Source organism: Bombus vosnesenskii, unplaced genomic scaffold (genome assembly GCF_011952255.1).
Source record: "Bombus vosnesenskii isolate JDL3184/JDL3185 unplaced genomic scaffold, Bvos_JDL3184-5_v1.1 scf7180000016273, whole genome shotgun sequence".
Lineage (NCBI taxonomy): Eukaryota > Metazoa > Arthropoda > Insecta > Hymenoptera > Apidae > Bombus > Bombus vosnesenskii.
Window position 1 is genome coordinate 862,238 of NW_022884342.1, and position 131,720 is coordinate 993,957.

The following is a 131,720-nucleotide window of genomic DNA, read 5'->3' on the forward strand; positions in this document are numbered from 1 at the left end:
CGCAGCGTGGTACCATCGGAGCACGGGTAATGAGACGGCCCCCGACCAAGAGGAGTTGATATGCCCGCGCCCGCTCTGCCTATAGTCCCTTTACCATAGAACAACCGTCTTGCCCTATACGTCGTCCACCGACTAACAAACATTCGCCGGTCGACCTCGATGCTCGCGGGCTTATCGATGCGCTCCCCTTGCCACGCTGTTTGCCGCGCGACCACGACACCGCTGCGCTTCGCACACAACAAGCCGTACAGTGTAAAACAGCCTGCTGTAATTTCTCGATTGGCCGCCGACGAAATTACGTAATTGTGCACACACGCGCTATGTAAATTACGCGCGAACCCGTTTAATTTCCACGACGACGACAAGCAGGACGACGACGACGACGACGACGACGATGACCGCGAGTAACGAGCCGAGTGGATGTAAACTCCGTGTAAATTACGGTGCTCCGATTTCCATCGGTCTTTAAGAAAATGATTAAAGCACGTTAAATACCACGGCTGAGCCGATCGGCCTGTAAAGCAGAAAACTAGAAGCCCGCAGCCTGTTTCCGTACGTGGAGGGGAAACGAGAACGCTGGCGGATCGTGCGTGCACGTACCGAATTCGAAAAATCGCCATACAAAACCGTGCTGGACCGTCAGCGGACCAACCCGCCTGTTAATTCCACCGATCTAACCATCGTGGGCAATCCGAGCAAATACAACGTTTCCCCGAGGATCGCAGCCTGCAAATCACGCGAACGCTCGGCTTTCCGTGACCGGCCGCCGTATTTCCTCGAAACGGCGATTTTTGCATAGCTGTTAGCGAATTTTCATAAATTATCCGCGCGATAAGGCGCGTCTATCCAGGGCGAATGCCCAGCCGTGAATTAACGCGATCGAGCGAGTTAACGGAGATCGCCGGGAAAACCGACTGCGCGGATCCGGCCAGAGAAAATCGGCGCGAACGAGCTTCGGTTGCCTGCTATTTACACACGATTCTCCGTCTCTCGTGCTGCGTATCGACCACGTTTTAAAGCCACCTGTCCAAGAGCAAAGGAATTCGGTTTCCAGGCAAAACCAAGAAACACAGGCGGCCGATTTTCCAAACGTGGAACGTACGCGCTTACTGCACGGAGATAATGCGAAGGTTGGCGAAGCCTCTGCCACTCTATAATCATTAAACGATGACTGAATTAAATTATCCGTAATCGGTCGGTGGGATCGGCCCGATCGGTGGCTCGCAATCGAACAACCTGACCTCGTACGTAGACTACCTACTTCTGCCAGTGGGTCTCATATCTCGATATTGCTATGGATCAGGAATCAGGACGAAAGTGCGCGAACGCAGGAGAAGAGAAAACGAAGAAGAAAGAAGGAAAGGAATCGCGCCTTGTCCTACGTATCTCGAGGATTTTTCCCAGTTGGATCGGACAACTGGCTTTTATGGCAGAGTTGCCGCCGGCTAATCGAGCAGAACCCGAGTTTCTGTAATTTCCACGCTTCGTAACAGAGAAGAAGGCAAGCGGAAGGTGGACGGATAGAGAACCAGGTCTGGACGAGCCAAGCATTTACCACTGGTTACGCGCGACGTTCGAGGAACAACATCGATGAATCTCGCGGCAGTTTCCAGAGGACGAAGATCGTAGGAACGCGCTGGTACGAAGAGAGCACAGAGTTAGTCCGAAAACCGCAGCTCGTGTAGCAATCTCAGGCGCATTTAACCGCAAAAATGATTGTTATCGAAGGAGCAATGGGGCAGGAGTACGCGATGGGATCTCGTGTTTGCTGTTGCTGTCCGGCCCGAGTAATCTTCTCGGCGTTCACAATTCGACAGCGTTTGGAGCAACGATTACGTGGATGGGAGAGCCGTGTTCCAGCCTTTACGAACGAAAATGACTCGATGAAATCAATGAAGGATCGTCGTTCGTATAGGATAGGTGGGGTGCGTCTTACGCAGCCACACAGGCCAACTTTAATCGTATCGAGTGTACATTGGACTGGACGTTGTTCGTCAAAGGTGAATCGGTGAAAGTCAACTTTGCGACCTTTAAGACGCGAGAACAGCGATCTATGCTTCCACGGATTCGGATAAAACGATATAAATCGAGATCGAATTTAATCACGCGTCGTTTGTATTTTACTCGAGCGATAAATAATCTCTGTGAAACATTTATGGGACAATGTTCGAAGCTGTTACTGCTCACGCGAGTGAAAAACTGTCACGCCCCGAGTAAAACTGGCGAATAAAAGACTGACAGGCTAATAAAGTCGGCATCGATTTAAACGTATTTAAGGGGAGACCCTCTGCAGTCTATAGCACCGTAGGCAAGCAGCCATTTATCCACCCTTTTCCCCTTCCACGGACACCAAGGTCACCTAAATCTCAACGAGGCAGCAGTTGCACTCAATATTGTGACCGAAGGTGTAAGCTATCGCGTTTCCTTCTCCTCCTTTTGCGTTCTTCGCCTCTCTTTCTCGCCTCTTTCGCCCCGTTTTCGCTCCGTTCTACTCGCGCGCGTTACCATTACCGCCGCCGACATCGACACCACTGCCGACGCCGCATCCTCGTCGTTCCCGGGCGGCGCGGTTCTCTATATCCAAGGCGCTGATTTGATCCACGTTTTAGATACGAGCATCGACCGACCAGACACCGAGATAACGAACTGCTAATACCAAACTTGAAAGTTACACACCGCGGAGTATCGAAACTTTTCTTCCCTTTTTCTCCGCTGCCGTCCAAAGAGAAAAAGAGAAAAGAGAGAGAGAGAGAGAGTCGTGTGTGTTATATACACACGAATGCACACGGAGGAAAGGACGCGTGTAGCGTGTGTGGCGAACACGCGCGAGCCATGGGAACTGGAGAACGCGAGGAGGCGAAGCGAGGCGCCAACCGCTTTACCTTTTTCAAACTAATTATCGGCAGTTTGCGCTTCCGGGTCTCGTTAATCTTATAGTACGGCCCACGCCTTTTTTCACGGCAACGTGCAAACGAAAGCATTACGCGTAACGAAATTCTCCCGTTGAATCTTACGAGTTTCGTTAGTACAACGTCTTCTTCGGTCCACCACTCGTCTTGCATCCCGCTTCTTCTCTTTGCTTGCTTAATTTTTTCCTCGATTTTTTAGACGGAACGTTAACGGCATCCAAGTACGGGATGACGATCGCTTCTCGATGCACGGAGAAGAGAGAAAGAGAGAGAGAGAGGGAGGTGGTTACACGCCGACCGAAGGATGAGCAGGTTAAGTACGTATACGAGTATTCCGGCAGTTATTTCGCAAATTTAGTAGGCACACAAGGGTCGGCGCGTGCTGATAATACCGCCTCAGTTCCCACCCCTGGCATTTTCGACCTTACAACCGGGGGAGGAGAACGCGTCCTGCCTCTGACTGCCTTTCCGGCCAAAAGTGATTTTTCCAAATTCCCTGGCAAATTAGGTGCTTCGACCTTTGCGCCGGATAATGCCGCAGCCGCCCTAAACAGGGTTAACGCGAAATCTGAAACGGAGGAATAAGCAACCGGCCAGGAAATTCATTAGCTGGCAATTTCGCGTATCTGTCCCACCGCGAGTTACTTCGGCGATGCATACGGCGAATTTTCTCGCGCAACGTGTCTTTTGTACAGGGGATGATTCTAGACGAAAAAACAAGTCGAAAATATAGAATACAAATTTTTCGTTCGGGGCTTCGTTTTCGAGAAAATCCACTTTGAATTTTAGGTCGGTACGCCTGCACTTTATCGCGTCTCGTTGGAAGGGATCTCTCTGTAGATTGTTGTTTCGATCGACGTTATGTTGATAACAAAACAAACTACCGGAATTATTAGAAGATGTAGCGCTGAGAACTAGAGGAAGTTTAATTTTTCAACAAGACGGTGCACCGCCATATTTTACATAAAGTGGACGCGTACCGAGCGAAAATTCAAAGTCGATTTTCTCGAAAACAAAGCGTCGAACGAAAAATGTTTATTCTATATTTTCCACTTCTTTTTTCGCGTAGAATCACCCCCTTTCCGCTTGTACCACCAACCACCCTGTATTTCATTATTTTAATCCCGTAGCGGCCTATCGAGTAACAAGAATCCCCCGAGCGCCACACTTCATTTTCCTCCTCTCCATTTTTCACTCTTCTCATTCTTCTTCTTTTTCTTCACCTTCCTCCTCCTCCTTTCCGTACTATTCCTACCCTCCTCTCGTCCCCCACTCTTCCTTTTTAGTTCTCTTTTCATTTCACAAACTTACATAAAATTTTAAACGCAATCCACACTTGCGCAACGGACGGCGCGCACTTCGCGCGGAGGTACAATTATGCAAAAATCGAGCATATTCCCTTAGATTAAGGGGTAGGTTAACCACACCTGCATGCAGAGCCAGACATACGATTAAATCCATGGGCATGGATAATGAGATGCGTGTTCGACTTTAAGTGGTGAGCCACGAGTGAGGAGATCTCCGCAACCGGTCTCTGAATCGCTCATACCTACGCGGTTCTCCTTTCCTTCTTCCCCTTCTTCCTTTCCCCTTGCTTTCGTTGCAAAACTCGCGCGCTCGCGAGCTCACACGATAAACGAAAAAAAGTGGACATCGATGAAAAGCCACGAAATTTCTCTGCATATTAATCAGACTTATTGGCTTACTCGTAACGACCTGTTATTTCTGCTAATGCTAAGTAGCTGTCGTACAAAGTACCTCCTCTGCTCCTTTTTTTCTTTTTTTTTTCTTAAAAAACGACACCGGTTCCGTTCGAATCTGCGTCATATAAAACCGTTCTTATCTCTCAGCGACTTTCGTCGCCTGCAATTTTACGATCGAAGGCCGATACCCGGGACTAGGTAATCCGATAAAAAGACGAAGGAATTCGAACATAGGAAAAAATAGCGCGCCGATAATGATAGCGTTACGTCGGTCGTCATAGTCCGGGCCGAAGGGACGAGCGGAAAAAACGAAGGATCGCGGCGCGCGCGGTGGTTACGTCGAGAGATGGCTGTGGTCGAGGGAACAGGGTCCTGTGGGCCTATGGGCCAGTGGAGAAAGGGTCGGTACAATTGACGAAGTGGGGGAAAACCAGTGATGGACGGACTCGCCGCTGCCCTGCACGGTTCGGGCCGCACCAATAACTTTCCGAGACTAGAAATGGCACTGGAGTCGCGTGCTTTTCACTCTACCGTTAGCCACGCGTTTAAACACCGTCTTTTTAAATATTTTTCACGATACTCGGACGAGCGCGATCGTGCTGCGATTCCGTGGACTGAAATTCCGTTTATCGAATTCTGTTACCTCGCACGGGCAAACGATTTTCTAACGTTGAGAAAGAAAGAACACGAAAATGACGACGTTACGCGACCGCTGGAGAAACTGTACGAAGTTGTGTGGTTTGTAACGCGACGACGCGATTGTTGACTCCTAGGAGAGCGTACGAACCCGATTGCAAGGCAGTAGTAGGTAGCATGGACGCGCGCTTGCAGGACTCCTGACCCATAAAGCATAGGAACAAGTTCCTATGACGGCACTCTCTCGCGTATAAGACGAGAGAAAGAGAAAAAGCGAGGGCGAGGAGGCATAGGAGCGAGCCGAAGGCCGTCTGGGCGTCGTACATCAAAAAATCGTTTCCCACAGCTGAACTTTGCACTCTGAAGCCGAAGATAGAACGCGATCGTCTTACATCCGCGATAATTAGCGTACCGGGACAAGCAAACATGGCAGAAAAAAGTGATTAATTTATCAGGGATCGTCGGCGGAAGACGTTCCTTCTAAGAGTTTTAACAATTTCTTTCCTTGTCTCTTTCGCACCGCTCCACCCACCCCGCCCCCTCCTTTCCTGCTCAGCCTCTTCCTCTCTCGCGACCTTGCGAGCTACTCGCAATCATATAACTCTAATAATTTGTCCCATCAAAGGAAGAAAGCAGCAGGTTTGTATATAACAGAGGTCGTGACCCGATGTAACGCGATACGTAGCTAGTCGCTGCGTTCGTTGTATACCGTGCCGGGCTCTCGCGCTATGCATTGGACGCACGTCCACGCGTTTTGCAAGATTGCCAACCTCGTCTGGTCGCGTCCCTAGAAAAATTATCCGTTCGATCTATACCGCGTTGAAGTGGCCACGTAAGTGGAACGATGCTTCTGTTGCTCCCTTTGTCTCAACGCAAGTCCCTTTGACGCGTGGGTCGATCGTCCGAGATCGAAAGAGTGGCAATTTCGATGGCATTCTGAAACGTCAGTTGCTACGTTCCTACGTTCTATTTCAACGAATTATCTGGAATCGCGTAGAAAGATCGAAGCGTGTCACGTGTTCGCACGAGGCGTCCGTAAACGTATCCGCACGAGTTGCGTCGTGCCGAGGAACAGCCGCACGACAAAACATACACAGACCACTTCCACCAAGCAGAAAAAGAGCAACCCAAAGGTGACTTTATTAGCATACGATTGGCACCGTCCGTCTCGATGCCCGTACGCCGTGGCCCTCTTCCCTTTCTACGTTTCTTTGTCCCCCTTTCCGCGCCTATCTTCGAACAATGTTTATGCCCGTGTTGCCCGATGTTTAGTCGGTGCTCGCGCGATTCCGAGGCCACCGCGTGTCTCTCTGCCAAATTCGATCTCTTTCGTTTGTTTCTTCGCGCGCTAAAGTCTCTGGCAAACGCGTCCAAACCTTCCATACGCTTTTACTACGCGCAATGACTAAAAAAAGCATTAGCCCGCTATTCGTTATACATTATTTATTTATTATTTGATCTACTAATTAATTAGATTAATTAGACTAGACTGTGTCGAGTTTGGCATTAGTGGCGCTTGTTATTTCCAAAGATTTGGTACTCCGTGCGACCTGACAATTAGACGAATTTACGTTCGTGCGAATGTCATTAAAAAATGAGATATAAGCGAACACTTGTTTCACTCACTGGATGTTATACATCGAAGATTTTATATCTTTCAAACATCTTATACAGGGTGGTTGGAAAAAAGAAGTTTTTTTTTTAATTCTTCCATTGAGACGATCTACAGTGAGATCCGTTCTAACGAGACGCGATAAAGTGCAGGCGTACCGAGCGACAATTCAAAGTGGATTTTCTCGAAAACAAAGCTTCAAATGAAAAATTTGTATTCTTTATTTTCGACTTGTTTTTTCGCCTAGAATCACCCCCTTTTCGCTCGTACCACCAGTTACCAACCACCCTGTATAAGCGAAGACTCGTTTCACTCACTGGATGCTACGCACCGAAGACTTTGGATCTTTCAAACATCTTACACATTGTTTATCGTTCTTGCACCTTGGGATTTCGCACGAACGTGTAAAAATGTGCAATGTACTAGCAGAAATGTTTCATTAGATAACAAGAGCGAGCACTTTTCGCAGCCGTTGTATACCGATACGAATCTTCGCACACGGAGAGATCAGAGAGCAGACAGTGAGACGCGTTTTAACGCGCATTAAGCGCGTATATCTTTACGAATTCGCCTTGTTTCAGCTCGTCGAAAGTCGAACGCGTCCGATGTAAATCATTGGAGCGTAGTTCCGCGTCGTTGCGTTATCCCAGGCTGGGATTCTCCTTCGTCACGAAACGCGTATGCGACGTAGCATTAGAAAGATCGCGGAGCGAATCGATGGGTCGCGGATGCGCTCAAGTTGGCGGCTAAAAGCCAGACAGCTTTTACTCGACGATAGCTGGCCGAGGACGTCTTAAAGAAAAGCGCGGTGTGTACAACGTATTATTATTGTTCGCGTAGTTACCGTAATGATCGTCATTATTGTCATCAGCAGTGTTGCTAGGACATTCCTTCACGGTAACGAGTTTAGCGAAGCTTTGCCTCGCACGAACAGCATTCTTGAGGGGAAAGAGAGCCCGGGCAGACGTGGCCCGAGGGCCGCGTCCATTATTCAATAATCTCGCGAGCCGCTGCTTTTCGTTTTAACTGCAACCTTTTTTTCCCATTGTGATATCGTTTTTATTCGCCTGCAGTAAACCGATCGACGGTTGGCTTCTTAAATCAAACAGCGAGAACTTGTCGTGCACGAGGTATCGCGGACATTGTCAAACGAGCTAACAGGAAGGATAAAGATCGATAAGAAGGTGAGCACCTTTTACAAAAAAGGAGTCTCTATTCGCCGACGATATGCAAGCTGAACGGCGTGCCAGCGTCGAAGATTCGTCACTGCGATACCGCGTCAACTTAATTCTTCTCTCTTTCAATTATAATCTGCTTAAGACACGAATACGTAACTCTTATCGTCGCAATGATCGGTATATTGCACGAAGAATCGACGGACACAGAGGAAGCTGATATGAAAACGGAAATATGGTCCTTAAAGAGACCAGCGATAAAGAACACCACACTGGAGAAGAACGATTTTGCCGGGATGGAAAGCGGAAAAAGGAAGAACCACTGATGTTAATTTCGCCTCTCTTCCGCTCTGTGCACTCCTCACCCTCCCTTTTCTTGTAGCAATTTCCATATAGGCTTGTGCGAATAAAACGCGTTAAGATAGTCATCATTGGCTATTAATTTATGGCTTCGCGTATTTAGATCGACGAGATAGTATCGACTATCGTTTACGCTCTGTTCCGCGCCTTGTACCGAAAGAGATCCGCGTTCGAATCGAAGCGAACGATCGAATCCGCCTGTTCCCTGAACGAGAAATTCTTCGACCTGTTTTCGACACCGTAGCTATCGTAGGACTATCGAAAACGTTGGAAGCCTAGTTTTTGCGCGAGAAACTCGCAAGACACTGGCGGCGGCGGCTGGATTAAAGCAATGATTCTTACGTGTGCGCGATTTACGCTCGCTATCTCACCTTCTAGGATGAAGAAGAGCCACTGTCGGCAGTTTGTCCTGTCTTCCGCCACGCACTCTTTATTACCCCGTTCTTCGCCGTCTTTCCCCCTCTATCTCTCTCTCTCTCTCTCTCTCTCTCTGTGTGCACCCGCGCGCTCGCGCGATTCTGTACAAGTTCAACACATTTAGGGGGTTATCGTATTATGTCGAGTCACGAACTCGTTATAGCACGGCAAGACGGATCGGCGCTATAAAACCACTTGGTTTCAGTTTAACCAAAGGGTGCACGGTATAACTGGTTTACATTTTGCCGCCTTTCTTGCTCCCTGCCCCCATCCACCGCGCAGCGAACGCGTCTCCCTACGGTTGCACGGGAAATTTTTCACGATACCGCGTGGCCTGCAGTCTCTCTCTCTCTCTCTCTCTCTCTGTTCGCCTCGTCGAAGATACGATCGTTGGAACGTTGGTGCAACGGGTCCACGGGAAAACGTGGATACAAGATACGACGAGAGTGTGGCGAGAGAGAGGCTGGATGAAAAAAAGCAGCAGGGCGAAGAAAATAATAAACCTGCACGAAGGAATCCGCGCTAATACCACGTTTGTGTGTGTGTGTGTGGTGTACAGGAGAAAACCGTTCAACGACAGAGCAAAAGGGGGAAAGAGAAGAAGCAGAGACGAGAGAGGACGAATCGAAAAGGCACGGGGGATGCACGAAAAGGGGCAAGAACCTTGGACAGAGAGATACACCTACCACAACGGCGCGCTTCCTATGCGAAACCGGCACTTTCGTTTCACGCAAATTTTAAGTTTCGCGAATAAATTGCTAGGCTGTCGGTCCGAACGGAGCCGCCGCGCGAGTCCACGAGCAAAGGCATTACCCTGGAGGTGGTACGAGAGAACGAAGCAAGCGGCAACTAGTCGATCCACGTGCTCGTTATCACGGTAATAATATCGACGATGTTGTCTTCGTCGTCGGCGTCTTCTTGCCGCACACTCTCCACCACGGTCGGCACCAACCGACGAAAAATACTGAAAAACTGGCGATAGGATCGTGTGCACGCGCGTTTCGCGTTTTTGCCGCCGAGAACGCGTGCGCTCGCGTGTGAATCGGCGCGCTTCGACGCGAAATCGAGCGGCGTATCGAACACGGCGAACGTGGGAGACGATGCCGACGAAAGGTGTAATTTTAGTTACGAAGAGTAAGTAATGAGCAATCGACAGGCTGAACGGCAATTTCGTGGCGGCCTGCCTTCTCCGTCCTCGGACCAGCTATCCGCCGACTTTGTAGCTTCGCTACAGGCTATGTGCATTTTTCCCATATGGAATTTGTCCCGCGTCAAAGTACCCGTACGACTGCAAGCCATCGAAACGCAGTGAAACAAATCGAAACGTAGAACCGACAGCTAACGAAGCAATCTATTCGAAAAGTCAGGCTACGAGGCGGCGAGAGAGCGTCCGACGGGAAACGTTCCTCCACTTGGGATAATCGCGTAACGAAGAAATCCGCTGAACGCACCTTGGCGCGCGGTCAATCAATAAATCCGAAGGAACGTCAGGAATCGGCGACAGGAATTTCGTGGCTACGGCAGGGCAGGGGAAACGAGCAGAGAACACGCAGGACTGGTTTTTCATTTTAACCACCGAAACGAAGAGAAAACTGTTAGCTTCGAGAACCTCTGACCGAGTATACGCGCGACTAACGATATTCGAGTACGTGAATCACGGGAACGACGCAGATGAGAACAAGGAACCGGAGGAGAGAAATTTTTCCTGCAGACTATGCACCATCCAGTCGTGTTACGTAATATATTCGGAGACCGTTTCAAGATAAGTGAAATATACAATATGCAAGTATTTGGCAGCGGTTGGTCTACTGGTGTTGAGAACGAAACAGGGCTGATCAACGTGCAATATCGACGGAGATCCGATTGCAATCTGTGGTGCGCGAAACTCGTTCCTCGGCATCGGTCGCGGGGTCGCTCCTCTTTCGCGCATGTGACGCAAAGCATCGCTGCGTTTCCCGGCTGCTTTGCTCGCTACCGCACACACCGTGTCAGCGTTCTCTCGTAAATCGTCGTGGGCGGGGCGTGAACGCAGGCGTTTGCGTTGATGCTGTCCAAGAATAGCGTACAAAGTGTATCGAATTTGTACGATTCGCCTCCCGGCTCTTCCCGGCACCCCGTTTCACCCCTTTTAGTTACACCATCCGGCTGATATCCTTTCTTCTTTTTTCTTTCTTCCTCGGGGCCCGGAATCAACTTGGCTTCGAGCAGAGTTCGTTCGCTCGCCGACACTCGCGACAGATTTTCGTCACCGACACACTGGCACCGATAGTCGATCGTGTAACGTTCTTCCCTACGACTATCCCCTCTCGTTGTTTATCTTAAAACGCTGTCAAAGATCGCGTTAAAGATCGTGGGCCACCGGAAACGAGGGAAACGTATGCACGAAATGTGTGAGCGTAATAAAAATCAACGAGGTCGGATCTGAGCCGAGATAAGTGGAATTTACGATTACGAAACACGATTGAGAAGGGAACGTGGCCGACACACGGCGACGACTAGGTATCGACGACTGATCGAGCTCGACTGGTCGACGCGACGTCCGTGGAACCCGGAAGAGCCGGTCGGTTTCGCTTTAAAAGAAGGTAAAAGTAACAGTTATGTTCATTGTCGCGCCTGCCTCGTCCGGACGTTTTATGACTGTCCCTCGTAAAAAAAAAAAAAAAAAAAAGCTAACGGTCCGCTCTCGTTTCGTCGCTATACAAACCCTGTTTATTGGCTTGTGCAACACAGAGGAGCAACGTGGATCAAGAAGCCTTACAGGGGGCTTAGTCCTCGGGTGCGCGTAGCTGCTCTTTTCCGTGCAAAGTGTCGTGTTGGAGGACGAACGTGACTACGCGGCCGTTTGCCAGTTTTATTGCCAGGTCCAGGCAAATTACGACACCGTCCAACGACTTTTACGTCTATTCGCCGTGGCGTCCCTTCGCCCTCGCTACATTTTTCCCTCGGCCGGCAAAAGCAACGTGCTACGTAATAAAGATCGAACAGGCTGGCCTATCAAAAACCTTTTTTTCCGCATCGTCCTAGGTTCGCGAGGATTGTCCTTTTCCCCGTCAATCGCACCAGGTCGAAATAGTAGACGTGCGTCTTAAACGAGCGGCGTTCGAACGCGTTAACGTAAAATATTACGGCAATTTGTTACGGAATATCAAGCTAATGGAATACATGTGCCAAGATGGAATCATGTACCAAGAAAATAGATAAAACAATGAAAATATTCCAGGTACTGTGGTTCTAAAATAGACGATCGAAGAACCAGTTTAGAAACAGCGCGATAAGTATCGCGCGACTGACAGGTACGAGGTGTATCGCGTCAAACCGATCCGTTTCGGCCGCTGAAATATCAACTCGAACAATACCAAGATTTTTAAGCTTAAGAATTTGGTTTCGGCGAATAATCGAAGGTAACGCGCAAGCTACGAGCCTTCGCTTGACGCTTTCACGCTTTTACAGCAGCTGTTCTGGCGTGCGTGCAGAGGAACAGAAAACGAAGCCCGGAAACGGTGTTTCCTTCGCTGAGATACACGGATTTCCATTAGAAGTAAATACGTTGTAAGGTCGGCGCAGCTCCGGACTAAGGCTCGCTTCGTGTGTAATATATAATACGCGGTTAGATGCAAGACTACTTTTAACCACGGCCATAAATCAAACGACCGACTCTGCGTGCATTCCTAGAGAAAACCTGCTCCGGCCCGAGAAAAAGTCCCGGAGACCCCGCTCGAGATCTCGCCGCGTCTAATCAACGTGCCTCGTTCGTTTCGTTTTGCAAAACGAGAAACGATAGCCTATTACGTTTTCCTGCGTCCGTTCGAACACCTTCCGTCAAATCCACGCTTCTCTGTTATCTGCGTACTCGCCCTTCTCGCATCGTGAACGCTGCATTCGTTCCAACAGATACGTGTTTCGCGTGTGTTACGTATCACGCGTATGAAACCGCACGAGCGAATCATATTTTTCACGCAAGTCTTACCATCGTACGGCGGTAGATTTTACTGGAAAAAATTATTTTCCTTTGGCTGTGGCGGCGATGATCGAACCAAGCAAGCCGGTGTACACGCTGGTTTGCAAGCGAAACGTAAAAGAGGAAAATTCCTCCCATCGATCGATCGGACGTCGCGAGCGGAATACGGCGGAATTTTTGAAAAAACAGATATCCGTACGATCCGAGTGGCGCGATACCGGTGCCGCAACGAAGCTCGGCGATCTTTGTATCATTGCACGCCGCGAGCAGATTGTTTCGCTCGTCGTGGACGTTTTCTGCCAACTTTCAATTTAACGGCCAGATCCGGGCCTTTTTCTCCGAAATCACCATCTCGCGCAAGAAGGGCCTGTAAAAATGACTCGGAGGGCCCCTCTCGGACGGCTCGAGCCTTCGGCTACTCTCCAATTAACCCATATATAGATCCCCTGCCTTTCTCTCTCTTTCTTGCTCTTCCACTCTCTCCGTATAGGTTGTTGGGTAAAAGGAAATCGAGCTGGCTCGTTCGATCGATCCTTTCCGCGACTCGCATCGGCGCTGCCGCCGCGGTTTCCCTCGCGCGGCAACCGCACACCGAACACCACGGACTCGTCGAAACCGAGTATCCCGGATCGAGATGTCGAAATCGCGATACCAATGCGCGTACGAGAGAAGGGGAGGAGGAGAGTTGGCCTCTCGAAAGGCACGCGCGAGCTCCTCGAACCACCGCTATTATTACGACGTTACGTGGAATTACGGACGCCACACGATCGTCTGCGTGCACCGTCTTATTGCAAGATCCTCAAGGTCTTCGTCGAATAATCCGCGTTTTCCGCCACGAGCTGCGTCGTCCTCGAAACCGTTGTCGCGATCGTGCAAAGTTGTTCACCTCGAAGAAAAAAAAGAAAGAAAAAAAAAACAGGACAGAGGAAGAAACAGCTTTCACAGGGTCGGTGGTACGTCGCTATAGGCAAAGGAAGGGGATAGAAAAAGGGACAGGGTGCGTGCGCGAGGGAAAGTGAGAGAAAAGAAAAATCGCAGCGAGCCGAGAGCGGTAGCCGTAAATTTCTTCGGCTAATGGCGCACAACAAACGCTTGTCCGTACCTAAGCTCATAATGTCCGTTCACGCCGGCCTAATATCGTTCCCGGCGTTTAATAAATATGTCGCGCAGGTAATACGTCATAACTTTTCCACGCGTCGCGATCTCGTGCAAGCGGTCGCGCTCGCGCAACGCCGTATACCCACACGCGCGAAACCGCCCTATACACGGCGAGTGTGTCTACACGAGCGGCGACCGCACGAGCGATGTATTACGTTGATATTCGTTGAACGGTTACCGCGTAATGTCACTGAGTTATACGCTTCTTAACCGAGACTCTTAATCGCCGGATAATGTTGTCCCAGCTCTTTCTTTTGCTCCTCTTTCTCCCCTTTCCCCTGCCCCGTTGTTCGCTGTCCCCTTTTCTCTCAGCCTTGCCTCCGTCTTTCCTTCTCCCTCTGTTCGCCGGCTGATACACACGACGCCGCGCCGTGTACGCATACCGATAAAACAAACGCGCAGTGTCTCGCGCACGTGACGAATGCGTAATTTCGCCACGGACGAATGATTGTCCGTACGTTTTTAGTAGCACAAAAAGGACTGCACGATTAGACGCTCGCCCCCTGCCGTACTGCGACCATGCACCGCCGCCGTGTAAAGCATTCATTGAGTGGAAGTGCAGCGTCGATGGCGTGATTCACGCATCTGGAATTCGGTGGCGCTTCGAGAAAATTAATTAAATCCCACTGATTAATCGCTCGATGTCTCTTTATCGTCTTCTTTCTACTTCGCCATCCACTTGGTCTATTTCTTCGTCGGCCGCCGATCCACGATACGTTCGTTCGTGACTCTCACTAGGTTACTATAGACGATACAGAAGAGACCGCCGAATGTTTATACTATTGATCGTGTTGTGCGAACAACACGATTAATATGGCCGGCAGGTAGTAACGGTTGTACCGAGAGCCCGAAGGATAAGCGGCCGACGAGTCGTTTATGCGCGTCCGCTTAAAAACGCCAGATAGAATCGTACATCATGGAGCGTACGACGGGAAAGAGGCGGTAAAATTAAGAAATTTTCGTTCCGGCACACAGCGACGATCGAGCAATTATTTTAAAAGGTCAAGAGGTTTCAGCTGGATAAATTATGCCCGTCGTCCTTTCCCACCCGCGTCGGCGGTCAATAGCCACGAAATAAACGTTTCGATTCAGTTAACGCATGAACGCCACTAACGTACGGCCCCGTCGCGACGACGACGGATCGGCTTCGCGATCGTACGCGTGAAATCGACGAAAACGCAGAAAGAAGCGTACGTTTACCGTCTGATCGGTGTAACGAAGGAAATGACGAGAAAATAATAGCAAGTAAACGTATACAGGGCGGTTGGTAACTGGTGGTACAAGCGGAAAGGAGGCGATTCTAGGCGAAAAAACAAGTCGAAAATATAGAATAAACGTTCTTCGTTCGAGGCTTTGTTCTCGAGAAAATCGACTTTGAATTTTCGCTCGGTACGCGTGCGCTTTATCGCGTCGCGTTATAATATCTCGATGGAAAAATTAAAAAAAAACATTTCACCCTCTTTCCGCTTGCACCGCCAGTTACCAACCACTCTGTAGATAAAGACGAACGCGTCTCGAGTTCGTTACGTAACGCACGCACACAAAGCGACGATCGATACCTGGAGAATCAAAAATAATGAAAAGCGTGTTAAAACGCGCGTATTACCACTGCGTTGTTCGTGTGTTCGGCCTGCGGTAAACTTCACGACAGTTGGCTATACCACGTGTCCCGGTTCGCTCGAGACAAAGTGTATCGATGTCACTGGCAATTAACCGCTGCTCGATATTCATAACTTTTTTACGCTCGTACCTCTGGGATTGGTAGAACCTGACCGGAATGGAGAAGGCAAGGAGCAACGGATACAAAAGCATTTTACGGTCAGATCGCAGAGAGAGCTTAGGCTGGCAGGTGGTGTTTGTAATGGCCGGCCATCGGCAGACCAGGCGGCAGCGCTACGGGCAGGTTTGCCGTGGTAAAAACTGTTGCGTGAGTTACGAACGTCCGAGTCTATTTGCGGTATCGACGGGTCCCGATTACATCGTCGCGTATTAATTGAATACGCGCCGCAACGACGACGGCACAGATGGCGCCGAAACGCTGCAAGAAATCGGGACACCGGAGAGAGAAACGGCGAAGAAACCGATCGAATATTCTTTCCAGTACGCACGATCGCGCCACATTGCCACGCCATACGCCTCCTCTCCTCTCCTCTCCTCTCCACTCCACTCTTCCGCGCGATCCGTTCGTTGATAGAAACGGTACGATACAGTCGCGATGCGGCGCGATCATCGATTTCAACGAGTTCCACGTACGCCGAAGCACCGTGTCGAATCCCTAAGTAACGCAACGATGGAAGATCGATGGGAAGAAGAAACGTTTAGCCAACTCGATGTATGTAAATTGTTCGCTTTATCCACGAATCCACCATTTCTCTATCCTCGTCTAATAAATAACGCGCAATTGCGTTTTCGTAGTCCGTGTGAAAGCATTCGAGCGATTCGCGCGACGCTTTACGAGAACTTTGTAGGATGCCGATGCGTCTTTCCCCTCTTCGGACGTTCGTTTCTACATGGTCGTTTTATTTTTGTCGTTGGAACGGCGAAACGCTGGGGATATGTACGAGGTACGTCTTCATCCGCAACAGCAAAGGCAAGCGTATTCCGTAAAAACGTGAGCAGGAACACTTTTCGATTCAATTATTTTGCCTTGTATCCTTCTTTCCTCGCGGGCACACAGGTATACGTATCCTTTGTCTGGCGGTGTAGTCGTTCCGATCGTCGAGCACCTAAACACGTTCTTCGTGCCTACGAAGCGCGGCCGATCCAAAGTATGCATTATCTCAGCCTGCAGCAGTGAAATGGCAGTCTGCTATATAGACGAGCAAGAAGCCGAACCAATCAAAAGCGCGGCGTTTCTCTTGTCAGCAGCCTTGAAATCTCCAGCCGGCGATCCAACGAATTTCCCTTTTCCATCCTGTCCTTCTGTTTAGCGTTCCACCCACCGGAACGTTTCCTGCTTTTTCTCCTTTAACATTCTGCGCAATGAAATACGTCTGGCCGACGTGGTTTACAGGCGTTTTCTTTCGTTACCAAAACACACGAGTCCATTAGTCTAACCGGTAGCGTGATACAGTGATCGATAGAGATCGAACCGAGGGAAGAACGTAACTACTCGGTAGGCTGTCTTCTTCTCTTCTTCGCGGCAACAACAATCTCAGAAACACGGGGTAATTGATGAATAGCCATTGGACAACAAACGGCACGCTGCGAGAGAGGATTAATCCCGGGCCACGACGGCGATAACTTCTCCCGCGTGAAATTTGCAAAACAGTCGGATAGCGTATGAGCTGTTGCCGGTGTGTAAAAGCGAGCCAGCGCACACGAGTTCGTACATGCGAACAGCTCGTCCATCAAATTGAGAACCCTGGTAGGCAGCCGCTATACGCTGCCGGCTGAACGTGCGATCAGCACCTATGCTTTGCGCGCGCGTTACGCGCCACTCACGTTCCTTCGCTTCTTTTCTTCCACACACACACACACACACACACACAGCTCGTAGGCACCGATAAACCATTGCTATTGTTTACCATCGAGTCCTGTGTCGTTTACCGTCCTGGAACCACGGCGATGTCTCGCGGCCTCTCGATAAAGACGCAACCTGAGACCGTCGTCGTCTTCCAAGCCGTCGTTCGTTGCCTCGCCTGTGCACACCTCCTCCCTCTACCGCAACACATGTACGAGTGTCCTTCTCTCGATCCTCGAACGAGATACCGCTGTAGCGTTCATACGCTAATATCACTCTGTTTATCTTATAATCGTGCTCGCGTACATTTCCCGTCCCTGTCGCGATGCAAACATACTGCCGAGTTCTACCTTTGTTTCCATGTTTATAGCATGTCCGATCATTTGTTTTATTTTATGGGAAATAAACTTTACTTTCGTGGCGCTAGCATCGTCTTCGTCGACGGTATGCCAAAGTGGAAGGGATAGGTTGGAAGAAACTTCACGCTATTCTTTTCTAGCCGAGGAGAAATAGAGATAATCGACGCAATAATATTCTTACGTGTTACGGTAAGCGATCGAAATAATCTTCGGCGGTAACTGGCGGTAGATCGTATCGAAACCGAAACGCGATTATTCCGCGCGTGTAAAGTTCCGGTGAACGTTGACCAGCGCGTTGCCAATTGCGCGAAATAATATTACGGACTTTTATAAGCGGCAAACCACGTTGTCGGTAAGAGAAAAACGTGGGACAGGATGTAAGTGATTCGAGCGATCAGAAATTACGCTTTCATGCGGTGAATCTGCAACACCCGTGATTAATACTCTTGAAAATTTTCACGTTATAACGCAGCAAAATATAAAAGTTGATCGACGATACTCGGGTTCGCGGTGAAATTATGCGGTGGGGCATATGCAAATTGCGAATATCCCGATACATTTTGATCGATGTTTACAATTACTTTTAATGACACGCTTCTACGGCATTTTGTCTCGCTATGGCCGACTATGGCCTTTTTTCGCAACAATGAGCGCGCTGGCGCACGGCATCTTAACGAATGCGAATTAAAAATCAATCAACGAAATGTTACGTACAGAGAATATCGAACAACAGCTTGTAATCTCGCGCGATTTAAAACTATCTTCACGAACGTCTTTGCTCTATCTTTATTTTCTCCCCAGTAAAAACACCAACGATTTAAATTTTTCTACTCTCGGTATAAAGAGGGAATTTACAAGAAAAAGGTTACTACCCTCGTTCGTGACGAGATGCAGGCACACACGTTACACGTTCGATGACGCAAAAAACTTTGACTTTTTTCCGGCTAACTACAACCTTCGCATTTAACTCTCGTTGAATATATAAAACAGACTACACAGCTTTCTTCCTCCGATCACGAATTCGCGGAAAATATACTCTTTTCACGTGTCTAACGTATGTACGTGGCTTCAGGAAGTCTGGATAAAGTTTTCTCGTGGACGCAGATCGTAACAATTCGACGCGAATAAACGAACGTTAGAAAATCTAAACGACAAATGTTATAATTATTACGTAACACTTGCAGCGAAAGAAAGGATACTCGCAAGAGAGAGAAATTGTTCGCTATTCTTGGGCCGTATCATTCGCAACAGTCGCGTTTGAGGAATTCAACGGGCGAAGAGCAGGATGGAATCCCGATCAAACGTGAAGAGCCACGTAATTTTCAGAGACCCGAATGTTTTTTGAGCGAACAGTACGCAGAAGCGGCGGGCGTGGAGAAGGGAAAAGGGCGTAGTAAGTCATACGGAGAGGCTCGTACGTCATCCTCCATCCGGGCCAACGGAGCAACACATGGAAAGGGGCTGCGGAGCCTCCATACACGACGAACGCACCTACTTGGCTTGCCTCTTTAGGTCGAGGTTCGCTGGTGTTCGCGTACCACCACACACGTTCGCGACACGCACTCACACGTTGGTCACTCGTGTGCCTCGATATGTAGGAGAGGCTGAACCACTTGGTCACGGGCGTGCAGCACGCACGCCTATATTCGACGCAAAGTCCACGATCCGATCTTTTCAATTTTCCAATTGTAAATTAGCGCCTTAAATGGTTGGTAAAAAAAAAGGCGTCGTAGAAGCGTGAGTATACGGGAACGAAACGACCGGAAACATCGACCACTCATCAAGAGGGAAGTTCTCTCAGCCATGTTTGTCAGCCATTGAGGTATACAATTTTGAAAGATACGAAACAACTACGCGTATGTTTATGCCCGTATGATTATTAATTATTAAACGTTTTTCAGGCTTCTATCGAGGATAAACGTTAGAAATAAACGACCAACGAGGGAAAATTATAGTGGAAAAATAAGGGAAGAAAGTGAGTCGATTATTGTTATTTACGAGACGATTCGGCAGCAAACGATAATTAGCCGGTCGCGTGAAACGAATCCGTAAAAATCTCTCGCCCATAAATGATTTGTACAATGAACTTGCCCGTGTTTCTGTTCCAGCAAAACATTCCTACCACACACGAAGACGCGGAACGATCTTGGTCGATACACACAAAGATATGTGCTCTGTATTACCGACGAGCCTCGCAGCGACGATAGCGGTAAGCGCGGAGGCACATAAGAGGGAGGGGTAAACGAGCCGAGCCACGATTTCGTCGTCGTAAACGTCAACGTTACGGTTACAGCGTTGTTCCTAGCTGGTTTATATTGAACGAGGTTGCTCCCCGAGGTACGTAACACCTACTGGCAACCGTCGTATCGTCGAGTAGCACCATACTCGTTTCCAACCCGACAGAGAGAGAGAGAGAGAGAGAGAAAGTGAGAGAGAGAGAGAGAGACAGAGAGAGTGAGAAAGAAAGAGGAAGAGAGAAGCGGGTGAGACCACGTGGCTTTTACGCGGGAATCCCACTGCTTCGGCACAAGAGTTCAAGGTTTGTTAGCTCTCTATCCGTTCGTACACGGTGCCGAGAGACTAGGCGAACCGCCCAATAAAGACCGCCATAACCACCACGCGATATCGATGCGCGTAAATCAAAAAAAGAACACGGATATACAGTACCGGTTCGTTGGACTTCTAACACGTATTTTGCATTTTTTAATCAATTTCGGAGGGTCAGCCTTACGAGGGAGCAGGGTTGAATTATCGAACGATTTGATCTTCACGGTACGTTTCTCCCAAGAACGTTGATATTTCTTTTTCTTATATATATTTTTTTACCGTTGAGTCCATAATGAGAAACACCTATGGTTTATTTATGAAATTAGCATTATGCTTAATATTCATAAAATCGAAGTTGTGAGAAACGTGAGAAGCAGAGAGAGCCCGAACAAGGCTGACGAAAACAATTGAATAATCGAGTCCGTGTTTTTTTCTTTTTATTACGTCGATGGATTATCGATCTTTCCGAAGCATCGTGAGGACGGAATAACAGCTGGAATTAACGTTGGCAGGAAGAACGCCGTCGGCAGACGAGGCAGTTTTACAGAAAATAAATGAACCGTGGGGATGTACAGAGATAGTATTCGAAGCTCCGTCTTCACGCCCTCTAATTACCTCGTAGACGCGGGCCAGACCCTTCAATGAGCGGCCATAAATTTTCCTTGCATTTGGAAACGGCCCCAGAAACTGATACCGCGGGACAGAAAAGCCTTTTGTGAATCGAGTCTATGCGTCTTGTAAAATTGCCATCCAGTGGAAGAGAAACGTGCTCGATAAATGTAACTAACCGTTCAATCTTACGGCGCGATAATTGTCAGATAGATATGGGCGATTCTCCTCTTTCTTTTCCTCTTTTCACTCCTTGTCGTTCGTAAAACGTTATCTATAAGTAAACGTTGTCTATACAAATAAAAGCATGGCTCCTGTATCTATGACGATTCATTATACACCCGATAGCATATTATGTTGCTTCATTACCGCAACATTAATAAGAGAGACATTTACATCTGAAAACGGTGGCGATACGGACGCTTCGCCGGCACCCATAAATCACAATGAATTTCAAGCGCGTGTACCCTTTGATGTTTATCACGGCCAATGATACAAATGCATTCCGTGCAATCAAGTTTCCTCGGCCGATCGTGAGGCGTACGCGGCGCGGTAGTGCTCTCAAGAGCGTTAATGTTGTCCGGAGATCGTGTTCCCGTAACACCAATCCGCAATAAAACGAACTTAATGATACCGTGTCTATCGTTACTGATTTGTGCGATTTGGGCGGCATAATCACTTCTTCAATCACTTATCGTATACTAACCAGTGACGTTTAACGTGGATACCGTTAGAGGATCGATAAATCATCCTGTAAGATATATCATCTTACGTGTTTGTCGTACGATGACCACACTCGTATTCCTTCCACAATACTTAGAAAAACTATCACCTTGGAAACGAGGGGTCATATTTCTCTCACGTCTTAAATTTTCAGACGAGATATTCGAAAGTCAGAGACAGAAGATGTGAAAAGTGGTATTTTTTTTTTTTTTTTTTTTTTTTTTTGGTAAAAACGTGGAGACAGAAATCTTTATAGACGTAAAGACAGTAAATAGGTGTCCTTCGTCGTTTCTAGAATCGGTGTTTTTACGATGCTTGGCAAACCGACAGCAATAACCCTGGTCTATGGATCGGTTCCGTAGGTGCGTGTCGATAAAGCTAAATTATTTATCGTAGGCCGTAGCAACGAACACCGGTAGAGGACATTGATGGCTCTATATTTACCAGCAGACTTTATAATCTACGACGAAATAATCCATAATCCTGTATCGATAAATTTCGCCACGCGTGTATCGATTGTAGCCGGCGATGTTGAAGAGCACTTGCCGGCTAGCGCTAAATGAGTCAACGACTTTCGATTCGCGAGAGCATAGAGAAACCTGTTCGACGAGAGTGCTAGCCGATCAATCGCCTTTTACCATTCCTACGATTCCTCCTACGATCGCCGCATTCCGTCGTATCGTCGACCCGATTTGCACACTCTCTAATCGCACGATTAAATCTTCCGTGTCTCCTCCGCGATGTACGCGAAAAAGGTAATGGCAAACCGTTTTCCGGCTTTGTCGATCGAAGAAGCGAAAAACGATCGTGCGCGCGCGCGCGCGCGCTAGCCGCACGATTCATCGACTATAAATCTTGTTGCAGTTATTGAATGGAAGACGCCGAGTTGATTCAGGAATACGCGAGCAAAACGACGCCCGGTTGAGAGGATTCTTTGCTCCGGGCCGTGAGCCGGGACCGGGGCCGAAACTTGACGTTAGATGGAACGAGAACGATGCAACACCGCCGCCTTCTTGAATATTAAATTCTTTCTCCCGTTGAATTTAGTATTTATAGAAGGACGTAAAGAATAAGGTTCGTTCAATAAAATCCCGTTTCTTGTCTTTGAATGAGCACGCGCCTACGTCACCAAAGCTCATAAAATAATCTGTACACCTTTTGTATGCATAAAGAGAGAGGTTCTCCCGCGGGAGGAGGAAATAAAAAAAAAAAAAGAAAACAGAAAAAGGAGGAAGAGTAACAACGGCGGGGCCTTAAACCGGACCAAAGGGCGCGAGAAGGAGGCTAGGAGAAGAACATCGTAGGTAAGAGTGAAACAGGACCGCGAAGACAGAGAGGCAAGAGGGGTAAGGAGAGAGGACCAAACTACGAAAGACGAACGGTCTAAGACCCAGCTGAGTTGGTGTAGAGAATAGGCGGTGTCGAAAAAGCGAGATAGTGTAGGAGAGGTCTGGATCTGCCTACGACAGAGCGAGACACCGCTAGGGAACCTCTGAGCAAGGGGGACAAAGACATCGCTAGAAACAGCTGACTACCGGAATTCGTGGTTCCGGAGGGGTGAGTACGACGAGGAAGGCACTTGAACCCCAATTGGACGAGGGCTTCCCCATTATACTCGACGTGCCCAACGATTTTACACGCACTTGACTCCATTCTATCTATCCACCAGACGTAACTTTATCGCTGTACGACCGAGTTTCCACGATATGACGTTCGTTTTCAACGTTCGAACGCGAACTGCACGAGGAGAACACACGACGTACGGCAAACGTACAACGGCCGGACGTACATAACGCGTAGCAAACTGCGATTCGCTCTGGTTTTCGCAGAGATCGGAAATAGATCTTCTACTTTTAGCAAATACTTAACAGCGAACGTAACGAGTATTCTAGCTAACATATTGTATTAATCGAAAAACCCATTTGGCTTGCGTCGTACGTCTCACGGTCGAGTCTACGAATTGATACGCGAAACTAAGAGGCTCGAGATCGATGGAAGATGCGGGCAAGATTAATTTTAGCGACAGACGAAATTCTCGAATGTGAGAAATGGAGACCGTGTGCGCGCGCTTTTTTTACCAACGACCCCGGGGGGCGGGTGGAAAGAAGGCGCGCTCGAGAGAGGCGCCTCCTCGGACAAAGAGGCAGGCGCGCACACATTAATGATAACTCCAAGTGTCACTTTGCACGTCGCTTTCACGCGGATGAGTTAGTTATTACCGATACCCCCGTCCCCCCCTGGCACGCGGTGCATTCATTCGCGCAGAAGGCAACGGAATATTTTTAGTTGGCTGCCAACTATAAATCCGTTATCTCGGCTACGCTTCATGACGGATACGTCGTATTTCAATCGACACACAAATAGACTGGACCGAAAAAAATTACGACCAGTTTCGACGTAACAACACAACAGCAACTTACATTCGACGATGGTATACAGCTCGTGTCTTCTATTTTTCAGAACGGAACCAAGGGGTGGAATGATTTGTTCAGATATGTATCGGGTTAGCGAACATAGAGCGAAGTTTTCGCGTTAAAACCGGTGTCCCGCCCGGCACCCGGTTTTCCCTCCCGCACGAAATACAATGGAAGGACGCGAGACGAAAATATCGTCAAGAGAATCGAACGGAGACGCGACTCGAACGGATCGGATGCGTAAGTTTCACGCGATTCGAACGTTGACCGTGAAACGTTCGACGAGGGCGATTTAGCCTGGCGTATAATGGAGCTGGGTAAACTCGATCCACCACGCCTTTCCCGACCACGTGGCCTTCTCTCTACACACTACCGACCCGCTGCTGTTCTCTCTCCCCTAAGCATCGTATGGTCGCTTCTCTATATTTCATCACGGCTGTTATGATAATCGTTGGACGAGAGAGAGAGAGAGAGAGAGAGAGAGACAGAGAGAGAGAGAGAGACAGTGAGAGAGACAGAGAGAAAGAGAACTTATGAATGTAAACTCACCTGCTATAGCCATCCAGGGGTAGAAGGTATGGTTGGTGGGTTGCTGATGTAGTTGCGTGGCAACCGGTTGGCTCGCGGACGAGTTCAAACTGCAGGTGTTCCAGGACGACGTGAGGGACCTCGAGGAACTGTTGTTACCAGGACTCGATGCCGGGTCGCCGCCTACGAGACCACCGTAGCTACCAACCCTCGTCCCTTCTGGAGTGCACGCCGAAGGACGGACCACCGAATTGCTCTGACTGTTCGACCCCGAGGTCGCTGACTGCCAAACGTCCTTGACGGCCGCGGCTGCCATCACCGCAGCGTAACCATTCTGATGCGCCGATGCTTGATCTTGTTGCTTACAGTCCTTGGTTGCTGTGGTCGAATAGGAAGAGGTGGTGTGTCCGGTCGCCTCCGGTGTCGTGGAGTAAAGTTTGCAGGCCGTCGCGACGCTCGCGTCGTACGGCGAATCTTGAGGTGGTCTCGTGTTCGTACCTCCGCCTGGATGTATGCCCAGCGACGAGGACGTGTGATGATGATGCTGCGTAGATGCGTAAGGTGACATACCCAGGCCGAGAGGGAAGCCTCGATAGGCCGCGGCTGTGGCGGGATCGTGATGTTGACTGGCGGCTCCTGTCTGATGGTGGTGACTTCCGTAGAAGCCACCCGCAGTCTGCTCAAAGTACGAGTTCATTATCCCGGGTATTTTGAATCACTTGCACTGAAACACCGCCACTCGAGAAACAAAAAAAAAAAAATAACACGCGACAGCGAGCAGGCGAAAAGGCAAGGGCCTCGTGTTCGCCAGACGACTGTTCTCCGTAGAGATCTCTTCGAATCCTTCGAGAGGACGGGAAAAGGAGGAACCAGCACACGATCGTGTGTTTCGTTGCGTGGCTAGTCACGAGCGATGTTAAGAGTCCATGCTCCGCGCGGCCCGATATCTCGTTCGCGTTCTCCGAGTTGGTGGAAAAGGTCCGTTCACCGTTCGAAAGGCACCCCGACGATCGTTGGACGAGAGGCGAGAATTGTCGAGGTGATGGTCGTGGTGGTCGCTGTCGTTCCTACTCCGTGTGTCCGGTGGTGGTTCGCGCCAAAAGGCGTGAGGTAGGCGCGTCGCGTCGAGCACCGATACGCTGTTTGACGCGGCTGGCGACAGGTGACAGCGTCGACGAGGGACAAGCAAATGGGCATTAAACCGTTTTAAGAGATCATAAAAGTCATCGGTAGGTATAAGCGGTTGCACCCAGGAGTGTCAATGTCAGTAGGCCGTAGATGTATAATTGCGAATGGGACTCATGGCAGCGGCGGGGGCTTTTATGGGCTTGTTATGGTTACCGCTACCGGCAAGAGTGTAAACCGGCGGTCTAGGTGGTGGAAACGAGCGATGATCGTTAAACCGTTACGACGCAATAAACCGGGGTAATAAGACGGGCTATAAAACTGGCTGTGGGTCTCTCTACCGCGTGCGCGCCCGTCGACGGTTCGGTCGGCCGGCACGCGACGATCTCTCCCTCGCGAAAGACCTCTCTCTTTCTCCTCTGTGCGTCTGTCGTATCGAAATGATTTCTGTGCGATATGATATTTCTCTCTGCGTTATCGGCGACAGAGGCCCGGGGCCCCGTGGCGTGTCTCGTAAACGTTGGTCGTACTTTTTAAAAGGACCGAAGCGACCGCTCCGACTCTGTCCGCACTGCACTAGCACTAGCCGAAATGTGACTTCGCTGATGACTGCGAGGTTCGGTACGAAGCGACGTACGAAGGGGATCGTAACGAACCACGGTATGCCAGTGCGGTGGTCCACGGCACACTACCGCTTTTCTCGCGCCCCGTGTACCGCCACTCTGTACCGTCCTCCGTCTCTTACTCGCTCGTTCGCCTCCTTTCCTCTCTCTCTTTCGACGTCGACCTCTCTTCCTTCCACCACCGACTTTCCCGTCTCTCTTCTCTCGCTCTATCACGCTCTTTCGCTCTCCGTCTCTCGTCCACCAGCCCCAGCGTTTCTCCTCTTTCTCTTTTCCACTATCATTCCCTCTCTTCGTTCGTGAGCCGCGACCGTCTCACTCGCGCGCGCACACTCTTCACGGTTAACTCTATTGTGCGAACGAGGAACGCGCGCTGCTTTTTCTCCTTGTCTTTCACGCGACGTTCCCCTCTCCGACGCGATAACCGACTTCTCTCGCTTGCTCCGTCGTCGCTCGGCTCCCCCTCCCCCGCACGCTACGCCCCCTCCACGCTTATCCACTCGCCCTCTCGATCCGTCTCGCTCCACCTCTCGACAACGCGTCGCGTTTCGTCTCGTCTCTGCCGCGCTGCTCTCTACCACACCGGCTCCTCTCTCTTTCCTTTCCTCTCGATTAGACTACGCAGCGCCCCCTGTTGATCGTTCGAGTAACTCAACGACGTGCCGCGAGATTAAATTCGTACACGTTGCTGGTGTGCTCCGCCGCGGTGTTGCACGTACGCGTTTTTGCGTTTCGGCCACCAAAACTAGATAAGACGACGAAGATCGACCAGATCGGAAGAGGCGCGAAGAGAAGCCGAGGAGTGGATCGCCGGGACGCGAGAAAATAAAAGGGTCGAAAACGACGGATAACCGATGGCAACGAAAAGAGACGAATAAATGTTGCCGCTACGTTGGGGTGTAAGAGGTACGCGAGAGTACCGAAGCGTAGGTAAAGAGAAAGAGAAAGGCAGGGGAACGGCGAAGGAGCGGCAGAAAGAGAAAGAAAAAGAGAGAGACGGAATAAGATGCGAAATTGCGCCAGCTAAGAGGGAGACGAGAGGTGCTAGCCCGCGTAGATCGGACTGCGAGGAGTAGGGGGAAGAAAACAGGGTGCCAAGGGAGGAGGTTATGCTTAAGGACCAATCAGAATTGAATTCGTCACGAGTACCACGCCGGCACAGCACGAAAATTCCTACGCCATGTGAAAGTAGTTCCAAGCTGGAACGACGCCCATGACTGGTTAGGCGCCGCCCCGCGTTACCCCCACCAGTGAAAACACGCGAGCAGCCGCGGATACGGACACCGCCGGCCACCGTACGGTAGAGCGAAAGCTGCACGCCACGCGCGTCACGCAACGTTTCCTTTCCTCTCCGCTCCGTCCCAGCGGCCCTCACCGCGCCCCCACAGCTTCTGGGGATACGTGCACCGCCACCTCTGTGTTTCGTCGCGAACTAACGCTGCCAGATCCATTCAGACGTTCAAACGACCAACATCAACGAGGCACCTTGCGATTATCGTCATTGCCGAAAACGGTCTTTGGGAATCGACTCTCACGACGGAAGATCGTTCGATCGACGTGCGATTCGCGAAAGCCAGACGAACAGAGAAACGAATGGAAAGAGAAAGAGAGAGAGAGAGAGAGACAGAAAGAGAATGAGAGAAAGAGACGGTGGAAATATTTTGAAGCGAAAGGAACGCCGTGTTTCCCTCTCGTACGGATTCGTGGATTTCAGGTCGAACCGGTCCGAGGTTTCCCAAGTCTGTTCGTGGATTCGATGATGACGCGATTGCGAGTACGAACGACAAGAATGTTATCATAAACGTCTTTTACGAGATACTCGGACGTTTTACGAACCAATTAGACTACGGCCGTACAATTAAAACGCCGTAAAAGTGAGGTTCGTGAGGGAAGCGGGCAAGCGCCGTGGCGCGCGCCGCCACCAGTATCGGGAATGTTTATTGGGATGTAAATGTCGCTGGATTATCGCCCCCGCGGTTCGCACCTCGTAAATTATTCCGTAACGAGCCGAGTAATGCCCATCATAAGCTGCTCTCAGGGGCCGGACCGGACTATTTGCCCGTTCACTTTCGCCATTATGGATGTTTAGGATATAACCCATCGACTTCGCTACCAGCCTCCAGAAAAAAGATTTGGATATTTGCTATTCATCGAACGACGCCTGACTACGAGCAATTATTCGTACGTTGTCTACACGCGCTCATTGCCGCGTTTAACGTCGATATTTGTCAACTTTCGTAATTATTTACGACGATATGCATGTTTAGTCTGCGATTTCATTTTCTCTTTCTACGATCATCTATATATAACTAACTTGATCCAATCATAATAAATAGAGTAGGTTCGTAACTTAGAAACATCTCAGATATAATTTTTCAAAGCGATTTTGTTTCGAAATCGTAAATTTGTCGGGCGTACGCGTCAAAGAAATTGCGTTAACTATTAGATAAACGACGGTAGAAGCGACAAATTGAAATGGAAATGCCAGAGAATGAGAGAACACGTAGAGTTTTCGCGGTTACGATTGTTAGGATTTCAATGGATTATTACGAGCTGGCGGGACAATCATCAAATAGCCGAATTGATAGAGCCCTTGATGAAGAGACTTGATGCAGTTTTCGCTTTTGTGGGACTCCGACAGGTGGCAGCCCGTTTGCTTGAAAATCATGACGGCAATAAACTCCGGTTTTATGACCACTTGAACAGAATCGTAAAAGTCAGGGCCTTTAAGCTTATAGCATGGTAGGACGCGTGTCGAATATGGTGGGGGCGTGAAGAGAGCCACCATAACGCGGAAGAAGGGGAAGGGTACCAGGGGCTGTGTGGGTAGCCAAAATGGGCCTAAATGCCCCTTTTAAAACACCATTGAAGATAACCAGCCACCACTAAAAGGGGTTTATTTAATGACCAAGGTTGTTCTCACAAAACCGGACGCTCTGTGGCTACCGACGACAGTTACCTGATGGCTTCATGATTATTACGAGTTTCTTTTCTTTTTTCCTTTTTTTTTTTTTTTCACACCAAGCGTCGCATGTTCGAACAGTGTCCACCTGCGTTACAAACACTGGTGCATGATTGTCGTCCCATGGAATAAGAAGAAACAGCAGTTAACACACGGCAGACAGTCTCGCCGATCTTCGTGTAACGAGAGACGAGTCAAAGCGTTCTCGAGTTAATCTCCGCTCTTCAAAAATATTGCTATTGCTGGTTTTAAACAGACTCATTTTAAGTATCGTACGTACACGTATACGCGCGGTAAGACATTCGTTAATTTTCGCGACCAAATATTAGTCGCGATAAATCTGAGCACGTATCAGAGAGTATCATCAAGGAGGAAGGATCGCATGTACGCCAAAATGGATGATGGACATTCTCCTCTTATGGATTTAAAATAAAAAGAAAATGGAGAACACAGGCGTTCGAAGGTAGTGGGAGGTATTAGACAGCGTAGCTATAGCAACGAGAAGATGGACACGAAAGCAAAGGGGCCGTTGCACCCGACTCGAGCAAATCTGCACTCTTGCTAAACCAGCATCCATTCTTCATCGCTCCGGTGGCTTTGGCTCTTCTGGTCTCCTTCGGTATGGTTCAACGCACTGCTCGGACTCTCATTTTGGCTGGTCTTTCTTCTTTCCTCCTCCGACTCTTCGCCGTACTCTCCCCCGACTTCGTTTTCTCCTCTTTTGCCTTCTTATACCGCCTCCCTCCACCTCCCCGGGGAGACCCAGGATGAATATTCGATCATGAACGAGCGTCAGAATTTCAGATAAGCGCGATTCTCGTCGTCGTTATTCGCGCGGATCGAAACTCCTGGGGATCAACCTGTGATATAAGGCCACTTGCGCCGCTAGATGATAATGGCGAACTGGGCGGTGCATTGAAACGGACCGTGTTTTATATTTTAAATAAAGGAGGGAATTAGTTTGCAAGGAACTAATCGGGAAAAAATGAAAATTTAGAAGGGAATATTTGTTCAGACGTTTGTTCAGACGTACAGTGTAAATTATTTGCTGTGGAACTAGGATATATTCCAGTAGAACTGAAATATGCGTTAGGTATTTGTAAAAAGCGAGGAACAAGGAACGAAGCGATCGCTGTGTATTTCGATTTAATGTCGATGCATATTTGAAATTTCTACATCCAGCGACGAGAGGTGAGAAATTTTGTAGCGTGAAAATGGAATTTTTTTCATTAAAAAATTTATATCCATTTACAATGCACAATTCGCATTCGTACAAATCGAGACAGAAAATTGCGAGTGAGAAAATTTTCTCTAACGGAAGAGAGTCTATCTACCGTGTTCGTCGAAATGCAAAGTTTCGTTTAATTTAATCGACAATCGATAGAAATATAAAAATGACGAAAAGGAAGAATCGGTATGCATATTGATCTGCAGTATATCAGGAAGGGAGGCAGGATCGCTCGCCAAGGACACGGAAGAAGTCCTCTTTGCCATCTGGCGGTTTCCTGCAGTATCACCTGACTGCAAAATATCTTTTCTGCAGCTCTCTACAGTTCTCGGCTGCCGATATTTCGATAGAGCGAAAAATGCAGTTCGCGACTCAACACTTACACGGTACATAAATATTTTCTGACCCCGTTTCGTATCTAAATAGAAATTCTAAATGGCGGTTTCCCGCGGGATTCTGTTGCCGAGAAGCGTTAAGGGGAAAATGAAACGTTTACGGTTGCCAATCCTCCCTGCGCAGCTGCACTCGTAAATCGCGAGGTGGAACGCGAATGTTCAAATAGCTGAACAGATTAATATACGCGGGGCAGTTTCGCGTCTTTGGTTAGCTAATCTTAACGATAATTTTACACGCGGGCAATCTCGTTGGTGAACTGCGAAAACGCGTTGTTAAAACACGTAGTTTGAAAAACGGGCAGAAATGGTCAAAGAGGAGAGGAAGAAGGGCACAAGCGAAGACAGCACCTACGTCCACGTAATTGCTAACCAATTTATTTAAACACAAGCTGAACAGTCGTTAAACTTGATGGTGGCCTACCTTACCGGTTGAGGAACCTGTTCAGCAACGAAACGTAATATTAAGGAGCGTTCACACGAGTTTCGATCGCGAGACTGCGTGGCCAGTCTTAGAACTACGGCAGAGTAGGACAAAATTTCGAAATTATTAGCTCGAAACCTATATTTAATACCGTCGGTCGAATCGTTTCGTTTCGATCGAAATCGGTTTCAGCCACGAAGGAAATAAATCGACGCGAAGATAATTGGTGAAGCCAGCTGCTCGCTTAAATCCTGTCCCCACTTCAAATATTAATATTAATATGTAATATATATATATATATATATTCAGCGCAATGCAACGTTAAATCATAAACTCGAGCGTCAAGATGCCATTGTCGATTTAACAGCTTCTATTATAGCACGATGAAACGCACCAACCATTTGCATAATTTCAGACGCCATTAAAATTACGTTATGAATTATTAATTTTCGTATCATTTTACTCTCGAAGATAGCCCGATTATCATTTTCTTTTTTTTTTTTTTTTTTTTTTCGTGGATAGTATTCTCGATATCGTTTCGTATCCTTGAACCGATCAAAGTCAGTAAGATTGGAAATGTGCGGTGAACACGTGCGCGCGAGAAATACCCAGTCGGTGTCGTTCACCCATGTGTGTATTTCATAGCGTTTCAAAGTTATGCAACCGCGAGTATAAACATGAAAAGATACGATTCATTAGCGTGTTATCAAGATAGCAATGAGTAGTAAGTAATACGTAATGATAGGATACAGAACTGGCGTGGATAATGAAGAAAGTGTGTTTGCGACGACAAAGGGGATAATAACGGTTGGTTAGAAGTAGCCGGCCAGGCCGAATGAATGACTGGCAGCTTACACGTAAACAAACAAGTATCAATGCGTCCAAATTGAAACATAAAACGAAATGAATGAGCCCATAAATACTTAGACCTAATGGTAGGGTGCGGGTAAGCTATTGCTCGAAGATCGTTACTTATGCGAACGTTGTAAGAGAACGTGGCCGATACCTTTGTAAATATTGGCGTCGCGTCGCTTCGCTTTAAATGCTAACTTTTCATCGAAATTCTAATGGCATTATTTTTATCGTTTTATTAATTTTATCTCGATAGATACAGAGGACGGAACTTAAAAAGAAAACGTTATTATCAAACGTTCGCAATCTTACATAGTGTAATTAACAATTCTTTTCTTTAATTTCAAGGTTCGTCTGCTACGTCGTTCGTTCAACCTGATACGTTTAAATCAGATTGTTCGTCACGTCGCGTTAACATCATCGGTAGATACCTAACGATTATTATGGCAATCAAAGGAACCTTTTCTTACGCAAACGTAGACGCTTAATTCGCAGAATGCAAATAGTAGCAGCGAGATTAAACGTGTATTCTATTAATTGAACGTTAACTCACCCCATCGTGCCGCAGACGTTGATCCTGTCTATCATCTAACAGTGCCTACGCGAATCTGCTTCTGCATTCTGAAACGAAAGGAGACAACGATCAAGGAAATCTTCCAAAATTACGAGCCGCGTTTAACAAGATTCTACGTGGAAACCATGGACTTCTACTTTGTATAAATGCTGCTATTGAAGAGGATCCGTGAGCAGCCCCCGATATTCATCCGGCACGAATAACGAACGATTGAGTATCGAGTTTACAATGATTTTCTGTTTCACGGGGACACTGATGGTCTTTGTGCGCGACTGTGCTGCTATCGTGACATTAAGATTCCAAGAGGGAGGCCTGACAGACGGCCGTGCAGCGCCATATTCGCTTTGCTTTCGTCCACGAACTTTAGCTTCTCTGTCACGCAACTAATTCCCCTTTGCTTTTCTTGCGGGATTGAAAAAAAAAAAAAGAATATGAAAAAATGCCGACTTCCAAGAGCACACCGGCGCAACTGATAGCGTTTCAACGACGGTATTGATATTGCTGAACGATCTTTTGGTTTTTCATGGCGTCGGAATTTTTTTGCTAACCGCCACCCATGGCCCGAGACGTTCGAGACGATCTAACAACCGATCCTCGTTCACTTCTGTGTTCCACTTTGTTTTATCCTTGCAGAAACGTCGGATAGCGAAGCGAAGAATTCGAAACGCTGTTTATTTTACAGGCCGCGAAGCTTTAAAACCAGTTCGAAGCTGACGAGGCGTGAGACGCTCGAAAATGCAAGGATTCACCGTCGCGAGGTAATCGAACGTGTCTCGCTCGTTGCATCTATGGCAGCCATATAACGAGAAGGAGACTTAGACGATCGGTGAGCTTGCAATCAGCGAGTCTATCGGGCCAGATTACGCGAGTTAAGTGTTACGTAACGAAAGACATCGACCGTATGTATTAATACCTCGCGTCGTTGAACCAGCCAGGATAGTGCCAGCAATAACAATAATGCATTTCTCCGTGGCTTAGCCTGGTGCTGTACACGCGACTCCACGACATGGATTTGCAATTCGAACGTCTATATGTATAAATCGAGAGGCTACTCGACGTGTCCGCGCGAACGGATAAACGCGGTTAGAAGAGGGAAAAGAGGTACGTGGAAAGGAGAACTAGAGTTTCCTGGGCGAACAGATGAAATAAGATGGATCGAAAGGTGTAGAAATAAAAGGAACGATACAAGTTAAGAATATCGCGGTATCTTTTTTTTTTTTCCTTCTCAAGATCGAGCGGATAACAGCATCGTTATACCGCAACATGGATGCAACAGCTGCAACACAAGTCACGTTTGTTTGGCTTAAGGCAATTCCCCGTCATTTCGTATGTGAGCTCTTTCAAGAAATTTTTTCTGCAAACGTTCGTCGAAGAATAAAGAATCCATTATGTGGTGTTAATGCACGTTTGAAGAAACGGTATCTGCATACTTGTTTATACAGGGACCGTGCCAAAATTTACGTATTTCCATTTTCGATAGTTTCAATCTATATATATTCTGAGCGTAACACTGGCTTAATAGCGTAGCGTCATCTTTGAACAGAATCTTAAAACAACGCAATTAGGACCTATACATCATGCCACTTCCTCTTATTACGTAGACAACAATCATCTTCCTATATCTTTTCTCCGTATCACGCTAACAGTTTCCAGTGTACAATACACGATTATACGCAATTATGTACTTAATCATTTTCATCCAATCTATCGTAATTAAAAATTATTTAATAGACCTATTTTTACAGCATTTCAAACAGCCACGTCGTTAGACTATAAACACCTGAGTGGTTACATAAATATGTAACGGTACAACGATTCTTTCTTCTTTATTTTCCTCGTCTACGAGCTAAATTTCCAAGCATCGATCTTAGTCTGTGTTACGTTACGTGTTATCTACGTTGTGTCTCAGTGTAGGCTCGTCTATTTATCCAATATCATATTCCTATGATATCGGATTTCTTTTTGTCGTAGCTGCTGTATTTTAGTCGCATAGACCGAAAGCAAGAAGCGACGGAGAACGAAAAAGGAAAGAAGGGAAGAAAGAGAAGAGAAGGAAAGAAGAAAGAAAGGAAAAAGAGGCAACTTTTTATATCTCACATTATCGTTACTTCGCTCTAAATCTGTTCCACGAAAAAACAATCGACAGTTTTAATCGTGAACGTTCTGTATCTTGTTTGGGGTTTTTCCAGCTTTCTGACCGTTCGAATAATCTACCAATTTTAACCAATTAAATCAATTACGTCTAACAACTGGCCCGAGTATTAATTAATTCGACGCGGATCTCAGTCAAGTTACGCCGCAAGACTTTATTTTCAATATGAAAAGATGGATACCTAGGTCAAGTTTCTCCGTGCGTGACTTCTGCAGAAAGATACGCTTTCTAACTCGAAAGAAAACAATAAAGTCTCTTCTTTTTTATTTTCCTTGCTCATTCATTACTCTTACTATTATCGATTCGCACGATGCTTTCCAACTAACATTCGTTCGCGTGCTTCGCGCATGGTCATGCATTCGATAGTTCTATGATTTCACTGCTTGCTCTCCTGAATTCGCATCGAACTGTCTCTGTCCAGTCTCTGTGGCTCGTCGTTCACACCGAAAATTGCCCAAAGATGAGGGAACATGTAATTCTTCTCTAACATTTCGTTATAAATCCTTCGTCATTTTCTTACGGCAAAGGTCTACATTGAGCTAATTTTAGATCTCGTAATTGGACGATGTAAAACGGAATTTAATTTTCTCCCTCAACTAGTAGACTGGACTACTATAATAGTCTGAATTAGGATACAGCCGAGTTACTTAATTTCAATTTATTTCAATTATATTGAGAATGCTATTGTGACAATCTTCGTCACATAAAAAACACAGAATACTGTACGATCTTTACTACAATTAGTTTATTTGCAATGAACGAATTAAACAGATGTTGGTTAAACAAGAAACGATGGTTATTCAACGTGAACGTAATCACAATAACAGATAGCTAATTTACAACTCTCCTCGCCACGGAGCAATTTAGACTCACTGGTTTCTCAGCTCACGCTGCTGTTAATTCGTTTATGTCACTTAGAAACACCCTGTCTTTTGTCCTAGCCTCGTGTCTTTTGTCTTAGCCCCACCACGCACATGTTCCGCAACCGCTTGTTTACAATTCACCCGATACCCCCAGGTCCCTCGTCCACGATATTACAATACAAATAAAAATTAAGAAATACTGTGAAACAGTGTAGCTAATATTTTCTTTTTGTTTGATAGACTATTTACAATCAATTCTCATTGAGTGTTATAAGTAAATTATCTTCGCGAGGTACTGTAACTTGGATTATAAGATTAAAGAGTAAAGTTTACTTTCTTTTTCTTTGGCAGACTATTTACAATCAATTCTCGTTGAGTATTATAAGTAAATTATCTTCGCGAGGTACTGTAACTTGGATTATAAGATTAAACAGTAAAGTTTACTTTTTTTTGTTTGGTAGACTATTTACAATCAATTCTCATTGACAATTATAAGTAAATTATCTTCGCGTGGTACTGTAACTTGGATTATAAGATTAAACAGTAAAGTTTACTTTTTTTTGTTTGGCAGACTATTTACAATTAATTCTCATTGAGAATTATAAGTAAATTATTTCCGCCTATTACTGTAACTTGGATTATAAGATTAAACAGTAAAGTTTACTTTTTTTTGTTTGGCAGACTATTTGCAATTAATTCTCATTGAGAATTATAAGTAAATTGTTTTGACGTGGTATTGTAACTTGGATTATAAGATTAAAGAGTAAAGTATTTTTTTTTGTTTGGCAGACTATTTACAATCAATTCTCATTGACAATTATAAGTAAATTATCTTCGTGTGGTATTGTGTAACTTGGATTATAAGATTAAAGAGTAAAGTTTACCTTTTTTTTGTTTGGTAGACTATTTACAATCAATTCTTATTGACAATTATAAGTAAATTATCTTCGCGTGGTACTGTAAATTGGATTATAAGATTAAAGAGTAAAGTTTACCTTTTTTTTGTTTGGTAGACTATTTACAATCAATTCTCATTGACAATTATAAGTAAATTATCTTCGCGTGGTACTGTAACTTGGATTATAAGATCAAAGAGTAAAGTTTACCTTTTTTTTGTTTGGTAGACTATTTACAATCAATTCTTATTGACAATTATAAGTAAATTATCTTCGCGTGATACTGTAACTTGGATTATAAGAGTTCTAGTTGAATGTAATGCTTAGATCTAAAGAGTATTGTCTTTTTAGTCTGCGGATCTGATCCGTCGTGTCAAGTAATTGGGGTTTTAGTGGTTGTTAACTCTTATATTATATCTGTTACTGAATCTTCATATTTCTTCTTTAACTGTGGGTATCTCAAGTCGCTATGTATCGTTTCGTTGGTAACATACCAAGGTGCATCTATCAAAGATATTAGAGTTTTTAATTGGAATCGTTGGAGAATTTCTATGTCGGAATTACTCGCTGTTCTCCATAGTTGCTAATATTTAACCCAAATTGTCATGGATCGTCTACAATTCAACGATATCAATTAATTTTTAGGTTATTTTTCAAACTCGATACATATATGTATATTTTATCTATTCAGAGAAGCGAGCATATTTCTCAGTACATGAAGAGAAAAGTGACCATCGCTTCGTGATATTAGATCGCCAGAAGGGTCCTACGACCAATGTATGAGACTCCTATGTAAAGACCCATTGTAGGGAGATCGCAGCCTATCTCTCTTTACATGAGCCTACAGGCCAAGTAGAGTCAGAAGTTGGCATTCTCGTTGGCAATATCTCGAATGGCAAGACTTATATAATGCAAAAGTTGTGATTAATGCAAATCTTATGTTCCTGCTGTAGGCATCTAATCTTGATGAGATTTTATAATTCGTATCGTTTATCAAAGCAACATTGGTTTGCAAAGTGAGGTTAAGTTAAGAATTATGTTCATGGCTTAAGGATATTGCCACAATTCGTTTTAAGTATCAAACATTTCTTCTCGATCTATAAATTCTGAAGAATATATTATGCTTACCGGTATATTAATATATGTACATAAATTAAGATAGATTAAGTTAACGTTTAAACAATTTCAAAGGTAAACTTAACACGGTGTATGTTCCGTCGCATGGATGTTGAACTTTAGATCGACATACTATATCTTCTTTATGAAATAACTCGATTATTCTAATGTTCGTAATAAAGAAATTTAACGATCAATAAGAAATAGATTGAAATATTAGTTAAGAAATAAAATGATTAATGTTCTTGATAAAATGTATCTCTCAGAAATAGATAAGTATTTCAGATATTAAATAAAATTTTAATATCGGAATCTATATAAATTAACGAGCAGATAATTGAGATATTTTAATCGACTGTAATATGATTTTTAAAATATTACTTGCTGTTAACAAGTTATATATAACGCATTGTTTCACACAATTTCAAACACTTCTCCTAGTTCGATCTATCACGAAACGATCAATCCATACATAATACATACGAGTGTTCATAAATATTCAGTAACTACCTAGCGATAGAATATTTTAAATTTACTGCATATTTACTGCAATAAAAAAAAAAGAATGACTTTTCTAAAGAAGCAAGCGACGCATGACCGTAGGAAACTGTAAGCGATGTATATATAACCAATGGCTTTGAAATAGGAAGAAAATGGGGAAAAGAAAATGAAAAGTGTCTTTATTAAAGACGACCCGTGCCGAATTTGAGCGAGTGTCTTTCTTCCCAATGATCGTTTCGGGTCCACCATCATGATCTTCTTCATGGTGGTCGGTTAGATGGGGGCGAGGACTGGATTTAAAGATGTTCTAGGAAGGGGACGTGTTTGAAAGAAAAGGGGAGGACTCGTAGCCTTTGTGGCCGGGTTACCTCCACTGACAACTCCGCCTTTAAAATAGCACCGGTTCCGCTTCGTTTGTTTCACAGTCAAACGAAACTGCAGAAAAACTGTTCCATCGAATTATCTCTTCCGTTTTCCTTCTAAAATTAATTACCGCGTTAATGTCTATTCTCCAGACATATTCTCCAGACATTCTCCCTTTTATTGTTCATAAAAAATCCGTACCGAAATAGTAAGCTTCAAACTAAGGTACCAAAGCGACGGAATTTTTAAATTCTCGTGGCATTTATTAGTAAAAATAATAAACTAAATCTCTACTTTTTCGATTTTTCTGACAATATCGATTATCTATCATGGAAATTTCTTTTAGGCTGAGCTGCCTACTATAAACTTTGAAGTTTAGTTTTCAAGTATTAAGTTTCGTAAGGAAATGATAGAGATGTCCAACCTTTTTATTATTATAATATATAACGAGCAAGTATTTTATATTATGTTATCGAGTTATTGTTCTATTGGAACGATAATTCGATAAAGTATAATATAAAACAAAAAATATCGTGCATCTATTATTTCCTCATAGCAAACTAATACTTCTACTTAGTAAAGTAAAGTAAAAATCATCAATGAAATTTTAAAGGCGCGATTACAAAATTGCTATGTACATAACAAATGAAGAAAAATGTGAAATTGTTACAGAAAATGTAGGAGTGGCTTGTAGATTCCATAAGGAAAGTACCTGCTACCCCGGCAACTCCGCCCTCGAAATACTCGAAGGCTTTCTTGGCCCGACATTCCTTTCATCGCCATCAAGGTCAAGGTAGGTTAGAAAAATTTAGAATGGCCAGACTTCTAAAAACCTGACATTCCGTTCGTAGACGTCAAAGACAATCTTCCTCTTGATACAGCGACTGCGACCACAATAAATTGCTTCCGTCCAGTTAGAAATAATTCGTCGAAAATAATAATAATAAAAAAAAAATCCTCGGCCATTTTATCCTTTAGGCAATTGAATTTTCTCGTACCCCTATGTCGCCTCCATAAATCTTTGGAATCTCCCAAGCAAGGCTACATTAAAAAATGAAAGGAAAAATAAATAAAAAGAAGCACCGCAATATTTACAGTTACACAAGAAAAAGTAACTCATCCTACATCCATTTTTCTTTCTGCCAATGAAATATTCGTTGTGCAATACGAAAGTACATAAGTTCACGGTACTCGAGAGGAATCGAACGAAACGACAAGTCGAAATGATATACAACTTCGTTTAAATTGTCGGAAAGAAAAGTCAGAGTTTTAACAATAGCGGCATCAGCAGCTAATTAAAAGGAACGGTAATGCAGAAAAATCTGTGTCGCAACGGAAGATTTAAGAGGAGAATGCGCGGAGGGTGCGCAAGTCAACGGGCGGGAGACTGTACGGAGGCCAGAGAAGTGGGTGATGAATAATGGATGGTACGACGTGGCTATCTCGTGCCCAGTATAGCCTGTAGGACTTCGCGGTAATGGTCCGTAAATTGCTGAACCGTAGGGATAATGAAATCGCCGCGGTTGGCTCTGTAAACGCTTCGTTATTACGCGTTTCTGTATCCCTGCGGTCGCGCTTTGCGTTATCAAACCGTTCCGATATTTCGCCCAATTAGAAATACATAAGTATAGAGTTCTCTAATAGGTACGTATTTTTTCGACGAAAATAAACTCGCGCTTCGCCTACTGTTTTGCTACGATGACGACATATCGTTACTGTGATATTTATTAGGACGTCCTAAAAGTTTCTTTCGTTTTATGAGGAAATAATAGACGCACGACGTTCTTTGTTTTGTATTAGTTTATCGAATTACGTACGATCGATTCTGTTCTATCAAAATAAAAATCACGACGTTCGACAGATTAGATTTCATGTTTGTATATAGACGCATCATTGTTGAAGGACCTCCCGGGCAATCTAATACTTTCGACAATGTACATATTAAGAAATCACAGTATCTTTTGCTATGTTTATGCATTAGAGAACTAGGTTTTTTTCTACAGGTTCTTACAGAAGTAGTGATCTTTCTAAATTGTACATTGTATCCATCTTATCTTATACCATTCGTACAATTTTTGTGCTTCGAGAATATTTACTTTCGCGTGTAGCTTTCGTTACAAGACACGACTTGTATTAAGGAGTTTTCGAGGTTAGTAACGGTATCGAGAAATTGATTCCGACGAGCGTAACGTGGACGGAAACACGAGCACCGTGGAAAAATGTCTCTCATTGCGAAGACAATAGGAATGCATCTCCTATTACAACGAAAGCATATCTAGTCAAAGCACTTGTGACCTGAATCGTGAGGGCAAATAAGCGATATCCTATAATCGTTGCTTTGATGACCTTAAAGTAAGTGCAAGCAGGTAGGTAAGCCAAGCAAAGGTAAATAGGCGTTCCGCAATGTTTGGACAGAACTACCACCAGGTGGCACGCCCACCTAATTTCCCTAATCTGCCATGCAAATCGGCCACATTAAGACTTCTCTTTACTCTGGTCACTAGAAATTTCATAACAGGTAAGGATCCCACTGGGGCCTCGCTATAAGAGCCATTCATCCTGAAGTATTCCTATCAAATACACAATAAAAGGGAAGCTTATCTTAAATAAGATCGCTGTACAAAGAGCTATAACAAAGAGTCGATGGCAAATAATTTCACTTTCCGTGATAGAACGTCTGGGTAATTACCAATCTGTCAGTCGCTTAAACCAGTTTAAAGCAAAACAGATTTTAACTGTCGCTACCTTTTTATTGCTCGACATTGTTAACGAACTTCACCGTGCAATTATTCAAAATTACTAAGGCAGCGAGTTGTAGGAAAGTGAAACGAGAACGAGAACACGGCCAGATGAAAAAAGCATCGCGATTCTTCGCATGGTGTTCTTGTAATTATTTCACGTAGCTCGATGTCTACCTACTTAATGCACTGCCGTGATATGCACATTAATGGCGTCATACACGATAACCCTAGGCGCTAACAAGAAGTGACTGACGCCTGAACGTTTTAGATTAACCAGATAGGTTACTACATAAACGAACTTCCGGTGCGCGTGTGAATAATGTGCTGCTAGCAAAAAATATTGCATTTTTGATAGCGCGCGGGAAACTTCTGCATCGATACTCCCATGTTCCTCGTTAAACTGAACAAGGTTACTCTTTGCCGATCACGTGATATCGCGTCGTAGGTTCCATTCAATGGTCCATCATACTGTCATACTAATTTAATGACTCCAATTCGTTCCGCCTTATCCGGCGGACTATGAGGTTCGTGCGAAACCACGTTCGACTCGTGCATCAAAATTATAACTTGGAAACTAAGATATCTGGAGTAAATCGAAACGTATCAGACTCGAACAAACGGCAGAGGAATGGTCGTTGCGAGTATTGTATCTACCGAGTCAGTTTTTATCGAACGTAAATTATGTCGGTAAGAAGAATGATGCCGCGGTTCTACTTCTTTAAAATGTACATTCAATTCCAAAAGTAGACGGTTACTTCGTACGTTGTTTGATGCATACAGCTTGCGTTCGTGGTAAAAAGCTGCAGGTTGGAACTTGCTCGATCGAAGAAAGAACTGCACGTCGGGACTATAAGTACGTATAGTATAAAACTATGGTATAGAACGTTTCATAAAAATATCGAAGAAATTTAAGGCATCCACTACTAGTTGGTAGTTCGGAAGAAACAACGATGCATATCGCTGAACCGTCCAGTTTAGACTTTGTAATATTACATACGACTTGTACGGTTAACTGTACGTACGATCATAGAAACAATAGAAGTGAGATAGGATCGCGAAACAGAAGTCGTGGATTATCGGGTAGACCAATACTCCTAGATATCCAGCGCGTAGGCTTGGACAGGGTCGTGCAGGATACTTGGTGTACATAAGAGTGGCGACGTGGGCTGGTAAGCTTTTCATCAAGTGGGTTCATCGGGGCCAAGAAGAGCCTTTTGGAATGTGCTTGATCTAAAGAAGTGGTGGGAGAGCCCGGTGAATTAAGCCGAAAAGAGACAGAGAAGATACACGCTAAGCGGAGAAACGGCAAAAACATGATCCCCCCATTAATACTATCTTCCCTTCTCCTCATTTTATTCCTTCTATTTTGGCTGCTTCTTGCTTCCATCTCCACGGATATTATAATATTTTTACGCATTTTTGCTGTATTATTTTTCTACGTCTGTCTACTGATTTACATTGTCATTGGAGATATACGTACGATTCTACTTGGCTGATTCTGTCGGAAAACAGAAATTATGAATCAACTTTTTCACCAGCTACTCTCACTATATTCTAATTCTATTGCCGTTTCTCTCCCGTTCTCACTTACATTTTCATATTCATTTTTATCTTTGTTTATCGATTGATAGACAAGCTAACCGCATGAGATCGTTCACGGTTGAATAAAGTCATTCAAGTTTTTTCTGACGGTAACGCGTATCGGTATAATTTATCGATCTAAATTATATTTTATAACGACGTATCGAAATATGGAGTATAGTTGTAGAAATAAAAAGGATGAGTCGTGTGTAGGATTATAGAATGTATGAAACAATCGTAAAATCGGTAAGTTTATCAGAATTTTACCGATGAGTTTATCTAAGATCGAGGAATATTTACTAGGCTTACTTTCTGCTACTTGCGAGCAAACACGACGGTGGCTGCGCAAGGGGAAACATTTATCTGATATATAACACGTTTATAAGTTCCGCGGAGACGAGAGAGGCAACATGAAACTCAAGCTAAAGTACTCAGCTTGATAGGCAATGAAGTGTAAGTGGATATGTTTCGTCGTCTGCTAAAACGCGATGATATCGGGATTCTCTTCTACAGGCCGGTGAAAATAAATGGGTAAATCAACAAATGTAACCCTACTTAACACCCGTGATCATTTTGTTTCTGTTCTTATTAGAAAGAAACCGCAAATGCATTTATTTTTGTGAGCCACGTCGCGTCGTTCCGCGCCATAAGGATAAAGAAATGGTTAAAAATACGGTCGAAAAAATAGCTTAAGAATGCTTTTCACCACGGTCGAAAAATAAATTGAACGTGTAATATCCATAAATACGTTTTTGCTATTGTTCCAAACGCGACAACGGTCGCTGTAGCATAATCAACAACGGGATAACGTTACATTATAAAATATTAACGGCCATGCGGTTGAAAGAGGAACGCAATATCCAGAGCGAGACCGGAACGAGTAAAAGAAATGGTTGAAAAAAAAGGAACTGATAGAAGTACAAGGCGTATAAAAACAATCGTTTCGAAAAACCACACTGTACCATTCGAAGCTTTATTCTTGTGTATTATTCGTTGTTTCTAGTGTTTTCGTTTTTCTACTGCCACGTTATTTATGTAAACTAATCTCTCTTCATCCATTACATAATTATAATAATTAAATTATATATAACGTAAAAATTATCGGTTAGACTACAAAAAAAAAAAAAAAAAAAAGAATAACACGGAACCTCATCTCAAACGTAGAAAATTATAACGTTACAACGAAGAAAAGAATATTTAACATAAATAAAATGTTCCTTCTTTTTAAGAAACTATAGGGGTACTTACACACTTGTAAAATATCGTCTAAGAGTCATGCACGAACAAAGGGTATCTACCTCGAGTATCTAAAGCCACAAACTATCGTTATAATTTTCAATCTAGAGTTACGACCGGCCTTAATAACGAACGAAGAAAAAAAAGTGAAAATATGATAAAATGTACCTGAACAGTAGCGTCAGCCAATGTTGGTAAGGCGTACACGCAGCGTAAGTCGCGTGATGGTTGCTAAGGTTGCAACACTGACTACCGTGGTGCATCGCGCTCAGCTGACACGCAAGATGGCTGCCCGTGCCAAGGGCGTGGCCGTGCGCTGAGCTACGTTTCTGCCGGTTTACGAAAACGTTTTCAACGAAACTCGTCGACAAGAATGGAATTCACTCCCGAGAAAAATCACCGAGTTATGGCTTGCACTTCCACATCGGGCACCCGTTAGCTCACCCACGTTGTTGTTACACGCGACGCGTACGCCGTGCACACACGGCAGCCATCTTAGGATTCTCCTTCCACCTTCCGCGCACGGTCCATCTGTCGCAGCCTCCGTCACTTTATCCTTTTTCCACCACAGACCTTTCTCTTCCACTTATCCCTAGTTTTGCCTATCCTTAGACCGCCTCTTTGACTCTCAGGTAAGAATCTCGGTTACTGCCGCGCGATTTAGGAAATCTTCCGCGAGCCTTTCGAAGCCAAGAAAACTATCCCTTCACGATGGCTTTAACGATCGATATTGTTTGGTTTTACACACGCGCCTCTATTACCAGGCTCGTTCCAGTCAGCCGAAGGAGAAAGAGTCGCTTCCGTTTTTCTCTGACGTTAAGGAAGTTTTATTACGAATAATTTCTCGAAATAAGAGCCGCGACATTATTCCTTGGACATTTTTTAATGACGACTTATTTTACAGCTTCCGAAACGGTACGATTTTATAAATGGTGTGCAGTCTTCGCTCAAGGTATTTATTTCAGTCGTACGTCTTTTCTTTATTCGACATGATTATGTAGTTCCTTTCTGGAATTTAGATACGACGAAAGATAACATATTCTATTTTCTTTAGATTTTTCAATGAAAGAATTTAGAGACGTTTACAGACGTTTTAATGCTATAATAAAACGATGTAACAAGAAGTTTAAAATACCAATGTACAGACGTGGAAACAGACGCATTATTTTTTACAGCGTGCACGAGATAGATCAGAAATTTCCAAGTTTCCCCCTTACATGTATCTTTCATGTAACCCGCCCTTGTCGTCGTTCCCCTCCTTCGTATTCTATTCGTCTACTGCTGCGTGTGTCGAGCAGCGCTGCGCTGCGTGAGCGTCAGCAGACGCACAGCACGATACATTTTCGTGCGTGTCTTTTCGTGGAAAATCAACGACCACGGGGAAGGATGACGACGATTTCGGAGGGCTGTACACGTCGACAGTCAGCGGAACAACCGAAAAGCCACGGCGGCGGACGTCGCGTCAAGAAAAAGAGGAAGAAAAGAGTGTGGAAGAAGTTTAAAAATATTTGGGGTAAGTGTAGACGAAACAGTATGCGATTGTATGTACCCGTTTCTGGCTAGCGATGTGAGCTGTGGCTTGGTTATCCTCGAGGCAGGCGCGCCAACCGGTATAGCGATGGGAGACGCGATGGAGGGAGTAGGGCAGCCATCTTGACTATAGACGCCGTCTCGCTCGGCCACGTTCACAATCCCAGTAACTCCATCGCAGTTTACGCTTGCGCATTATTGCCCGGTCGCTGAATTTCTTCTTCTTCTTCCACCCTTTGACACGTGCCGCCGCCCGATTCCCGGAGGAGCAAAACACTTATAGATTCGAATTCGAAGCATGGTTTAATCTCTCGCTCTGTGACTTTGCAATATCCTTTTTGGCAGAGAAGTCTCCTTTCTTTTTTCTTTCGTTTCCTATCGTTTATGTCTTCGTATTCTCTTCTCGTATGCCTGGTTCGTAACGAAAATAATAGAAACGTATAGTGGAGAATATTAGTTACCCTTTAACGTTTCTCTGCTGGTGATTTTATTTTTCATATTCTCCTTTCAAGCTCGCCGTCCACGTTAAATCGTAGGTTTATAGCTTCTATCTTGTAATTGGTGTTTCGACCATCAATTTCGTTCGATGTTATACGCTTTTCAATATGGCGGCTATATTTTATAAATTCATTAAATCCGCTGGCGTCCCGCGAACTGAAAAACTTGGCCGATTAATTGCTTCGCTCTCGTCTATATATATGTAGGGATATTGAACTAATATCCCGAATGTATGCATTCGATAACGCGGCATTTATTATGCGAACGATAGTATCGCAATAGCATCAATTTATTTCATCGCGAGTGTCATGATTGTAAATTGAATACGTGACGTATCGTTTACGAGCTCAACTAATTTGATGCGCATTTCAAGCAATTAATAAGCGATATAGTGAAATTGTCGTCGGCACAATCGTCGCTCATATAACCAACGTTTATTCTACAGTCTAAAATTTCGTTCGGCGGACATTTTTTTTTTTTTTAGCTAGATATTATACAGTTACCACGTGAAAACTATTTAATCCTATCTTACTCGCGCGTGTAATTAATTTTTATAAGATTTTCATTCCGACATTCGTCGTTCAGCGTATACGATCGCTATGATTAAATATTTACATTTATCATTTGCATTTTGAGGTACTCACTTATCTTTCCATCCGCGATTTTCCGTATTACGATTTCACATTAGGGCCAGATTTCTAGCCGAATCGATTCAACCCAGATTGTTATATTTTGGTACAGCGATAAGAATCAAAATTTCATTTGTTTCATTTTACGCTACATAACAAATTAAAATTAATAAAGAGACGAATAAAATTGTTTTTTATTCCATTATAGAGTTGAAATAAATAATTAGATCTTTAAAATTTCGCAATACTCGATGATCGTGAGTTGTTCGAACGACTTATAGCCTCTCAAATTTACATTAACTCGAGCATGTAGATACTTACGTACATTATCTTCTACATTGACAGTAATTTTTCATTTTTTTTTCTCCATTTCATAATTACAATTAAAATGGGCTGAATAATCACACGTAGCCGCGTACTTTTTAATTTTCTATTTACCTTGGCCAGGTTATAATCGTTAATAAATGTTGAATGCAGAAGTATTCCTGGCTAGGGATAATATCAAAGTTTTTCACGGCGCGTCTCCCCCATTAGCCTCAAACGCATTGTTCAGACTTACTGCATATTGATCCCATCAATCTTCCTACTTTCTCCCTTCTGTCTTTCCTTTTCGCGCGTATAGTAGCGCGCATAAATCTAAGAAGTTCTCGCTGGGTTTGCTCGGTACTCCAAATGCACGGTGTATTATACACGTAATAAAAATCGCGTTCTTCGTGAAAGAATCTCTAATCGGATTTTTAACGATACAATTCCCTACAAATTACTATTTTCTTTCTTTTCCTTTTTTTTCTTAACGCGAACACGCGCTGTTTTATGATAAACGCGAACTTAATATCAGGTTTATGAAAGCAAGTGCCAGCGCATTGAAAGCATTATTTCGTTCCGCAGGAAAAGCACGTTTACTGATGTTGTATCGCGACTGTATTTATGATTTCAAATGCTGCCTCAAACCTTATCCGGGTCACGCTTTATGCTGCTGATAATCTATCGTTGTTGTCGCACTAAATATTCATCATCCATTTTCTTAAGAAAACTATGCGCCGCCTTCTTATTATACTTGTCTGTACGGCCATTATTTCTTCTGCTCTTTTATCAGCCTTTTTACAGCGTGAAATCATACCGTTGACAGAAAACATTGATTTTATCAGTTTTATTTCCGCGTGTTAAAAATTTATGTCGAATTTCGAATGGAAAGAAATGATCATAATTACAAACACCGTCGTCTATTTGTATAACAATTATAAAACTATTAATGTCACGATTGTGATATAATTATTGTCGATAACATTCGGTTATCGTTAGCTAGTAATAATATAAAGTAGAAACACTCGTGAATAATTGATTTTTAAATCGATCGAATATTAAGCATAAAAACACGATATATATAATTTACCACGCGAGTGGTAGCAAGAAACAAATGGAATAAAACGTACCGTGGTGTGGAAGAATTAATGGTGAATCCACCAGTGAATAGTTTCTGAGTTGGCTGGGAGGTGTGAAATTTTAAGAATAATCCGTAACGCGGTAACGAGGAGAACGAGCAATCTGCTTGCACTTTTATGCGCCGTTTGGCACACGAGACGCACGTCGCACCTATAAAACGCATAAAACGTCAGGTATAAATGGCCGCCGCGCACTCCTTCGACCGAACCTTTTAAAACGCGCGCCTCCGCCTCGGTTGGATTCAGTAAAAGTTGCCTTTTGTTTGATAGCCAACTAAATCGGCCCGGCAACCCCCTAATGCGTCATTACTGTCGGGTTTTACGACTGCCTCGTATCATTTCACTTAAGTATATTGATATGGCAACGAGTTCTTGACCTGCCTCAACGCCAACGATCCTACCATACTTATGCTATGTACAAACGCGTTTGTCACGGGCTGTGCTTCATGCAGTTTTTGGCACTTGACTGTAAGAGAAATTATCGTTTGCAGGAAACGTGGAACCCACTGCTTTCGGTGAAATATAGCCCGGAAACTGAGTTATAAACGAGACCGAGATACGAACTCTGCATATATTTCGAAATTTCTTTTACATAATTTCTTTTATATAATTTTACCGTTTCGCCAGTATTACTTTGGTGTTTCTGATCTCCATCGTGCGCCTTCTGTTTGACGAGGAAATTTTTTTAAAATACCCTAGCTATCTCGACGAAAGAGACACACTTTACGGAAGCAAATACTCGGCAAGGCGTCGTTTCGTCCACTGATAATGACAGCTTATCTTTGTACTGTCATCCGCACAGTTCCAAGTATGTTCATCTTCCAGAATATTCGTCGAGACACGCTCGGTTAATGAGTGAAAAATGGTTTCATTCGTGATAACCTCCGTGACATTTCACCAATGCAACCCGATCAACTTGTTTTTCTCGTACTTTCATCGAAAGGAACTTCCTCCTTGGTTTCACAACTTCCTATTCCCTTACTAATTTTCTAAAGAAGCTGCACAGATTTTTCGTTACATACTTGCTATCTAGTTGCCTGGAATTTTCTGTGCAAAGATCCTCTTCAACTTCTCGTTACGTTCCAAGCACAGATACAAGGTACACGCCATAAGTGGATAGAAAAGAAGATGTCGGCTGTGCACCAGAGAGCACCTACCTACTCATTATCAGCAAACATGTTATCACACAAACAAGGGCACATCTTTATCCGGAGAAAACAACCACCGCATTCCTTGCACGTTCAAACTTACAACATCAAATTCGTATGACACTCGAGCCCTTAAGCAAAATGTGCACCGCCGAACATAAGTATCGCAACACCTACTCATTATATTCATTGAAAAATTCGAATAAACACTTTACTTTATTTCATATTTTATATCACAGCACACGTACGATACAAATAAAATAACAACTTTACAATAAAATACCTGAACAGTATTCAGTTTGCACTAAATGTCAATAGGTGTCCCAATACTTTTGGTAGGCAGCGTAACTCTTTCTACGATATCACAGTACACGCGCGACTTTTTTGATGGAGCAGACGAAACGATGGTGTTAGAGGCGCGTAGGTCGAAGTGGAACTAACTCTTGTCCGCTTAACCCCATGGATTCTGTTGGTCGTCAAACGGCCGTCCTTGGCTCCTACGAAAAAAAAAAAAATGCTCGGTTTCAATGAGGGGTTCACGAAAAAAAGCAGAAACTCTGAAATGAGCAATTGTAGGGTTTACGAGGTCGTGGCAGGCATAAACGTTTAGTTTCAGTCACGGGCCAGATCCGACGGGTCGACATGACCACTTCCGACGGATTGGTCTTGTACGCTTTACCTGTTATCCAAACTTTATAGGTTTTTTTTCTCATAAAACATGCTTTCTAGAGACAGCCTGCTTCTTTTATTCCCCTTTTTTACTAAGAAAATGCAATTCCGTATTTTGAAGACACTTTATCGTAGTGATATGTATTTTGATTATGTAACGTCAAATATATTTGAGAGAAATGGTAATACTTTTTCTATACTCTTTTTAAATGGATGCTCAACGTAAAGGATTAACTGAACTAAAAGAACACACTGGTAGAATGAATATTGCGTTTGAGGTTAGGTTAGATTTCATCCCGACGAATTTCGAGTTTCAATATCTGGTAAAAAAACACCAGTATTCTTCAATATTTTTCTCAAATTTCATGCATTTTATTCTTATTGATGAAATATTGAAATAAAAGATATTAATCTATACGAAAAGTTATTCTGAAAATTCGCAATATTTGACAAACAGAAATTTTAATACGTGGTCAAATGATTTATAAATAAATACCAGCTACGGTATTTAATCAACGACGAACTATCCATAGAATATTTTCTATCGAATAGAATCGCGCAGTGTGTTTGGACGAAGAAGTAAAAAGAGGTGATCGTTGTATCGAAAAGAAGGAAAAAGTTGGGTCATTACTGTTGGAATCTCGAAGGTTTACGAGGTCGAGCGGATCGCCGAACGACTGATTTGAACGAGTCAAAGCGCAACGACCTTGCAGGTTTACCTTTTTTACTAGCCATCCCCGAGTCAACGTCGACTGTGACCCTTTATGGGTATTCCTGCTATAAACACCCTCTCTGTCACCCCGTTAAATGCTTTTTTAGCCAAAGCGGCCGTTTTTAACAACCCTTGAGAGACCTCGGGTCCATCTACCGCTCGCTCCCTTTTCAGCCAGCCGTGGAGAAAAAAGCCGCACTATTGCAGGAAACGCGGCACCTCGACTATTCTTTTCCGAGGTTTTTACGAGCAGCCTTGAAATTCCTTGCAATTTCGTAACTGCCTTCCTGACTTGCCGAGTTACGTATACTTTTTTAAGATCTTTTTGTGGCCACGTTCGAGAAAAAAGATAGCAGGGAGAAGAAGGTGGAAGGAGTTCGTAAAAAACCAAGGCCAGTCCTTCAGGCGACAACATAACCGTGTTTGGACAATTACGTTGGCCGTGAGAATTATTCTAGACAATCTTCGGGAAGTCAGGTAAAAAGCGTGATTTTAAAAAAGTAGCCACGGACTGTCGCTGATTCCCTTAAGATTCTCAAGTTTGCTCTCTGATGCCAAGGTGTTCAGTCGGACGGTAAATGTACAGTATCGGGTTTTTCGCAGGTTCGTGCAGTCCATTCGGAATATCAACGGTATTTCGGTTGTAAGTTATACGGTGGAGTCGGGTGACAGTCCTCTGAATCCTGATCGATCGTCTACCATTTCGGTAAGATCGTTCAATCTCTTCTAAAATATTTAGATCGATCGTTAAGCGTGTTACAATATAGATAGATAGATAGTTTCTTCTATATATACAGTTTATTAGTATTTTACGGCAATTAGATTACCTTTAGATAATTAAGCGGCGATCTATCATTCGTCGGTGGTAGCTACTGGGGCGCGAAGAATTTCTCGATGCATAATACGATTGCTTTTTCTGCCTACGTACCGTTGCAAATTGCCTTGAACCCTCCCCGTTGTTCATCGGATTAAGACATCTACGCGAGACTGACATGCATACGATGCAGATCATACAAGGTTGGGAACGTGACAGGAATTATTGGTAGCTAGAGTAACTCGTTGCATAAAAGTTTAAATAAGGCAATGATCGCTTAAGATTACTCCGGCTGCCCAGCGGGACGCAGATGGTTTCTTTTGAACGTCTCTTATGCAGGCTCCTGTTTCATTGCGCAATTTCTCTCTCGGTACCACGAACAAAGCATCGCTATCTCGGTTTCCTTCTGCAACCCGATATTCAGAGAAGAACCGCGTGCCTCCATTTATTGAAAACTGGTTGTTTCGCCCGTTACGCGGACTTTTATGTGCCGTGTACCACGTTCGTTTCGGAGACATAGCTCTGCGGCTTTTGCGCCTCTTTTTCTTCCCGCCACTTGGCAACAACCGCTAATGCATTCACGTCTGCAATATCCCGCTGATAAATAATTCACGCTAACACAACAGAATTGTAACATAGCGTAATGCATGCAGCGCTGCATAAATAGTAATCATTTTCATCACGTTTGCCAACCAGCTGAATGTTCGACTAGTTACACCACAACCACTGCGTAACACCGCCTGTTACAAACCCTTGTTTGTAAAATCATTCATAGCGAATGCACGTACGTGCAACTTTCATACAGTCAATCTAAATGTAACGGGGTAGCTACCGATCGGAACTCGTCGCGACTTGCGCGCGTAATCTTCGAACGAGCCAAACGTGTATCTATACAAATTCACGCTTAGTATGCCAGCAACCTTTGGCAATCAGTATCCCGCGTGTATAAAGCGCAGCCATTACTTCATTGCGGCGTTTGCTCGAAATTGTATCGCCGTTGATTCGAAAAAGAGTTTCAACGATGGCTTACCAGCTACGCGCCGTACATCCTAGGCGGCGTACATTTATTCATGGAAAATAGGAAGCATTGCTCCTGCGCGAATGGGTAAATAGGTATCGATAGATGCATAAAGCCGGTAGCAGAGAGGCCGCGGCCATTCGCATTGTACCCGTCGGCAGGGTGGAGCTTTCCACGGATATACGGAGCGAGAAAGAGACAGGACAAGGAGAGAGAAACCGGCAGAGAGAATCGCGAGTGCGACGGGGTTGGCAGAGCGAGAGGAGAATAGCGCGCGGCGGTCCATAACACGCGGTAGTAACTAACCGGATTCCGGTGGGCTATGCGCGGCAGCACCATCGCCCCATACGGCGTAGAATATGGGGAATCTATGGGCTCATATCCACGACCCAAACTGTACACTAGCCAAATGGACGCGGCAATAACGGCCCGTTAACGCTAATTCGCGGAATTCTGATTGACGACGGCCGCAGGGAGCGGGTGTGCCCCTCAATTTCTGTCTCTCTGCACTCTCTCACCGCGCGCTCTATCCTCTCCTCTCTCTAGAACCCTCGACACGTTCGCTCCTCACTTCCTACGTACTATACGATCTCGGTCGCGATCACTAACGCCGCGCGAATTTTTTCCGGATCTATCGTAGACACTTTTGTCTCGTCCGATAAAATGTATCGCCTGTAAATCAGACAGCAAACTCGTTCGAGCTACATTTTTTCGTTAGTTGGTTGTCTCGTTCGCGCCTTTTATCGCACTGTCGAAAGGAATAAGATACGATGTTTCTTTCTTCTTGATAGATAGCGCAGAATTTTTCGTATCGAACGATATCGATGTTGGCTATCTCGATCTTACACGCCAATGTCCCCTATTTCTCCGCCTCCTTTCATCGAATACATGCACTTGCTCTCCGTTTGCTATGAGTACACCTCGAATCGCAAATGTGAAGCCAAACGTCGCGGCTCAACCCTACGATCCTGCGATTTCGAACGGCGTACACAGCCACGTACACGCGCTCATGAACACCTGTACCGTTCTTCCTCTTTAGTTCAATTGTTAATTTATTTTAGCTACAGTCTGGTAATTTGCAGCGTGTATTCGTTACGTAGAATCGTGCAATCAAATTGGAACATTAATTTTTATAAGATCTTATCTTCTCATGCATTTAATATTGCTGGCATTAAAATATCTGGATGCAACAATGTTAAACCAGCTGTAAATTCAGCGGACGATCTTCTCGATCGATTACACCACCGATTGACATCTCGGTTGGAATTACGCGCGACACCTTTCTTCGCGTCGTGAAACGCTTTTTTTACGATTCGATGAGATCACCATTTTAATTGCATTCCTGAACGAAACCTATCGTAACAAACATTGCGTGCGTTCGAACCTTCCAATTAAAGCCGACCGTTTGCTGCATTTCACCGTTTATTTATAGACACACGGTTAGCACGCACGCTTTTGCCGCTGGATGCTCACCCTCATAAATGTGTCGACATTTCGCAAAATGCATAGTCGCCAGAATTTGCTAAGAGCGTGAAATTACGTTGCGCGCCTTCCTCGTAACTTCTGTCCATTTTGTACTGACAGTTCCGCCTAAAATTAATACAAAGAGACGGTTAAATCAACGTCAATTAAACCGAAATTTAGACATTACAACTTGCCGATCCGCGGAGGCTCCGCAGTAAAGTGTTACGTCTACGAACCAATTAATTGTATAAATAGCGCGAAAAAAGTTACTCGCTCTGGACCAGATTTACGGCGAACGATGAATTTTACGCGATGAAAAGTTCGCGAGATTTCTTCGACAAATAAGGAGCCGAGTTGAATGAGCGTTGGAATAAGAGAAAGAAAAAGAAACGAAGGAACGACCAGTTGGACCAGTTCGCCATTTTGAGCTGCCGAGGAACGCCACCATAAAGCGGTCTTTCGACCTACCGTGTGCACTTCCGTTATCATTTGTGCGCGTCCGTTTCATTTTTGTATTTCAATTAATCGGGAATAGTGGAGAACGTTTATCTCGAAATATCGATACGAGCCAGCCCAATCGATGTATATCTCTGTGGGCATCCTGATTTCGCTTGCAAGCCTGGCGTGGTTTCGGCCTTTCGTTGCCCTCCATCCGTATCGGCCTGTAAATTCGAAAAATCTCCAAGAAACCCTATGAATTTGTCCACATGTGTCTCGTTAACCAGTAGTTTTGGGTATTGCCGGTGGCTGCGGATTAGGACAACCATATGGGTAGCAGGTACGAGCCCCTAGCCCTGGAATATTGCAGGATAAGAGACTGGACCCAATTAAAGCGCTAATAACAACCGTTGTCCGACCAACTTGTTCTCCCTTTCTCTTCCTCCGCAAACGTGAATTTACACGCGAATAGCTATCGCAGTTTCCGACACTCCGCGAAGCTTTAATGTTCGTCGACAATGATGCGAATTCTCTTGTTTGTTCCTCTGAATTTCTCCGAAGAGTTTTAACGCCTCGAAAATGGAAATTTCCCTCGTTCAGTGTCTCTAAAAATTCGCAATGTTAGGAGATATTGATAGATATATCGCGTATACAGGGTGGTTGGTAACTGGTGGTACGAGCGGAAAGGGGGTGATTCTACGCGAAAAAAGAAGTCGAAAATATAGAATAAAAATTTTTAAAAAATTAAAAAAATAACGTCAATCGAGACAACGTTCTACGGTGAGATCCGTTCCAACGAGACGCGATAAAGTGCACGCGTACCGAGCGAAAATTCAAAGTGGATTTTCTCGAAAACAAAGCCTCGAACGAACAATTTTTATTCTACATTTTCGACTTCTTTTTTCGCCTAGAATCACCCCCTTTCCGCTTGTACCACCAGTTACCAACCACCCTGTATATAAAATTATTTACGACGCTACCTGTTTGAACTAAAGAGATTAAAATAGGAGACACTTGGCAATGATTTCTCGACATCGTTACAAGATGATTTTCTTCTTCTGACACGGTCCTTTGTTAACAATTTCACAATATATTACAGATACTATGTAATTTTAAGGAACATCAAATATTTTCTGGATATATTTGCGGGAACCTTAGATATTATTTATGCTATTCATATTACCATTCGTTATTCGTATTATTCCAAATATAATTTTACGTCACGGTACACGTTCTACGATGTAGCAGTTAAATACTCGTTACGCCACCCCCTTTTTTTTAAAAACAACCCTACTGTGCTATACGTATTTCGTATCGTTCATCGTTTGTTCAACTTGTTTTACGTCGGCTGGGTACTGCATGAACACACCGATTAAGCCGTATCTCAATCATCGACAATTAAATCGTAGAATCGATATACGGTACACGCGTCTATCGCAGGACGAGGTTATCGACTGATTCATTTCCAGAGCCGTTCGCTCGGAATCGCCGCAATTACTTTGATGTGAGAACCGTGTCAAACGTGACGCTACTCTTGATCCGAACGGCCCTTTGATTCGTGAGAAAAGTGCCATTTCGAACACGCTATTCGCGTATAAATCGTTGGATAATCAGGTGTCTCCGGTCAGATCTCTTGCTCGTACGTTTGATATTCTTCGAGACCAGGTACGATCACTATAGGTGGTCGGATGTACGTTTGCACCGATATTAGGAAGTAACAGCCTTACGTCTTCGCCACCATGCGAGTGAAATTAATTAATCTGACCGCGTAGATACACCTAGCGTGGTAACGACGTAATGGGTCTGGTCGCCCTTTGAATCCCTAAACGCGAGTAAAAACTACTTGAAATTCTAAAAAATTCTCCTTTCTCGACAACAACGTGTTCGTGGAAAAATCGTTGATCACGAATCGACGTAATTACCACAGCCGTTTGACTTCTGTTTCGATACAATATTATCTACGCAGATGAATGCAACTGGTTAACTAGCAACTTTATCTCCACGTCGTTGCTAATCACAATCTGCACAATCTTATTACCATATCGATTAATGTTTCTTAATTAGAGGATATCAACGAAGATTTCATTTCTGTCGTTAGAATAATATTGAAATAGCATGTCCGCTACCGGACTGGCAATTACAAGCTTGTTAATTACGACTTAATATTTACGAATGGTGTAGTGCAACCGTGTACGAGAAACGATCCTCAGGAAGTCCAGCTGCACACATACAAACGACTCATTAAGGTTTCGTTGCTCTTAACATCGCCGATAAAGAACATCGATTTACGCGTATTGCAAAGTTTCAAGAGCGAGTACGATGCACGCGCAAATATCACTCGACAATCGTTTCAACTAGCTACGCAATCTTTGCGCCTATACGCCATGACGTTCCCTTCTCTTTCTTTTTTCCTTTCTTTTTCCCTCTTTCTTTTACTTTTCTACGCTTTTCGATCCCACGATCGTGCGTATATCCAGGCGAGACTTTTTCCTGCATTTGTAAATCTTCCACCTACGTGTCGTGTTAAACCATCGACCGCTGTAATCGTTACTCAGCAACGTTAGCTAGCTTCGAAGAAAATTATTCGCGGATAGACACGCGTAGAATTTACGCGTTTCGCGTGAAACTTTATCGGTACACGTTGGACGAGCTTGATATTTCGAAACAAAAGGAAGGCGGTATAAATAAACGGTATATTTTCGTTTTCGAATTATGATACACGTCGCGCGTATTTCAATTAAGGATGATTAATCCCCGGCTGGATCGCATCTTCCCATCTCGTCTTTAAAGTTCCCCAACATCTCACGATTCCTACCTCGAGAAATATTTCGCGTTTCTAGTCGCCTCGCGAGCTATCGTTTACCCGGACACATTCACGTTCGATAAATCAGTGTCTTGACGGGATTAAAGGCCATTGCGAGTTCATTCGACACTCGATTAAAGCGCCGCTTTTTCCCTCGGCTCCGTTTGACGGCATCTAACGTACGAGGTTGTTCGCTTCTCGGGAAGCTGTCTACAAAGCTTTTCTGTCGCTCTTTTGTTGCTTCGAATGGTCTCCAGAGAGCAGTTCTCTAGCGTCACGTAAGAACGTTCTGAAATCAGATTGTAGACACATATATATATATACACGTTCCTTCTCCTCGAGAGACGTCTGTACACGTGGAAGCACGGTTGAGATTCCCAAGAAGATGAAAGGGAGAAAATCAGCGGTGCACGTGCGCAGGTAAAACCGTGGTTTTCGTAGCTTCGCTCGTGTCTGGCCTACGTTGGCCGAATGCATTAATCACTGGAGGGGCCGCGCGCGATGCATGAACGTGCATTGCGCTCGCCTTCGCCTGGCCGTCGTGGGCTCAGGTTCGAAGCCCTAGCCCCGATAGTCACGCACTGCACGAAAACACAACGCTCCGGGCCGTTTTATATCCGCAGCCACTCGAAAATCCGCGGGCAGCCTCGCGCCGCCTTGCTTCGTTCGGATAAGGTGCATCCAGGGAATCGTTCGAGTATATTCGTCTGTATGATAAATATTCATGGGATCTGCCAACGATTCCAGACTATTCCGCGAACATATAAATGGACGTTAAAATTTTTAACGTACCAAAAGCGTGCACGGCGAAAAGCAGAATAAAAAGAAGACAGAGAAAAAAGAGACAGAGAGAGAGAGAGAAGTAGCTATATACGTAGAGTTACGAGTTCGTGGCAACGACTCGCATGTAATCCGCGTGGCACGTCGTCAAAGTCCATCTCAAAGAGATTCCAAGCAGAGAGGCGTACAGTAAACTCGGTTATCATAGCTTCGCGTATTATCCGTGAAATCTAATTGCTGATACCTACGTGAAACAACGCCCGGTGTCTTAGGTTAATGTGACGCTGCACTCTGATATGGTACCAGCAACAAATGCAGCGGCCCCGGGATGAATAATTCAAGCCACCATGGCAGCGCACAGAGCCCTGCAAGAGCTGTTTCGCGCGAGCAACAGAGAACCTCGAGCATTCCTGCACGCATTCGGCCGCTCGCGATTGTAAATCTTGACACCGTGCCCTTATGGTGGATGTTATGCGCCAATGAGCACAGAGGATGAAATACGCGACCTCGCTTTATCGCATTCGCTTTGTCACTAGCCGTTTGTTCCTGGTTTCGTCAATTTTTACCATTCGCGTCCCCTGATCCGAACGACAATCTCAACGACCACACGATAATGTCTTTGAGATCGTTTGATAATTAATTTTTACGTCGATATTTATACTTCGATATTATCCACTGCTCGCACACTTAATCAATTAACATTTAAGCAAGCGTTTAGCAAGAATGTTAAACCGTTTCGTCCATTAGGAAGTAGATGTAAATGGTGTTTTTCTGATTCATCGATGGAGATGCAAATGGGAAAGGTGAAACGTTCGCGTTAAGTAGATAGGATGAAAGTGAACGAGGTTCATGTTAGTCTGTTATGCCCGGAGTGGAAAAATAAATCAGCGAAACTCCATCGTCACTCGATAAAGATCGTAATTCTTCGGCGAGGAATCGATCTCTCGCGGGTTGTAGGACTCGCGGGCCGAGCTTATCGGTATCGCAAGCCAAGGCATCGGCACGATCGAGATTTAATAATTTGATAAAATTCCAACGTATCGGTGGTTGGCGTAACCCGAACGCGCTAATATTTTATGGTAATTATTATAACTTTATTTTCTTTCGATCGTTTTGCCGAAGCCGGGCTCAATAAAATGGCGAAGATTTAATAGTTGTGAAACGCGTCCGTCCGTTTCTTCCACTGCGATTTAAATTGTAAATGAAACGGCGATCAATTTGCCAGGGTTTCCAGCCCCGGCAAAAAGACAACGGGGATAAGCGCAATGGGAACGTCTAACGATATCCAGCCGCGACAATCGTAGAATTACGCTCGGAATTGGAAAATCGAAAAAAAAAAAAAAAACATCTCTATCTTTAGAGCGCCGTGTGCCACGAGGGGAAGGCCATGTACGTACATCGGAAGATAGATACACCGGTGCAAGTACCAACAGCCCTGAGGCGTTCTTCTCTGATAAATAATCGATTCGCGATGGTCGTCCTCGAGAATAAATCTAGCGGGGCAGGCTCATCCGTCTGGGACAGCGGCCACGAAAACGTATGGAGGCGTTTGGTATATAGCGAGGAGGAGGTGGATGCTTGTCGCTGTTTACGGTGGTTCGTTATACACTGACGAGGTGTACGAGGTTATACGAGGTGGTAGATATGCAGCACAGTATCTAAGAGGGGCAGTAGCGATCGTAATTCTCGCCGGACGACTCGGTGTGTTCCTTTGCGCCGTTCTCCAACTCGAATAAGGTTTCTTGGTGTTGGTGGTCGTGTCCGCGTTGGTCGAAGGTAAGCCCGGATCATATTCTTAACGAGAGTGTTTTACGATCAGAAGACCCTTTATCTACGGCGGTGTTGTTGGCGTTATCCAAGACCAAACCGAAAGGGAGTCAGCGTGAAAAAGGGGGGGGGGGCGGGAGGGGAAGGGAAGGGGGAAGAAAGAAGAGAGAGAAGCCGAAGCGCTTGGCCGAAGGTGGCCGTGATGTATCTCGCACTTAGCTTTGCCACGCCATGCCACACCAGGCCACACCGAGACACACCACCCTATACCGACGCTATACACCACGCCATGCCGCGCCACGCCATAGTTGGTCAGGTTTTTTATGCGTTGTCACGATATCACGCGTGTACCTATAGCGTGTACGTCGATCGTCCCCCGTTGTCTGTCCGAGATCTCGCTCGTTTGTAATTGTCGCCGTTCGGTGTATGTTGCACGAGAACGACGCGATAGGAATGGCTGAAGTAGAGACTCTCGTCGTGTTTGACAATGACTGCTGAGAAATAGGTTGATCTGATACCAGAAATAAGAGTATGCCGTAACTCTTTGATGGGAAGGGACACGCGGACATTGTCAATGGTATTCCCGTTTCTTATCACGATTCCATTTCCCTCCAGCGATATTTCTTCATTCGACGGAAGAATTCCAGCTATATATCGCCGGCATTCGATAGCCGTTACCGGTGTTCGGTATCGACCAGGCGTTTTCTATTTCTCAAACAGGCGATTCGATTGAGTAGCCAACTCCACTTTATTTTAATCCGATCGACTGGATCGTTTCACTCGCCCTTTTCAAACTTCCTTTCCCTTTAACGTCACCGACGTTATTTATACGTTCGCCAACTGCTTATATAAATCGCCAGGTAAACTTAAAGACGCCTTAACGCGAGCAACAACAGGCCGAGAATTTACAAGAACGTGGTCTCATGATTTCAGCGCGTCGATCGCAAACGATCGGCTGAAATTCGCACCAAGATCAATTAGGTTATCGACCTAGCCGACTTCCGGGTCCGTCCTCGACTCGGGTACCTCAATCTCGCAGCCATCGATTTCCAAGCATCTCTACCTGGAAAAAAAGGAATCCGGCGAACCACCGCGCGTATTATGTACGTGGAAGCGCCGATGATTTCTCCTGTAGCCCGAGCTCGCGAGTCCGGCGCGCCGTTTTATAAATATACAATCATGGCGATTGCGAATCGACCGAAATTAATACATCGTAGCAGGTTACACGTTGCCGTAACAAGTGCGAGGAGGCTGCGTCAATCGCGTTATCTTTATGCCCGACGAAAGCTTTCATCAACCCTTTCGGGTGTACGATACTCCGGCCACTTATTCAAATGAGACGTTCGCTCGAAGCACCATACGATAAAGAGATAATTCAGTACACGTACGAGTGCATCGTTATTGCAATTATACGTAAATGAGACGATTACGTGTTCGGCCATACAAAAGACGATCGGGTGAGCATCGGGAACGGAACTCGCCGTCTTTTCTTCGACAGTGTACGCGCGTCTCGTACGCCGAATTGAATGGCCAAACGCGACGACGTTTTCGTTTTTTTCATAAATATTGTCCGCGAAACTGCAACCTGGCGACGCGTGCTTACCCGCCAGTGTAAAGAAACTCTCATAGTTCAGACCAGATACGTTTTCTACCGCGAGTCTAGAAGATTTGAATTTCTCCTCCTTTCACGGGGGTAGCTCGCAGGGAGATCATTCACCCTGTACACGTGCACGCGGATAAGATCCCATGAATACGTACCTAACGTTGGCTAATTTGCATACGCGAGAGAAACCTATCGGTGTATGTACGTTCCGCTTACGTACAGGGTGTCTCGAGAGCATCCTTTCATTGTCACGATCGGGCCAACTAAAAATCGCGCTCGTCCAATTTACTAAAGTCTAATTCACATTACGATATATTAGATACCAAACACTTTGGTCTAGTTGTCGCACGATTTTATAACAAAATTCATACGAATCGTTTTCTATAGATTAAAAAATCGTAATTTCTATAAAATGAACGCAGAAACGAGCGGTGTAACGATAGAGAGAATGTATTACGGCGATACGGAGTGTCTTTAAACATTTCGCTAGCGAATTTCTTCAAACATTTCCTCACATCGTGTCTCTTGACAATGATCAAGAATACAACGAAAACGGTCATTATTTTCACAAAAGGAAGAATTTTGAAACGCACTATAGCTGCGCTTACGTAGCCATATACACATAAGTATACGTAGTCCAAGAGTGGTGTACGTGCAAGCAGTGGACCGACAGGACATCGCTCATGGCGCTCCCTTCGTCCTAAAGCGCTATGTTACAGGGGGTTGGGGGCACTTACTTCGTTCTCGTACTCTTGTACCTTCGTTATCCACTCCCCATTTATCCTTCACGTGATCCCCGTGTACGTGTACGTACACCTTTCCTCTCCTCTTCTTCCTCTGTGTAATCGGAGAACTGCGAGCACCATTACCCGAGCGACCCGGTCGAAGGCAGTCAAAGAACTGCGAAACGTCGGTGCCCGGTTCAGCACCGGCTAGTGCTACGCTAGACACTTTCTGCCTTTATGAAAATTCTACAAGCTGAACCTGTTGAATATTCGCCCCAACTTTCACCCCTGTTTTTGCGTGCCCTAAACTTTTTAGTATCTTTATATAACCGGCTGTTGACCGTAAGGAGGTGCCGTGGTTGAAAAGTATTCGCATCATATTCTCGCGAAAAGTACGAAGAAAAAGTTGAACCGTGCGTTTTTCGGCTCATTCCTGTCCCAACCGTGTTCGTTTCCTGGTGTCGAAAAATTGTTTAAGCTTAAGCACAATATTCGGGGAATCTGTGTTAATACGTGACTTCCGGTTTACGGCAAACCCTCTTTAAAGTATCTCTCGGTTTGATCGAATTCAGATACAACAATTCGAGGATCGCAGTAGAATTGTACGTAGTTTTCCGTGAAACGTTGCTTTTCACTTGACGTACTGGAGTATTCAAACGAGAGGCAGGTACGGTGCAATTGCAGCGATTAGAAAAACGCAGCTGTAAATACAGGCTGGCAGAAGGTTCTCTTTTTTTCTTTCCTTTTTCCACGAGCATGTGTTCCCAGTTGACTGGCAATCCGTTGGTCAGCCTCGCGCGGAATGGCCGTTGCAAGAAGCCGACTTGGGCGTAGTATACTTTTACAGCAGGACCGGAACAACAGTAGCGAAAACCGCGCTCCCAGTTATTTTCTAATGCCGAGTACCGCTGCTTGGTTTACGAGGCTATAAACTGACGTCACAATACCAGGAGCCGGCTTGTACGATGGGTCGGATGTGCTACTAACGCAAACGCCACCACTTCGGATAATGGATTCATATGGTCCATAAAATTAAAGGATGCGACAAATTTATCGTCGTATTTCACCCAAACTTTCGGTTTCGGGACACGAGACACGTGCCTACGTGAAATTCCGTTTCGTTCGTACCTTTTACACTATCGATCGATCGATCGATTTACCTTTTTACGAACATACAGCTTGTATTTTGCAACAGTATCGTTTCTTTTTTTTTATGGCAGCCAGGCGCCACGTGGAAATGAACAGAAAGCGCGGTAAATTCGAAACGCAGCGGTACGATGCCAAAGACATCCGGTACATCGTAGTCAGGTGCAACGCGTAAAGTATCGCCAGTCGCAATTTTGCCTACAATTCGGATATAGCGTTATTCCTGCTAGCAGTTTGATTTACGAAGATAATAAGACGTCGGCCGTAAGATTAGAACAGAGTCGCTGCGTGCCTTATTAAGACTTAAATTGGAGCAAGCGAGTAAGCAGGAGCGGAACAGGGCTGAGAGAAAGAGAGAACGCGTCGACCCAGGGATGGTGGTGCATCCTGGCATTATGGCCGCCGCTCCTTGAGTTTGGAGGGTCCGGGATGAACGGCTGGCAAAGATAAGGAAAGCTGGAGGGGGTTGCTCACGGTTGGGGGATTTGGGGGTCGAGGACATCCATCTTCCCCCCCTCTACACGTCCCTCCCTATCTTCCACGCTCTGCCCCGTTGCATCCTACAGGGTTCACCGTACCGACATACATCTCCTGTCGAGAGGGGAAACCTCTGTTCGTCCTGTCCTTTGCTTAAGTTAACTTTACGCTTCTTCTCTCCTCGTCCGTTCCACCGTTCCTCCGGGCTTCCTTCTCCGTTGCCGCAGCACCGTGGTGCGTGCGTTTTCTTTCTTCGCGATGGCGAGAGAGGGATTCGAACGAGAGAAAGAGAAGACCACGGAGCGGAGCCGAGCCGACGAGCAGACGAACCGAGAGCCAGAGTCGAGCCACGAAACGAGCATCGCCGAAGAAAACACAAACTTAATCCTACGCGTGATTCATCTGGGCCGCCATAGATCTGGATTATCTGCCGTCATCTGCATATTTACGAGTATCTGCTTTGTCCTGATTGTGCCAGCCCCACGCGTTCTCCTACTCCAGCGTAGCAAGTAACACCGAACACGAGATAGAACCTATCTGCCGTGGCTTTCTTTGTGTGCTGCGCTTTTCCCTCCTTTCGAAATTCAACACCTTTTTAAATGCCGCATCGGTGGATCGACCTACGTTTTGTTTCCCTAGCAGATATTTCCCGACCATCCCCGGATAGTTGTCCCTTCTCCTAAATCGGAGACGAAATTCTACACGTAGTAGCGTAGGCTTAAAAACAATAACGAGCTGCGACGTTTCTATCCGTGGCGAATGTTCGAGACGTTTCGCAACTATCGAGAAATCCAGCAGGCGAATTCTATGCGAATTTGTTACGTTTTCTCTTTCGTCGTAATTCTAAGCGTAATCGTGCACGTTCGCTCCGATTTCCATCATCGCGTTTGAATAACGCATCGTTAAACGCCCGGCAAACATCCGCGGCTTTAACGGGGCATAAATAATTGTCGCACAAAGTGAACGCGCGGATTTAACTCATACTTCAGCGTGTCGACAATAAGCTGATAACGGGCCGGTACACGCTCGCGATGCTTCGGTGTGCGCGTATATTCCTGGCTCTCGTTTCGCTGCGGATTGTGCCGCCGTTTAACAAACCGTATGGAGCCTTAATCGACGTCGAACCATCGAATTTTAATTAATCCAGCGTGCGTTTTTCTAACCGATCGGAATGCACGCGCGAAAACGACGATTCCTCGCGCGTATACGACGATAATTCGATCGGCGGTTTTTACCGAACTCGCTAAATGCACCGTGACACGGCTGTATAGAGGCAGCAAACGGGGCTTCTTGGAATTTACATATAGTGGATGGTGCGCGTTTCACAGCCAAGTACGTAAAGGTTATATCGTAAGCTTTTTTTCGTCGCTGGCGGCTCTAAGTGGCGGCCAGTTTTTTGGAAAATTATTCCCCACGCGGCTATTCGCAACGATGTATCATTTAGCCGGTAAAAAACGCGATGAAATAACATGCATCACAGCCGGTGATTTATAAAAGAATCGTTCAGCGTACGTGCATGAAGGGAGCGCAAGAAACTGCTGCTCGAACACTGTTCAAAATTACACGAAAAATCAGCGCTGCATGGTGTGCGGTAACTTAATAACACGTCCGGCACCTCTTTACAATGTCTACAGTCTGCGACCGGAGAGATCGGATGGAGAAAACGGAGCAATAATTCCCCTTATCGTCGCCGCTTTCGTCGATCCTTTCTTTCTTTTTCCATTTTCTATCTGTTTCTCGAAAAGCAAACGTTTCTACGTGTCGATAGATAAACGCGATGAGATTGAAAAATCAAAGCGTCTCCTCCATCCTCCTCTGTTCATCTCGGCTACCTCCAATCTCATCTTCATCCCGTTTACCGCGCCACTATACCGTGATGATGGTCTTTGATTAATTCGCGATCGGTCTCGCCGAGTTATTCGTCGATCGACGATCGGCGATCTGCAAATTACCTACTCATCGAGTAATAGCGACGACGTGCCTCCATGCCAACCGTCCATCTTACCTTCCACTCTATCTTCTACCTGCCTGCCTCTTGGCTACTCTTTCCGTCGCCACACGGCGCTCCGGTTTTCTGTCCCTTTTCTACCACCATCTTCATTTTCTTAATCTCCGGTTGCGCCTGAAAAACCGATCGGCTATCCCTCGATCGTACAGCGTTTTTCAAGCATTCGCGCTGAACGTTTAATAACAGTTGGTCGGTGTTGAATTTTCGTTACCGGTGTTTACACCGTCCGCAGTCTACCAGTCGCCGTTAAGGATCGACCGGGCCGCGTTTTTCCGTCGCGTGATCGCGTTTCGTTTACACGCGAAAACGTGTTTTAATTTAACAAATAGGAAGAATACCGGCTCGAACGAGCGCCGTGTCTCCCTCTCGTCTTCGATCGATCGTTCGAACCGCCGTGGCTTTGTAATTTCCCGCAGTGAAGGAAGCAGCGATGCTTCGAAACGAAAGAACTCGGTTAATGCGAACGGCGTGTCTATGCTAAAGATAGCGATTTCCCCTTTGAAGTCAAAGCTGTTTGCTCGCACATGCGCTGCGTAACGTGCGAACACCGTGTGGTTCGTCGCGTGCTAAAATAAAATAAGAAAGAACAGAGGGAAAGAAGAAGAAATGCTGGAAAAGCACAAACCCGTTATCGACGATTTCAAATTCACAAACGTCCTCGTTCGATCGTTGCACGAGCAGCCGCACGAAAGAAATCCTCCTCGGGACTGTCTGTGAAAATTCTTACGTAAACCGTCTCACAACTTACAGATACAACGATGCTTGACCTGCTCACGATAAAGAAAAGGGCTTCGATGCTCGTTCGGTCAAGTTTTTCTTCGGAGATCTATTCTTTATGGAGATTGCGTGATAGAGATACGATCGAAGCGTATCTTGTGCGCGATGCTGCGATGTTCCCGGCAAGTGATGTTGATTTAGGTCGGTTGGATTTCTTTCTCGATGCTAGCCCAATGTACCACGACGTTCGTATGGTACCGAACGTAGCGAAGTTGTGTAATATTTTACGATACCAGCTCCAGTGAAATATCGTGCAGAATCACCGGCGTTAAATCTTCGTTCGTTAAACGCTGCAGGCTTTCGTGTTTCGCGCGTTAAGAATAATCGTCGCGTTTAAAAACAATTTACGCAAGACAGAAAATTTGCGATTCTAACAACAATCGTAACGACGTTTCTTAGATACGATAGACAGCGTCTGACAGTTTGAAATTGCAAGTGCTTTTTGCCAATGGACAAAGAAAAGTGGAAATTAAAAGAAAGTAAAAAGAAGTTCATCCGAAAGCATAATACACGCCATTATAGTAGCTGATTCATCAAACCGTGTTGTTATTTTCCAGTTGGTTTTCTACCTGCAATGGATGCAGTTTAGTCAACATTCGGAAGCCATACCATTTTATCACGGCCATTCAAACCCCATTGGCCGTGCAGTAGAGATACCGCACATATCTATATACATGTCTAGCCTGCACTCTATATGCATACAGGGTGAACCCAGCGGAACGCTCGACTCCGTTCAAATGAAGAAATAAAAAATTCAATTTAACGAATCATCGCGGTTTTTAAGGGCCGGCAATCTGGTTCAATAGTCGTAAAGATGAATCCAAGATAACCGGCGCTGCAAATATTGACCTCTTAGTCCCGATATTCTTATCTCTTCGCCAGCTTTTTTTATCCGTTCAAATAGAAAGAGAGACGCTTGTTCGCAAATTCTAAGCTCTGTAGAAACAACTCTCTCGTTAGAGAAGATTCTGTTAACGTAGTTAATAGATAGCGTTAGCGATCCGACAACTCGTTAGAACACGAATATATCTCGACATTTTGGATCGTTGAAAAATGAGGAAAAATTGGCAAATACCTTGGACAGCGAACGTGTCAAGCCTGACAGCACAATGTTCTAAGAAAGCGACGATTCAGCCCTGGAATTTAGCGTCGTTGAAACGAAAATGCATATAATTAACGGCTGGAAATCGGTACGCTTGCGAAAAGTATATATAGCGAATGGTTTTCAGATAAACATTATGCCAGCGAAGAAGCTTCCGCTGGATTTCGATCGCACGCAGATAAGAAACACCTGTTTCGATATCGATAACAAAATTATATACATACCACCTTATTATAACACCATATCGGTGATATTATCTTCTTTATGCGCCTTTGTACGGTGAAAGCTTGATTGCACAGTGGTTATTGGAAATCGATTATGCGCGCCGATAAATTATTATCAACTACGTCATACCGAGGGCGATAAATTTAGCCGTACCTTGTCTTTAGCGATTTTTTCACCATCGTGCAAGTAGCTGCGCTTTCGTTTCATTATTTTCGTATTCAAGCGGCGTTCGTTTTTCGCCGCGGTTGCCCTCTACCACCGGTCATTTAATGACCTTATCATTTTTTTCTTTCTCTCCTCTGCCTTTTTCTCTCCTCATCTCGCGCTACCTATAATATATTTTTCATCTTACTTCGCCGAGCAATTTCCTATGCGATAAAGAACACTTCGGTGAGAGACGTTCTTTAATTTTCTCACGTTAGATGTTCACGAGCCGAAAACATGCTAACATTATGCCACCGTTAATACGTAAGCTGGCTGCGACAAATTGCGGCCAATTTACCTACCGAGCTGATGGCTAAGCGTCGCTGCACTGAAAACTAAATCAAAGTCGCGACGATCGAAATGGGAAATTTCACGATTCGCCCGGACGATATTCGCCTTTATGAAAGGATTTTGCCGATCAGCAGATCACATTCCTCTCGATCGCTCGCCATAGAAACCGTCGTAACAATCGAGCGTAACATTTGCAAGTAGCACTCCCCGTGATCAAAATCCATATCTCATCGGGCCTGACAAGAAAGAAAAAACAGAAAATATCGAACCGAGTCTTTTTTCCATTCCAAAGCAGATCCATTGCACAGATTGAACCGCTGCGTCTGCATCCGTCGGATACGTTCCGTTCGCTTAAGCGTACGGATATTATCGATTTAACCGAGTGGTCAACGGGAAGAATTTCTATAGGGTGTTGATAAAATAGTAACGACGACGTTGTCAACGAGAAAAGGTTAAAAAAATTTTTTTTTCTTTACTTAGTTGTTTAGACATTTGGTAGAATTTTTTGGCTGTTTGATCATCACGCGGGTGGCCACCCCCAGCGGGGTACCGTCTTCGTGTTTAACATAGCAGAAAATATCGTCCGATCGATCTACTTACGGTACGAATCTTCGTCGAATCCGTTTGTATGGTTTCCACAGAGGAGAACATCGATCGCAACGTAGAATTTTGGGTAACACGTATCTCCGATCATAGTCACGTTGTAGCCATTTCGTGTACGTTAAATAGCGACTGCAGGTAACGAGTACACCTGCATGCATATCTTCGTCTGGAAAGCAGCGCAGCCATTCAATAGCAAAGCTATTAATCCGTGGGATATCAAGATCTAACATTGGGCAGGACTTCTGAAACGTTCGATGTTTCTCATCGCGAACGAACGAACGAACGAGCGTTCGATCGCCGGACGTATCATAACCGACGCCGAAGAAATGGGTGGAACTATCGTGAGACGGGCGATTCGTTCGATTCGTTTCTACTTTTTATTCCGTTTTCTCGCGATCAAATTTTAATTTGCTTTTCATCTGGCAACCTTGGCGATAATATACGCCCGGATTCACTTTACGAGCTTCATTATTTCATTTACGATCATAATATTCGTATAATTCGTTGTTCGAATCTCTGTTGGCGAAAATATTGTATTCCTAAGTTATTAAGGCGTTCTGGCAATAACCAAAGACCCAATATTTCTTCCTATATCTCTTCGAATTTTTATTGCAGAAAACCAAGTGGTAAATAGCTTCCGTAGAGGCGAGTGTAAATTATCGTTATGAAGATATCACGGGTCGAAATTCTTCGACAATTTGATTACGTCTGTATCTGTCAGAATCTCTTTCGTTCGGTCGTTACATAACCAGCAGAATAATATTAGTAATATGGAAGTGGCTGATGGAGAAGCTTTAGCACCAGCCATGATGGTAATGGGGGCTTGGTTGGAGGAGGGTTGACCATTCAAGGCCGACTTGTCGGTCGCTTACGGGGCCCAAAGTGGGACCTTCTCGTGGAGGGGGTTACACGTCGTCCCTTTCCCTCGTCTCTTCTCCTGCATCAAACGATTCGAACCTACGCGGATAGCCAGAACTTCTCGGACGAAATTTCGATGAAAAACCACTCGACCCATGGTGGTGGAACGTTTGTCACTAACGCTGTTTCTTAATTTTCACCTTAGACATCGACAAAGTATCGTTTTTCTCACGTTCGACTCATGTTCCACTTGAAATAAATAAGTAAATAAATAAATATGTATATTGTACGCTCTGACAGCTGACACTGGTCAATGTAACTGGTTAAAATCACTTGCAGAAATCGTTGAATAGAAATGCCTATGGCTAGCATGATAACTTTTGGACTTTGATCGCCGTACAGTTTGCGTACTTTCTATTAAGCTATTTTATGCAGCTATCGCTATTTAAGACGAACGTATGTCGTCGATGTTGGGTTTTCACGTAGAAATTCGAAGATGGAGATTAACACGCGGCAAATTAGTAATTTCGCGTTGTCTTCGAATCAAGGAAATCCCTGGCCACAACGTAAGAAATGCAATTTTGGCGTAGAGTCCTCGGTTGGCGCAGATGTTCCGCAGAATCTCGTTGCACGATCGTCCCAGGAGTACAACGACTGCGGTTTACGAAATAGTGCAGGATCATAAGGAGAATTAGGCGTCTGAAGTTGCAAGGCACGTAGCTTCCTAACGACGTCTCGAAAGGTTCGTGATTTTACCGAACTGCCGAAACGGTCTCTAAAAGTATTGTTCCAGCAAGCAAAGAAGAAGAAGAAAAAAAAAAAGAAGAAGAAAGAAACGGGAGAAGGAAAAGGAGAAAAAGAAGAACGGGTCTTCCTTCCGCGTTAATATCGTCCTGAGGAAAATTCCAATTCGTCTTTCGATCTTTTCCCTTCAATGTCACGATCTCTCACGCGTCTCGACCAACCAATGGGATACCCAAGGCCGGAATAAAAAATAGAGCTGTTAAAACTTGGAAATTCCGCGATCAAACTTGCTAATCTAACTTTATAATTAAACATAGGAGCGCATAGCGCGCCAAGAAGATAACGAAACTGTGGAATGTTAGCCGAGCCCGATCTCTCTCGCGTCTTACCGTTTTCCGACTTTAATTAATTTTGCGCTGCACACGGTCGCCGTAACACGGCGACGCTCCGGCAAATTAACTGTCACGTAAATAACGCCGGACGCTCGTATGATGCAGCCCCGGAACGGCCCCTGATATACATTCGATAAATAACGAAACACCGGAGCAGCCGATGAATTGGAATGAAAAGATGGAGGTAGCTACGTGGCTACGGAGACCGCTATATCCTTCCGGTATCTGGTGGCGAATCGTTAATTCAATAGCGACATCCTATCTCCTTTTTCGTGAACTTATCGACAAGGGATAGAAACGCCTTATCCACGGTGGCCACTCGTCGTCGTTGGAAAAAGCAAGCAAAAGAGAGGAAAGCCATTTCTCCGACCGGAAGCCGGACGCCCTCCGGGTCTCCATTTCTATCGACGAGCGACGACGTGCCACGTCAGCTACGATCGTCCACCCTTCTCTGGTTTTTCGTCAGCCCGGACGACTCTGTTCTGATATTTATTTTTATTGCCGTTCCTGTCAACGCTACCTCGACATATACAGGGGTGCCCTAGGTCGACGAAAGACTTGGACGATTGCCAGATGAATCGTACGAATAGATCGAAACGGTGGATATTTTACGTCGCTTCGTTGTTCGCGCCTGCGAATTCGTTCTGACGCGAGCCTCCGAATTTAAAGCGGCCGAACGCGTTTTAGGCAACGACGATCGGTATCTTTATCCTCGCTGAGCACGCTTTATCGTCAGCGTGTATCGTTTCCCAACGCGGAGAAACCACGGTGTAACGAGAGAATCGAACGACGTTTCCGACATCGCGGCATTTTTCTATGATTTCGACGGCCAACCTTTGACCATGTTATTTCTGTGTAAAGAACAAGCCGATATCGGCAGGCATAATCGTATTTAAAAGAGGAGTATGCGAGTGGCGGCTGTTCCCGCCGCTCCGGCTGCCCGTTCTTAAGCCGACGGTCGCACCGTTTACCGCGAAATTATAGTCCGAAGGTTGCACGTTATAGTCCGTCACGAGCCGATCCGATGCGTTGATTAAAATCACGGAACCCGCTACGTCGCCGCGAGGGCATAAGAAATTGCTCTAGACGTATTGCCGTGGGCACCATGAGAATTCACGTAGGCGCGTCGCTTTCGATTTCCGATTCCCTTTCGATCGAATTCCCAAAGCAAAGAGATGATCAATTCACGCTCTTTTCTTTGCCTTTTTCAAGTATCGGGACTGGAACGGTTGCTGCGATGGCGACCTTGGGATGTGCCGGTTCACCTCGAGAATATTCGACAGCCGCGCGTTTTTTTCCCAAGACCGTACGACAAAACGCAAACGTTTAATGAATCGATAAGAGCGCGTCTGAAAACGTCGGTGAGATATCGACTGGCGCGAGCGCGCGCGTTACGGCGCATACGAAATACGAAGGTGGCATGGGCCACGAGTACAGGAAATCTAGCGTGTGGATATTTTTCAAAATTTTTTCCCAGGCTCGTGGGTCGCCGTGGAAAAGGCTGGCGAAGGCTGTGGAGTGGGTGGGTGGCGTAGGAAGGTGGTATTTGCGCGGGCCAAATAACCCAAATAAAGAACAAACAGCGAGGGTGCTGTAGAAAGGGAGGAGGCTACACGCTGGGTGGCGCAGGGCGATGGAGAGAGAAAAATACAAAAGGGATGAGAAGGCTGGAACGAGAGAGCGAGACCGTGTCGAAAGAGAAAGAAGCAGAAGAGGAACGGGGGTATGAGAGAAGGGAGGAAATGGCGCGCGTTACGGAGAAATGGCGCGGAAACTGGGGATAGTGACGGGCAATGGGCGCCTGCCGACTCCTCTAACCGAACGAAAACTCGTAGCCGAGGAGACCGTGGGAGGACAACCACTCCCTGGCTTTGCCGTAGCTCTACCAACGTACCATGGAACGAGGACAAAAGAGAAAACGAACTAGAATACCTTACAAACGAGAATCGCGGAAGGGATAGATAGCCGGACGACGTGTATAGTGAGAGCCGAGGAGAGCAAAATGAAGGAGAAAGATCATCGCCTTCGTTCTTTTCCTGTCTCCCAGACCTCCCTTCGTCCTTCCACCTCATCCCACGCTCCCCTTTTTCTGCCGTGAATTGCGCGTAAAGATTGCTCGTACGATTGAACGAACTGACTCGGACCAGGTTGCGCATGGCCCTCGGAATCTCTGCACCAAAGACCACTAAAGACCTCCTGCTCTTAATGGACTGCAAATAACGATGTGGAGTATTTCTGAACCGCGATCTGACCTTCAGACTAATACAGTCTAGTCTCGTTAAACAACGAGGCTTCATAGTTTTCTACGCTGGCTGTATCAGCGAAAGATCAACGGTTGTTTTCTCTAACAGGAGGCTACCTATGAAATTATCTTAAATAAATTAACTACGTACGTATACGGAGAGAGAGAGAGGGGGGGAAGAAAGCCGATTATAGGAATTTCTGTTTTTCCTCTATGTATCGTTTTGCGTTGGTGATTAATCACCAGGAGGATCTAATCGTATAATTAATCGCGTACAATCTGTTTGCTACATCGAGCTGGCTTGAGTAACGTTTGCCAGATAAAAAATTCATACGACAGACAGACGATATCCACGGTGTGGATAATTTTAGAGGCATGGAATGTCCGAGACCACCGTCCCAAGGATCCTTCGATGGCTGGTAAGTGTGCCGGCATCTAGCGGCTCAGCCGAAAACCTTTCCACGGTTAATTCGACTCGACGATATCAGGCCGAAACGAACGCGGCGGAAAAAAGGAAATGGAAATCGAATGGAAATTATTTTCGAGCTTGGCAATTACGCCTACTAGCGATTGATTTACGAGATCGTGGCGCTCGCTTTTATGGCGGGCAACACGCATCGAAAGTCATTTTCATTGCGTGACGCGTTTCGAATTAACGATTCAACGCGCGCAATTTATAAAATATAAATCGATCAATATTCCGCCGAACGAGTTTTGTTAATGTCGTACGCGCGACTGTCGTCCATTTATATACGGTGTTTGAAAAATAGCGGCCGCGTCCGTAGTAGTTGATAGCACTGGCGAAAAGAAAGGGAACTTGTCTGGTTATGTCGAACCGTAAATCAACCTTGTCGGAATATAACGCGCGACGTTTCGATTAGCCACGCAGCCACAACACGCTTGTCTTTCGCCATCGATCATTAACAACTATACGGTTACGACGTTGCCATACTATTGTACGATAACGAAACTTATTTATCAACAACTTCGCGATAACAAAAATACGCCGATGAAAGATATCTGTTTAACGCTAATTAGCGATACAGAGTGAAAATCATGAAATTAATCATTCGAAGGCAAAGAGAAAATCGTATACCTGTCACTTCCACTTCGAACATAACCTATAAATTTATAGGTTAATTAACGCGACAGGAAAGACCATGGAATTTCGCGCGTATTCGAATTTGGAGTTCCCTAAGTTTGGAACTACGTCTTTTTTAAACACCTCGTATACGTGTATCGAGCTATCCGCGATATTTCGCAGCTTGTTCGCCGGCAATATTGCTTTTTTTCTTTCTATCGATTTGGAGGCGCGTCGCAGAAGAAAAAGGCGAGCGCAATTAACGCGTAGAACAGTGAGGAGCGCGTTTCTTGATGCCCGTCACGTAGCTTATTAGCAAGATATTTATGATCTGAATTTTTATTGCCGTTAAGGGCGATGACTGAAAATTATTATTACATCGGGAATGGCGGATACGTTTTGCGTGTGTACCGGGGGGCTACGTGGCGATTCTACGCGAACGAAGGCGAGGGGCGCTCGTAACGAGGCGCCACAAATGGCGATAGATTGAATTAAGATTGCGCGACAGCCTCTTGCAAGATGAGCCAATTATGAATTAATTACGCTCCACGGTAGCTCTATGGTTTTTAATATCCGATTATGTCTTAACAGCGCATCGACGAAACTTTTCACGCAGCCACTCTCTGTTTACGGTCTACGACTTCGTTATACAACAAATTAACTTAATAGGATTTTTACTTTTTCTTTTTGCCAACACCAATTTTCACCTCTGCCGTAATTATCGTAAAACCGCGTAATTAAATAAGAAACGAGACTCTGGTCTTCTTTTATATTGAAATTAACCGTGGAACGGCCGCAAAGTGAATGTTCCTGTCAACTAAACGACAGGACGCATATTACGTACACTATGTATACGTATGTTCCGCCACGAATACACACGTTTACACGATGTCACTATCTTTTCCTTCTTCTCCTTTCTTTTTTTCTTTCAGTGGCACGTTGACTAAATTTGTTCGCAACACCAGACCTCGCGGTACTTCACTGTACACCATTTCTGCATTACGATCTTCTTCCCTTTCTCCTTCTCGTCCCTGACATTATTATCCCTGTACACGTTTCCACCCACAAACCTGCTGATGTATACACGCGTGATGCTCCCTGAGAGGTTTCCTCGGACTCTGCCAACTACCCGGAGAAAGTAACGTATAATTTCCAAAGTTCTAATTACAGCGTTACAGCGAAGTACTGTGCTCGCTAGAAATTTTTTCTACCGCTAATAATTACAATAATGTCGCCTAACCAGTTGTAAAATACTTTCAGAGTATTAAAAAATTGTTTAGCTTTCTCCCTAACCTTACGTAACTCGGACTTGCGCAGATATCGTTATCTGAGTTACGCTTAAGAATATTATTATTTTATCGAACCGCATCGATGTTTCATTGGTCAAATAAATTTAGTTATCACACGGAAATGAGGAGCGTATTCCAATCGGTTCTTCGCCTTATCGCTATAAAATGAATATTTTAATTTATCGCTGTAATATTCTAGTTATTAAACGCTCCTCTCGTATTCTAAACGGCCGCAAAAGCTCGGCAAATGGAAAGAAGACGCGCGACGATCCAACACCGAAATAGTTTCTCTGTCAGAGGCGATCTTCGGAGTATCTTTACGCGAGATCCGTAATTACTTCTCGGAAGAAACGAACGTATTACCGAATTTAGAGTGACTACTTACACTGGCATCGAGCAAGAAGTTGCTACAGCCGGGGAACGTAATGTTACACCTACGTTTGCGTAGAACCTTGTAACACCCACGTAACAGTACGTTATTCCAGAAGCATGCTCCCATTATACCTGGCTATGGGGTCTATGCGTGCTAGGTCTTGTTGCGGTTGATCTAAAACGACCATTTTGCATGGGCTATCTTATCTTATTGCAAGACAGCGGAGTAATTATAAAGCAGCCGCTGTAATTGGCAGGTATTCTCCGGTTCGTGTTCTCGCAATTGCACACGGCCACGCGTTCCTACACGATTTTAGTCGCACGTTGAAAGGCGCCAACGTCGGGCTACATCGCGAAACAGTCGCGTCAAGATGGTAAAACATGCATGGGAATACGACGAACTGGGAAACGTTTTAGGCTTCTCTTAAACGTTCCCTCGCTTTATCGCGTGCAACGGCGATTCCAGTGCCTGTAGATCGAGAATCGTTAATCGGACGAAACAATTCGAGTCGAGGGATTCTACGTCTTCGAACAGAGCGGCGTTGTTTAGCTCGAGATATGACCGATGAGGCATAGAGTTGTTCTTGACCAAAAAAAAAAAAAAAAAAAAATACAGCACAGGTACAGAGAATTGTAAATCATTCATCCGTTTCTGCACCGCTAAGAACTCTTTCAAGGCTAAAAAAAAAAGAAAAAAAGAAAGGAATCCTCGTCCGAGATCGACGGCCAAACTTAGATTTAAAGGGTCACGGAGTCATTGTTCGTAAAAAGGAAGGCTAAAAAAATCGGACAAAAAGACTAGCCACGTAACGGCAATTTCAAGCTGCATTGTTATTACTGGTTTCTAACCCTCGGAGTAGATGCCAAGGCCTGCAATTCCACGTTTTTTACAGCAATTTAGCCGGCCCGGTATTGACTCCTACGAGGGACGTTTTTACGATAGCCGCTAGTTGACCGTGGTTTCTTGCAAGGTCGGAAAAGAAGGTATCAATGAACAAGGTCGATAGACTCGGGCTTCGTTTCATCCAATATACGGATAACTGCTACGAGTTTCGATTTAACTCGATACAACTTTCTATACTCTGTAGACGAGAAGAAAAGGAGCGTGCAGCGTCCTCGCAGCATCGTAATTCACGCTACTTGATATTTATACGAGAGTCGCAGTGGGCTCGACGCGGACCTAAATATCCACGAAACTTGAACGCTCGATACACCCGTTATATGTACTAACACATCGATGAACTTGTATAGAAGGACGGTCATGGTAGGATGCCACGAGATGTATAGGCAATCTTGCAAATGAGAATCGTGAGTAACGGCGGACATTAGCGCCCCCTATACCACCTCTACTCGGCCGAGCAAGAACATACGTACACATAGGTAAAAAGAGTATACGCGTTTTAGGTGTACGTATAAAGAGAAGTTCTCTCGATAACGGGCCGCCATTGATATTTTTTATACCGTCGCCCTCGATGGAGAGAGTGGTTTGCATAAGATGGGACGTTCTACGTCTTACAAGCTCGCCATACCAAGACTAATATGTCTGCTCTTGTTATCGTGACCGAGCTCTTGTATTGTGCTGTTTCAGGACAAAAGGACATGGGTGGACGACGCGCGAGAACCAGTCGTGTCGGTCCGCGCGAAATTTACTTCCTTTCCTTTCTTTTCGCACGAACAATCCATACCTTTTTCCTTTCTCTCTTGCGTTTTATCGTGAAAACTATTTTTTTACTCTCGTCATGAAAATCTTCTTTCGGTTCTACGTTAACCCTGTGTCACACCCTTTCGGTTATTTTCCATCGAATCGTATTCCTTCGTTGTTAGATAATTAGATATAGAAAGAGCTATTGATACGTGTACTTTCTTGTTTCGATCGCGCGCTTAATCATTTTTGTACGACGTACAAGTCCTCTCCCTGTTTGAAACTAAAGCAAGATCGACACATACGGATCACCGCTTGTAATAGTATAACGAGAGTCAGCTTATTACTAGTCTTTATCTGTTTATTTATTTCTCCATTCAGATGTTATTTCCACTTGGAATTTTTCGAGTTATCAAAGTCGAATTTTCGTACAAACTAAGAAAAAGACATATGTGTCTATATATTTTCTTAGTTGTTCGTCACTTCTAGCGAAATAGAAACGTAAATATTGTAGAAAGTAGCCAATCTGGTAAAACAATTTATTACGATTAATTTACCGGCTTCGATAATAACGGATTTAAGATGGAGAGTAGATACTTGGAGATAATGGCAGGGATCGCTTAAAATCTACCAGAGGGTTCGAGGGTCGCGAAAATTAGATACGAAGTTTGAGGAGTTTCTTATCAGATACAAACTTGTGGTAACAGCGGAAAAGTTAAAAAAATACATACGAGTAACGGTCGGCCTCGTCTTTATTACGCTTAAAGGCTGTTTTATAGATCGCCTCCTTTTTTCTCGTGTCTCGGAGCAACAGAACTTTCGCTTATTTTATTTTAGCCGTAGGGTTTTCGCGCCACGATAAAATAGTCCAGCGTTATTATACTTAAGGACGTTAACATCACGTGAGACACTACAGAACCGACCACGATAAGAACTATTTTAGCGGCGCGATAACGTGGGAATGTCAGCCGGTTATCGCGATTCGCGCCATTAATGAATTTCCACCGTAAGTCATACGCTGGCGCGATTAATCTGTTCCCTCGTGTTCTGTTCGATAACAGTTCCCCCGATTTATTTCCTCGTTTAGCGTGTGCTTAAAAATCACCTATCAAGGATGATATCGAAAAGCATTTTCCAAGGGAAAAAATTAGAAAGAACGAAAGATAGATGCCGTATCGGTTGGCGTCCGATTGAAATTATGTCAGGCTGACTTCATCCCACAGATAACACGTTCCTCTATAAATCACGTGAATTTCAATTTTACAAAAATCCTGCTCGATTGCACGGCGCCAGCTCATCGACCGTATCTTACGCTCATTAATCATTTATTTATCGCAGCCGTGAATTGCGAGGGATTCGCGTACGATCTCGAAACCACTCTGCAGAGATGAGAAGATAATTAGCGGGACAAGACACGAACAAGAAGAGTATTCTTCACGTATCGCACGTGTACGAAGTCTCTCAGTAAGCGATCCAATCGGATCAACTTATTGTAAGTTTGTTAACGTCGTTACACAGATAATTAATATTTCATTTATAAGAAACAGATATGTTATTGCTATACATTTACTTCTGATAAACGTACCGTATAAATCGCAGTAAATTTCGAGGAAAATTACAAAAAGTAATATTTATAACATCATCTTTCTCTTCTTCCCACCTTATGGAATTGATCAGATTCGTGTGACGCATAATTCTCGTGTAACGCTTCAGACGTGAAAATTTTCACCAAATTTACGATTCTGTCGAGTCTGTCAAAGACAATTTAATCAGATTTTTACGTTCCTACGACCCACACGGTACGTGGAAGAGGAGACTGCAACACTTAGAGAAATAAGCAACCGAAGCTTCTTCGCTGCTAGCTCTATCCACGTTTCGTTAAACGCTATCGGACTCTTTCGTTCGAACGTGATGAAATAAGCGTCCGTAGGAGTTTCACGAGGGATCTGCATTATTTATGAACCACGTAGCTTAAGTAGGATCCGTGATTTCTGCCGTGGAAACGGAAAGGAGCGTTTATCGCCACAGATAGGATAGGCGGTTTCCACGGTGGCACGCGGCTAGTGGTACAACTTGCCTCTCAAGCAGGAAACCCTGACAGTTATCCAAAGGTTAAAACACCATATCGCACACCATACAGACGCCACGTACACCGCGTTGCTGCACAGGGGTATCCCGACCTGCATACACCGATATACGTCGCCTGCAATCTATACAGACGTGCTCACCATACCTTGGCACGGTTGCATCGCCCATTGGTTGTTGCAGCTATGGCCTATTTCGCTTCGAGAGTACGACCCATTCAACGTGAAAGGATCGTCCGTTTCGTCTTACCTCCTTTCCTTAGGATCTAAGCATTCTTTCGTAGTTTCTACAACCGAAAAACTCCAGCAGCGCTTGTAACCGTCAAGACGACCAACCCTTACGACGATCATTGTTTTCACCCGACAGAACGTTTTAAGCGGATGGATGCGAGCTAAAACGACGACCAGATAGCTCGATAGACGATTTTTCTAAGGGATTTTCCCTTCGTTCGTTTCTCTATCTCGGGTAAAAATGCTTGAAATCCATCGTACGCGTATTTGGAAATACTTTGATAGAAAATGGAACGGGAGTTTCTACGAATTTGCGGGATATCAGAGGCTGTTAGAAGAGTGAGAAAAAGCGCGAGATATCTAGATACGCGTTGCAATGCAAAGTAGTTATTTTCAGCGTCTGCTGCGAAGGCAATCGGATACGAAATGACAGAATAACAAATTCGCTATACAGGGTGGTTTGTAACCGGAGGTACAAGCGAAAAGGGGGTGATTCTAGGCGAAAAAAGATGTCGAAAATATAGAATAAAAATTTTTCGTTCGAGGCTTTGTTTTCGAGAAAATCCACTTTGAATTTTCGCTCGGTACGCCTGCACTTTATCGCGTCTCGTCTTAGAACGGATCTCACTGTAGATCGTTGTCTCGATGGAAAAATTAAAAAAAAAAAAGTTACCAAGTCACCCTGTATATCTCATAAACGAGATCAAATGGAATACACACATTCCTTTACGATAATCCTTTTTCATTCTTTTTCAACGTCCAATCTGCCTCTGGAATATTCTGTCACGTGTCGACAGACGCTCTGTACATTTAACTCGTATTCGATGTTTCCGTTCAATCGTAACAAAGACGTAAGATCGTGAAAATAATGCGACAAATTTCCTCGGAAGTAAAATTGCAGCGCAGCTGAAAAGCAAAGCTCCGCTGCTTCCGGCTACCGAGAACCACGTCACGGGATATAATGCACCGATATCGTTAAGGTGAAAGTTGCATTACGCGTCTTCCCTGTACTCTAGTTAACGAGAACGCACGGAACGCGTTAAAATAATTGTACGGCATAAAAGATGTATTTTATAATAACGTCGGCCGTGTAACGTGTCCCGGAGCGGGTTTTACCTAAATTAGAAGCTCAGCGTTAATTACGAGAACGCACCGTTACGCGGAGAAGCGAAGAAGCTCGGCGGAGTTGGCGCGGAGAACAAGCTGGTTGCTCGTCACAGGCGTACTAAAGGCAAGCTTTCGCGGTCCGCGCGCCTCGTCTACAAAGATCCTCGCAACATCAGCATCTCATCGTCGATTACCAGAATCTTTCAATTAAATTTTAACCGCTACAACCGGTTTCTCGAAACGAAGATCGTATCGCGATGGAAAATTTGCATCAGACACAGTTGCGTGAGATTATTGCCCATTAACCTTTCGTACGTTTACGTCACGGATGATTAAATCGAGGAGACGAAGATTGGACGCGCAACGAGTCACCAGTTAACGTACTCGCGAAAGTCAGCGTTTGTGAAAAGCTGGGGCCGCGGTTAATTAAACGCTACCGAACGGCCGAAATCTAGCGCCCGTGATGATGAATTATTTATTCGCTGCCCCGGCGAGGCTGGCTACGAAAAATTACGATGACGAGGCGCGAACGCGTCCAATTAATTCGCACACGCGCCATTAAACTTTCAAACTCGGTTTACGAAGATCGTTCTGAACGTTGCGCAGGATCGTCGTGTCGCGTTCGTTCGAAGGCAAAGGAACACGTTCGTTGATCGACGAGCAATCGAAAGCACCGGTGCCAGCCTAGCAAACCGAGTACATCGACGCGTCTCTCTGATTCTACGCGCGGCGCATCGATTTTGAGCGTAACGTATGACGCGGCTGTAACGAGGTGCGTACGCGTTAGAACGGATGGCATTGTTTTCGCGGGGCCAAAACGTAGACCAGCGACACGCACACGGGCACACGGCCGCGACTAGCCACAGTTTATGCGAAACATTATTCCGGCATTACCTACCGGTAGGCCATCCTCTCCTCCCCGCAAATTCCGCTATCCTGCGAGCGGAAAACCTACCAACCGCCGCAGGATCGCTTGTTTACCGGGCCAGTGGAAAATGATTAATCACCTTGGCCAGGCTGCGTAACGTTGTACCGGTTAATTAATCAGATACCCGCGAAATTAGCGGTGGAACGCTTCGATCAACCGCACGCTACGATCGAACCGGCAGGAAACACTGTTGTTACGCTCGTCGAAATACGGTTAGATTTACGATCGTTCGTGTCTCTCTACGCTGGCTCGTTTCCATTTCGCGCTAGGCCGTGCTTTATTTACATTTTATTCCGGGAAAAGTTCGGTCAGATGATTTTTTAAGGTACATCGCGGATTTTAGATTTATTGGAATCAGGCGAGCCGGACAGCCTGACGCGCATCCAACCGAAGGCGGTCTTTTTCAACGAAAACGATCGCGCAATGTCAGATAACGCGAATACGTACATCTACGTATGCGCACGTTTTCGTTTCATATTTTTATTGCGTATTTCGTTCTATTTTATTTTAGATCTAGCGCGATATTTTCGGTCGACACGACGAATATTTATTCAATGTATAAATAATCTTCGTCGTTTATCATGCGCCGCGGCATCGATAAAACCGTAATGGACGAGGCCGTATTTTCATACGGATCGCTCTGGCACTCAATTATGAAAAAAACGCGATGCATTCGAAAACCATGGCTTTTTTAACGATCTCCCGCGTATACCCGACGATTTATCGCTCCTACTTTTTGTCAAGAATCGTCAGAGCCGCGGTTCAATCCACGCTAAACCTAAACGAATTGTTCGAAAGTCCAATTATACAGTCGATTTCGTTGACGATGAAAAGAGCGACACACCGTGGAATTTTAAACGAAAACCAGCGGCAAAGTGGAAGACCGTAGAACCGAATAGACGCAACAAAAACATTATCGATATCAGCCGTAACGGAAAGACGAATGCACGAGGAGTGCAGCGACCCGTACGATCTGCTAGCGACCTATCAAAATTCAGTGTACACTTGATTGTAACACTCGAGCGATTTACAACCACCGCGTCTTCTGCCCCCTTCTTGTCCAACCCATGAAAATCATGCCGCGGAGTAAATTGCCGCGAGAAGAGAAAAAAATCGCTATCGGAACACCCGGTACAGAGAGCGTATAGTCGGTGTGTATATAGTTTTAGGTGTAGTTTCAGAAAGGATGGATACGACGAGGAGGAGAGAGGTCGGAGTTGGCGCGATTCAAAGTCGCTGGAGGGTGAGGAAGAGAGTCGGAGGACGACGAAATCCAGAATGGTGGGAGGACGTGGTGCGGCGTTGGGTGGACGGGGCGCGGAAGGAAGAGGGAAGTCGCGGAAGGTCGCGTGGAGAATGGAGAAAGAGAGAGGTGCGTGGTAGAAAAGGGGTGGAGGGTTGCGGGTGAATCGGCAGTACCGTCGCTCCGGGAAGGTTGCGAAGGAGGGGAGGGAAAGATGGGATACGGGGGTTGAGAGGTGGCGGCGGACGGCAGTAGCGACGGCAGTTGAGGCGCATGAGCACCACTTTTATTGATTCCGTAACTGCCGCCATGACTGCCGTGGCGCTTCGTAGGAGGTAGGGGGGTTGGCAAGCAATGGGTTGAGGGTAGTTCATGCCAGTAGCGGAAAGAGGAACGCGCGGAGAGGTGGAATACCGTGGGGGATGAGGTAGGGGACAAGGGGGATGAAGGAGGTGTGGGGGTTACGAGGGTGAGCCTGATGGGGTGGAAACTTTGCGGAGATAAAAAGGAACGAGGGTTGGTGTTGCCTCGGGATCGGTTGCGAGGGGCATGAAAGAGGGAAAGAAGGGGTTAGACAGCGGGAATATCAACATATCTTATTGCGTCCAAACATACAGCCGAAGTGGGAATAAACTTAAGATTCCTCGTGATACTCTTGTAAATACACGCCGGCGAGACAGTGTACGTGATGCATAGTTGATAAGCATGAAATATTCAAATCGTCGACGAGGTTCGTTTAAAACTCATGCCGGATACGTTGCTCGCTTACGAAACGTAAGGATCGTCTTCTGACCGCATCACGATAAAATTAATGTCGCGGCTATTTAAACTCGAACGTAGATTTTTTCTTGACTTTTCTCTCTCTCTCTCTTTCTCTCTCTTCGTTCTTCCGTATTTGACAGAAAAGCGAGCGACGATATACGATTCGAAGGAAAACGGGGCTTGTCAACGAATCGTCGAGCACATTGAACATCGAGCCCTCTGTCGCGTATCTCATAATAACGAGCGCGCGAGTTGTCCAGACTCGATCGAGCGGTATCAAGGACCCGTTGCGTCCATGCATAGATTAAATTATTTCAAGGGAGGACGAAGGATCGTCACGGGAGATCGTTCGACGGACTCGGTGGAAAGGGGACACGGTTTTGGATGAACGTGGGTGTAGGCCAGCGATTAGAAGGGGTAGGCAGCGATGCGTGGAGATAATTAAGCCGGCTGATCTATGGCCGTTTCACGAGTTCGCTCGTTATCTCCTCGGTAGCCCGGTGTCCCCCTGGTATTTAGCTCAGTTTCGGATATACGCAGAATCCGGAGGCTAAAACCAATGGTATCCCGCATCCCTCTCTCGTTGTGCCTCCCGCAGCCTCGCAAAGTTCAGAGTCCAGAGGTCGGCGTTCAACGATCCACAGTTTTCCGTCTCCATGGCCGATCTCTTTCGCTCTAGTCCCTCTATCCCTCTCTCGCTCACCTCCTCACCTTCCACGCCGCCTCTGCCTCATCTTTCTCTCTCGCTCTTTCCTGACCCCTCCGCACCATTCTTCCGCTCTTACTCCTGCTCCTCCACCTCCTTCTCCTCCCTCTTCTTCCTTTTCCTGCCCGCTCCACCTCCCCCTTTCGACTGCTTTATTGTCTGGAGCCGCTCCATCGAGGGTGCATCCCATTCCCAGCTTTAATTGAGACATAAATAAGGTTTGTTTGGCTTTGCCATTCGACCAGCTAGCTATCCCTGGGAATTGGGATTGAGGCTCTGCCAATACAACCCGTTCTGCATAATGGCGACGTTAAATTCTGCCTTCGCTGAAAAAAAGCAAGCTTTTCCCAGTGGCCGGACAGGTACGCGTCTATCTGCATTTATTGGACAGCTCGATTGTCCACGAATTTCATACGATCCAACTATGCATTTTCCAACGGTCTCTTCTACCGTTTCACGATTTTTATCCTCCATCCTGCCTTTCTTCCGCGATTAACTAATACCCATGAACGAACGCGATATAAGAAAGACACGGTAATTTCGTACTTCCGTCTTTTTCCATGCACCAATTCCAAGGTAAATAGAAATCGCGTTCCCTACGTTCCACCAATCCTTTCGTTCTTTCCTTAAAACTCGACCGTGTTTCTACAACTTTTCTACCCACCCGAGGTAATTATTTCCACGTGAGAAACCGATACCATCTGCGTGACCGGTTACAAGAAAGAACCCCTGCTGTTCCCCCTGATCTTCGTTATAGCTTCTACCGAGATATCGACGCAAACAGGTAGAATTATTGCGAAGAACAACAACGTGGAGGGAAAAGAGTCGCGGATGGGCCGGCCAGCTTTGGTCTCGTCCGCTGGTAGGCGTAGGCGAGAGAAAATGTAAAGACGAAGGAAGAGGCAAAGGAGGGACACGCCGAGGAAACTAATGTGCCGGTACAGTAGAATCTCGTGCTAGTAAGATCGTAATTTTCGTTAGCCAGGTATCCGAAGAGACTTACGAGCAACCTTTGTATGCTGGCGGCGGGCGGCTTTACGGGATACAAGTTAATCCCACGTGTTGGCATATATACGAACACCCTTTGACCAAACGGCCCTCCCGTTGTCGCCGTTGCCTCCTCTTCTGTCTCTAACTTCGAGTGCTCGCTCGGCATCCCGACACCCGTACTTCGCTTCTTACGTTTTAGTCGGTTTTCATACTTTATCACGCGAATTACGTTAATCGTTCCATTACATCCCGCTTGCTCTACACCAAACTTCTAAGTTTCCCGCTAATTGCTAGATCGACCACGTAAAGTAATTAAAATTTTGGGTCTAGCTTTAAAGATGCAACGTTACGTAATAATAATCGAAGTACAAAGTTCGAGGAGGCCGCCAGTTTCGCACGCGGAATACAAAATCGTGAGTTACACTCGCACTTTTCATTACGCCTTCTTCGTGGCCGCATGTTTATTCCCGCGTACATGTCCCTATAACGCGTTATTTATCCGCGGCAGGTCTCGCGTTCCCCATTTTCTCCGCTCTGCCCATTGCCGAGGTTCCACCGTGGTTCGACCCACCCTCCGTTGCTTTTTGTTTCCGCGTTTTAACGTGTTCATTCGAATCTGTGATCCCTCTATGTTTCTTCCATTACCGGCGCGAGCGAGAGAGGGTGCGCGCGCGTAACAGGGAAAAATCGCGGCCTCTAAAAAAGGAAAAAAACAAAGCAAATAGAAACGAAAGGGAATGAAAAAGGGAGCGGAGAACAGCGGGACAAAAAAGCTCGAGCGGTTTTTCCTGGGTAGAGGGCGACGCGTACCATACGTCACCCCCAGTTTAATCTCACCTCTCATTTATGCTACTGCGAAACGACCGAACCGGCGACCGTGGAACCCCATCAAAGCGGACTGCTCCGGCCAGTGGCGATTTCGCTGACGTATCTCGGCTGTCCGTTTCCCTTTTGTCTGGCCGCTTCGCGCGGATGTAAATGTCATTGGCGCCATAGTGTCGGCCGACCACCGTTCGCTCCAACCCCCAGCCGATTAAATTACTTTGCTATATGCAGAGCCTACTGTAATCGACACGGCCATGTAAGCACACTCGAGCATCTCTATTTTCTTCTTCTTTCTCGAGTATGCGTTGTTCTCGTTGCGGATTGTTTTTTCAACTTACTGCACACATGCTCGAAACGGTGGACGGTTACGGTGCAGCAAGTTACGGTCGCTGTTAAATACGAAGTAAGCTTCGGTCGTACTTAAGAAAACACCCGATTGTTATGGTTAAAAGTGGTGCAAGCAGACGATAAATATGGAATTTCTCGTTCGGCCCCTATAGACGTCGTTCGTAAATGATACGTCGCCGTAAACGTCGTAATTAATAACGCATCGCGTAGTAAAACCTGCACCATTAGGGAAGGGAGAAAAATTAAATCGTCCCGTAACGATTTTATCGCGTTTCCGAGATCGAGGGAATAAGGAAAAGCTATCTGGAAGGAAGATACACGCCGTTGGACCTGAGTTATTGACCGATATATGCGCCTCCAACCATGCACGGGATTCTAATCTCGCTTTCCCGCCTCCAACCACTCCGTTCCACCTTCTTCTTCGAGCTCCAACCAGCCGTACCTCCTCTTTCTCTGTCTTCTCCTCTCCTTTTCTTCCTGTCTTTCCCTCTTTCTCTGCGTACGCCCCCGCGGGGAGCATCTTCCGCTAATGAAACGTTGGTGAGCTAGCGCCGACTCGTGCCGCCATACAGCTTTTACCATACAGCTTTCCTGCAATCACCCTCGCGACTTACTAATGCTGGCTCTCCAAATTCTCCAACGATACGAGGCTCTCGATCATAGTGCGTTTCGCCTCGATTTCAGTCCTCGTGCTTTCTTTATCCGCGCATTCCTCCATGGGAAACGAATCAGCGGAACAGACAGACCGATTAATCTTCCATCGCGTACGACCCTCGCAAATTCGATTAAGCGGATCTGTTCGATTTATTCACCTTTTTGTCTTGGAACGGTATCGATCTCTCTTGATCAAGCTCAAACGGAATTTTTCATTTTCTTCCCTTTGATTTCTTATGTGATATCGTATGACCTTCTAGCGATCTTTATGCGTCCCTGGTTGGTCTTCGAACGACCTAGGATAACCTTTAAGGCTATTCGAACGACCCTTAACAACGTTCGAGCGAGATCGAACAACATCGAAGGATCTAGAGTGTTTTTTAAACCACCTCGAACGATCTCTAAGTTTGTAAACTAAAGCAATATACAGGGTAGTTGATAGCTGGTGGTACAAGCGGAAAGGGGGTGATTCTAGGCGAAAAAAGAAGTGGAAAATATAGAATAAACATTTTTCGTTCGACGCTTTGTTTTCGAGAAATTCGACTTTGAATTTTCGCTCGGTACGCGTCCACTTTATGTAAAATATGGCGGTGCACCGTCTTGTTGAAAAATTAAACTTCCTCTAGTTCTCAGCGGTACATCTTCTAATAATTCCGGTAGTTTCTTTTGTTATCAACATAACGTCGATCGAAACAACGATTTACAGTGAGATCCGTTCTAACGAGACGCGATAAAGTGCACGCGTACCGACCTAAAATTCAAAGTGGATTTTCTCGAAAACAAAGCCTCGAACGAAAAATTTTCATTCTATATTTTCGACTTGTTTTTTCGCCTAGAATCACCCCCTTTTCGCTCGTACCACCAGTTACCAACCACCCTGTATAAATAACTTACTCCGTTCCCGACTAATTGCAAAGAAAATACGCGCGTCGTACGCTGGAAAACTGAACGATTCGAAATTACGGGATCTCACCGGATGGCTGGATATATCAGCCGATCGTAACTACGGTTTCGTCGCCTAATGCTAATTTAAGGTGCCATCCATTGAGCTGTTCCAGGGTAACCGTACCAACGTAAAACGCGAGGGAGATATTTTCGCCGGTAATTTCCTCGCGAATATATTCAGAAACGCCTGTAAACGCTTCTCTCTTCTAGATCAGACCGACTACGAGTTTAAATCGTCTACATAGCAACGATCGCGATTCCGACCGGAGAAATCGCTGGCGTAAACGTTTCCCCTATCTTACGTACGATTCTTCTTTCGTCGCGTTCTCGATCGTTCCACGGAATCATCGAACGCGCAATTTCGATAATCGGACAATCAGATTTTATTGATCGCTAATTGAAACGAAAGCACCGGCACAACGATAGTTAAATCTATAGAAAAACTTGCTCCCGGAGGACGAAGCAACGAAACTTTTGCGTGTCCTTTATCGAAATGGCCGCGATCCAACAACAGCGTCTAAGAGTTGAAATTGGAAGTTTCCTTCTACGTCGAATTAGTGGCTTATCTCGTGGCAGACATTAATCCGACCGGCACGCGTTCAACTCGTCTAATTAGCTCGCGATGTATGGTTCGGCAAAAGTTTCAACTTCGCCATTTAAGTACGGCTGTATGGTAGATACGGCTCGCGGTCTGGGTGCCGCTTGCATATCTGAGATCGTGGAACGGGCGAAAACCGCGGAATAGAAAGGAGACCGAGGGACGTGGCCGGGAAAAATGAGAAGAAAAAGAAAGTAAGATGGAAGCGGATGTATGTCGGGCACGTAGCCGCGGGGATTGCCTCGATGTGCCATAGAGGCAATCATGCCGGCAATGCAGAGGCCCATCTTACCACGTTACCGCCCTGCATATACCTACCCCCGGCTATTCCCTATATATTTACTGTCTCCGTACCTCCACAAACTGTGCTCCCTCTTTCTTCCACCTTCTCCCTCTTCCCTTCTCTCTCCGTCTTTCGTTTCTCCTACCTTCTCTACCTTTCCCTTCTTTGCCACTGCTCGGCACGTACTTCAAAGAAATTCGCGAGACGCGGAAATCCGAACGCGAAAATACGAAAAGCTCGAGCTGTCCTCGCAATCTAATAACGCGAGCGTGGATTTAACGCAAGCTGCGCCTTGCACATTTTAATTGCCATCTACTCCCAGGAATCTTTCGCCTTCTTTCGCATACGAATATTTCCCTTCCTCTTTATAAGCATTTATTATCAAGGTTCAACGTACTTTTAAATGTTAAATTATTCCGTAAAGTGTTCCTTCTAAGTTTTTACAGTCTGATAATGTAAAGCGTTTTGTGGTCATATCTTCGGTCCATCGAATCGATCCGTTCGCCATTAGACGAGAACGAAACAAACGACGGAGAAACAAAAGCGCGGTGTTCGTTTTTCCAGAAGTCGCGGAGCCACCGCAACGGCAAATATTCATAAATCGTATTTCATTAAAGAACGTGGTTCGTGTGCGCGAACGGTTCGTTCCCGGTGAGAAGAGAGAAGAAGAAAGGACGCACGGAGGCTTGGTAGCGCATCAGCATTCAAAGTGCTCGGGCAGAAGGAGGGTGCCGCTCTTCGGAACAGAAGAGGAACAAAAACCCCCCGAGAGAGGAGGATGTTGCATTAATATTTATACGGGAAAAGAGGGGCTGGCGTAGAACTTCGGGGGGATGAGGAGAGAATAGGAGAGGGACGAAATGAAATGCAAATGCCTTAACGAGCCACTGAGGGACTGCCGGAGCACATCCTAGTCTCGGTCACGAATGTTCCTTCCTCTCATCAACGCTTACGTTATAATGCGTCGCGACTAATCCTCTTGCTCGTCCACGTGGACGACGACTTAGTTTCACGGTCGTTTGGTTCTCCGGAGTCGCTTCGCGGACAGCAAACCGATTCGATCGAGGGACATTCACGGGATAGCCGAGAAGTTTCTCGATACGCTGGAAGACTTAATAAACGCAGTCTGATTTCGCGATAATTAACGCAAAACGTACGATCCGATGAATCGACAAGGCGAAAAGATTTCGGTACATAGATTCTTCTCCCAACTGCCTCGATATCGTAAAAGACCGTTGGATTCGTGCGAAACAATTTCTCAGCTAATTTCCCATTTTAAGTTTCACGTGCGTGTCGACCGATCCCGTGAAACCTCATTAAACCCCTTCCGGTCTTGCGCTCCGGTATCGTAGGTTAATTAAGCCGTAGCCATATCGTGGTTACAGCTGCACCGGCTAACTTATACGGATTTATAGTTTCGTTTCACGGTCTTCTCATTGGGTACTCGAAGAGAACACACTCGTCGAGAGCCTTTGTTCGGTTCGACCTGGCAACGAGGCGGCAAACCAGAAAGAGAGAGTGAGAGAGAGAGAGAGGCAACCCGTGATAGGCCAACGTTTGTTATTTGCAATTCCACCCGTGGGATTGCACGAGGTGTGGGCGGTAGGGAAGAAGGCCGAGAAGGGTAGGAAGGTTTAGCACGGCTATTATACAGATCACGTGGCGATTGGATTCCTTGTTGAGCGCGGCTACCCTGCCCAGTTCCCTCTGGCCTGCCTGGCTGGCTGGCTGACTGGATGGCTGGTTGGTTCACCGTGGATCACCGGCTCTTTCGATGGGTGGCTGCCTCTTTGGCGAGGCCGGGAGGGCTGTAGTACCCTCGCAAATCCAAGTCCAACTCTACGGCTTTCATTATAAATCCACCCCCACCGCTAGGTTACTCTACCGCTATACCGTGCAGCCCCTTGAACCCGTAACTTTCAACCCGCATTTTCCACGATCCATTATATCACTCGTTTCCCTTCGCCCTCGCCACCCTGCTTGTGATCCTGCTTGGTCTCCGCGATGCCTGCCTCCGCAAGGGCAAAGAAAACATCGTGAATGTATTTTTCAATTTGGATCACTGCCAATCTCGAGAGCTACGAACGAATCAGGAAATCCTTTGCCGCTCCTGTCGTACGATACGCGCTGTACCTCGCTTTGACGAATCATCTTGGCAAACACTCGCCACACCATTTACGCGTCCCACGAGGTTACGGTAGTTCTCGCTCGAGCGCATGTAGGCAGATCTAATTGCGGGAGACAAATTCGAGATTCAAATGGCTGGATGGTGCCGTTAAAGGGGTAACGTCTCGATGTACTTGGCCGTACAAACTAATGGGAAAGTTTCACCGGGCAGTTGCTTTTAGCCGGCGAATCGGTATAATCTAAAATCATCTAATCTCTCCGTTTGTACTTGTGGAAGAGAAGTGCTCTCTCGCAGATTGTTCGATGAATCAATGGAAGCGACCGTAACGTTCAACCGTGGATTGGATTACTTTGCCGTAATACATATTCCTCGGTTGGCTTCGAAGTTGGGCTAAGTCTACCGCGGGGGAAAACTTCGCAACTGTGCCGCTTTCCAATTTGGTAGCTCGCCAGATTGGAAAGCAGCACCGCGCGCCACGGAATAAATGAAAATCTACGAACGTCAGCCGCATTAATATCATCGCGAAGGGGGATGATTTAGACTTTTTATAACGTGTCCTCGTACCCATTCGTATGTACGTAGAGTAGAAGAGGGAGGAAGCAGGAGTTCGCCATCGGGTTCGACTTGGTGAGTTCAGATTCGAATTCCGTAGGAGCGCCGGATGCACGTAACGACGTCTTACCTACTCCATCCGGTACATACACCCTTCCTGTTATTTTTCTACCACCCACTCCTACCCATCCCTCCGATTCCAAAGTCCACCCAGAACGTCGAACACGTGTTTCATCCCCGCTGATCTGCCCCTAACCATCTCATCCGAAGGCGTCGGATGCGGTCCCAGATGCTCTTACCCAGCCGTCGGTCGACCTCCTATTTTCTCAGCAGGGAATGCTAACTCAGTGCGAAGGGCGTGCAGAAGATCGAGGAAATTGTTTACTAATACCGGTTAGGTGGGATAAGCGCGTAAAGAATCTGTACTGTATCTGTAAATCTTCCGTATGCCAGCGCTAAAACCATTGTTTATTAAAGCTGACTCAACAGCGACTTAGCGCGCTCAACCAAACGAAACTTGTTTACGTGAACACGTACAGATATTGAGTATCGATTCTTCGACTTCTTTCTTTAAATTCTTTAATTTCTTTTGTTTCTTTGCCGGTGTTCGGAGAGTCTGTTTCGCGTTATTGTCAGAGTGCGCGCGTTTAAAGTTCTCGCGCTTGGAACCTGCGCGTTTAAAGTTCACGCGTGAAAAATCTCCGCCTGGGGATGATCAGGTAACGTACGCCTGACGCGACAAAGTATGCTATGCCATAGAAAGTAAGCACGCTGCGCCAACAGTGTCTGCGCGTTCGCTCGTGAAATATCGAACGAAACGAAATTTCGAAGCTTCGTTAACCGACGTTCGGTCTATCAACTTTCCGGCGATAGCAAATAATTTTGCAGCGCGTTCGGCCATCTTCCATAAAAGAGATATTCGCTACGAACGAACAAACGGCGCGATCGCGATAAAACTCGAAGGGAACAACCTGGAGATGATCAACGAGAGAACTGTTAATTGCTGCAGCCTAGAGACACGATACTCGGTGGCAGGGTGGACGCGAACGGTATTATCGAGGGATGGCCGAAAGCCCGATGGCGAGACTTTCTATGTTTGCCGTGTAACGGTTACCTCGTGTCGGATGGCCAGAGGCGCATAGATGTCGGTTAAATGGCGACACTAAAACGGAATGGGTCATTTGATTCGGAAACGATATCTCCCTTATGAGGGATCTACGTGTACCTATCCTGAGGCAACATGGGACCGGGCGATATTGTGAAAATATGCATATGGAGGGCCGTAGATTTGTAGCATACGATCACTTCGATCCGTTCTACCGAAGATTCATCGTCCACTTCTGGCCGTGCATTTTGATAATTCGCAACCGGTTCGATATCTCTAGCCAATTATCGTTATAATTACAGCAGGCGATTAAACAGAGTGAAAGCCGGCGATTAAACTATTTTATCGTTATTATACGATATCGTAAACGTTTCCTCGCAAATCATCCAGATTAATTGAAACGTTTCGCTCGAATTACGATAATCTTCGCGCGAGTTGCGCAAATTATTATCGCCAAATAGGTCGGATAGTTGTAAAAACGTTAAAGGAAAGGATACACGAGGACGATGGCGGTTGTTTAGCGACGTAATTCCGAGCAAAGTCCGCCCAATCTCATTCGAAGTAATCAGATTCAAATTTGTTACGGCTAAGTGTCCTAATCTAGATCGAGCCAGCCGATAGGTGACCGAGCTTACGTTCGTAGGCCGTATGTTGGCGCGAGAAATGCTCTTCCAGTGGAGTAATGCGGTGTTTATCGGGCCGTATCCCCATCCACCTTCCGCGCTCGATCCGACCGCTTAGACCAAGAGGCTGCTCGTGATCCCCTGTACCGCTTTAGCTATCGTTGCCCCTTGCTGCAGCAACTCGCTTACAATTTCCACCAGAAATTTCATATTCCAGCGAATTTCATCGTACACCGTTTTTGAACGCTTGCCACGATCGTTTCCAACAATAATTATACGTTTCGAGTAAAATCTTTCTATATTATCAACAAACAGATGGATACTCGATTTTTAAATGAAATTGTACGATTAATTTTCAATAATTCGCGATTACAACGACAGTGTGGGATTATTCAGTGTCTGGAATGGGACATTTTAATACAAAAATAGCTGAGTTCCAGCGTTTCTTAATTGTATCGCCATCGATTAGCAGCTGGACGATTAAGAAACACGAAGTCCGATACAACCGCCTCGTCTCACAGCGGTAAATCGCGGATTCGCCGGTAAATTCGTTTCATCGACTCCGATAACACCGTGGCAGTTTTTACGTGGCAGGCTTGAAAGAGGATCTCTAAATCCGGATAAAAGACGCCGCGGAGCGAGCAGATCGTGCGGCTTAACCAATTAATTGGCTGCGGCTTTTTTTCCGACTAGAACGGAGACTATAAAATCGACTCATTAGGGAACGCCTCGAGTTCCGATCGAGCGAGCTCATTAAAATCCCCGGCTCGAAGGATCCGGCGGAACTTCTGCAACACGTACAGCAACTTCGCCGCGTTAACCTTAATTTAATAAAACGACCCTTTATTTCCTCCAACGAGCGGATTAATACGCCTTCGATCGCGCAAAAATCTTACGAGAACTTCGGCACAAGTTGTTTCCCCGTGAATTACGCGACTCGTTCGAAAGCTGTGGATTTATCAGGTCGAAGAAAAAAAAAAAAGAAAGAGAGAAACGGGAAACCTGAAAGCCTAACGCGCACGGAAACCATCCTAATTAGCCGGTTTTCATTTAAACGCGGTAGCTTACCGATTTATGGAAAGCAACGCGCTCGTTGGCGTTGATCTGTGGCCGGTTTACGTGTCACGAGCCGATGGCAACGTGCGAATACGCTCTGTTTGCCTTTGCCGAGCGTGCCAACGTTTCAGGTAAATGAGACATAATCGTTGCCACGGTATATTGTAAAAATCAAGAGCCCGTAGCGAAAGGGATAAGGATGTACGACATGAAATCCTGCGCTAGCATCGAACATTTTCAACAGCAAGGAACAGGCTAATGATCGTTCACGGCGTCAGTATGCGTACGAGAATGGCTTCCGTCTATCGTATAGATCATTATGGCCTGAATCTCTGGCCCAAGCGATACGGAAGCGATCGTTGCCACAGAAAGTAAGGAAAACGAATGGCGAACGACAAAACTGTATTCCGTAATTCCTCTCTTGCAACGTAAGAGTGAAAGTTTCATCGATTTCTTGTTTCCATGTCTTTTCCAACGCGTTCAAGATATCGTGCTTTCTTCACCGCAAAAATCTTCGTAGACAACGATAATCGTTCTTGTGTCACGCCTTAAATCTTTTTACCAAAACGCACAGATTTAGAAGTATTTATATTACATCGTTATATCGATTATTTACAGCTACTTTTACTTAGATTAGAATCTAATAATATTTATTTATTATTATTTATCACTGTTTAGTCCGTGCCTTTCGGCTTTGCACGAACTTTCGGTTTTACGTCTCTTCTGATACGTCTACCTTCCCTCTTTTCCACTCCATTCTATCGCACTACCTCTATTCTACCTCTAGAAACTAAAAATTAGCAACTATAAATGAGGTAATAGATGGTAAAATATGGTAATAGATATACCAAAAGAGTTAACAAAACCCCCTAATTACTAAATTAATTAATACGTCGGACCAGATCCGCAGACTAAGGAAACACTATCCTTTAGACCTAAGCGCTAGATTCAGCTAGATATTTCTAGCAACTAATATCTACGTATTTCTAATATTATCATTTATAAATCATACTTATTTGTAAATTACGCTTACTTATAATAAGTGTATAACAACTGTATTAACTTGTTATAAATAATTAGCCATGTCACTGCGTCACGCCAGAGAAACTTACTCAAAATTGCAAAGTACTCGTAAATAAGAAGAAAAGAACCCACGAATTCTCGGACAAGTACGCAACGTTTTCTGAAATATCAGCGAAGAATAAACCGTATCTTTGGCGATAATCTCTGACGATAACAACACCTAAATATAAGGAAGGGCGAGCAGTTGCTTCGCGCGGTGTCCTAAAAATCTGCCTATGAAAGCGATATCATCGCGTATTGGTATTTATAGGGCTAGACCTGAGCCGTCACCCTCTTACGCGCAAATACCTGAAGAGGGAGCAGTCAGAGGGCGAATTCTCGTGATCTCTTCGCGTACGATTCCCTGGACGGCCTTTCGGTCCGAGCCGGGTCTCGTCTGGAACGCGTAACACGCATTTTTATCAAACGTTACGAGCACTGAAACGAGCCGGATGAAAACCAATATCTTACTCCCGCATGGGAATTCGCCGCAGCTACTCGCGCTCTGTTTCCCGACTATATTCGATCCCTTGTTTACATACGTTCGCTGATCTTACGGCCTTCGATCGCAACCTTTCTTCAACGTCTCGGCGTCTGTACCTTCGTAAGGGACGATATTCGCGCAGTCCTAATACGAACTACCCATCGAATGGCCTCAAGTTTGAATAGAGTTCGAAATGCCTTTCATATCCAATGAATCTCCGCGTTTCGAATAGAAAGTGATATCTCGGATAAGTACTTTCCTTCGGTGATACGGTAAATTTCACGTACCCGGTGACAGTCTGAGGCAACGATTAAGGATTCTCGAAAGGCAATGTTGTTTCTAGACAGATGTCGCGTTACTCTCTGGCTGTGGATGTTTATGCAAATTTATATTTTCATGGGTACAATAGGAATTTATTTCATCTTGCAAGTATATTGTATAAAACTAACTATACTTAGAATCTCTTATACGAATCGTATTATTATCCTCTGTCTTTTATTAGTACATTTTCATCGGTTTATCCTATAGCTAGTTATCTTCTCCGATGTTTAACAAAGTAAATTCCACCATATGTAAGTACGCGTATAACTTGGATCGCTGTCCGCAGCTTCATCTATCAGCGATGAACTTCGTAACCTATGTTCACGGACACGGAAATCTCACTATACATATTGTAAATCGGCCATAGTACGTGGATACCTTCGATATAATTAAATATATATGTTTGGGAAAAGAAAGTAATTTTGCATTGCGCTGAGTTATTCGCCTTGCTCGCTCAGGTTTCGCGTGATCTGCCGGTCATAAACCGAACTTGGCGATGTAAGATCGTGTAACGCATAATACGCGGCTGTCGCATAATTCCTTGGCGAGAGAGGCTATCTCATTCCGTATGCGAGAATTCTCTGTCCGGGAGAGATTCGAGATCCTCCGGAGAACGAAGTGAAATAAGAAGAGGGTACTCGGTTGCAATAAAACATTTTACATCTGTCACGTCGGGGCAATTTAGTTAAAGCGCACGAGGGGTTGAAGGTGACCATCACCGGGGGTAGCAGGCACGTGAGTTCATATAAAAAGTTTCTAATCTTAAGCCTGCGGGCGAGAAAGAGGAAGAGAAAGGACAAGAGGGACACGATAAAACCAACTCTTGTAACGTCCCCTCAGATACATATTAACCCTTATTGCGCCCTTACGAAGCAGAGGATGCCGTTTTGAGAATATGTAAACGACCATTCGAACAACTCCGAAATCTCCGTTTCCGTGTCCTTCTCTGGATTTCGTTGCAGCAACCCTACCAAAATCTCATCCTGCTTGTTTCGTTCAAACTTTTATTCCTTTGTTTTCTTAGTCTTTTCATCGTTACAGCACGTTGCGCGTAGAGAATAGAACTTGCAGATTCGTTTCATCCCCTAAATCTTACAACAGATACCATACTTTGGATATTTTCTATATTTTTATACAGGGTGGAAAAACAAGTGGGAAATATACAATACAAATTGTTCGTTCGAGGCCTTGTCTTCGAGAAAATCGACTTTGAATTTTCGCTCGGTACGCCTGCACTTTATCGCGTCTCGTTATAACGTCTCGATGAAAAAATTAGAAAAAAAAATGTTTATTCACCCCCTTTCCGCTTGTACCAGCAGTTACAAACCACCCTGTATATTCAGCGCATCCTGTACTGTCTTTGCATCGTCAGATTCTTCGTAAATGTATCAACGAGCGCGGTATAATCGCAAGGAAATGGAAACGGGGTTGGTCCGAATTGATGAAATATGGAACACGTAATTCGAATTTCGTAACGGTATCCGGACACATTTAGTGGAAAAATGGTGGGACAAAAATCGCGAGAAAGCACGGGCAAAGTATCGATTTAATATTTTTAGAGGCTTATGGTAACTAACGGCCACGGAACTGTAACGTGCGCGAGCTTTCTCAAAGTATTCAATAATTTTCGCACGTCTTTTTGAAATCGTCTGGCGGCAAGCAGAGGGAAAGAGGGTTTCCCTCTTTACAGATATATAGGTATCTCCACACAGCAAAGCGTAAGCCCGCACCGACGCCGGGATTTAAACTCAAGCGTGGAAAGCTTATACAAAGCTCCAAATTTATTGGATGGAAATCCTCTCGGCATAAGCGTGCAAGTTCCCTACAGGGGGCAAAGTTGCTCGGTTGGATTAACACTTTCCTATTTTCTACTCAATGCTCCACCGTTCCAGCTAAACTTCCCCGTCTTTCCACTTATTCATTTTCTCGGATTTTTGTTGTCGAGTTGCTCCCGAATCGCGTTTTTCCCCGTTTCTCCTAATCCGTAGAACGTGGTGGGACAATAATGCAAATATTTTTCCTTTGACGACTATATTTTAACATTCGACGATAGAATTGTTTCGTTAGCGGTATGAAGAGACAACGAAACTCGCATAATCGATCAACATTTGTTCTTTTCGCTCGTAATATCGAGTCGCACTCGCCGAACGAATTATTATTTGCTTTAATAAAGGCAGACTATATTTCTAAGCGTATCTTGAACCAATTGCTTCCAATTCTTCTGACTGAGAATAAACAGATACAAATTGTACGTAATTTTTATTTATAATATTTTCATAGGTATTTTATATTTCCAATAATGTTACCTATAAAATTAACCCCCGAAGTTCCATTCGTTTTGCGATATATTTTCAAACTGACCGACGCTCCAAACTAAGCACACAGAATAAAATTACCCTCTAATAAGACCGTGATAAAACCTGTTTTGACCTACGGAATCCAACTAAGGGGAACAGCAAGTAACTCCAACATTGAAATACTTCGACGCCTCCGATCGAAAACGCTAAGATGTATTATAAATGCACCCTGGTATGTCGCCAACGAACTAATTCATCGCGACCTCAGGATACCCACAGTCAAAGAGGAAATAGCAAAATATAGCGACAGATGTAGCAAAAGAGTCAAGAAACATCGAAGCCCCCTAATTACTGGACTACTTGATACGTCGGATCAGATCCGCAGGCTGAAGAGACACTACCCGCTAGACCCAAACGCTAGATTCAATTAGTTATCCAAATTAAGTCATTTTTACTTATTTATGATACTTACTTATAAATTATACGTATCTGTAATAAGTATCGTTGAGGTTATTCGACGTGTAGACAGAGAAAACTCGTGGATAAATTGTAAGGCAGAAAATATATTTAAATAGAAGTGTAATTATCAGTAAGAATACAATTTGAGCTGGTGCAGATCCGCACGCTAGCTGCGTTACCCGATAACTGAAAACCCCGAAGCCAACGTCGCCTGTCTACCGTTTATGGTTTGTCTTCGTCACGGTCTTTTGTCTACGCGCTGTCGATGGCTTCGGTGCTCGAGAAAACCAAAAAGACCAGATGTAGAGTTTTCTTAAGAGTGCTGACCACTTCAACAAGTATTAACCTACTATAAATAATTAGCCATGTCGCTGCGCCACGCCAGAAAAAATTACTGAAAATTCTCAATGCGAGGATTGCAAATTTTAATAAATAAAAAAGAAATATTTTTAAAATAAAACCTGTCCTTATAATCAACCAAAAAGACAGTCGCGAAGCTGAACGAGAGACGAATAAACAAGGTCTACGAGAAAGTTTCGCTCGCACAATTATCGCGGTAACGGTACGTTTAGGAAAGATCGTTCTTTTGACCCGGTGGACCTCCAACCTCGTCTACGGATTTGCTTTCGGTACAAAAAATGTATCGCCTGCTAAAACTTCCCTGGCAGGATTTGTCCGAAGCGTGGCGAAAACACGAGCTTTTCTACCGAGGAAATACTGGCCTGGAGGGGCGGGGGGATAACGCAGACAGTGGCCGCCGACGGCAAACAGCCAGTAACCTGGAGAAAATAGCATTCCGCGTGAAAGATATCCCGTCGGAAAATTGTTTACAATTTTTAAACGCAAATATCACACCTTCGCGCGCTGCATAATTCTTTCTTCTTTTTTTTTCTATTTTTTATTGCTATTATTGCCGAGCGTTGCAGTTAGCGATAGGACGTTTTAATATACTTTGGACGTTTAATCCCTTTTCGTCGATATCGCAGATAAATCGTCGTAAAAAGTTGAAATTGGAAATTATTTAGGTCAACGATTAAAGTCGTATTTGTAAAGCATTTAACGTAACGACGGTTTCAGTGAAATTTCCCGAAGAATCTTCGATCGAACGTTCCATTTCTTGGGCCATCTACGCGGCGAATAATGGAGGAAACCATTCATAAAATTCATCAACTCTTATAGAAGGAAAAAGTCAAAAGCAAGGAGAATCCTGAAAGAAACTCGAAGGATCTGGAAGGTCTGGAGCGAGCTAGTGGGCGGAGATAATGGGAGTCTTGAAATTGGATTATCAATCTCCGTGACTCCTCGACCTCTTGCGCAGGTATTCCCCTTTCGTCTTTAGAATTAAGATCAACCCGGCTTTTTCCAACGACCGCCCCGCTTCCCAACGTTTCCAACTTCCGTACGAAACCCACGAAACCGTCCCTCCTTCCATGCAACAACATTATCAACCATGGCCACGATCGAACAAAATAAAACTATTAATCCTTCGGGTCAAGCAAATTCGAAAGAATCGACTTTCCACTGTCGAACAACGTGCCACGGTGAAACAGACAAATACTGTTAATCCTTCGGATGAAATAAATTCCTCCAAATAAAAACCTTCGCATATACTTCGCGTTAAATGTAAGAACAAGAAATTTTCCATCTTGAACCATCGAGGGGACCAGTTTTTCGCGTTAGCTCGCGGCCACTCGCGACTCTCTCGTAACCTAATCCCTTTTATTCGCCATAAGCGAGGCGGTGCGTGTCGGACCACGGTCCCCTTCACCTTTCTCCCCTGGCAGTTTCTTTCGGAAAAGAAAAAAGGAACGGCGTGGCATTTATGGAGTTAACATTTCTAAAACTCGCCGGTTGCCCGGCTCCGGCTGAAAGAGGAGCGCGCACGAGGACAGGAGGGAAGAGGGCCGAAGCAAGAGGGAGGTGGAGAAGCAAAAAAGATAGAAGCGCCGGAGCGAGTTCGGTGGACGGGGGTAATGGCAGTCTTGGAATTGCGTTATCAATCTCCGGACCCCTCGGCCCCTCGGCAACCCCCTTGCCGCCCTACGGCCACTACCGTAGACTCCATTCCATTCCATTCCACCCCTTCTCTGCACTGAAACCATCCTAGAAACTCACCCAACCATCCCCCCTTTCCCATGCCGGGGGAAAACCCCCCGTCAAACATGGGGCTTCCGGCAATGCTGGCGCGCAAGCCCCGTCCCCACTTCCACCCCCGGCGCATGACGCTCTCTATTCCCTTCGATGTATATGCATGACACCCACACACTTAAACCGGCGTCTTTTTACCGCCGTCTCTCTTTCCCTCTTTCTTTCTCTTTCTATTCCACCCTCTTTCTCCCAGCACCCTTATTGCGTTTTATATTTTAACCGGTCGTTTCTAGTTTCCAATTGCACGGTTTTCTTGCGTTTCGTTAAATACCCTTGATCAAGACTGCCACTCGAATCGCCCAATGGATTTGTCCTTTTCTTTTTACTTTTCTTCTTTGCTTTACGCGAGCTTGTTGCGGCGAGGAACGACGAGGTTCCTAAGGTCTTCGTTATCGTAGGTTATTAAGGAATGGATGGAGTTGCAAGCTTTGAGAGATCGTTCCGACCTCAATATCATTCTGCTGGAAGTATTTTCGAAAAGGTTTGTAAAATAGGGTGCTCGGAAGGGCGATGAGTGGTAAACGTCTATTTCCTTCGTTCAGACACGGGTACCGTGTCGGTGTAGTAATGGGGCGAAGAGGCAGCAGTTGGGCACACGGAAGCACCATTATCTGTTGTAGTATTAGTCTCGATCTGATAGCGGCCACATTGATTCCCTTGATCAACGTTTGCCGAGGAAACGAAATCTTTGCGAATGGGTGGCCAGAGTCACCCAAGGTGTTTAATTGTAATTTTCGTTATCTAACGTATTCTATAAACACCAACTTCCACCGACTCCGAATACGCTAGGATTCCCCTCAATCTCAAACGGAACGGAAAAATCGTGCCTCGTTCGTCCGTTTGAAAATTCCTGGAGGATCTTGGCCATGTCGTTTACAGGATATCGACAGGCAATTACCCCACGGGGAAGGAAATGAAGAAAGGGCGTCGATAAATGGCTCGTGATGGCGTTGACGAATTGGAAAGGAATCGGAGGAATCGGAAGGAGTTGGGAACCGAGAATCACACGATACGATCGAATTGCGAGCGAGATAGAGGTGAGTCTATCGTGGTGAGTGGCAGTAAGTAATGCTATCGGCGTGCTGGCATGCAACGAAGAAGACAAAATGGCGCTGGGTGAAAGGACGGACGACAAGAGGCAAAAGGGCGGTTTTCCTATACGTTCACGAAATGCCGCGACCGGGCTACCGACTTGATAGCGTATCGCTTTCCACGGACCCAAAGGTTACCGAATCGTTTCGAGACTATCTTAATGGTTGGATAGATCGTTTGATACTATGGGTGAGTCGTAAAGGCTATTGCTCTGCCCTCCGCCCTCTCCTCTTCGCCTCCGCGTCTTTTCAACCCCTCTGCGTAGCCTTCGACCAGAGGAGAAAGCTGGCTTAGGGCCACCCGTACGTTCCTCGTCCCTCCTGTTTCTATACGCACCTCGTTTATGCTTAGCAAACGTCGACGTTGAACGCCTCTTAAGTCGATCGAGAATCGTTGCCGGCTAATTAATTGCCGGGAATTGATCTAATTGCTCCTTAGGAACTCGGACACGGCGCAGTAGTTTCTGCCGCGGATTTATCGCATTTCTTTTGGGATCGTTCGATAACGAAAATTGACATTAAATCGATCTTCTCTACAAGAACCGGCTGTGGCTTTTAATTGCCAAGAAAACGATCGATCGGTGAAAATCGTGCGTTCCTACAGAGAAATAAGCGACGTAAGAAGCTGTAAAAATCATACGCTGTATCTCGTAATATGAAATATTCGTTTCTAGACGCGGTTCTGTACAAGAAGCGACCATTGCCAAGAAAACGATCGATCGGTGAAAATCGTGCGTTCCTACAGAGAAATAAGCGACGTAAGAAGCTGTAAAAATCATACGCTGTATCTCGTAATATGAAATATTCGTTTCTAGACGCGGTTCTGTACAAGAAGCGACCATTGCTTCTAATCGTCAAGAAAACGATCGATCGGTGAAAATCGTGCGTTCCTACAGAGAAATAAGCGACGTAAGAAGCTGCAGAAACGATATGCCGTACCTCGTAATATGAAATATTCGCCTCTTTTAATTTAATTCAATTAATGTGAACGAAATGATATTTCTCAAAGATTTTAACAACTTCCTGACATTGTTCGAGGCTTATCCCAGTCTCTGCAAGTGTTCCGATATGCATGCACAGGAACGAACGGACATTAAAAAGTTTCGTTGAACGTCCTTAAAGTATATAACCATGTCTAATAATTATATTCTCCTTTTTTAACAGAATTTCTATTTCATTCATACAGTATTGCTAAACCAAGGACGGAATTCAAAAGTATATGTTGCGAAAGTCTTATAAATATGTAATTCCTAGCAATAAAAGAGACAACGATGGAGCGTGCTACTCGACGAAATCGCAGGGATGAAAACGATAAAGCGTAATACCGCAGAGGGTGCGCACGCGGGTGGGCCGAGTGTTCGTTATTCCGGCATAAAAACGAGAATCAACGAAAATCATTTGGCTCGTTAATGTTCCGTTAATCGATTGTCCATAATTGCGCGCCATTCGCGGTTCTTATCTTTGTAAATATTTCGAAATTTCCAGCAGTCGGTTCCCTGCTAATATTTTACGCGATTTCCACGCAGCGTATTGAAAGGCGTTAACAATAATTAAAAATTATGTTTACGAGACCGGCTTAGTTTGCCAGCCGCAGCCTGTGTCGTTAAAAATATTCGAAAAATCGATCCGGGGGTGGCGTAACCTCGGTTAGACGCCGCCTTTCGGCACGGCTCGAAGACGCTTTTATTTTATCTCGTCTTCTCCTCTTCTTTCGTTCCCGGCATCGGAAACAAGAAACGAGAATCGAGTGGCAGAGTATATCTGGCGAAAAATACGAGTGAAACTCGCGGCGTTGTTTCCAACGGGAGGAACCGGGTATTGAAACTAATTAATATCATTCTCCCCTCTTTTACAGTGACGTTTATACGCTCGGAACAATGCGAGCGGCGTGTAACTTAATTAAGGCAACGACGCGAACCTGACCGTGGCTTTGCGGCTACCGTTTCCCTATATCCGGTTCGCGCGTTATTATCTAGTCCGCTCTCTCGCGCTCTTTCGCAAGCCGTGCGAAATGCCGCAACGCCCGCCGCCGCCGCCGCCGCCACCGCCGAGAATTGTATTTGTTGCGCGTCGCGTACATTTAACCGCGCTCTGTCTTCCGTTAAATCCGTTTGCCGAGGAAATGGTCGAACGTTCATAGACGCCGTGCGAGATTAACGGAACGAAATTAGCCGTTCGTCGTGTCACGACGTATTTAAAATCTATCTGAATCGACCCGCCAATAATTCACCATCCTGCTTTCCCATAAAAAATTTCCTAGAACAGCGCATCCAATTTAGAAAAAAATTTACCGTGGGTGTAACAGCGTCGTATATTACAAGTAGCGACGTCCACGGCTTGGAAACAGAGTTTACAATCATTTAGAGGCGGAGGAATTGCGAGGCGCGATAAATCAGCCACGAAAAGGCTCGATCGAATCGCTCGATAACGATCCACACGAACGACCTTCTCGACAAGCGTGGATGACTTCACCTAAAAATCCGACCGGAGGAAGATCCGTACGACTCCAGTTGTATTATACCACGGACCAAGCCTATCATCGACCGAAATCAAAGCGGGGATGGACAGAGAGCCGCACGCTCGGTCTCGGTTGACCAGAGGAGGCGACAGACGAAATCGTAAAACGCGTTTATTCGGCCGCGTGGTTTCGCAGATCGTGGAACGCCTCAGCGTCGGCAAGCTGGCTATGAGACACGGGACATTAAAACGTCAGATGTCCGATAGGTAGCTGGTACGGCAGTGCGCATAACTGCCTGATTAAAAGCAACCACTTCAACGTAAGTGAAATTTATAGCCAATCACGAAGCCACCTATTTTACGCCGTCCACCTGTACACACAAGAGAAGAGAGAGTCTCGTCGACAGAGTCTTTGCTCTTCTTCTCTTTTTCGATCTTTCGGTAGTCGCTTTTCTCTCTCTCTCTCTCTCTCTTACTTACTTTCTCTTTCACATACACTCATTCTCTGTTTGCTCCTCGCTTCTTCTTTCCCGCCCCTGTCATTCAAAAAGGTGTCAACGACAATCGCTTTTACGAGATACTTATTAATTGTTACTGCGCTTTTACGACCACATAAAAGCGCGGTCTACGACCGTTTGAGTGGGCACGGCGGTGTAAGGGGGATTCCCCCGCTGGATTATTGCCTCCGATGAGGCTATACGACGTACATATAGCTACACAGCACCGCACCGACCGTCTCCTTGTTGATTCGAAGACGGGAAAACAATATAACGACCGAGGAAGATACGTGTAGCCTGAATCGGCCAAAAGAAAGCCAGCGAGTCCGGCCAACCAGTTTTCGTCATTTTCGACGCCGAATTTCGGACCACCTGTTTTCTTTTTAATCTTCGTTTATTACCTTTTTCAGAGATCGACTGGGTCGTTCGACGAATCGGTAGCCGAAGTACTTCTCGATCGCTTCGATGTTTCACGAGGAATAATAGGACGGAACAGACGAGTATCGGGATTTCTTGTCTATTGACGCAGTTATCGCAGCTTTTCTGCGGTGTATTTATGCATTTGGAAGGTAATTAGAAAACCATGAGCCAAGCTGTAACTTTCGTTCGACGAGCAAATAGCAGAATTCCGATGAAGGGCTCTAGAAACGTTTACCTCGCTGGCACAACAGCTTGCGGTGTTACATATGCGGCAGGGGCCGGTGAAGAGCACAGCTGTAATGCTCCTCGAACTATCGATCTACCAAGCACCGTCTACGAACTACGAGCATTTCCAACGAAATAGACTACAGAAATAATAGTTACACAAGCGACAGATACTTGAATTTGTCTAGCAAGCTACGCGTCTATTTTTATCGCAGGTTCACGCAAAGACAATGTATGTGAAACCTTGAGTAGTTCGTCCCATGGGCTTTGTTCACCGTCTTTATCCATGAGAAGTGTTTCTAACACCGTTATATAGAAAATAATTGACTGACATCTTGTATAATAAAGGGTAAAGGACTCGTGGGGAAATGGGTTCATTTTCACTAGCGTTTCCTTCCTTACTTCGGTGTTGCGGAATAACGTGGACGATATCATTTACGTTTTAGAACGATATCGCCACTATTTTCTGTGTTTGAAAATAATACAAGCGCTATTTTCTAGGTTTTCCATGTATATGTCTCAGATTACACTGGGAACTATAGGTATCGAGGCAATTATTCAAGGCTACAGATAAAAAACACGATAAGTCAGATTTCCTGGCATTTACAGGAGAGAAACGTAAAAAGCGTGACGGCAATCGAATTCACGCGAAGAATCTACCATTTTTCTAAACGTTTTCTATCTTCTAAAACACTGAAACATATCAACGACGTTAGTTACGCATGCTAGATTAAAATAATACAATTAAACTAACGTCATTCGTTTCTTACAAAACATCACGTACTCGTTCTCTGTTTTCAAAATGCTTGCGTCTTAAAATCTATCAGGTTAATGCACACGAAATTCTTCTTTTCAGACGTCTAACGATACAGAGATGAGAAAATCGACGAACATCGACTCGTCATATTTCCGCTGTCTTCGATCGTAGAAATAGGAAACCGAGCCTTCGAACGAAGAGATGGAAGAAAGAGGAAACGACAAACGGAAGGGTGCGCGTATCGAAAGGTCGAAACCGCGAAGAGTCGCCAGTGTCATCGTGTGCGACGGCGAAGGATGACAAGGCGGTTCAACCTCTCCAAGCTTTGGACAACGACGACGAAGAGGCAACGGTAATGCGACGGTGCACGAGCAAAGGAGAGTTCTTCTCCTCCGTCGCGGCTTATCTTCCTACTAAATCCAGCAATTTTAATACGCGTTTCTCGGCAATTTCCGTGCTACATGTTCCGCCGCCGACTTAGCACCCCTTCTGACTAGAGAACAGCTTCCAGCCGTTCCTTCTCTCTTTTTCTTTTCACCACACCCTCTTCCCTCGCCGATTTCTCCGCCCCTCGACGTCCTCCCCTTCTTTAAATAAACTTTATTTTTACGGTGCTATTTAAAGCAATTTCTGATTTCCCTTAATTCATTAGAACGCCGTTCCGTACAGCCCTCTTAATGCGCCACGAGCATTGCTAGCATTTCTCATTTCCCCTCGCCGCTAATTGCCGCGCAATATGCCCTGTTCCAAGTCAACATTCTGGAATTCCTTCGGATTTGATTTTTCACGAAGGGTGGAGAATCTCGTGACCCATCGGTGAATTTCAATTCGAACCCCGCTTCGAATAATTTTACGTCGCAGAGAATTGAAAGATCCGCTTCTTTCTCGTTCAATGGCGAGGATATTTTCTAGATTATTTTCCACATTTAACCGTATGAAATTACCTCAACAAAATTGTATTTCTCAATACGGCGCAGTCGAGCAGTTACGCATCTATGTTTTCTAAATGTTATTTCCTCTCGCTATTTATCATATCATCGTTGTGTTATCGTATTTCATTGTTGTACGATTATTCCGACGTAAAAGATTTACCCGCAGCAATTACTATCGCAGGGAACTGTAATCAACGATTTTATTTTTTTTCTTGATCACTTAACCATTGTATAACGCTAAGATCCAACGTCGTACTTCATTTACAATATGCATTTGAACGCTGTCCTCCCAACATCGTTGCTATGGAAAGAAATTCCAAGGGTTCGCTTAATATTATCTCGCCACCATTTCCGCATCTCAAGTTCAACCACTACATTCCAACAATCCGAAAGTCTAAAGAAACCGCAGTATTTGGAACGTAAAGAACCACTGTTATTAAAAACTACTCTACCAGAGCTAAATTATAAACCCGAAACTAATCGAAACTAACTAAATTGGAACTAAGAGCAAGAACGCGGAGATTTCTGTGGCGATCACGCGTACCAGGAATAGTCAGGCTATGGCAATAATCGGTGATAAAGATGTGGGTTAATAAACCGATCGAGGACCGATGGTGGCACCGTCGGAGCTTCGTACGGCGAGCAAACTTTCTTGCCGGGAAATTGAGTCGGATTTGAGTTATGGGAATGGCGGTCTTCCCTCGTGCAGGAATCGGCCCCGGTCTAGCGGCACCCCCGTGTCTATTTCGACCCTCCTCCGCCCGCAACACATCTATCGCCATTACCAGATCCGAGCAGGGAGGAAAACTTGTAAATAAAAAGGAGTAACGGTGACGTAACCGACGTTTCGTGGTTGTCGGGGGTACCAGCCGCACTTTCTATCGATCTGCAGCCCGCTAGTGTGTCAATAACAATCGATTATTGTTTCAGCAGTTGCTCGTAATAGGCTGGATGTCTTTATTTTTCTTCGTTTCCTCGTTTCGTGCGATAAACTGCTACCCTCGTGGTAACTGGCTGCTACGTCGCGCGCAGAATTTCCTTCGTCTATTGCCACGGAAACGATAAGCGAGTTCCCGGATAGGAACGATAATTTTCGACAAGAAAATGAAACTTGGCCGATTGGAAAACGCCGCCATCGATCATATCGCCGACGATAGACAAGTTTGTTCGTTCGAAAGAAATCGCAGTTAGTGGCAGATGGAGGGAAAGCTGGTTAAAATACCGAAGATTCCTGGATCGTCCAAGACTCGAAGAAGCGCGGATTCCCACGTTACATCGTCGCTCGATGCAATTTGTATCAGTAGCTGGAGATCGTTATACATTCATATGCCGAGCGAGGAGATTTAAACCGAGAGCGAGTTTCTACGTTGCAATAACTCGGGGCTTGCGAGGCAATTACTCTGTCCGGCCTTAACGGCCGCTAGTCTAAGATTAAAAGAGAAGAAGAAGATCCTGTCCGTTTCCCCTGTGCAAAGGTGGAACAAAGCGACGCGCCGTTGGCCGCAGGTAGGCGAGCAGATAAATATGATTTTTGTGTGAAACCGTGTGGAAGATGCGGGATTTGATCACCAGGGGTGGTCCCTGTGCTCGTACGTCACGCGATGCTCTACCTTCTTTCTCTCCTTTGCTTTTCTGTCCTCTGACTCGTCCCTGTTCCTTTCTACCCCCACCCCGTTTCTCGACAGCGGCAAGATCATCGAGACCCATGGACAAGCAAAAGACATTCAAGGTCCCGTGATGTCGTTCGTCACTTTACCTCGAAAGGGGACCGAGACCTCCCTTTCTCCGCTCTCTACCCTTTGTCCATCCTGTCCCCTTTGTCTACCTTGCCTGCTCTTTCTCCAACGCGTCTTAATCTAGATATACCCAGCCTCTGACCTCTCCGTACCTTCTCTCGGTTAACAACTAATCCTATCTCTTACCTAAAACCTCCCCTCTCCTTCTCCGAGCTTCTGATACATCCCCTTTCTCTCTCCTCTCTCGCTCTCGCTCCGTGTCTCCGTTTCGCTGTCGTGCGAGAGAACGTACGACGGGGAGGACGGACAGGTTTGTACGACAGGCTCGTTGTTTCGCCGTTAGAAGCCGAATTCTTTCTTGCCGATCTCGTTCTCTCGACGGAGGGTATCGCCGCTGTATTTACGAGCTACGAACGACTGGAAGCACGACGATCGCTGAGAATCGAAGCGACGATCATCCCGACCATCGTTGATAGAGCCGTTCGTTCGATCCTAGTCGCGATCCCAGTTCCTATCGACTGCTTCGAGGCGATTCGATTTCACGTACACGCGGCACCGAGATAATTTACGCGTGCTTTTACGCTGCGAAACCTAAGTCCCGACGTAGGTTCGCGGATTCGCTGGATTTTACGAGCCGATAGCAAGGACGCGCGAGGAAAGTATAAAGGCGTTGAGTTAGAGGCGATCGTAACGAGCCGATCCGCGTCAAAGTGGATTTATCGCGAAACCCACCGCACTCTGCAGCCTCTAATAGAGCGATAAACACGAATTCTCTCGGCCCTTGTCCGCTAATGGCGGCCGTATATATTCGTGAGCGCGTTGCCGGCTTTCGTTTATCCGGCGTTGCGAGAGAGAAAAGAAGGATAATTAAGATGCAGTTAGAGAACGCCGTTTTCCCGTTTCCTCTTTCTTTCTCTCTCTCTCTCTCTCTCTCTCTCTCTGTCAGACAGTCGCGGAATAGTTTTCACAGAAAGGCAAAGCGAGCATAGAAAGAAGAGGAGAGAGACGAAGCCCTGGCCTGCGGCATAAAAATTTTAAACGAGGTCCAAGAGAGCCACTCTTCGGGAACTTTGTATCATCTATTGTTCCTGGCCGACGTTGCTACGGCGATGCTCGCTCCGAGATTCGCGGAGATTTACGAAGCAACTATAAACATTGAGAAGATTACGGCCAGAGCTCATTTTAAGTTCTAACGAGCTCCCCTCGGCTCGGTGTCGCCGGCATTATCAAATAATTGAGAGATGTAACTCAGCGCTATCTTCGCTGCGCCCTCGTCTACCGTCTCCCCTAGTCTTGTCACTCTTTTCCACCACCGTCCAGACACCACCCAACCGTATCCATATCGAACCTTTTACTTTAACATCCTCTACGATCTCTACGTATCTATCTTCGAAGAGTTTTCCCCCTCCCCTATCTATTTCCTTTTCTTTTAATATTTTATTAAACATGCATATAATCTGTTCGAATCGAACCAATCCAACTATCTTGTTTCTATTCTTTGACCAAAAGTATTTAGATACCTTTACCTTAGCTACCTTTAGAGGTAGCTCAAAAATGCTACATCTACGGTAATTATTTCTACGTTTATCCTGAAAGATTTTCCCACTCAAAGGAGCGCAATAAAAATGTCTTTTAATATTTTACTAAACACACCTACAATCTGTTCGAATCGAATTAATTCAACTACTTTGTTTCTATTCTTTGACCAGAAGTATCTAAAGGTAGCTCAAAAAATGCTACCTCCACGGTAATTATTTCTACGTTTATCCTGAAAGATTTTCCCATTCAAACGTGTGCAATAAAAGCTTCTTTTAATATTTTATTAAACATGCATATAATCTGTTCTAATCGAACTAATCCAACTATGTTATTTTTATTCTTTGACCAGAAGTATCTCGAGGTAGCTCAAAAATACCTCCACGGTAATTATTTCTACTGAAAGAGTTTTCCAGCCAAACGTGTGCAATAAAAGTTCCTTTTAATATTTTACTAAACACGCCTACAATCTGTTCTAATCGAACTAATCCAACTATCTTGTTTCTATTCTTTGACCAGAAGTATCTCGAGGTAGCTCAAAAATACCTCCAGAGTAATCGTTTGTACGTTTATTCAGAAAGATTTTCCCACTCAAAGGAGCGCAATAAAAATGTCTTTTAATATTTTACTAAACACGCCTACAATCTGTTCTAATCGAACTAATCCAACCATTTTGTTTCCATTCTTTGACCAGAAGTATCTAAAGGTAGCTCAAAAATGCTCCACGGTAATTATTTCTACGTTTATCCTGAAAGATTTTCCCATTCAAACGTGTGCAATAAAAGCTTCTTATAATATTTTACTAAACATGCATACAATTTGTTCAAATCGAACTAATCCAACTATGTTATTTTTATTCTTTGACCAGAAATATCTCGAGGTAGCTCAAAAATACCTCCACGGTAATTATTTCTACTGAAAGAGTTTTCCAGCCAAACGTGTGCAATAAAAGTTTCTTTTAATATTTTACTAAACACACCTACAATCTGTTCTAATCGAACTAATCCAACTATCTTGTTTCTATTCTTTGACCAGAAGTATCTCGAGGTAGCTCAAAAATACCTCCACGGTAATCGTTTGTACGTTTATCCGGAAAGATTTTCCCGCTCAAACGTGTGCAATAAAAGCTTCTTATAATATTTTACTAAACATGCATACAATTTGCTTAAATCGAACTAATTCAACTATTTTGTTTTTATTCTTTGATCAGAAGTATCTAAAGGTAGCTCAAAAATGCTACCTCCACGGTAATTATTTCTACGTTTATCCTAAAAGAGCTTTCCAGCCAAACATGTGCAATAAAAGCTTCTTATAATATTTTACTAAACACCTACTATCTGTTCGAATCGAACTAATCCAACTATCTTGTTTCTATTCTTTGACCAGAAGTATCTAAAGGTAGCTCAAAAATACCTCCACGATAATCCTTCGTACGTTTATCCGGAAAGATTTTCCCACTCAAAGGCGCGCAATAAAAATGTCTTTTAATAGGATTCCGATGCAAAGCAAGTAATTCGTTCGACTATCAAAATTAAAGTATAACAATCTTTTATCCCTATACCTTTGATTTCTCTTTTTTCCTTAACCATAAGTAACTGGTTCTTAGAAATTCCCCGAGAGTTTTATTACAACCGTAACTATCCAGGGCCGGCGAGTAAAAAGTCGCAGGGGGCGAGGACACCGGGGGGCGTCGGACCGGGACTACACCTTTTGCTTGGATTCAGTGTAACGAAGATGCGGCATCCTCGTGGCGCTCCAACGAAATATAAACAAGATCCGCGCGCCGCTTAATGCCTGCCGTACGTCACGTGGAAAGATTAAACAGTTAATAAGAATAAGAGTCTTGGAGCGTGTTTCTCCCCCTTTATTCCACGAACGGGGTTTCTTTCCGTAGGTCACCGCCACGGACAACGGAAGAGGAACAGAGAGCAGATGAGTAGGTGGAGGAGGGGGGACACTTGCACGGGTGGTTGGAGGGAAATGGCGGCCATCTTTCCCACGGGCTCTTCTCGAGAACCAATCGCCTTTCTCCAACGAGCATTAAGGCGGCAACTCTGGCTGAAGAATTGCCTCTGCCACGTTAGACACATTTTTCTCGCTTTTCCTTTATTCTCTTCTCTGGCTGCAGGAGTCCCGGGACTCTCGCATCTCCGTCGGTCCCGAGGCCGGCCGCCTTTCTTCTCCTCTTCCTCGTCGTCGTTCCGTCTCGCTTCATCTTCGCCTCTTCCTGTACCATCACCGCCGCGGCGTCGTCGTCGTTTCGCATCTCTTATTTTCTTTGTTCACCCCACACCGTCGCTGCATCCCTCTTCCACTTACTCTTCGTCTTTCTCCTCTTTCCTTTCTTCCAATTTTTTTCCTCCCTTTCTTTCCCCTTTTTTTTTTTTTTTTCTTCCTTTGCTTTACGTTCACCGTTACGTATACCTATAGCACAGAGGGGTATAATAGTGTTCATCCCTGAAGCGAGCTCCATCGAGCGGCAGGTGGCTGACCTTAATAACGCGCCACGCAACGTTTCACGGACCTCCGCTCTTCGCTCTTCTTAAGGGGCGAAAAGAAAACCGTGAGCGTGTCATCTACGAAACGTCAGATCCAAGATTTACTATGGCCACGTATATGGTGTTGCGAATATAGCGGAGCGGAGAAAGCTGATACGCGGTGGACTCGTTTGGCGAAGGGTGAGAGCCCTGTCAGGTCACAGTTTCCCTACTTCACGGCTATCTCCTGTGGGAAAGTTCCGACAATCGATCCGACTATTACTATGGATACGTTTCTACCGTGCCTAATAAACAGCTCGTAATACGGTTGATCTAAACGTGGCTCAATGCGAATCAAGCTGTCACGTCGATCGAGCAACGTTATAGTCGCCTTTTGTCAAATATCATTTTATAGCGCCAACGAGCAACGTCGCGATGTATTGTTGAACGTATTCGCTTGTTTGGTAGGAAAGTGTTTTGGTAGGAAAGAGATCGTAAAACGAAATGTAACAATGAGATCTAACACCGGGGAAACGTATTAATCTTCTGCATTCAAGCGTCTCTTGTATCGCGAGTTAGAAATCTACTCGAGTCATTTTTTAAAGCAGATTCCATGATCTACTATTGGCAATTAAGTGATCGAGGATTTTGTCGTTGGACAAATTAGACGAATCCGCGGTCACTTGGTTACCAAGGCGATATTTGTACTGTGAAAAATAATCGTAATTTTAAAATTAGTCAAATTATCTCGGAGCGATCGTTTTAAAGTAAATGTAAAAGTTGCTCTCTTTCGGGTGTAATTTTTATACAGGAAAATGTACGGAGAGTAATGTTCGAAGGTCCGTTTTGCGAAATAAAAATTGTATCTACGTAGTCAGGTTACGAAATTTGTTTTGTCGCCGGTTCCTTTTTTTCCGAAAAAGATAACGATGGAAAAGGCAATAACAAAAGGTTTGGCCAGCAGCCGAACGATCAAATATAAACGTAGAAAATGTTTTTGTTGACTTATACTGTGTGTAGCGGGCAGCATACGTGTGGCTGCGGTGCTGATACGATGATATTCCGATACACAGCGGTTTTATTCGTTTTATGACTTCTTTCGCTACCACTGTAGAACATTTCCAATTCATGAACGAGTTTGCTGAGCCCGTAACGAACAGCGTGTTACCGTAGATAGTCGAATGGCATTAGTCGAGGTTGTAAAGCGCACGATCGTGTACTCATTGTTGAAGGAACTTTTGCTTTCTAGGAGAACTATTTACGTATAAACGACAGCTTAAATTGCTGTTTAATAATCGCAAACTATTGCTAATTTTGTTGGGTGAAAAATAGAAATGTTTCTTGAAAACTGTGACAGCAGAATCTCCTCTTGCAAATGATCATCCTACTTTGTCTACTCTATTAAATTAAATTATTTAAACGTTTCAATTATTAAATGCTTGCAGAAGAATGGCAGTGTAGCTTTAAATAACATCCAGCAATTGTTAATTGTGATGTTGGGTGAAAAATAGAAATGTTTCTTGAAAACTGTGATAGCAGAATCTCCTCTTGCAAATGATCATCCTACGTTGTCTATTCTATTAAATTAAATTATTTAAACGTTTCAATTATTAAATGCTTGCAGAAGAATGGCAGTGTAGCTTTAAATAACATCCAGCAATTGTTAATTGTGATGTTGGGTGAAAAATAGAAATGTTTCTTGAAAACTGTGACAGCAGAATATCCTCTTGCAAATGATCATCCTACGTTGTCTATTCTATTAAATTAAATTATTTAAACGTTTCAATTATTAAATGCCTCCAGAAGAATGGCAGTGTAGCTTTAAATAACATCCAGCAATTGTTAATTGTGATGTTGGGTGAAAAATAGAAATGTTTCTTGAAAACTGTGATAGCAGAATCTCCTCTTGCAAATGATCATCCTACGTTGTCTATTCTATTAAATTAAATTATTTAAACGTTTCAATTATTAAATGCTTGCAGAAGAATGGCAGTGTAGCTTTAAATAACATCCAGCAATTGTTAATTGTGATGTTGGGTGAAAAATAGAAATGTTTCTTGAAAACTGTGGCAGCAGAATATCCTCTTGCAAATGATCATCCTACGTTGTCTATTCTATTAAATTAAATTATTTAAACGTTTCAATTATTAAATGTCTCCAAAGGAATGGCAGTGTAGCTTTAAATAACATCCAGCAATTGTTAATTGTGATGTTGGGTGAAAAATAGAAATGTTTCTTGAAAACTGTGATAGCAGAATTTCCTCTTGAAAATAATCATCCTACGTTATCTAACTTCTCAAGTGAATAATAATCAGCGTAGTACGAAAATGTAATAACCAACATTTAATTTATGTTCCAAATAAAAGAAGGAATAACGTTGTCTTAACCCTTTGCACTGCTATGTCGAGTGCGAGTCGACATCAGGTTTTACCTCAGGTCGAGTCCCACTCGACGTTCATCCAGTCGCAGCTTTTTTTGAGAAACGAGCGAAAGAAAAGCAGAATTGCATCCTGAAAATTGTTTCAAGATATATCATACGCTTAAAAGTTAGAAAATACCCCACTGACCTCGCTAAACAAATAAAATAGTCAAACTCGAAGATGGTATCCCGCTGGAGGTAGCTATCCACGTGCAAAATTGACCAAATGTCCAGCTGGGCAAATTGTAAGCTACAAATTAAATAATAATACACTCAGAAATTAGAAAATATAACAATAGCGTGAATAAAACTGATATTCAAGTGAATTTGTTTCCCCCTTTGCCTATTTAAATTGTCTTATTTTTTAGTTAAAGTAAATGTCAAATAAAACACTTGAAAACGTCAACGAAATTGAAGTAAAATTCGCAGTGCGAAGGGTTAAAAAGTATTTCGCGATAGAATTATTTTTCGCGTTATCGTTTCCTCTAAATTATTTGAATAATAAATAGGAAACAAAGTAACAAATAGATATACTAGAAAAATTTAATTGGCAAAATTAATTTCAATTTCAAATAAAAGAAAATTTTAAATTTAAATTTAAATTTAAAATTTTTAAATTTAAATTTAAATTAATTTTAAATTTAAATTTAAATTTAAATTCCTTAAAGAGATAATCGACCTAACCTAACTCCAATCGAACGTACGTAACCGCAGGTTAAGCCATCTAAAGCATCGCAGTAGAAGACGTCATAATAGGAAACATAGTAAACTATAGTGTGCTATAACCACAAACAGTTTATCAGTTTTCAGCATTCGCGTTGTTACTTCATTAAAGAGGGACGATTATCGGCGGATATAAGCGGATAAGTAAACGTTTAGCCCTTTTTCGCCTAGGTATCCAGACAAACACCGATGAGCAGAAGTGGGAAACAGGGGAAGTTCCTTTTCTGAGTTTATGGCAGGCAAGTTGGCCGTGCTGTACCGGCAGCTCTCCGGCAAAGACTTTTACGAGCGGGTAAACGGGATTTAAAGTGACGATGATGCAACCTCAAGGTGCTCACTTTATCCTTGACGGCCTCATAAATGTAACTGATGACATTGCCAGATACGTTTGACTCGTTTCGTCTTTTCAGTGCCGCTACCCATAGAAACATCGTTGATTTTGTGTTGATGAAAACGGCACGAGACCCCACTTACTTCTCCGCTCGTAAAAATCAAAAGAGCCCATTGAACTGGATTAACTTTTCGCGCCTTCCGACGTCTGTCACGCTTACGGTCTTCTACTTTTACTGTTCTCTATTTTGGCACACACTTTATTTTCATTCGATGATCGTTGCTCGATCGATGGATCTAGCTACGCGATAGACGATAAATTAGTTTTCTATTACGTATAAGTGGTATTTACTACGTGCAATAAGCACAGATATTGTGTTGGCAACTAAGTGATTGGGGATTTTGTCATTAAGTGGTATTGACAAAATCCGCGATCAGTTAGTTACCAACCCAGTATGACGAATAAGTTAGAAGATGATATAACGAACGAATAAGATAAAATTGTTGGGACTACGTGTTATTGAGAAATTGATTTTTAAACGATACGAAGGAAACTATTAGTTTTTTATGTCGGAATTGGAAATTTTATTGCGCATCGATTAGACCGTAGTGTTACTAGAATTCTAAACAGTGGAAATTAAAAAATCACTATGTACCGCAGCATACTGTGGCGCCACCTCACAAAGGAAATCTCAAACTAGACGTGATACATTAAGAATCTAATCGACGGATAGTAACGCTAACCATTTTTGAAAGATAAACGGAGAGAAGCAAATTACGAATGCGAGAACATATACAACGAAGTACGTACATACGTATTTATAAAATTATAACATTATCAATAAAAAGAAATATTTAATAATAAACCTACGTACCAAGATTAATTCCCATTTTCTAAGATAAAGAATTTCGAAATCCACGAATCTCTTTCAAACGTCTATTAAGTAAATAAATTTTTGCGATATTGGGAAACAAATGATTAGAAGAAATATCAATACAATTGTCTTATCCATCCCGAGAAACGTAATCGTATCTTTACGGGATGACAACAATCGGAACAAAAGTAAGAGCAAGAAATAACATAAAATGCAGTAACAGAGGTATAAGATGAATCGTAAAATGCGGGTAATACCAGTGAACGGCATTTTGAACGCTACTAGCACCATCTACGATCACTTGGCGTTAACACCAAACAATGGCTGACACGGTCAAGCAGCAGCGAAAGTTTCGCGAGCAGAAAGTATTTCAGTAAAGTGACGACAGATGGCCCGATATTCCTCGTCGTGTGGTCCGTGTGAAACGGTGCAAATTCTTTTCCGTTGATTTACGATCGAATTAAAACTGACAATTATTGTTATTGTACCGTCATATAAGGAGGTAACAGATAATAAATTCGACCGTAAAACGTTAAACTAGTGTGGTTGCGTTTTGTAAGGCTGGTTTAGTGCTGAGTCGCGTGCAACAGCGCTCGTTAAAACAGCCGTAAACCGACGTAACCGTCCGCGGTGTAGCTTGTCCCACGACGACCAATGTCTCGCGATCTTATGTCTGCGTCAGGAATTTTCCTTTTAAAATATCCTTTTTGTCGCCATTGTCTATTTACAAGTTACGCTGTATCGTTGCGTTCTCACTTATTGCTAACATTGTATTGCCTCTAAACGTTGGGATAATAACTTCTTATGCAATTAGGAAACAGGCATACAAATCATCGTAAAATACATGGACGAATTTTATGTAAACATTTAAAAGAAAGAATCGATTATTACGGCAAACGTTTTATAGTAGTCAATTTAAATTTGCCGTTGATTTATAATACGTATATATACCTTAAAGAACTGCTAGAAACGTTTAGCGAAAAGCTGTCAATGAAGGCATTACTTGTCCATATCCAGTTTATTGCGATGTACACTGCAGGCTGCTATACAAACGATAATATATTACTGGTTACTTGAAATTAATGACAAAACACATTTATCTATGCTTTGTAAGATTAATTTAACATTTTACGATATCGATATTGAACCTTACCATGTGATCATTAGCCTCTGCGCGTTTCACGAGGATTAGGATGCTTTACCGTTTAAGTATCGTCGATCTAGTTTGTGCATCGACCGTAAGAGCGGCTCAGTTACCGATTCCATGGGGATTACACGTTCCTCGGGATTACACATAAACAATAATCTCGGGCATTCAACTGCAAGTGCAAATTAACGTTATCAAACCATTTATTTAACTATCATTTGCAAATTTTCGTAAAGATAATAGCTTAAGCGATTCACATTGAAAACATTCGTAACCGCAGTTCCTAATGTTTCTGTCTCCATTAAACTCCTTTCGTTAACCTACTCTTTAACAAAAATTTGCCAAATACCAGAATAATCTAAAAAATATATAAGATCTTTCTTGTATATTACCAATACGTTCCACGACAACAAAAGTAAAACATAACCTTAATTCTGTCACAATCGATCGTAACTAGAAACGAATCGAAAGAGATTTTCTAACACCAAACGACAAAGGTGAGGTCAGTGAACTGACGTAACTCTCTAGAACGTAATTAACATTCCAATTCGGATAGAACAAACTAAGAAACAGATAAATAATAACTTAATATTTACCGACGTAACGTTGAAAAAGTTTGTTGACTAACGGAAGGCAGAAAGCGTGAAAAGTCGAAACGGCGATCTTTTGGTCGCGGCTTCCGAAAAAGCAGCGGAAACGGCGCGGTGTGCAGTAGCGTCGGTTCGATTAGCCAAATATAGATTTACCGCCGGAAACAAATGCGGAGCTAAAAGGGACATCGCGGCTGCGGCTCGACCTCCCATGATTCCCTTTGAAAATCAATCCTGATTTATACGACACGGTCGCCGCGATTTCGTGGCCAAGAAAAAAATCCATATTTAAACCGTCGCCTGATTCGCGTTGTACCGTGTACTCAGCCAATCGTGGGATCGTAATGGCCACCGGTGAGGCAGGTTGAGTTCGTGGCGCCGTCACTAGATGTCGCCGTGATCGACGGTCGTAAATCGTCGGCAGACTCCCGCCCATTGCATGCGGGTAGGCGGTACCACGGCGTTCCGTGACGTCAGCCGTGTCCCCACCAGTTCCCTCTGGCGGCTCGCCCCACTACTATCTTACCCCTACCACCGCTACTCCGTCTCGCTATTCTACCGTCGCTCTCCACCACCACCACCACTACACCACCACTACCGCACCGTGGCCCGTGGCGCTTTCGGCGCTCTTCTTCCCCCACCCGCGCCGTTCACGTTCCGTTCACTGGCTTTCTACGTATATATGCAAGTAAGTACGTGAAATTCTCTCGGGTGGGCCAGCATCCCCGGTCATCTTCATAAATGCGAGTCGGCCGTTTGAAATGGTATCGAGGCTAATTCGAGCGGCGCTTATGCGATACAGTGTTTGTTTACTGTTTGCTAAAGCGGCCCGGATTAAATATAAAACAAAGTTGACAGAGCGTAGACGTCGGGCTAGACGGAGTGGCGCTAGCTGAAAGCGACGTCGTCCGACGGCCGCTCATCCTTTCTACGTACAGATCCCTCAAAAATATCACCTACGCGATCCGTATGATTGTTCGCTCGCTTTGCTCTTATTTACCTCTCTATCCTCGATTCTCCTTTCGTACCTTTATCCAATTCTAATACCAATTTCTTTATTTCTCCGATATAATTCGCGTGTCGTACGATATTCGACGAATTTGCTAACTTTTTACGATTTCGAGATTGCTACTGGAATATCGCTGTATGGTTACGCGTTTCTGTCGTGCTTCGGCCAATGTGTACGTGTAATGAGCAGTATATGTGAACACGGTGGTGCGCGTGTGCGCGTTAAATTGGTCCAGATCGGGGCTCTCGCGGCCGATTACAAGAACACAGACTCGGGTCGCGTGTTTTATCGGTGTACACGGGTCTTCCTGGCGTTGCTCGTCTATCTCTGTCGATGGTCGTCGTAAGTAGCTCTACATACATCGAGCGTGTGTATTCGCGAACGCAATATTCCCCGGTCAAATTGCGTGTTATAGGAATAGCGAAACGTATCCGTCTCCGGGGAAATGTAGACCTTTAGTCTGCACCGGCAGTTGGATTGCGTCTGTGGAGACGGTACGCCACTAAAAAGATCAATACACCATCGCGGCTCGCCTGTTCATCGGAATCTAGATGCCGCGAGTGCACGCTGCTCCCCGAACGCGAATGATATCGTCTGTCTGAATATCGTGCCGCGAATCGTCGGCGCTGCCTCCAACGTCTTCGATTTCACACACTGGATACAGTTTCGTATCTCTAAATAAATAACAAATTACGTTTACTATTCTGCCATTTTTTTTCTCCTTCGACGCAAGATATTCAGCCGAATAATATAATTTTGCTCGAGAGACAGAAAACACGGAGAACTTGAAGTTTCCCCGATGAAAAAAATAAAAAGATGGAAGTTTAATCGAGAATTTAATTTAATCGAGCGATCACGAGCAGCGCGAAATAGTTGTACATCGATTTGCTTTTATCGTATCTTTTTACGATTCGTATCGTATCGATTTCGGATAAACAGACATCGATCGTTTTCGAGAAAAAAAGAATATTCATCGCGGCCGTCTATCTTCCGATCGGACGAACTTGAGTTATCCTTGGCAATATTTCGAGACTTATTGCAAGATAACCGCGACAATTCATCGGTTCTCGCTTCGATACTTTGTTAGCGTGTTTCCGATCATTGAAGATATATATCTGATGTAAGCCGCTTATTTGCCAAACAGTTTGACTCGACGAAACAAACAGCAGATGTAATCGATGAAATTATATAAAATAAGGATCGATCGAGCGTTTCGGCGACTAAAATTCCCAAAATATCCAAAAATTTCGAAAAGTGGAGTTACAATCACTTTGGCCCGTACGAACGGCTCGTAAATCAGAATAAAGACGGCGAAATTTCGAGAACATGGCGATAAGCAAATTTCCTGAGAAATTGCCGGTCGTGACAACTAGTGCCAAAACGTTGTCGAACGACGCACAGACGCTGTGTCGGTCGTCTGAGAAGCGCCGGGGGGTAAAAGCGGAGAGATAAGTTCGACGCTGCAAAACATTTCTATCCGTGGCTGGCTCGGTTCCGCTGAAGAATCCCGAACGATCAGAATCACGACGGTGCTCTTGCCATTGTTTCCAGAAATATTTGTGTGTTTACTACGAAAGTAATGCTCCTTTCTTAACTCCCACCCCTTATCTGCCGCGGTATGACCGAACTTAGCCGACGTGTTATTGCGGCCGCAGCTTCAAGATAGAAATCTGCACGCCGGTCGAATCTATGAAAATTATCCCGACGCTACTCCTTCTTTCTTTATCGCCACGCTGATAAATCGTTCTAAACAGTTCGATTTACGCGTTCCTCGTTCGACTCGTTCATTCTCCAGCGTACCAACTTCTCCATCAATTTATTAGCGGCAACGTTTAATAGACCAAGCAGACATTTTTCAGAAACACACCGAGCTTTATAACGATTAGGTGTTTTTTACACGCTTTCTAGATTAATAGAGTAAGCAGGGATTATTTAGAAATAGATCGTTTTATAAAGATTAGGTGTTTTATAGATTGGTAGATGAAGCAGAGATTTTTTAGAAATACAGCAAGTTTTATAACGATTAAGTATGTTCGAAATGCTTTATAACAGATTAATGGAGTAAGCAGAGATTTTTTAGAAATATACCAAGTTTTATAACGACTAGGTGTTTTTCAGATGCTTTATAGATCAATAGAGCAAGCAGGGATTATTTACAAACACACTAAGTTTGATAACGATTAAATATGTTCTAAATGCTTTATAACAGATTAATGGAGTAAGCAGAGATTTTTTAGAAATATACCAAGTTTTATAACGACTAGGTGTTTTTCAGATGCTTTATAGATCAATAGAGTAAGCAGGGATTATTTACAAACACACTAAGTTTGATAACGATTAAGTATGTTCTAAATGCTTTATAACAGATTAATGGAGTAAGCGGGGATTATTTACAAACACACCAAGTTTTATAACGACTAGGTGTTTTTAGATGCTTTATAGATCAATAGAGCAAGCAGGGATTATTTACAAACACACTAAGTTTGATAACGATTAAGTATGTTCTAAATGCTTTATAACAGATTAATGGAGTAAGCAGAGATTTTTTAGAAATACACCAAGTTTTATAACGATTAGGTGTTTTTAGATGCTTTATAGATCAATAGAGCAAGCAGGGATTATTTACAAACACACCAAGTTTGATAACGATTAAATATGTTCTAAATGCTTTATAACAGATTAATGGAGTAAGCAGAGATTTTTTAGAAATATACCAAGTTTTATAACGACTAGGTGTTTTTCAGATGCTTTATAGATCAATAGAGTAAGCAGGAATTATTTACAAACACACTAAGTTTGATAACGATTAAGTATGTTCGAAATGCTTTATAACAGATTAATGGAGTAAGCAGAGATTTTTTAGAAATATACCAAGTTTTATAACGATTAGGTGTTTTTAGATGCTTTATAGATCAATAGAGCAAGCAGGGATTATTTACAAACATACCAAGTTTGATAACGATTAAGTATATTAAAGATGCTTTATACTTCAATATTTTGAACGTTGCGAGTTCTTTTACGTCTTCGTCATATTCGTTTTACTTTAAGGTTTTCATAAATGCACAAAATGCACATTGATCCGTTAGTCTCTCTAAAAATTCTTCTTCTTTTCTTTTTCCTTCTCTATTAAAATTTATCTTGATCCCACGACCAGATTACAAATTTGATCACTTGTAGGCAAATACCTAACACTTTTCCACCGAATCACTCACCTACCTATCTCAATTATGCATCAAGAAAGCAATGGAATAATTGTTTATAGCAATTTAAAAATTCCAATTATCAAAGAACTACGATATCTCCAAGTAAAAATACGATGAACGATAGAAAATGTAACGAATTTTCACCTAAACTTTCCCAACGTACATTTTTCACAGAAACGATACAAGCTCGACTTCGGACACGTGGCTTGTTCATTAGAGCACTATAGCTCTAAGCGCTACACGATTCGAATATAATACAAAGCTAACACGCGATGGACCAAGTCAAACTTTTTACGTTCTCGTGGTCGTGAGACCAGACTTTTTTCTCGTTGGCCCAGTGAAATACGTTAGACGATCGCTTTTTAGGAGTTTCGGTCGACGAGCGTGTTCACAGTTTGTTAATCTGCGTGCGTGTATACGCCGTATTAACGTTAACAGAGTTTGAACTGGTGCGTGCCGATGCCGTCGTCCATGTGACCGTTTTACACATGTAACTCCATACAATGGCCATAAATGGTATCAACAAGTGGATGCTTAAGTGCCATTATGAAACGTTGATTATGAGAGCAAACTGTATTACGTATTATTTGCGGCCGCATTAAGATACCGAGCGTGTCTTCGCGCGATTATCGTCCCGCCGTTTGTTTTATAATCAAATAAAAAAGAAGAAAGAGGAAGACGGAGGTAGAAGAAAGAAGAAAGACAAGAAACACGATGGCATCGCAACGACGGGAAAAGATTCTAAACAGAGGGAGGCCATCGTAACGAAACTGTTCAACTTCTCGGGCTGATGCGTCCTCGCAATGTGCATACGCTCGCCCCGTAATTGTTGCTCCGAATCGTTTGGAAAACGAAGCCGCGTTAAACGACCGTTTTCATTGCGGAACACAGGCTGCACCATCCGTGATTCCGTTATCTAAGCATCTGCTTTACAACGAGTCGTTTTTCTTCTTGCTATTATCGCTCGTCCAATGTCCACGCTTTAAATATCGAAAGGGTAATTGTTACTCCGCTTATGTTTTAATAGCAGCACGTTACAGCCGTGTATACGGAGAACGTAACCAAAGGGAAATAAAGACACAACGTTTGAATCGTATGAAAATAAATTGGCGCGGGCACACTAGCGTCGAAAGCGGAAAAATACGTAGGAAAGTATAAAAAGTACGGTATATAGAGAAAAGTCACGACGCGTTAATTAGCGAACGATTGGCTCGGTTAAGCTTCTCTGGAATCGTATTAAACACAAGTATATTCTATCCAGTCAAGGTTCTTTGACAAATATCCTAAGAGCGTCGTCGATCAATGAAGAAATCACTTCGATCGATTATCAAACGTCGGCTGATTAAATTAAACCAATCAACGTCGATGGAATTAGAAACGAACATTCGCGCTGGACATCGAATCGTTCATATCTCACTCGTACATTTCCTAATAATAATTATCCACTGACAAGTAGAAATTCTCGTGAGACGAGTAGCCGAGCTCCGTTATGTCTCTTGATAATCGAAACGTCTTTTAATATCTCTATGTATGTATTCTTATAGCTTCGAAATAATCGCGTCTGGCTAACCGGCTTCATTCACGATCGCCAATAAGCCTCGAATCGATCTTCCATCGCGACAGCTAAATATTTACGATTCGTGAAAGGACAGCGGTGGATGGCTCGGCTTGTGTTCGATCGACCGATGGATTATCATCGTTACACCATTGACCTACGCGGATGAGTTCCACTCTCGCGGGATACCGATGATAATCGCGCAAACCTCCTTTCCTCGTCCCGTTCGATTTCGTAACGCGAAAACGGTTTCGTTAATTGAACGTTAATTACGGTTTCGTTAATTACGGTTGGCTGGAGATTTTTCCGTCGCGAACGAGCCGCTGACTTTCTCGTTTTGGCTACCCGGCCTGTTCACGCATGAATAATACAAAAGTTACGCTCACGGAACTAACGATCCGCCGCGGTTCAGTTTGAAGATGAAATTAATAAAAATTGACGTTGTAAAAATTCGCAGAGTCGGGCCGTGCATATTTACACGCTAATTGCCGTAGCAAATATGTAGGATGTTTGATACAGAACGGATTAATAGTACGAGATACGATTCTATTACAAATACGCGTTTACGTAATTATCTTATCGGTGATGTAGTTGGAAAAATATGCGAAACTAAACATCTGTCACTATTCGTGACTCCTCTATCCTTTACAGCCATTCGGCCAACAATTTCGCCATTGCCTCGCCAAGCTGTTCCTTTACTGGCGACTAACAACGTTACACTGTGTAGCCTGCAATTCAGAGGTAGCTCGCAACGCGATACGAGTGCATAAGTCGTGGTTTGCAAGTACGCACCGTTTATTTCTCTAGGCCAAACGACACTGTTCAAATAACCGACGCTCGACCATATCATCAACGATCGTCGTGTTACAAAGTTTGAACCGGCGTTGGACCACCTCGCGCGAAACGCGTCTGCAGCCGTACGAATGTATTTCTCTTTGACAAACGGCGCACGAAAGAAACAAAAATGGTATTATGGCAAGAGAAAGCGGAAACGTTACGTGTCAACGGCTCGAGATCGTTTCTGTGGGCACGTTGTGCCGTAATTCGGCACACGTTCCACGTAATCTGGCCCCGTGCAATTTACTCGACTCGGCCAATTACACGGCGAACAGTTTCTGACAGAGGGACGCCTCGACATCGTGACACGCGTGTGCTCCGCGATACAGTTACGTTACAGCCGATCTAGCACTTCTGTCTGTCCTGTCTCGTATCTGGCAGGCCTAACGTTCTCGTGAAAAAATTACTCGAAGAGCAAAGCCGAGGAGAAAATAACGAGCGTTCGCGTAAAACGACCGCGACCAAGAGGGCAATCTCTTCCTTTCGTTCGATACTTTTATATTTCGGACGTTCTGGCGAGTTCGTCTGGCAAACGTCAAACGAGACGAAGAGCGTGGTCGCGAAGGCTTTCGCTGGACCAATGTCTGCACAGTGTTCGGGAAGAACCTTCGTGGATGGTCCTTAAGAATATGCGTTTGGCGCCCTACAACCCGACAACTCGAGCACTCGCTTCAACGAATCGTGATTTACTGCCAGGCCCTGTTCCGAACATGGCGCAGACAATGCCGAGGTAGCCGTATTCGTTCGAAGAACCGAGAGGCGGTGCAGCGGTGGTCCTTGGGAAAGCTTGGAGGCCGTGACTCGTAGTTTGAGACTCGAGTCGTCGTGGATTCGTATGGCGGGGCTGGTGAAACGACGAAGTGTTTGAAATTCTGCTTTAAGACGATGATACGGGCAAACGGAATATACAAGAAAGTAGAAAAGATAGCCTTCGTTGTACTACGAACAGCAGTTCCGTGTGAGAAACGTCACGATGAATTAACTTACTAACGTTCCGTCCTTCGAGATAGACACAGCTCGTAGTGATATAAAAATATCGTATTAAATTGAAATATAAATTAAATTGAAAAATGGGGAGGAATATGCGAGATAGGTTGCGATTTGTCAAGATAATAATTAAGGGATGAAATATTTGGTTTACCTTGAGAAGTAGGCGTGTACGTAAAACTAACTCGACTTAGACAGAGGTAGCTAGTCTGAATGCGATGATCGATTTTGAGACATTTATATGGAAGACGCGTATTGATTCTCGAGGAAGGAGCTTCGACGGCAACCATATTCCTTCCGCGATCTTCGTATTACGTCCAAGAAGAAGCATCACGCGATATTTCACTCGTAGTTTAAGTTACAGCTGGCGATCTCTCAGATCGCTGCTGTAATAATCACGTTGCACTTTCACACGTATCTCACGATCACTGTTCTTTTATGGGAATCTTTATTTACACGATGCAACACACAATTACGCGGCGAGTATTCCGCGGAGAATACACGGCGCACTCGCGAAACGGAGAACGTGGTGCCAAGTCGTTTAGAAAACACGAACTGCTTAAAAGTCTTGAAACGATTAACCCGGGGCCGACACGACGAGGAGAAACTTCTCACAATCAAGATAGCCCGTTGACGGAAGGGAAAGGTTTCCGTCATTGGCCAAAAAATATTCCCTTGTGAAAGCCGGAGACCCGGCAGCCGCGCTGGAAAAGGAAAGTCAGCCGAGATCAAAGGGCTTTCTTTAACCCTGTCTTTTTAAAAATGTGAAATTTTTATGGCCACACTTTCGCACCGCACTTCCAGTTGCCATCGACTTTCTCGAGCCTCGGATACTGCCGTAGGGGACGAGTCGAATTGTTTCGAGGGCTGCTTCGCACATTTTCTTTCGCCATTCCTTTTCACAAATATTTTTTCATTTTTTTCTTCTTCTTTTCTTTATCCTTTACCTTCTTCGTAAAAGTTGAGAAACGAAGGAAACGTACGACGCATGATTATTATCGTAGGAAAAGAATCACGAGTCTTGAAGTTAAGCCCGAACGAGATACACGTGCTCAAACCGAACAACTGCTATTAATAAATACATATGTTTTATATTTAGCATTTTGTAATATTCTTCGCGTATTCTTGACACAAAATGAAAAGAAATAGTGGATGGTATTGTAAAAATGATACACGATATGTACGCTATGAACGTTTATGCAAATGTATATTTCTATAAACACAAGCAAGAAATGGAACCTAAGGAGAAATTTATTTCGCCCGTTAAATTTTATAACGAGTGCTATATCTAATTTGGATGTTTCACATACTTCTGCATATTATGTATATTTCCTACATTTTTACATCTTTATGAATAAATATCCGAGGTCTATATGCGAGCCGTTCAGAAGCCAGGTTGATTAACTCCATAAATTAAAGGGCACTGAAATACGACGATGTTAGAAACACGGAGTTTCTTAAATTTACCTTGGAATTTACTAGTATTTATGTCATCTTCTTACGATAAATGAACTTTGTAGTAAAAACTACGCGTAATAGTAAAAGATCTCGCAGAAGTCGAATCGATCCAACTCAACTTTTTATCAATTTCTTAATTCCTTCCGTATGCTCGTTCGTTTCTTTTCAGTTTGCTGCAAGAACGTATAGAAATATTAAGAAATATCAAACGTATACGATCTATATTAACATAGTAATCGCGACCGGCAGGTTTCTTTACCTTTCCCCTGATATCAAACAACATCAGATCCAAACAATGGCAAACGCCGTTATGTTAAAAATACGATACGAGCAGTCGGAAGCTACGCTAGCAAAAATTCGTCGATAATCATCGATACCGTAAGATTTGTGGGTACAGACAAAGAGAGAAGGCAAGCGAGGCCGGCGTAAAGCGACTTAACCGGCTGCGGAAAGCGGCGGTCTACGTTAAGTAAATAACGTAGGAGCGCGATAAATTCCGTTTACACGGCCAATATGTATCGATGATCGTTGCGCGGCATTCGGCGTTAAATTGAAATCCGTATTTAGGTGACTATTATAGCCATTAAGTGGGAACGTTAACGCGGCTATTTACGCGACGATCAGAAATCGTTAGGGGACGGTCGTCGCGCTTCTTCCTTCGATCTTCGCGATCGAACAAACGGAGCACGCGGTTTCTTTTCGCGAGCGACCCCCTGAATCGCGCGATTTGCATCGCCGCCGGCTCCAACCGTCCATAAACAGCAAAAAGATACGATCTCAATTAGTCCCGGGCCGAAAACGTTGCGGAGAAACACGGCGAATGCGGACCCGCGATAACAACTCTCGGAGACGCGACGCGAGTTCCACGTACCCCGCGATTTCTCCACTCCCTTGAATTATACTCGGTCCCCGAACTGTGAGTAATTCTGCGAAACTGCGGGTAGAATGCCTCTCTCGGGCCTGCCACTTCTTTCTCGTGGAATTAACGACCGAACTCGACTTTTAGGCGCGGCCTTTAAACGCTACCTCCGTAGATCTGTTAACGCGTGTAACCGAAGTAGAGTAACTAGACGAGCGATACGATTGCCAGGGAGTGATACACGCGTTCACAATTTCGCTCATGTTGCTGTGCAAATTCGTATTTCTATAGGTACGACGAAAGGAACAGCGTTTGGACAGAGGTTCGTGTTACCTGTCAAACGCTATAACGAGTACACCACTTTGCATTGTTCTACCGTATCGTACACGAATGTACCTTGCGTATGATATGCATTTTACACATTTTTGCCTCTTTGTATATTGGATAAACGCGTAGAAATAGTCTACTCGTGATTAATTCGAGTACTTTGATTTATTTGTATGGATCTCTGCGTGGATATCACTAAAATGTATCGTTGGTTTATTAAACGAACGAGAGGATTAAGAAAAGCGCATCTTTCTGGAAATCAGTTTGAAATAGAAAGTTTCAGATCGACGATCGAAGTTCTAGAGCGATCGTGAATAATAAAAATGTAGAAGCTATCCTCTTACACGCGATTCAATATAGCAAATTTTCCAGCGAATTTTCCGAAGATCTTCGAAAGCTACAAGGAACTCGAAGACGGCCGAACGGCGCAATTATCAAAAGAATTCTAACGTGTCTTCTCACGTACCGTTTGAGATTCTCCGCGCGCAGCAGTTTCAGGATCTTAGATCACAGACTCGACAGTGTCCAAAACAGGGAATTCAGGTACAGCGCGAAGATCGTGGATGAAACGAGAGTGCAAAAGGTCGTGAACGCGGCTGTAGCTCGAACGCGATAAACAACCGCGATTCGTAGAAACTGCAGCGCGTGCAGAACGCTCGCACGCAGCACGGAACAGAAGAGCGTTTCGATGCGCTAACAGAGCCGAGGTCAGCGTGCGTCTTCGTACGAAGTGCGTGAAGACGATAACGAAGACTGCGGTGTTTCGAGTGCGTGTTCGAGATAAGCGAGAGGAACGGTCCGCGATAATAAACCTGTCCACCGTGAAACAACCGCGAGGATGAAGCTGTGCTTCGTTCTTTTTCTAACCCTCGATCCTCGAATGAGTAATCTTCGCGAACAGACGTGACGAAACGCGAAACATAGATTAGACATTTTTACCGTTTGCCTTTTATTTCAAAGAGTAGGTTGGTATAGGACGAGCGCGTGGTTTCGTCGTCCGAAGAATTTCCTATAAATTTGTCGTTCGGATTAGCCAATGATTCGAAATTTGAAAAACTTGGAAAATTGTAAAAATTGTCACTGGAAAATTAGAACTTGGCTAATCTACTCAAACGAGATTCGAGCGTCAGAGACACGCTGGCAATAAATGGAAAACGCCGGAGAAATATGTTTCTCCCATATGTCGTACAAGCGTTTCACACTAATAGGAAATCTGCGCGTGTAAACGCTGTGGTTAACCGAGATCGTCTATGTGTATAGACCTACGTATCTAAAATAAAAGAATCGCCATCTTACAGATCGAAGTTTGATTACTCTATCGAACGATGGAGCAACAATACGCAGAGCAGAAACGATAAGTAGCTACCAGTTTCTTGATTTACTGCCTTCGATAATAATCGGAACATCGAGCAGCGCGTAATAACATCGTTGCAACTTCTGAACAAATGCGCCAACTCTCTCTGATTTCGTCCTCCGAATCGTTACTATATAATACGCTATACACTGTTCGTCATTATGCGTAATAAGCAGCGAACGTTAGTCACTGATTTCACGTACAATGCAAGAATCAGCACCGTTTACGGTAATCCTGCCACGCCCTGCATGTAACACGGTTAGCGGCATTCCGATCCGTAAAAGGAG

At 44.6% G+C, this 131,720-nt stretch overlaps 1 protein-coding gene and 1 long non-coding RNA gene across 5 annotated transcripts in view; both read right to left on the reverse strand.

The window, feature by feature from the left end:
• Positions 1-27,354, reverse strand: part of LOC117242267 (homeotic protein antennapedia-like) — a 350,813-nt gene extending 323,459 nt beyond the window's left edge. The window contains exon 1 of one of the 2 annotated variants that reach the window (XR_004495211.1): positions 24,593-27,354. The gene's annotated coding sequence lies outside the window, so the exon portion shown is untranslated. The remainder of the gene's footprint in view (positions 1-24,592) is intronic. The other variant, XR_004495210.1, reaches the window with a different exon arrangement.
• Positions 27,355-49,690: 22,336 nt separating this feature from the next.
• On the reverse strand, positions 49,691-120,168 carry LOC117242290. 3 transcript variants are annotated; one of them, XR_004495221.1, is made up of 4 exons: positions 119,851-120,150; positions 119,261-119,426; positions 119,059-119,150; positions 49,691-49,944 (listed from the first exon to the last, which is right to left on the reverse strand). It is a non-coding gene; the product is annotated as an uncharacterized LOC117242290 (long non-coding RNA). The 3 variants fall into 3 exon arrangements; XR_004495220.1 differs by lacking the exon at positions 49,691-49,944 and adding an exon at positions 119,512-119,612 and having other exon boundaries at positions 118,944-119,150; positions 119,851-120,168; XR_004495219.1 differs by lacking the exon at positions 49,691-49,944 and having other exon boundaries at positions 118,944-119,150; positions 119,851-120,119.
• Between the last annotated feature and the right edge of the window lie 11,552 nt (positions 120,169-131,720).